Below are 137,553 nucleotides of genomic sequence, written 5' to 3'. Positions count from 1 at the left end.
GTAGGACTACATTTTCTAACGAACAGTCAGCAGAGATGTGAAGAGTTAACTCTCTTCAACAATACACAGCTTATTGTAGATGAGCTTAACTGCCGTAAAAAAAATGCAAGTACAGTGGTAAATTTCTTTAAAGGCCACTCCTTATGCAGAAGGAAAGGGCCTTTCTAGCGGGTATCACACAGATGGTTCATGACTGCATATAAAGTAAAAAACTGCAACTAACTTTTAAATAAGATTTTCGTTTAAAATTCACATGCCTGCTAATCAGTAAACTGAACTTGTATTAATGTTATTCAAAATAATTATGATTAATTGTCAGATGCAGTGCAAAGCCATTAAAAAACCTTGTCAATAAATCAGTGCAACAAACATCTGAGTGTAACTATCGTTCTCAAATTTCTGCAGAATGTATATGTGTCTAGGTGCGTGTTTATCGGGAATGAATGAGAGAAATTGGTCACAGTGCACGAAGCACATGCTAACATCAATTCCATGCCACCTAATAAAAACCCTTAGCACTTTTCCTCTGGGGTCCTGACAAAGAACACCTTAAACATTCTGCTTTTGCATAGGCCTATAGTGATGGTCATAATTCAAGAGAACTGATGATAATTATTTAAATCTTTTAGTCTCCCTCTTTTTGTTTTAGTCAAATTGCCTTGCTTTGCTTCTAAACTGAAAATGATCGCATTTTGCACTTTCTCCATCAGCATATTCTTTCATGGGCAAAAATAGAAAATGCTGTGTTTACAGAGGCAGTGAGCCTGTCATATGATCAGTGGTTTTATAATAAAATGGGTCAAAACCAGGAACATACTGTGTTTTTATAATATCCTGTTTTATTAAGATACATTAAGAGAAAAAAATTTGTAACTCAAGAAATTGCAGTTGTTCATCTAGCCCTAGATGTATTGGTGGTACCCATGTTACAGTGATATGTTGTAAGTGTCATTTTAATTTCTAGAATTAAAATTCTTCCTGTAAAGCATTGTACCAAATATGACTTCAGTCCATGAAGTCCTTCAAAGGTTAATGAACAGAAATTAAATTTATCTCGTGCGAGACTGACATGGGTAAAACTATACGACCCTCGACATATATGGTAGTGGCATGAAATTTGTCTTATCCTGTCTGTTTTTAGATTGACAAAGGGCAGTAACTCTTGAACATTACCTCCCTTTGATACCACCAGGTGTCACCAATTGTTAGCTTCACTATGTTTTGAGACACAAACAGAGCAATAACCTCCGACAATCCAGCCCTTTTTTGTGTTCCTATGGACTCATCCAACATTCATTTTGCATTTATAGTACGGATTTATCGATCCACTGCAGGTTGTACGCTTTATTTTACAATTTCTGCCAATATTTTCAGAGATTTGTCACTTGTCAGGACTTTTCCTTGCAGGACCACTGTCCCATCACACTGTCATTGCCCTTACACAAGGTCATTACGGGTTAGTGTACATTTAACTTTGTTCGCTTACTCAGTCCGCTACAAAGCTCTTAATAGCGAAATTCTGAAGTGCTGCTTGATAATTATGCTTAATTTATTCGTAGTTCATGCTGTTTTGATAGAAATATTATTAACGAAGCATACAGCAGAATTTTTAAACAGGGCCATAGGTTTCTGATATGACACTACACTGGTCTGTTAGGTACGATAGTGTTTTTAGTGACCTAATAATTTCAACACATTACTAGTTTTTCTGCTTTAATTTTTGTCTTGTCTCATTTCAGGATATATAACTTAAACATTCTACAGGCTACTTCAGAGCATGGAAGTTTACCATGTCTCCTGTTTTGTTTGTTTATGTACATGGTTTCTGTTACGCAGCGTCTCTAACATGTGGTTATGACAGCGTTTTGTTTCGGCGACATATTATTAGTTTCTACTTAGCTGTGTTTCTTGTCTCAGAGCATGGTAGCTTATAATGACTCTGGTTTGGTTTATAGTATGTACACATTGTCCCTTATTTATTAACTATGCATTGTGCGTAAGCTCAATATGGGACCTACGTTTATGATATGACATGTTTACAGGTCAGTTACTGCAGTGTTTTAGCGACCTACTAATTTCAACCAATTACAAGATTCTGCTTTAGTTGTGTCTTTTGTGTTGTTTCTGCAGAATATTTATTTAATTAATCTATATGCAATTTCAAAGTATGGAAGTCCACCATGACTCCAGCTTTGGTATGTTATGTATACATTGTTTCTGATATACAGCATCTATAATAAGTCATCTGGGCTGCCGAGTTAGATTATTTATACTGTTAGCTAGTTAGTTGCATACTAATTTGCTAATCTGTGCTTTGTTTTCTCTCATCTTGTGTCGTTTCAGGGAAAGTGTTTAGTACACGCATGACATGTACGTGCACAAGAATACCCCTATTCGGCATTGAAGGGAAGGAGCTTGGTCGAAAACATGCTCTGTTGTACTTTAGAAAGGGGGAAAGAGACAGTCGAGGTCATGGCAGGATACTTCTGACATTCTTAGCCTCCACCCCAAATCAGCCTCAGTGGCAAGCCTTATGGGGGTAGCTGGAAACACCCACCCACCCACCCAGCTAAAGTTCATTGCACGGAAACAACATACACATTTATGTTAGGGGATGGAGAGGATAAAGGAGGGTACCAGCCTTCGCTGGACAAGATGCGTCAATCGGCACAGCCGTTGAAGCCGCACTCATCAGTCTGAGCAAAACATTTGGGGAATATTCCCCATTTTTAGGCAACCCAGATGGGGTAAGCCTCCACATATGTCTGAGCATGGCCTTCGGACCGGTAAGTCAGGGTGCATGGGATTAACGATCAACCAGCTGAACCCAAATAATAATAATAATACTGCCACACAGACAACAGCCATAGCAGTCACCCAGACATTACCAGATGTCCAGCCATCCTAGCATGGAGACCTCTTGGCTGGAATGTGCCAACTACACAATATTTATGGGGATCTTAGTGATAGATCCATCCACCTTGCTGAACAGCCGCAGAATATCATTATTTTACAGGCGATTTCGATAAGACATCTGCCCATTCAGCCATGGCTTTGGAGTGGATGGCACAGGTGTGTGCAGGACCAACATATATGCAGTAATGGTGCTGAAAAGGCTGGCGATACCAGCAATGCTGTCTTTTTTGGCAGTGCCGGATATTAGAGTACTCACTGTTTATACTCAAGGGAGAGCTCGTATCTTGCACAGACATGACCGAGCGGAGTCTTCAAGGTCACCATGCATGACTTATGCTGAGTTTGAAGCCATGTCAAATGAGAACCCGGCGTACAGGAAGAGTGATGAGTCATCGATAGTTACATGTGCACCGACATCGACTCTATCATGCAATAGTACATTGGCTGTATGAAACCCATTTGAGCTCACTGGACCTCCCTGTTCCCTCAGAATGGGAAGGGGGCTGATTCAGGTCAGTCGGAGTGGCTTCGTTCATCAACAACCTCCTTTCCACACAATACAGAACCCCAGGTGGAAATAACTGAAAGTACTGCCACCAGTGCACATGGTGGGAGTTGCCATCTGTTGCTGACCTTCACTACTCTTAGGAACACCTGGAGAACAGCCTCTAGTGTCCTAGAAAGGAAGGTTGTCATCAATACCTTTAATTCCTGTAAAGATCGATCCGACAACACTGTGGTGGTGACCTATATCCTCAAACAGGGAAGACCACTTGTCTGGTGTTCTAATTTGGCATTTTCTACGTGGGTTCAACAATCCCCATATCAACATATAATTCCGATACCTTATGGCTGCATCAGTGGCTTCACTGAGAATCAACTCAGAAGGGGTCATGTTCCGGAATGGCATTCCATCAGTTGGTCATCACTTGGATTCACATACTTCAAGAGCATCCGATGATTGACCGCTTGACGATGAGGTGGAATCAAAAGCTACCCACGATCGGCTACCCAGTTCCAGACACAGCAGCTTAGGCTGTGAGATGCACTGTCAGCCATCTGGGAGAGGTTTGGGGCCTCTGCTTACCCTCCTACAATGCTGTAGTTAAGGGCTCAGAATGGCAAGACGACTCAGATAGCCCCTCTTTGAGGGCACAAAAGCCCTGTATCACTGATCTATTTTTCACAACGATATAATACACCCAGGAAGATTCCAGCCAACCTGAATCGACTGTCCTCGGCTTTTGCCAGGACAGCCTTTCAAGTCAAACAATTCAAATCTTCATTTGTGGAGAGAATCTCGAGAGTAACCATCTATATCGCCCATCTGCGTGCGTCTATCCCTCAACTGGCTGAATTTCTCTGGCTCTGTTCGTGGAGGAGAAACAGTTGAACCCCATTCCAGCATCATGACAGCATGTTTGGGCGGGATAGAGACCTATTGGATCTTTTAGATAATATTGGTCTCCTTGACCAATATCCTTTATTTGTCTCCAGAGGGATACAATAGTTTTTTTTTAACATGGCTAGATTTGAACCCCTTCGAACTTACAGTCTGCACATTGCTGAGATGCTATCATACAGTCCATATTTACTGATAGCTTTAACATGCAGATTAAGAAGGCGGCATCTCCCTTTATGTCCACAGAATTCTCTTGAAATCGGAGGGTTTGGTGGTTCTCATGATACCATCAGGATTCGTAGCCCAAAAGATTACCGTCTGTTGGTTGTCAACCAGTGTCCCTGCTTGCTTTCTTCCATAGCCAGGCTGAGAACAGCAGCCATGCAAGATTCTGGTCACGCTCTAAGGGATCTTTGACCTCGGACACATCATAGCAGATGTGACATTTGGTATGATAAAGCTATCTTAGATCTGTTAGACAATTTTGATCCATAACATGGTTGCCAAAATGGAATTTTTCTTGGATTCCAACTTGGCTCAACTCCGACATATTTGAACCTCTCGTTCATGCTTCGCTAAACTTCCTATCATACAAGACATGCTTACTGAAAGCTTTAGCTTTTGCATGCAGGGTCGTTGATCTACATGCCCTTTCAATTGACCCGAACAATCTTCTGTTCAGTTCGGATCGTTCGATAGTCCTCCTTACACAACCAGGCCTAGTTGCCATCCGTGGGTAACTTATGAGTCGTCATTCGTCCTCTCCTTTCCGTTGAATAGTCGAGAGTAGCAGCCATGCAAGATCCTGTCTGCACCTTCAGTCATTACTTGAGATGCACAGAGACAAGTTGTGGCATGAGCAACATCTCTTCTCTCGTAGCTTAGTGCACCGATGTGGGAGGTTGCAGGTTCTAACCCGGCCGAGTCATACCAAAGACTTATAAAAATGGTACTGCCAGTTGCCTTGCTAAGGCGCTCGGCATTAAGAGATTAGTTTCAGGATAATGTGAGACATGGTGTCCCAGGGCTAGACATCGCTATAAACCACCACATTTGCAGACATTGTGATATAAATGAAAACAATTGTATCGCTTCATTAAAAATCCAAACCACATACACACACCCTTCCACACACATCATAAGTCGGACAATTCTCTGATTACAAATTACATTTTTTACTAACTTTGGGAACAGATTCACCCTTCCAATGCTTCAAAGTAGGCTGTATTGAAGAGTTTTTCATGTGTCTCTATTCCTGTTATCCCCCTTTTTCAGTGATTTAACTGTACATCTGTAATACTTTGTCATGCTCCACACACTGAATGTTTCCGACTTATATTCTAATATTTTAATGATTCTTTCAAAAATACACCCTTTTGAGCCACAACAATGGATGATTCTAAGTCTGATATTTTTAGATATTTCTGACAAACATGATACAAATACCACATTGTACTCCTGATTGTAGTCTTGCCAATCAAATTTTGCAAGCCGTATTTGTTGAACATTTCTTTTGCTGCAATTTTCTTATCTTTGCTTGTCATTTTAGCCTTTGCAACTGATGGAAATAATCACATTTGCAAACCAATCTGTATTGTTAAATACCATTGTTCATTTTCCATGGAATGCAAAATAGTGGGTAACCAGTCACTAAATTGAAATACTTTTCCTCTCAGGGCTCACTGGACAGTTTAGTTTGGGTGAATTTTCAGACTAAGAGAGATTGCAGAAAAATGATAATATTTTTTATATTAAAGATACAAATAAAGACCAAGGAATTTTTGTGGAAAGCATACTTGTCAGATTTTAATTAAGGTATTCAGGTTAATTCCTTGTACAAATGATAGCTTTTATACTGAACCAACACTACGCAAAGCCCTTGTTTTAGTGTTCATTTTTTTATATAGGAAAGAGCTTTTTGATGTACTTGCCTATGACACAGTGTTTCAAGCAATCAGTATGGACCTCAAGCATGTTTCAATTTCACTGTTATTGTAACAAATTGAAATGCTTCTAATCACCCCTTAGCAACCCGATTTTGAGAGATTTAACGCTGGAACAGACATGTAAATATGTAAACCAAGATGGCTGTCCCTTTGCAGGCCAAATTTTGCATTTGATCTCCACTGCTAGGCTAACTGTGACATGCAGTCACCAAACAAGCCAACCCATTTTAAAACCTAGCTCAAAGTAAATATAAACCAAATTGCAGATTTAGTTTCTGTGTGAATATAGAAACATAATGCCCTCTACTTTAAAATTTGTTTTTGGTGGATGTGTGTCAAAATATGAAGTGGAAAAAAGGCCAAGTTCCAACACATTGGGCAGTTTTAAATAAAACACTGTCCTAAATAATTTGTTATAATTTATTGCATTCCCCAATACTCCACAAGTTATTGTATGTAGCAACCGGTATGATACACGATCACACTTCATCTTTTAGTTTTTGCACTTAAACCTAAAATTGCATTTTTCACATGCCAGTTTCATGGTTGATAACCCGGAAATTCTAGTGCCTGGCACTATTAATTACATAAAGCAAGACTTGTTTCTTTGAGTAGTCTTAAAATGTTGGTGAATCCAATATGCAAAACGAATTTTGATATTTCAAAGTAACTGCAAATTGTACAAACACGTATTAGGATGGCACAAGAAATAGTAGACAGTGCACCCAGAGGTTTTGCTTTCCACTGGAATGTGCATGAATCATTCTGTACCCAGCTGAAGTTTTGGGTCCAAGCAAGATTGTATGTGCTCAGTTTGTTTTCTCACTTAAACTGTCATGAAATTCCTACTTTTCAGCAAGTGTTAGATTAGTGGTACACATACTGGCCATTACAACTTAAAGATTGTAAACAGAATTAAATCTATCTATTCAAATATTGCAGCCTGTGTAGATAATAATGTAAAGGCATGAAATACAATTAATCATTAAATTAGGAAAATATAGAAATTATCTACTTAATTATTGAGAAACTAGATAACCAAGCAAAATAAATCAATGAAGACACCTTGTATGAAACAAAAACTTTTAAGTAGTTCATTAGTAGAAGGGTGAGAAGTGACAACTGGCGTTTTTTATTACTATAAATTCTATAAGAAGTGTGTAGAATATCTTCACATGTCTGATTCAAACTACAGAGGAAATGTGGATATGGTGTTTGGCACAATGAGATTTTAAAGGACTAAAAAATGACACCAGTTCTTAAGGTCTCAACTGATAATTTTCATAACGACTTAGATTGCAGAAAAATGAGATTTTCTTCATTAAAGGCACAAATAAAAACTAACCAATGATTTTTTGTGGAAAGAATACTTGTCATATTTTAATTAATATCATATTGGAAAAGTATGGATGACTGGTTTCCTGAGGATAAGGAAATAAGCAGAATTATTGCTAAGCTTCCAGCTGGTGACTGATGACATTGAGAAACTAGCTTGTCAGAAGTTGCAAAGAATCCAACACAGGTTATGACAAATCACCACTGGAGCATGTTAAACTATGATGGCTCAAAGCGGCAGTCTACACACATCAGAGCAATCAATGTAGGCACAGCTAAGCATAAACTTACTTTACCTTGTTGCAGAGATTATCAAAAGAAATGGCAGACTTCATTTATATCAATCCATCACAGCTGGAAATGCTGAAAGATCCAAAGACGTTTGAAACAAAATATGACGAATTAAATGTGCCCTTTTTTGCGTGAAAGTATGAGACAATGGCAATAGTACCCTTCAGGAAAATGCCTCGCACAAAAGGCTTACAACTAGTTTTGAATCTAAGTTTGCAGGTCTCAACATGAATGCACAGCTTACAGGAGTCTCAGCTGTAGCCAGAAAGGACAGTGCGAGTGTGGTTAACGATTGCTACGACAGTGATGTGGTTAGAAAACCTTTGACAAAAGCCTCCTTCTGGGTATGTAATGCGCTCTTTCACCAAGCTCAACCCCAAACAAAATAGACTGATATTTAAAAAATTGTGTTTTGCCATTTCACAGTATTTGGCTAGGAAACGACAATCAAACCCCCTGTAAACTGCTTATTTTTCTTGGTGAATTTGCTGACAATGATATTGTTGACCATGCTATTTCTAAATCTAAAGATATTAAAGAACTTGACATTTTATTTCACTACATTGTCGCCTTGCCAGTGCACAAAAAGGATGCACATGTGTTGCATGCCCACATGACATCTATCCCCACCCGATTATTGTAAATTTCACACACCTCAAAGAGGAGCTATAATGTTGCCATATCCAAAACTCTAAGATTCACAAGATTTCCACACAAAAATAGACATACAAGCTGAAACTTCTTTAAGGGTTGAAACCAAACAACAGCAAGCCCCATACAAAAAGTATAGGCACATGATGAAGTAATCAACATAAATGTTCACATCCCAAAAATGAGGTGGCAAGGGTCAGAGGAAACTCAGATTAATGGTAAACGTGTTTGGTGTCTTTATGATGGCATTGACATCGCATGTGTGCACTGTTGTGTTATTAACGATCATTGTCGCCTTGACCACAATTGCCATTGAGTATGTGTGTGTGATTTGGATTTTTTAACGTAGCTTTAACAATTTTTCAGTCATATCGCTACGATGTCTGCAGTGTGACAGATGTCTAGCACTGTGCCATTGATATAACAGCATTGGTCTTCTGGCTGGTTTCCATGGCCATTAACTTCATTAGCCAGTGGCTCTCCCTGAAGGCTAAAATGCATTATAAAATCCACGTCTTTATCAAAACAGAATTCAACCTAATATCCAACACCATATCGAAGTTCCCCCATGAAAACACTATGTCCAAGGAAAAAAGTTTAAACTTCATATTGATGAAGTTGGCAAAAATTGAACTGACAGCTAAAGAAAAATGCAAGCGTTTTTAATTTGGGAAAAATGTAATTAGGTGAGTGAAATGTTACAGAAATGCTATAGTTAGCAGACAGAGGAGCCTAATGCACAATGTAAAGTGCAAGATGTAACTTGGATTCTTACGCAGGTCAAAATAAATTTTGGTACATGTATACTATATTCAACATGCAATATACCAACTGCTATAACAAGTAAAATTAAAATAAAGGGAAGGACACTGCAGTGATAAATTCTCTGAATCATTAAAATATATTATTATATGCTCATTTTTTGTCTCCGTGAACTTTACGTTATCAGAATCATGCAGTATTTCACGATACTGAACACCTTCATGTTGCATCCCATGCATGACACGTGTGCCTAAAGATAGTGTACTAGGAACTACTTTGTAAACAACCAATATACTCGCATGTAGTAGACGCTTTAGGTTTTGGTTGATTAAATTTGTGAATGAACTAAAGCAGCTGTTTCATCCATTTGAAAGTATATATGCTAAAGTTAACGATGTGGACGAGTTCACGGAGTCGGAAACGAAACTTTCAAAGAAGCAACGAATGGACGTGATGTTCGCAATGTCAACAACAAACATGAGAGGCGCAGTAATTGAAAATACCGTTCTGCTCATTGAAACAGTTATTTAGGAGAATATTCATCTTTTCGCAAATAGAATGGTTAAGACTATGACAAGTACTCTTTAGGGTCTAAAAAATGTAGCATAGAAAAGCATATCGAGGCCAATGGCTATCGCATATCTATCAGAGACGTATAGTCATATGATTTAGTTAAACATTACAATAGAATTTGTGAAATTACATTATGAAAACATTTTTCATCATTTCCGAATTCAAATTTCAATTGCGAAATAACCAGTTTCCGTAACAAACAGGTTATGAAACAACTGGCATTCGATTTTTAGTATCAAGTTAATGTTCAAGTCATACTGGTCAAGTATGTGTTCAGTAACGACTACTGTAGTAATGGATATAACTTTAAAGAACTAAATTACACATACATTAAAAATGTTTATTTACTTTATTTCGACTCTCATACATTCATATTTCTTGGAAGATCGTTTTACACGTGGTCATGATAAATACATATGGCAAAGTCAATAACAAAGTGTTATGACGCCATACAAGATGATAGGTAAGGGTCACAGAAAACCTACAAACTTCAGACGACCCCAACATTGGTGATATGGGCTGACCAGGGGCGGATTAAGGCTCACTGGTGCCCTAAGCACTGACAAATCTTGGTGCCCCCCTCCTTTCCACGTACATCTGGGAAGATAACCCTAGGGTACACCATGATCAAGAAACAGAACATTATGATCAATTTGCACTAGTTTTATCAATTTCTTTTTTACAAACCTTCATTCGTTTTTTTTTCTTTTCACCCTTTTCTCAATTTTGTGGTGCCCCCTTTGGCCCTGGTGCCCTAAGCACGTGCTTAGTCTGCTTAATGGTTAATACGCTCCTGGGGCTGACCATGACAGTAATGGCTTCTTTAATTAAATGTATACGGACCAAATCTGTAATGGGCGGCATTGTTATGGACAGACTCTAGAATGTGCTAAGTATGGCTGGAAATCTCTAGTCACATATTTTACTTTTTCTTATAAGTGTACTCAAAGCACCGACATTTTAAATGATACTTAATGACGAACTTTACAAAAATATTAAAAACTATGTTTTTCGGACGGCATTACTTTGGAATGTGTTGCATGTAAATTAAAAAATAATCTATTCTACTTACAGTACATTTTTATCATTCAGAGAATTATGTCGCTGTAGATTCCTCCCCTTTATTGTATATCAGGCTGCTCCGTCTGCTAAATATAACATTTTTGTAACATTTTACTCATTAGTGATTTTTTCCAAATTAAAAATGTTTGCATTGATCGAAGATTTAGTTTGAAATTTGTAATGTTTAAAGGGATTAAATAATATTCATCTAGATAGGGGATTAAATAATATTCATCTAGATAGTATATGTGCCAGGCAAGTACTTCTAATACCAGAGGTGAGTTACGATTCAAAATGGACCAGCGCGACACTGCATTACACCATATTTAACGCAACCCTATTTCGATGCAGTGTCGTAAACTTCTTGAGAGAACACATCTCAGTAGTCACAACTACATAATTATTACACTGATCAACATCGAGTTACACAGAAAAATTTGTCAAAAATTACATTATCAGTTGAGAAATCAAACATCAATACATACAGTGGAAAAACAATTTTCAATAGTCCTCCCCCCACCCAAATCAGTAAGTCCCCATAAAAACTCGTGCCAATTATTCTGGTGTGGCATTATCACCTTTTTACATAATAGGAATCCAGTGCTACTCGATAGGTGTTAGGCTCATGACTCAAATAGTTAACTGTTATAGTTTTGCTTCATTAACCAAAAATATTAGGGTTTTCTATCTGATATATAAGAAATTAGTGATGTACAAAGGGTAAAAGGTGCCTAGGGCGACAATGGTGGCCCAAAGGAGGTTTGGCGCCCCGTCCACCCCACCCCCGTTAGAACGCCCCTTGAAGCAATTTTACGCAGACAATAAACTGTAAATCCTTTATGAGTATCTTGATAAAAAACTTATTTTGACCAATTTATTTTAATATTTGTTAAAATGGTAAGATTTATATAAAAAAAATAAAATAAAATCTGTTCCTGTTGCTCTAGAGCTGATCGGGAATCTATAAACAGGGACTGCACTAACATTTCCCATACAATCCATCAACAGTATTCACAAGATAACACCACGGTTGATATTGAAGACCCATGGTCAACATTCAAAAATGGAATTCTGAAATCCCTAGAAAAAAAAAATACCTTCAAAATGAGTTGAAATATACTTTCACTATCATGGGTCAGCAGGAAACTCCAAGACAAATAATGAAAGAGGCCCAACTCTGCAACCTAACAAACAAAACAGTTGGATCAAGTATGGGTAATTCCAAAAAGAATACAAAAGCCAATTCAGAAGGGCAGAATGGGACCATGTCAACAATGTTATTCATGAAGGGCTATTGGAAAAGAACCGCAAACCATTCAAGAAGTATGTCAAAACAAAAGAAACATGACAACATTGGTACAGCACCCCCAGAGCAAAAAGGCAACCTTATTACAGATTCTAAAGTCAAGGCAGACATCGAAGCTGAACAATTTCAAATGGTTTTCACTAGGAATAGTGGCAACTCTTTACCAAAAGTTAAAGCGCAGAAAAACCAACATATCACGCTTACACATGGAAGTCGAAGCCCTCTAACAACTACTCAACATAAATACAATATAAATATTTGGTCCGATTGTAACGGGATTGTAGCCGAATGGATTTTTGGACGAGTGGAAACACAACGAGTGAATGGAAGTTTATGAAATGAAAAATAGATATTTACGAAACACATATACAGATAGACTCGAAAATCCACCCACTACATATGATACAAGACTACCATCTGGGCCGTATAGAGCGATCACGGGCCCTGGGGTAAGAAACACCCGGGTCTCTCCTAGTTCTTGTTCAAACAAAAAATTTCTTTTGTAAAATTAAAAAGTGTTGTTCGGTTCAGGTCCCCTTACGGACTCGGTCCCCCCGGGAATATATTCTGGTTGCCCCTGCCTTGTCGGCCATGACTATATATATATAGTTCTGCAACACCCTAGCCTTCATCGACGACCTGAGTTCAATAGTCTTACCTACATATTCAAGACTGAGATAGGTTTTGTACCAGCAGTATACACCGCTGAATACTGAGTCAAACTCAGACCAAAAAGACGCTTAAAATGTAAATCCCACAGAGACTTTGAAACTTAAACCTTTGTGGATTATCAGGTTGCTAACAATTCTACATGTTTTGTTATTAAAAGTTCGAATATAGAAGAATACTGTTTTGCTTTGGAACTGCCTAGACGAGAGAGTTATGAGCACCAAGTCGATTAGTCCGATAAATCACCCTCCCCCCACAAATCTGTGTTGATATTGATGGACAATATGTGGATATGATATCACCTGTTCATTAAAATCTGCAATTTCGCTGCATGCAAATCATTCCGGAACAAACCTGCGTACACTTTAGACACCTACCGGTAATTGGTAACAGTCATATCTAGCGCGAAATTCAAAAGGGCCACATGACAGATGGTTGTGATATTCCACGTGGATTTACAAGTCACCAAACACATGATCTGCTCTGGAAATATAATGAACATGTCACAAAAAGAACACTTCAGGCGACGGAAGCTCCACAGTCATGAGAAATACCGGTAAATGTATGAAATGTACATCGATGTGTGCAGCCAAACTTGGCTGCAAATAATTGCATCTTTTAATGATTAGGTGATATCAGCCCCTAACCCGAAAATTAATAGCATCATGGGTGAGGGGCTGATTTCTCACCCATGCGACATGAAATCTAGCTGTTTTGCTAACCTTACTTTTCTCATCTCAGCCTAGTAATTTTATCTTAGAAAAATAAATTATGAAGGATGCAAAACAGTTTTGAATTTTCAACAACAGTCCATTCAAGAATTGAGAATCTGCATACTCACAATGCTATTTAAATATTGGAAAAAGTCATACTCTAAATCTAGTATGTGTGTGTGTGTGTGCTGTGTGGCAGTTTATAGTGATGTCTAGCGCTGGGGCGTCATGTCTCAGACATGTAGCATTATGTCCCACCCAGTCACATTATCCTGACACCAGGCCGACCAGTCCTAACACTAACCTCTTAATGCTGAGCACAAAGCGAGACAGCTGTTAGTACCATTTTTGTAAGTCGTTGATATGACTCGGCTGGGGATTGAACCCACGACCTCCCGCATCCGCATTGGCAGTTTGATAGCAGTTCCTTTCCTAAACGTAGCTGAGTGGTTTGTGTTGGCAAGTAGAATGCTATTAATTTCTCCCTGGGGATAAGTACTGTCTGTAATTTGATAGATTGTGTGGCGACTTTTCGGTCTGAAGTGTAATTAATTATTGTCAGTTAGTGTTTCTAAGGTTTTCTGGCATTATTGGTTAAAACTGGGGTTTTAGTGGGATATTTTGTATATATGTACGTTATTTAATATGTCGTTTTAGGGTTATTCATATTGGATTGAAGTTTCTGGTTACATATTTTGTTGATTTGTTTAGTGTGTGCATGTCTGCAGTTATTTTGTGTGTATATACGGTATGATGTATGGTCGTTGTTTATATACTTATCTGGAATTTGTTGGTTTTCCATACTGTAGTTAGAAAATTGGGTGTGTTCGATTTTTGTCCTGTTTGTGGGTTTCGGTGGGGCTTAGTGCACAGACAGGACCTGCGAGGGCTCTATTAAAATAGTCCTTTCCCCAGACTGTATCCCGCATGCCATATTTGGTATAACGGTACCAATTGCGCAAGTCCAGGTGGGCAGAGCTTAAGGTGTATGGAACATTGTATTCAGAATTAAAGAACAAAACTAGCTGTGATTGGTGCATTATGTAAGACTTGTACTTTCTGTTTGGCTTAAAAAAATGTTGAGCCTCTTGGCAACATGTGAGTTTGTGTTAATTTCTATCTAGATCATATTTTGTATTTTTTATGATTTTTTAAAAATATGGTACACATGCCTGAAAATGTGCTTGTTGTGACTAGATAACTCTTACCCCTGTCTAGTTCCAGTAGAGTTATCTCTCTTAAATGCAATGGAGTACCTGGTTATGTCATTGTCAAATTGACAATCTAGCATTGTTCTATATGACAGCGTGTGACATGCATGCCCAAGTAGGACAGAAAGTATATTTATTTCACAAAACATTAGCATTGAGGTATATGGAAAAACAATTGGTACCGTGATACCTAAAGGAAAGAATAGCCTCACAGTGTTTCCATAGAAACGCATACATGTGGGCGGCATTTATGAACTATACTAGTTTGATGTAGGAAAACAAATGTATGCTGAACACTTTTGGTCAAATATTGAAAGTTCTTTAAGAATAAAATGTATGAAATCTTTAGAAAATAGCACAAGATGGCTTTGGATGGGGACTTTTGATAACTATAGCTATGATAGATATAGACTTGTGTTACCTGATGCCTTTATGTATGTGCTGTTACCTCCTAGATTGGAATGCATGCAACAAAATAAGTTATGTAAACATAATATAGTTGATTTTGGCCAAATATTGGCTATTGTACCTGCAAAAGATGAAAAATCATGTGTACAAAAACAACTATCTTGTTCTTGTAAGGCATGCCATAAACCAGGATAGAGAACATTCTAAGTACACTTGTAGATAGATCACTTGTACCATGTGGGATGTTCTGGCATGAGTAATTTTTAGGTAATTTATTAAGGATTTGGTATTCCTTCCCATTTTGATTTGAATTGTCCTGCTCTAATTGTCCCTTTTTTTTTACACTCTCCTGCTTTGAAATTGTTCATGTAGTTAGTTCAGTTCTCTTGCATTCCCTTTTGTTGAAGTAGCAGTGAATACCAACAAACAAGAACAGTTTCCTTAAGTCAGCATTTCCCATTGGCACTTGTAAAAGCCCAATTATAATCTACTATTGACTTTCAATTAATCCTATTTCTTTCTGTCAAGCTGCTCCTGTGGAATTTCCATGTTTGGTCCAACATTACAGAATGATAACCATTTTAGTCACACAGTGCGTATTCATTCCATTCAAATCCACACTGTTCTTGAAACTTTGCATCCCATCGCAAGAATCCAAATTGGCATGAGATGATATCTGCATGGTTATGGAAGGCTGCACTCTACATGCCGGCATTGTAGAAAATATGAACTATGTGATATGAAAGAGCTGCGTCATCTTAGAAATTAAAATTACATGACTCTTGAGGTCTCCACTAAACATAGGAGTCTAAATGTTAGGTTCTCACTTTGTCAGTAATGTATTTTGAGATAATTTAATTGCAATGAAGTTAATACAGGTTGTTGATGAACTCATCTATATTACATGGATAATGTATTCAAGGTTACCACACCTTATGTATATCATTCAGTTATCTCCCTTACACCAGTCATAACATTTCAAGGAAATAAAATCTCACATTTTCAGTGACTGATTATGAAAATAAAGAGAAGATTTGTGAAGTATTATATTAGCCCTCAATCTTGATGCAAATGTAAGTAGAAGCAATTTGATAATTTCTCATAGTAAAGTTTACAAGTTTAAAAACTGATAAGGTATGTTCTGCTTGGCTCTGAGATAAGTTTCTCTCTATCTTATGCCAATTATTATTAAATTCTTATGTAGAAGAAATATACTTTATATGTATCTATATTATCTAAATTATTCACCCTTTTATATTAGATGGAAATGAACACAACTTCACTTGAAATTTGGGTCCTGTAAGGGATGTTATAGCACAGTTGCCTTTGGGCTGTCCTTGGACCTGTTGGGCCCTGCCCCATATATTTGTCCAAGGTAAGGTCATCAAACTTTCACTTCTCATTTTTCGCATTGCTGATTTTGCCACCTTTAATTCCTTTATCATAAGCTACCTCTCCCTTTTAGATAAACACTTTCCTCCTGTTTTTAACTCCATTTGATGTGCTATACTTAGTGTTTATATTTGGCATTTTTCTGTATTTTATTCCCCTAATTTCACCTCCCAATCCAAACATAACCACTTAGAAGCTGCGATTTACTATATTTGGTGACTGACTGGCTTATTGAAACAATTTTATTCACATTACAAAGGAGGAAAGCTTACTATTTGTGTTACAAAGAGGATGGGTAGGTGGACCTTTGTGTGAGGACTGGTGGTTAGTAACCTCTTGTATCTGTAGATAGTGTAAAGTGGTCAAAGCTTATACTTTATAATAAGATTGGGTCATGTCCACCTGTCTCTGATGTTAAGTTCTGCACCTACCAAACAAATATAAATTCCTTTCTTTTAGGTGAATTGTACATTTTGAAGTAGGACAGGTGCATACTATTTGGTACATTGACCTTTGACCTAGTTATTACATAATATGATATAATGTGATTTATCCCATATCACCTATGTGAAGTTCAATAATTGCTGATATGAATAAGATACAACTCATAGTTGAAAGAATTCATTTTATTTCAAAAGATGATTTTGATGGTGAAGCAAAAGTATGAAAACAATAGTTCAAACAGCTCAATGACATTTCTATACACATTCATATAAGACATAGGTTAGTACCTCATCAAATTGTTTTTCACAAATGAGACTAAGTATATTTGTTACTTATACAGTCCCGAACTATTTCACAGATTATTGGAAAAATTAAGGTTTGCTATAGGTATAACGGTACCAATTGCGCAAGTCCAGGTGGGCGGAGCTTAAGGTGTATGGAACATTGTATTCAGAATTAAAGAACAAAACTAGCTGTGATTGGTGCATTATGTAAGACTTGTACTTTCTGTTTGGCTTAAAAAAAGTTGAGCCTCTTGGCAACATGTGAGTTTGTGTTAATTTCTATCTAGATCATATTTTGTATTTTTTATGATTTTTTAAAAATATGGTACACATGCCTGAAAATGTGCTTGTTGTGACTAGATAACTCTTACCCCTGTCTAGTTCCAGTAGAGTTATCTCTCTTAAATGCAATGGAGTACCTGGTTATGTCATTGTCAAATTGACAATCTAGCATTGTTCTATATGACAGCGTGTGACATGCATGCCCAAGTAGGACAGAAAGTATATTTATTTCACAAAACATTAGCATTGAGGTATATGGAAAAACAATTGGTACCGTGATACCATTTGTTTAGCTGGCATATTTGGTATTCCGTTTTCTCATTGTATCAGCTATAGAGGTGCTGATTGAGATTCCTTTAGGATAAACTCCATAAAAGAGTTAATGTCTCTAGCCAGTACATCTGTTTCTGTTATTTTCCTATATTTCTTCGATATTGTCTGTGTATAGTAAGTTTTTGGTCTGAAATTTTCCTGCTTTGTTTTTTATTTTTGTTTTATGGCTTGTTATATATATATATATATATATATATATATATATGTCGAGGTATCTAATCTGCTCAAATTAGTACAATCACAAATGGGGGGGGGGAGGTCCATAGGGATATACTCCTTGATAGGGTATTTGCCCATCGACCCGTCTGTTTATTCTTTCTATATTACATAAGTTCGTAATTGGGTTATAATTAATTGCGTGTAAAATTTTCTATATGATGGTAGACAGTACTGATTTCGTTTTTGATTTTAGTCACAGACCGGGGGTGGGGGTGGGGTGGTCCTTTGTGATACACTCTATGATAGAGTTAATGTCCGCCGCCTCCTCTTCTGTCTGTTTCCATAAATTGGTAATGGGGTGTAGGTAAATGTAATAGTGATATTTTGTGTGATCATAATCAGTCTTACGTGCATGTTTGATGGTTAATCTGATTGTTTTGTGGTCCATATTTTGTCGTTTCTAATTTGTATAATGTTATTTAGGTATTGAATTATGTCATCATATAGGATTTTATCTTCGATATTGTCTGTGTATAGTAAGTTTTTGGTCTGAAATTTTCCTGCTTTGTTTTTGATTTTTTGTTTTATGACTTCCCTTAGTGATTTAGTATTTTGACAGTATAAGATTAAGTGGCGTTTGCTAGGATAGGCCTACATGGTGGTAGGTCTGAGAAGATCTTCCTAAAGAAAGCTTTTCCCCTGTCCACCATGCATCGTGTAGGTAGAGATATATTATTGCTTGGGTACTGCTGTTCTTTATTTTCCCCCCATTTCTCCCATATTCGTTTCCAGTTTAGGTCTGGGTGGAAATGTTCAATTTGTGTTTTGTGTTGGTTTGTGAATTGGTTATGTAAGTATCCGTAGGTTTTCTCTTCAATTAATCCCTACATTTCTTTGTTAGTTCTGTATTCTATGATTGTGTGTTTTACTTTGTATGCGGTACTTGTTTTTTTTTAGTTTCTTTGTTAGTTTGTTGTTTTTGTATTATGTCAGAGAAATTATTTAAGATATATCCAAAGAAGTAAATTTATATGTTTTTCCATGGTCTTCCGTCGAGGTGTCGTAGTTTCCTAATCCATTTAATGATGTTTGCTTTTTGTTTTATTGCAAGGATAGGGATGTTAAGCCCTCCTTTTTTATTTTCCCTTTGTAGTGTCTACTTATTTAATTTATGTATTTTCCCATTCCATATCAATTAGTATGTGATTTTCTCTAATTGCCTAAATGTATTGCATTTCAAAGTCTATGTAGCATTGACAATGAGCATCCCTGTCTCACCGATCTCTCTATCGTGAATTATTTGTTATCTCGCCATTGGTTTGGACTACTGCTGATATATTGTTGCATAGGATTTCTATCCACTGATTATATTTCGGTCCAAAGTTAAAGCGTTTTAGGATTTCAGTGATGTAATTTTTTTTCAATCCTATCGAATGCCTTTTCTTGATCTATTAAGATCATTACTCCGGTTTCTTTCTGTGTTTCTATAAAGTCTATAATGGTTTTTATGGATAAAGTCTTTGTCTAAAATATCGTCACGTCTGCATGATTGGTTTATTATGTTGATTATATTGTTAAGTATGGTGGTGACTAATAGTTTACTTAGTACTTTATAATCTGTGTTCAATAAAGTGATTGGTCGACTATTTGGTTAATTTATTTGCGTTTCCTTTGTTTTTATAAATTAGCTTAATTAGCCCCTTGTTTCATGCTCTGTGACATTCCTTTTTTGTTTAAAGATTTCCTTGGAAATTTTGCATAATAGTGGTGTTAAGAGTTTGTGGAAGGTCTTATAAAATCGAGCTGTTAGGCAATCTAGTCCTGGAGATTTTCTTCATTTAGTTGATTAATTGCAGTTACTGCTTTATGTTCTGTGATGGGTTTGTCGCAGAGGTCAATGTTCTCCTGGCTTAGTTTAGGAAAATTTACGTTTTCCATAGAATGTGTTATATTTTCTGTTACTAAAGGCAGTTTATCTGTATCGCTAGAGGTTATATTGGCACCCCATGACTCCGTTCCAGCAGATGCTAGTAAAGAGTTGGAGGTGTCACCCTGTTTTTTGGTTATAAAGGTCATGGTTTGCGATTTATGTATCCCCCGTCCTCCCAATTGTGGATTTCATGTGTGATTTTGTTTTATTTGTATTCATTTTTTTGTTAATTTTTTAATTTTGCTATTATATGTTTTTTCTTCTGTCAGGGTGATCTTTTTTTCGTTTCGCCATATTTCTCGAGCTGTCCCTGCATGTGGGTTCTGAGTTGTACTCCGTTCCCACTCGGTGCGCAGGTCGGTTTCCATTCTCAGGTCAATACATGCAAACACTAGTGCTTGTGATTGTTTTCTTGCCTTGAACCCGACATGCATGAAACTTAGGATCGTACTCGTTTTCCCTTTGCGAATGTTCAGGGTGAAAGTGTCCGCTCCCATCCGCATTTCGTTATCGTTATTATTTGGAGTGACTTGCCATAGTCATAAAGTCCAGTGTGGTGCTGTTTGTGTGTGTTGTGTTGTAACTGCATTTTTTGTTGTTGTATAGACTGGCACTATCTAGATCATATCTTAAGAGTTTTGGTTTAACTATCTAATTTTCAGTAGTGGCATGGTAGATTTGGTAAATACTCCTTTGGGAGTAGTACTATCTGTAATTGGATAGTTTTGTAATTGCTTTTCAGGCTGGGGTGTAATTAATCATTGGTAGTTCGTGGACCCAAGGTTTCTTGTATCATAGGCTAGTACTGAGATTTTAATGGGATAGTTTGGATACAGGTACGTCATATAATATGTCGTTTAGGGGGTTATTCAAATTTGGTTGTAATTTCTGTGTTTTTTCTTCTTTCTTTTGTGTGTGTGTGTGTGTGTGTGCATGTATGTAGTTTACTTTCTTGTTGTGCATATTTATCTGCATTTTGTTTGGTTCCTATGGATAGAAATGGTGTGTGTGTGTTTGTGTGTGTAGATTAGGTTATTTTGTTGTCGTTTTCGGTAGGATTTATGTACATACAGGACCAGCATGGACTCTATTAAGACAGTCTCTTCCCTCGACTTATCCAGCAGGCCATATGCTCAGCTTGCTTTGCATATTCTGGGTGGGTCGTTGTTTATTTTGTATTCTGGGGTGGGTGGGTATCAGTTACAGAAGTGTTGACTGAGATTCCCTTGGGATAAACTCCGCACATATGTTTCTGTTATGTTCCTATAGCTATACTCGCTACCCGGGATGAAATAGTTGTTTTTTGTAGTATGGCCAGGTTTACCGTACATGTAAGGTGGAGGGATTGGATCTGCTCAAATTATTACAGTCACAGATGGGGGGTGGGGTCCATTGGGATAAACTCCTTGATAGGGTTTTTGCCCACCGCCTCGTCTGTTTACTGTTTCTGTGTTAGTTAAGTTTGTAGTTGGTTGATAATTAATTGTGGTGGTGATATTTCTATATAATGGTAGACAGTCCTGATTTAGTTGGGTTGTGATCACAGGCTAGGGTGGGGATTTCCGTTTGGGATAAACTTTTTAATAGAGTTAATGCCCGCCGCCCCTTCTGCCGTTTTAATAGGTTGTTGGTGGGGTTTAGTTAAATGTGATGATGTTTTTTTGTTGTGTAATGATAATTAGTCCTGTGTACGTGTTGGATGTTATTCTGAATGGTTTGGTAGTCCATATTTTATCGTGTCTAATTTGCACGATATTATTTATGTATTGAATTATCTCATCATATAGGTTTTTATCCTCTATGTCGTTTGGGTATGATAAGTGTTTTGTCTGAAAATTCCCTATTGAATTTTTAATTTTCTGTTTTATGGCATCCCTTTGTGTTTTTGTATTTGGACAGTATAACATTATATGTCGTTTGCTGTCGTGTTGTGTGTTGCATAAGATACATGGTGGTATGGATGGGGTGATTTTCCTAAAGAAGGCTTTTTCTCCCGTCCACCATGCATCGTGTAGGTGTTCTTTACTTTCCCCCAAATCTCCCAGATTCATTTCCAGTTTAGGTCTGGGTGTAGATGTTCTATTTGTGTTTTGTGTTGGTTTTTGTAAAGGTTATGTAAGTATCGTATGTTTTTTCATGTAAGCTCCATATTCCTTTGTTAGTTCTGTATTCTATGATTGTGTTTTTTTCTTCTTCATATGTGATGTTTGGGGGTTTGAGTTTCTTTGTTAGTTTGTTATTTTTATGTATTTCTGGGAAATTATTTAAGATATATCCAAATAAATAAATATATGTTTTTCCATGGTCTTCCATCAAGGTTTTGTAATTTTTTAATTCTGTTAATGATGTTTGCTGTTTGTTTGATTGCAAGAATAGGGATATTTAGCCCCCCTTTCTTGTTTTCCCATTGTAATGTCTGTTTACTTAGTTTGTGTATTTTCCCATTTCATATGAATTGGTATATTATTGTAACGTCATCCTCTTATAAAGAGGGGTGGTTAATTGGGTTTGGCTGCGTTATCCAGAGAATGACCTCCCTCGATATTATAGCCCGGTGGGAGTGAAAGAAGAATGGAATTTCAACAGAGAACTGAGCGAGGATGCTGGTAAGAAATAAACAATACAATCCCCCTTTGAGAAGAAAATAACAAATTTAATCGGGACAAATTAAAACAGTAATTCAAATTCAAGTTAGATTATATAAGTAGAATTTAACAGGTGTGTCCAATTTGGATTTACTACATCATCATAATGAGAGGTGAAGAGAGTGCAATGTCCACGATTGATTGCATCACTTTCATTCACTTTGACCATATATCAACATCTCCTATCGGAAATAAGAATCCAAACGTTTTCACATGGAGCAATAACAACTGCAGAAAAACAGTTTGTGCAAGAGACATATATGCCTGTCTTTATCAACTTAAAATCTTGTATTCAGCACATTTCATTGTCATTTTTTTTTCTGAAATGAAAAACTAATAACTTGGAAAATAACAACCTGAAAGTGTTCAGATATAACATCAGCCACTCTTGTAACTCAACTGAAAATACATGCATTGTGTAGAAATAAAATAGCATCAATGAGCAGCAATGATACTGTGGTCAGAAAAACAATGAAGTCGATGATTGTGAAAATTTCACACAAATGTCAATAAATTTAACAAAATAATGATTGTAAAATGTAGTTAATACATTTACATTCAATACTACACTTTATTGATGGATGGTCAGTAATTAACTTTGATTCAATACCAATCCAATTTTGTCAATGGATGGTCAGTAATTAACATGATTAACTTAGATTTAATGAGATATTAGATACACTTATGTCATTTCAGCATAAGCTAAGACCAGATAACCAACCGTAGCTGCCTAGCAGTGGTAAGGAGAGGTAAAAACAAGGGTTGATAAGAGTTTCTTCACTTTATCTAAATGGAATATATAGACAGGAAAATATAATTTTTTTGTCTTTTCACAACAGCTGGATTGGTGATTATTGTAATACGGGAATGTATTCAAATACAAATCCATTAAAGAAGAAATTTTTTAAATTTCAAATCATTACATCTTCAGTACTATCTGCAGTGATATCCATGTCAAAATATTTGTTTTTCCTGTGTTAAAGATGCATGTTATATGCTTGTGTCTGTGTTTAACAAGGTATATGCTGTATCTCAGCTCATCTTTGAGTTAACATTCTGTATTCAATCTGCTTGTATTAAAGACAAAATGAAACCAATCATCTTTGTGACACAGATGAAAATTTTAACCAGTGTTCTAAAAATGTAATCTGTTAACAGACAACATACAACAAGAATTTGCTGGAGTAACTTTATTTATTACATGTTAATTCACTTGGTACAAATTAATAACTCACTCACTGTACAGAACTTGGTACAAACTAATAACTCACTCACTGTACAGAACTTGGTACAAACTCACTTCTATTTACAGAACTTGGCAACGTGGGAAATAATCGTTGGAAGAATAAATTACTTCTCAGGCAAGCAGAAAAAAAAAGATCAGCACAGATATAAGTAATAATTTAACAACAAACAGCATTGTACTTATCAAGCTGCACAAATTGTATTGCAAAACCTGTACAAATTGTACTTCACAAGCTGTACAAATTATGTACAATGAAATCTCACAGCAGTCATAAGATTTATCAGTTGCATGACTTGTTATAATGAATAAGGCAAATCATTGTTAACATGTTTCCAAGGCTCATTGTTTTCACCAAGACTGATCTTTTTTACCTTTATCTTATTACAACCAGACACTATTATTGTCCTATTTATTTCTTTCAAAACTATTTTGCTTTAAAGTATAGCTTGCTCTGGGTGGTTTCTGAAATCAGCTGAATTACATATTCTAAATTAATGCCCCCCCCCCCCCCCCCCCCGGCCCAAGTACCTGTTCCAAACTTTTAAAGAAATCTATTAAATGTTTTGTGTCCATAAACTACTCTAAACTTCTGTTCAATTTTACAGTGTATTATTTGCTTTGAAATAAAATATAAATTCCTAAAATAGACCACTTTTTAATATTTCAGACATATTATCCAGATATTCATTCCATGGAAAGCAATTCTCATGCAAACATTGTATAACTGATAAAACTTTGCATTAAGATGTATGAGTAAACCTCTATGTCAAACATGGGCCCTAACCCAATCAAATCTGGAAGGAAAATGATGATAACCAGACTAGACCTAGATTTTCTTAATACTGGATCATTCATCACACCAGGGTCCCAACAGTTTAGCAATGTAATTGGTTGGATATTCCCACTTATTAAAATAAATGAAGGAAAATTAAATCAACTACAAAGGAAATCTTGTCATGCATACATGCTCTTTATACATCTAAATGCAGTTCCTGGTCAGCTCTTTCTGATATGTACAGTAATCTATGAATTAAAAAAAATCTTTATAAAAGCTAGTGGGCATAGGAAAGTATTAAATAAATACAAATTTCTTTTTAAAAATCCTGATTATTAAATTCCCTTTAGACAATCGTATTTTGTCTTAAATTAATAACAAAAACAAAGCAATTATGAGTGACATAAAATGGTCACATTTTGAGATGGAATACCTTCATGGTGCCAAAAGAAACATTGTTAGCTGTCTCAAATCATATTAAACTTGGTATTTATATAATGAGTACACATTTTGAAAGATTTACAAATATTCAGCTGGATATCTTTTGCCAGCATGCATGCACAAAAAATGACACATGCATCTGATAAAAACATGTCTGCGTGACTTGTCATTTTCAATACTGAACCATATAAAAAGAGTCTACCATAAACCATATATAACATAACTACTTTTTGCTCACAGAAGGGCTGGAAAATGTGCAACAGCACTGAACAAGTTAAAAATCTAGCTGGGCAAATAAAATATTCCTTAACTTCTTTAGAACTGAATGCAGAATAAGATTATATAATTATAATCTCTATTTCAGGCAAATAAAAAAGTGGAAGAATTTTCCAGCCCCTGTAAGATATAAAGTTCCAATCAAATCAATCGAATCTGAGCACCTGATTTTCCAGTGTAATATTATAACCAACTGATATCACAGATACTGCAAAAAATTTTCTTTACAAGTAAAATCATTTATTTTGGCATCTATAAAATAAGGCACCATTTCATACATGGCACATAAATGAATATTCAGACACTAATGTCAAATTTAAAAAAAACAACCACAACAGCAGCTAACTTCTGGCTCGGAAAGTACAAGGTTGAATAATATCTAAAAAGAGCTAATGTCATCTGGATTCTCCCCAAGTGAAAGGAGGTGTTTCAGGCTTGACTTCCACTGGCTTGTCTTCTATTATTCGTGGCAAACTGAAACAAAAGAAAAACATTATTTGTTATACATATGCAACCGTAATATGCCATCTGATAGGTCTAATGTACAAACTCTTGGCTGAGAAATGATGATTAGGGTTGCATATATATACACGTCATTGTAATGCACTTCAGTCAAGTCCCACTGCAAACTGTATGGACACAAGTCTGCTACCACATAAACTGCTGGCAGATCCTGGTCTGTGCAGCTTGTTAGGAGTAATGAGTACAAAACAGATCCTGATCTGCTGGCACATGTGGCAGTAGATTAGGGTTGATGTTATTTGCACTTGGACTCAACTTTTCTATGCAAGTATATACAGTACATTATCAGCAATGTCCAGACAAAATATTGTACAATGTGTTAAAATGGAGCTGAAAATTTTGCACATGAAGATTTGAGAAACTGTGTGATTTTACTTGTCAGTTGAGTACAACTCCAAAATAACATAGATCTTCATCTACTGCGCATAATACACTGGCATATGAATGTCTATGTTGTTGGATCCACCGATTATTTCCAACAAACTGCATAGACCCAGATCTTCTGGTACATGATGCATTGGCAGATCTGTGCAGTTCACAGTTAGACTTGACTTTTAAGCAAGTAAATACGGTATCTGTTATACAAGCTCCTCTAATGCTTCAGGCATACAAATCCAAAGAAAACCACCATTTGTGTTTTAAAATCCCAAAATACAAGACTGTTGTCCATGATGACCAAGATGAACAGTCACTGATTACAGACTAATTACTATGACAGTCACTGATTACAGACTAATTACTATGACAGTCTTCTGATTCAACTTGCAAAATGTTTTTGGAAAAATTTATATTTTTACATAGGTAAGGATCCAAGCAATCCAGAATCACTTAAAAATTAAGTGTTACACTTAGTCAAATATCTATCCTCATTTTAGTAAACTGTCACCAACTGTCCATAAAATAATAACTGAATGAATACATGTATTTAAAAATTCATCAAATTTGCAAAAGATAAATGTCAAACATTCTTCTAATCAGATACATAAAATAAAATGTGTGTGGTAATGAGTGAATGATTTCACAATGACAATTATTAAGCTCACATTGAAATTGCTACACCGAGTCAGAGGCCAACTTATGGCAGGTCATAAATTGCTAGTGATTTCCCAAGATATATACTTTTTCACTGACTTTAATTTTCATTCAAAGCACAGACAGTGGGGATTAAAAACAATGTAAAAAAACGTCAATTTTCTATTAAGCAATAAGAAAACAAATTTGCTATGGAGTCATTTTATGTGCAATCTTACACAGCATTATCAGTCCTATGACGGTAAAATGTAACATCGTATCAATGATGTAATAATGTAACTTTGAACTGTACAGGAAACACTGATTTTACAAAAACAGACATCCATAACCAGCTAAGTCAGGAAATCCTATCATTCTAAGATGCAATCATGTTCCAGCTGAATCTGCAAAATGATACTGAAGATATACAAATTAAATTTTAACACCAAATCTTAATTTTGAGGCCACAGATTATGCCATTACAAATATGGCTGGAAACCCTAGTAGTTCTGGATCCAACTTTAAGTGTACAATAGCAATATTTTGAGGCCACAGATTATGCCATTACAAATATGGCTGGAAACTCTAGTAGTTCTGGATTCAACTTTAAGTGTACAATAGCAATATTTTGAGTTTAAGTTAAATAAGTGACTGATGTAGATTTATGACTTTTCAAGCAACTTAAAAGATAGCATCGTTGTGTTGATGATGTCATGGCTATTCTTGCCGCCAGAAAACTGAAATATATGTCACCACTCACAAACAAGGGAACAAAGTGTGATTTTATTGTGCATTTTTTTGTTTTTAAAAATTAAGTTTAGTTAAATGTTTATTTTATGTAAACAATATTTTGGGTGAAAACTGAGTTCAAATGCAGTCCAAAATAAAACTTAAATTTTGAAATACTTCTTTATATTTCTTTCAAAAAAATCACAAGATAAAACAATAAAAAGTTTTTCAATATTTTCAAAGGAATACTTTTTGTATAATGTTTGGTCAAAAAATGCCATTTCCTTTTGCCAGTAAATATTCTAAAGTGAAATCCCTGATATACAGTAAACTGCTTTTTCTTTGAAATAAGAATAATCAACTTCATTATTCTGGAATTTGGCATTTATTTTCAAGACTAACTATTTGGTACATATCACATTCTATTTCTTTCTGGACGAGAGAGGCAAAAATTCTGAATGCTGATGGCTCGCTTCTTGCATAACTGGCTTTGTTTTGGCATCAATAAAGACTTCAACTCCAAAGTATTCCTTGAGGACCAGTCATTACCAATGTTATTTGACCACTTGCACTCATTAATTGCTTAATTAGAAATATCATGTGGATGACAACACTCACACCATTCTGGACAAATATCCTAATTAAAGATGTGAAAATAAAGGTTTTCCTGATGCATGCCAATGAACCAACCAATCAGTCTAAATGGAGCACTAAATTCTTACGTGGCATATTTATTGAGTAGTTCATTCCTCTCCTTTGTGAGATCTTTGGGATTGATTCGGCCCTCAAGCAAATCCTGTGCCTGTTGACGCATCTGGAAGACTGACTCCTTGCGTAGTGGGAACCCAATAGGGTTCACATCTCGCTGCCTGCTGGCCCCTGATGGCTTGCGTAGGAGATGGTCATATTTATCATCGGACATGTCAAGTGGGTTATGTACAATATTTTCATGCATCGACAAGAACAGTGGCACATAGCATAGGTAATCCAGGAATGAGATCTGAAATAGTGAAATACAATTTTTAAGTGAATAACCATTCATCTTCTTTACAGTGAACCAATCATTGTAATACATAATAAACCATCCCTAAAAGGGGATATTTCAGGCTGCCCATTCCTTAACCAGAATTTAATCAAGCATTACACAGCTCAAACTCTTCAAAGCTTTCATTGGTCTCCAGCATCCATTGTAAACAACTACCATGCAAAAATTAAATTCAGGATAAAGTGAACTTATGAAAATGAAATGTTGTCCTCTTTTCAATTTTTTTTATCTTTACATCTTTAGAACTTTGATTTTAAATCAGAACTATAGTCATTATTGTGCTGATGTGCCAATGAACCACACACATACATACATAATAGGCACAGAAAAGTGATATTTCAGGTTGTCCATTTAAAAAAAAATGAACTACAATATATTAAATTTAGAGTAAGCAGAATATAACTCTTGACCTCTTGTAAAATTGTGCCAATTGTAAAATATATTTGTCTGTATTTGAAAATATTATTTACATTAACATCTTTGCTCATTGTGTGTGTGTGTGTGTGTGTGTGTTTATGATTTGGATTTTTCATGTAGCTTCAACAATTGTTCAGTCATATCACTATGATGTCTGACATGTGACAGCTTATAGTGGTGCCTAGCACTGGGGTATCATGTCACAGACATGTAGCATGATGTCCTACCCAGTCACATTATCCTGATATCAGGCTGACCAGTCCTAACACTAACCTCTAAACGCTGAGTGCCTAGCAAGGCAGCTGTTAGTGCCATTTTTATAAGTCTTTGGTATGAAGTAGCCGAGGTTCAAACCCATGACCTCCTGCATTTGAGGTGGATGCTCTAACCACTAGGCCATCAAAGCGGTCCACTCAGTATATAAATTACAGAACAAAATCCTCTCAAAAACATTCACTTTATTTTTTAACACTATTAAATACCCTTTTAATTATAAAAAATGACCATAAAATGATTAATTTTTTTCAGCTCTGTATTTTGCTTGTATTTCATCTGCATTTCATTTTGTATTCCATTCACATTCATTATCTTCTTGTTACTTTCCATTTACAGAATCAGAAATGCATTGTTTTTGTATTTATTGCTTCTATTCATCTTTTCCTTTCATTTTTTTCTTATCTGGAATGCATTTACCAATGTTGGAATTTACATTTTTTGTTTCTGTATCTTGTCTTATTCAAAGTGTCCTTCAATCTTCAATAAAATACAGTGAGCATAAAATTGAAAAGATGGGAGTGAATTTATGATAATTAACCATATAACTGCAAATGCATTAGATGTAAGAATAGAACATTTAACAGCACATTTTGTTGCTTGTTTTGTTTCATTTAAATAAAAATTGTATAATGTCATGCAGTGATGATGTCATGCAATGATGATGTCATGCAATGATGTCATGCAGTGATGGTGTCATTCAGTGATGATATGCATTGATGATGTCATGCAATGATGATGTCATGCGATGATGTCATTCAGTGATGATGTCATGCAATGATGATGCCATGCAGTGATGGTGTCATTCAGTGATGATGTCATGCAGTGATGTCATTACATTCATGGCAGTCGTAAGATAGCTGATCACATTCATAGGTAGTTCCTCAGTGATGTCATGCAGTGATGGTGTCATGCAGTGATGATGTCATTACATTCATGGCAGTCGTAAGATAGCTGATCACATTCATAGGTAGCTCCTCAATGATGTCATCATCAGCCATATTTGTGGTATGATAGCAGATTTACCACTGAGTTTATATGGTATTTGGAAGTTTAAATAAATGCATTGAATCTCAAGATACTATTACAAAGATACATACATAAACAGAATGCAAATCATGCTTTCTGTTAGTATCTATATGTGTAATTTATAAGTTGATTTTGCCTCAGCGTGCCTTGTTCAAAATGGTCAATGGTCATATAGGAGAAACTGCTGAGGTTGCCCATTGTCTAGGTAAAATGGGCAGAATATCATCTGCTAGAGACCTTATTGGGAAGCATCTATATTGGGAAATAAGCTTGTTACTTCCTAAATCCAGCCTTCCTACAAAGACAAAAATCATCTTTTCTGTCTATATATATATCATACCGACAAAGGGGAGAAATGCTTATGATTATCTCTCATTGACCCCACTAGAATGCACCACTTTTAAGCCTAGCAATGCATTGAATAAGATGCACACATTGGTGGGGAGGCTGGGAGGGTTTTATCATAATGTGATCAGGTAAGTACTCTTGAAGAAACAATTTACTCAAACACTTGCTTCCTCCTTGCATACATTCCCAATTATGTTAACATTAGGTGAATAATTAACAGAAGGAGAGAATGCTGAGCATCCGAACTCCCTGTCTAGGATTGCCCACTCTCCAAACTTGTCAGCAGCACAACCAATAGTCACATGTCCCATGAAAACCAGTTAAGATGAGAATTATTAAACACTTTACAAATTTTGTGGGTAAATCCAGTGAAAGATTTAAACTACTGCACTTGAGGAGGTTGTGCTGATGTCAACTGGGTGTAGCACAACAGCCATTGGACCCAAGAGATTCAGACCTTGTCTCAGCAAATCTAGGAGATAAAAATTCTAGAAGGCTGACTGGGCATGCCAGCCAACAGCTTCTAATATGTCCCAGATCAAAACATTACATTTGAAAGTGAGGCTTGCAGATATCTCTCTAATTTCATGAGCTGAAATCTTCACAAGGTCACTTTGATCCTTTCAGATTTCAGAGTAAACCAAGATTATAATCCAGTTCAGCCACAATGATCGGGCTTGAGGGGTGATATCCTTTTTCCCAGTCTTTGATGGGTTAAAGATCACTTTCTTGGTCCACAAATTTTCTCAGTGCACTTCAAGTAATGTTTGAGGACATAACCAGGTTCATGTATGGTCACTTATATGCATCTATTGAAAAGAGGAAATACTTTAGGAAATAGAATGGTCAGGCATGGCCACTTCCCTCGATGTATCTATTGAAGAAAGAGAATGCATAAGGGCAAAAACAGGGTCAAGCATGGTCACTTCTGTATATCTATTGAAGAGAGGGGGCATACAACACTGACCGCCTGCAGACAGCAACATATTCTTGGTTACATCATTAGGACCATGGAACCATTCAATATGAAATGCAGTTAATTTGGGTACATTGAAAGGACATTTAACTCGCTCACTTTACATGCTAAAGCTATCAGAAAGCATATTTTGTGAAAGCCCAAGAACTTATGTTGAGACCAAAACTTATACATTTTTCCTTGGTAGGCAATCCAATGGAACTTGTGCACAGCCAGATAATACGGATATGGAAATATGCATCAGTCAAGTCTAGACTGAATGTAAATTTGTCCCTTTAGAAGAAAATCCCGACTGATCACACTGTTTTCATCTTGAACTGCAATCTTGTACTCCAATATATTGGGTGAGCTGGCTCATGTTGATGACTTCACCAAGCTTTGCAATGACCTTTGACTCTACAAGGAGCTTGAAATAAAACCCTGGAGAGTTCAGTTCCTGAACAATATTTACTGGCTACTTGTTGAGTAACAACCTGAACTCCTTTTTGTGCATAACCTGCTTTCTCCAAATGTGACATAATATCCATCATGAAAGGAAAAGACAAAAAGGGATGGGGTTAAATAAATAAACTCAGAAGCCCCTTAGAAATGAATTGGATCATCCATTTATTTTGAAAAAAAGTAGATCCAATCCTAATGAAAATGAAGAAGTCTGGCACCAACCAGTAGGCTGTCTATGAACAGTCAGGGTGGTGAGTCAACAGTGGCTATTAGGAGGCTTGGGGTAAAGAGAAACTTGTTTCTTATCCTCTTTGTTATACTGCTTCCAATATTAAGGAGTCTGCTGCTATACAGTAGGCATGGCCATTTGGAGGGGCAGTTACAGTGCTGCCTGCCAACTCACTTGCTCTATCCTACTGCCAAATAATAATGGCAACCACCCAAAAGTGTCACATGGAGATTAATAGAAAATATGTGACTTAAGTGATAACAAGCAAAGATCAGTATATTGTCTCACCAAACTGACACTGGCAGAGGCCGTCAGAGCATAAACCAGAGAATGGTGTACAGCTCTATTAATGACCTGGTGAACCTAGCCATTGATTCCAAAGTATGATCAATGTCCGGTTTTTTGGCAACCCCAAAAATGGCAAGTGGTGCTAGATCTAACATTGAAAATGTTGCTGTGATATTCCCAATGAGCTTCTAAATAACATGAAAGACAGTCTTATCCACCTTGTAGAATAGCAGGTGCCATATTCACTGCTGTGATGATCTTATCTAATGTTGGAAACTCATTGGTAAAAAATACACCAATGTCCACCTTTGTAGAACAGGAGGGTGCCATATTCGCTGTTGTGATGTTCTTAACTAGTGCTGGAAACTCATTGGTAAAAAATACACTCTTGTCCACCTTGTAGAACAGCAGGGTGCCATATTCACTGCTGTGATGATCTTATCTAATGTTGGAAACTCATTGGTAAAAAATACACCAATGTCCACCTTTGTAGAACAGCAGGGTGCCATATTTGCTGTTGTGATGTTCTTAACTAGTGCTGGAAACTCATTGGTAAAAAATACACTATTGTCCACCTTGTAGAACAGCAGGGTGCCATATTCACTGCTGTGATGTTCTAGTGTTAGAAGCTTGGGGATAAAAGGTCAAAATGCATCTCACACAAGAAATTTCCTTTATTTTTACAGATTGCAGCAGTAGGCAGAAGAAGAGTTGTTCCTCTACATCTTACAGGTCTACTGATGCCTTTTCTTTATTGGCATGGCTCGCAGTTGGCAGTGGAAACCAGCAACACCCAGTATATCTCTTCCATAGCTGCCTTGGGACTAAGCTCAGTCTGTTACGTTGTTGGGTCTGAGTTTGTTTAAAACATCAAGGATATCCCCACATTCACTGTTTAGTCATCCTCATTAGGTATGATGGATGTCCGCCTGGATGGTCAGCTCAGTTGCCATATGGCTGGTATATCTGGCTCTTAGCTGGGCGGTCAGCTGGATGGCAGTTCTCGGAACCATCCACACAGAAGGTGCAGCTGAATGTATAAAACTGTAAGCAGATTCTCATACGGTTGCACATGCCATGGTATTCTACAACTTTATGCATTTGCTGCATTTTGCCATCATATTGAACTGACATGAAAAGAATGACAAAAAAAAGAAAAATTAGGAAATCACATTTCAAATTATACCTACATTCACAACAGCATTTGTTATTAAAGCAAGTAAAAACATATACGCCTTGCATGTGGAGAACAAGGTCCAACTAAGTGATGTCCATGCCACATAGATATTGATCAACATTAAAAAAAAAATGTATATCGTATTTTAGTAATAATCATACTGCACTAAAAGAAATACAAACTTTATGCATGGATGAGGTGAAATTTTTAAAGATTTTCAAACAATTTTCAAGCGGTCTTGTAGAATTATCTTGAGTCTGCAAAGTGAAAGCTTAAAGTTGGAGCCACCCAGTGGTGGTAAAGGGGAGGTAATGGGAAAGAGTTTCATCATTTTGTCTATTTAATACATAGACAAGAAAGATGAATTTTCATCTTTCCAGGAAGGCTGGATTCAGGAGGAAGGAAACTTATTTTCCAAACGTTAATGTGATCAGGGAATGTATTCATAGAAGACAAATTGTGCAAGTGTAAAGAATGAAGAATCTGATCCCAGATTATCATACAAAACCAAGGTAATTTAGCGGTTTCGCATTTCATTTCATTTTCATTTATCATTCATCATTGTCTTATGTATATGCATTCTCATTTCCTTTATATCAGCATTTATCATTTCATTTACTTTTATTGTGCATTCCATTTCATTTCACTGATTAAATTACTCATTTCATGGACTATATTTCAAATGACATGTTTCGCTTTCCATTGTGTGAGATAGGTTAGGAAAAGAAACATCTTCCATATATCTACTGACTTAAAAGTCAAGTCCAACTCCAAACTTCACAGACCCAGATCTGTTGTCACAAAATGCAATGGCAAACCTGTTGGTACATTATGCAATGGCAGACCTGTTGGTACATTATGCAGTGACAGACCTGTTGGTACATTATGCAGTGACAGACCTGTTGGTACATTATGCAGTGGCAGACATGTTGGTACATTATGCAATGGCAGGACAGATCAGGGTCTATGTTGCTTACAGTTAACTAGATTTGTAAGTGGCTGTATACAGTATTCTGCTGCTAAGACACAATTTCTGGTGTACTAGCAATTATGTAATGCTATTTTTAGCATAAAATTCACCTTTAGATACATGAAATAATTAAAGAAGCAGAAAGTGAAAAAAGGCAGAAGACTTTTGCGGGTCTATTTAACTTTTGCAAGACAGCAAATTTTAGCTACAAAGAAATGAAATGGTCACAGGATATTTTAAATAATACCTCCATAAAAGCATTTGGTTGTAGCCTTTCCATGATAAAGTTTTGCTGTTTCCAGTTTAAGCCTCCAGCAATTAGCTCAATCCTCAATGACTCAGCCTTGATAAAGTTGGCATCCCTGTCTGACTCCGCATTGCAATAGAACATCATTTTATACAAGTCCATTTTACGCTGGATGTCAATCAGGTCACAGATATCCAGTAAGTGTCTGCTAATGGGGCTGAAAAAAAGATAAATCTCACCTACAATTTGCAAGGAAGTCACTTGAACTCCACACATTTTCAATTATTCATTTTTTCGTCCAAACATCCCAACCCTCTGACCCTGCCCCAACTGATTCAAAAACTCTGCATCAATTCTGCACTTCTATAAACAATATACACAAAAGTTTAAAGTCTCTATCTTATTTTGTGTAGAAAAAACTGCCTGAAAAAAAAAAATATATATATATATATATATATATATATATATATATATATATATATATATATATATATATATATATATATATATATATATGCATGCACATGCACACCTGGATAGGCTGTACCCAATTATCTCTAGTGTTCATAAAAAGGCAGGAAAACACAAATAAGATCTGATTGTCTTTTTATTGGTACAATAATTAGATATTGTATTATTTACTCTATCTTTCATTAACTCTTGAGAAAATAAATGGTGTTTGCATATACCTATCAAACTATTCTGATATGATCATATTTATACAAAAATAACTACATAAAACACCTTAGCAGGAGATGACAATTTCAGCATACTAGTCCCACAAGGCTATTGCAGAGACAATAAGTCAGAATTTATTGTATACTATGTAAAGCTTGGGATTACTTGCAAAAACTTTCACTAGCCCATCATTTAGTCTTACTTGTCCAGGTTAGTTGGGAAAAGGAAATGTCATCCCATGGAGAGACTTGATAAAAAGTTTTTGACTGTTTATTCTGTGATTCATGTAAATCAAAAGGATGAATAAATAAACACTGCAAGATTGCTGTGAAACATGGTGTCTTGCATGTCAAGGGCACTTTTTATGATGCAGATTTCTGCTTACACAGGTAAGATGGGAACATCTGGCTGTTTATACATGCAATACAAGAACTTCTATCTACTTATAAAGATAAGACAAGAACTTCTGTTTATACAGGTAAAACAAGAACTTCTATTTGCTTATACAGGTAAGACAAGAACTTCTATTTGCTTATACATGCAAGACAAGAACTTCTATCTACTTATACAGATAAGACAGGAACTTCTATCTGTTTATACAGGCAAGACAAGAACTTCTGTATGTTTATACATGTAAGGCAAGAACTTCTATTTGCTTATACAGGTAAGACAAGAACTTTTATCTGTTTATACAGGTAGGACAAGAACTTCTATCTGTTTATACAGGTAAGACAAGAACTTCTATTTGCTTATACAGGTAAGACAAGAACTTCTACTTGCTTATACAGGTAAGACAGGAACTTCTATCTGTTTATACAGGTAAGACAAGAACTTCTATCTGTTTATACATGTAAGACAAGAACCTCTACTTGCTTATACAGGTAAGACAAGAACTTCTATTTGCTTATACAGGTAAGACAAGAACTTCTATCTGTTTATACAGTTAAGACAAGAACTTCTACCTGTTTATACAGGTAAGACAAGAACATATTTGCTTATGCAGGTAAGACAAGAACTTCTGTATTATCAAAATACAAACTAAAGGGTCTTCAAAAATTACCAGATGGAACCAGTTACAGCACGGTCATTATTTATTCTTGATCCTGTGCAGTATTTTTATTAATTGCAGAGCTTCTGCCAGTTTAAAATGTGCTGCACAGAGTCATTAAAAAGTACTATATATACCGGTACTCACTTATAGGTAGCATCCAAATGCAAACAATATAAACCCTGCTCTGCCATCACATAATGTACCAGCAACTCAGGGTCTATACTTTTTGCTTAACTGATTACTCCTGACTAACTGCACAGATCCAGATATGCCAGCACATTATTCAATGGCAGATCTGGGTCTGTGCAGTTTGCAGTGGGTCTCAACTTATAAATGAATATATATGGTAACAACTGTGCAGTAACTGATTTTATGCTGCAACTGATGCAAACCCCCTACATGTATAGTAATATAATATCAAAGTTTCAGTAAACAAAGCAACCAATTAAAAGATAAATGTCCTTTATAATATATAACACCAATTATGCTGCTGCTGCTGATTTTATTGCCGCTGCCATAACTGACACAAAAGTAATACTTGTGTCTTACTATCAACAGGCTAGACAAAAAGACAAATTCAAAGTAAAAATGATCTACATCTGCCATCAGAATGACACTGATCTTAAGAAAGCTTACCGTATACTCTCACAAGTTAAGTAAAATGCAAACAACACAGATCCAGATCTGCCATAGAAGAATGCACCTGCAGATCAATGTCTGTGTTGTCTGTTGTACTAATTACTCCAAACAAACTGCACAAGCCCATATCTGCTGGCACATTATGTGATGGCAGATCTGGGTCTGTGCAGTTTGCAGCTAGACTCATAGGTGAGTATACATGGTAATTCAGTTATGAAAATGATAAAGACAGATAAATGTGAGCAGTGATGCTTGTTGGAAGAGTGTATATCTTATGAGAAGTAGATATGATTTTCAGATACTGCATGCTGTTAGCTCAATGTCATAAATAATATATTCCTTACAACTTACTCAAGAAATGTAAATATTTAAAGAGACATATCTAGTTTACTTGAAAATTAAAATAATATTCAGCCTATGTTCCAAGATCCTAATCAAATTACTTACTCCATAGTTGCTACTCTCTCACATAAGGCTGAGACAACAGCAAACATACGGAAGGTGATTTGACTGGCATCATCAATTTTGAGCACCTGTGGAGAAAAAAAATGTATGATAAAAAAATTAAATATATTTACAAGACATCAGCATGAAAACCTCTTAGGCATGCATAAAACATAAAAATTATGTTTTCACTTACATCAAACTGTTACTGACATGATGCAAGACAAATGCTACAGGTCATATACAGTGATCCACCTTTTATAATATTCTTGAATGTGTGAATGTAGGATTTGTGATAATCTATAATTTAAAAAACACATGCCAGAAAATCAACCAAATGCATGAAAATCCTGCGTTCAATATTAAAACCCTACTGTTACATCTTCATTAAATTCCTCCTATGTTCACAAAATTCTTCCCTTTTCTTCAAATGATCAGTTCTAGGATATAACCTGTAATACTCTTCATGGAAGCCATAAAGAAACCCATGTTTTAAGTGAGGAAACCTTATTCTCTGTGTGTGCGTGCGTGCATGGATATATCGGTTTAACTCTGTGTGTGTATACATGGATATATGGGTTTAATTGTACATCAGTATAATTTTGGTTATATAGCACCAGTAAAAAGTTAAGCTACAAATGGGTAAAGGAAAATGTGGAAAACTATAATATTATAAAACCTTCCAAATATTTCAATAACAAAACAGAATTTGACCTACTTAATTGAATCCATTATTATACCCTCATTATACAAGTGTCACTATCTTACTGATGAGGATTATAGTGAGGGATTACTGTACATGGTTTGGTATGTGCAAACATTTGCCCAAAAAAGTTGGTACAAGTTCAAACCTAAGTGCTCCAGTCCTTTCTTGAGTTTTGTAGCAAATGTTTAAAAAAATAGAAAACTGCATGGTCATTATTTTCATATTAATATAACAAAAACTGGATGAATTATTTATAAATTACCTACCTCCAATAAGTTTTATATGATGGAAAATACAAACTGTACTTAAGACTCACATGATATTCGGATGTCTGAAGAAATGTCAAACCAGCTGTATTACCCTGTCATATAAGAATGATAGAGAATGTTTTTGGTTTAGGACCAGGTGCTCTAAAATGGATTTAGAAATCTGTTTCCATTCTTTTTGTTATTGCTGAGAGCATCTACCAGTCTGTCTGTATACCATGCTATCCTGGATGGAACTCAAGTATACAAAACATAATCTCACTACTGATGGAGTAAAATCATACATTTTCAGGTATTAAATACTGTCACTACAAATGAATACAATTATTATATGATCAGAAAAATTTCAGGATTTTTAAGTTTTCAACTGTATGGAACAGTAACCTAACTCTTACATCAAACTGAAAAAATCAGTGTTGAAAAGTGATAAATAGTGAAAATACATATTTTCTAGACAAACTCTACCTTAAAGACATAATCTAGCTGTTTCTTTGTGATGCCCTGTACGGAAGGTACACCATCCAATGCCTGCCTTGCCTCCTGAAAATGGCAAGACAAAAGTTTTCATTTACAAGAACAATAAAGCAATAAAATATGAATATACCCAAAAAAAGAAAATTGAAAAGAAAAAACTGCACAATCTAATTTTCATTTATTCATTACAGCTACTATTTAAGTGATAATGCTATAAAGGAGATTATTCTTAATTACTTTTTGACTGATTAAGCTGTAATGTAAACTAATGAAAAAAGACACCAATAACAGCTAGTAACTGTCGATGAGCCAAATCTACCAAGAATGATTCTTCAGATACTATGGGGCAGCAATTTTCCTGAATTTCTTTGTTGCCCTGAACCACAAATTTAATGACCCAATGAAAAATTAGCCACATATGATGAAGCCTACTCCTACAATTTTCTTACTGTGTTTCTTTCCTTGTGATAAAGAAAGCTATTTGAAATTATTGTCATTTGGTACGAAAAGATTAGTTTTTACATGCTGGTGTTTATTTTAATCCTTTAACCCTTTACCTCATGCAACCATCTTTGGATGCCTCTACAAAAGTCCCATGGAAGCGCCTTTTGATGCCTCTACAAAAGCTGCATGGAAGCGCCTTTTGACATTGGCTGTAAACATCTGTCATTTTAAGCTGGTTTTCAAAGTGTCACCTTCGGGGAAAACCCCTTATTAGATACTACATTCATTTCTGCGAATGACAATTACGTCAGATGATGTGGTCACTGTTTATGCACTGGTCGATATCTGCTATTTAAAGTAACTGGTTCGTAATCTCCACTCTCCAAAATGGCGGTCGCAGATTTCATTCAGTACTTACGAAGTTTTCACGATTAGAATCACAACTATGAAAGATTCAATAACCTAGGTAAAGGCTCTGATATTGATGTAGGCAGCAATTAGTTTTTATAAATTATCAAATTCAGATGACTTGGTGATGTAGACACAGACGAAAAACTTGTAAATTTTGAGTATGAGAAATGGCAGCTACGGTTGGTCACACGGTCTCACTGACATGACGGTGAACGAGTTCTCTCCAGAAAATTTAAGCATATAAAAAATTCTTCTGTGATAAATAATTACACAGCTATAACAATCTGACTTTACTCTTAAATTTTTCCACATATAATAGATGTGTACCAAAAATGAAAAATGGTTAAAATTGCTGTTAAATGTAACATACACTACATTGCTTAACAGTTCACAGGCAACCGTATGCATATAGAGTCGACTAGGTAACAGGTGTTCTATTTATAGCGTGCTGCACTTTGTAACTATGCTCTATGAGGTAAAGGGTTAAGACAAAAGAATGATAAATCATTTATATTGTTTCAATGCATACCTATCTATTAAATGTGCACAGTATTAGTGGTATACCATTTTAAAACATTAATTTTTTCTGATGGTAGGTACCACAGTATTTTTCACTGTACTCAAACTTCAGTACTTTCCATCAGTAAGGAATGAAAGAAATTCCCAAGTATCCTTGTAACGAAATGAATGATATTAAAAGCATGTATTCATTTTTCATCATGAACTAATTCCATAAATTACTATTTTCTTTTTGTAAAAGAAAATAGTTGAAATTGTCATTAATTAATTTCAGATATTACAAATATAGTTATCTTTATGACTCTTTAATCACATGTTTGGCACATGTCAGATATAACAACATGGCTGACAAATGGGATGTTATGAAAAATATTCAAGTCAAATCCACCTCCCCCGGTTAGTATGCTACTGTTTTGTGTTCATACATGTGGTAGGATTGTTTGAATCATTCAAGTGACTGCTGTTTTCTGTCTGCATATTTTTATTCTTTTATACTCTTTATTTTAGGTACTTATAGGATAATATATGAAATTATATAACAACATATATGCATTCTTTGATAGGTAAACCCAGAAGTTTAAGTACCCATGAAAATTTAAAAAAAAAAAAAATTTATAATTTTTTTATACGAAAGCTTGAAAATTGAAACCCATGAAAAAAATGATAATACAATAATATTAGCTATCTTCTATTGATTAAAAAGTTTCATTTTTTGTTGGAGATGGATATATAAAGATTTTGCAGTTATTTATATAAAGATTTTGCAGTTATTTATATAACTGCTTATAATAAAGTCCAACTGCTAATCACACAAATCCAGATGCCATTGCATAATACTCTGGCAGATCTGGGTCCATACAGTTTATTAGAAGCAGTCAGTAGAACAAACACTATAGATCCTGATTTCCCAGCATATTATGTGACGGCAGATCAGGATTAATGTTTTCTGCAGTTGGACTCGGCTTGCAAGCGCATATATAAAGTATATCATTGGTGTGTGTAGTTTCATCAATGAAGCCTTTTAATGAGAACATTTCAAGTTTTTCATGCCTCTGATTTTAAAAACTAATACAAACTGTTCACTTGGACATTGAAGGCAAGATTTTTGTACCATTCATGAACCAAATAAATTGTTAAACAGCTACAGTGGAACCAACCTTGAAGCCGATAACTGTATCAAAGTCCTCATCCTCTACTACAAATGCCTTGGCATAAGCTTCCAGTTTGCCAGGATCTACCAGTCTGTAGTGGGTAACAAAGTCTATGTTTCCATCTGAAAGGCAAAGCAGTAACAAATACAATTTTAGTTCCTGCTGCATCTATTCTACCTATACTTCTATAAGTAACTTTTATTTTTATACAGTAAAACATGTTACCCAAAAGCATTTTTGAAGAAAATCTTTTTGGATTATTGTTATGTATTATTAAAAACAAAGCAAGGAAACAACCAAAAATAGAATGTATGCTCAAGTGGTTTTGCTAAAATTCCTGACAATTCAAAAAATCAAGATGATCTGAAAAACTATCCCAATATTATTTCTGTATATTACAAATGGATTAGTACATGTAATTACGATTTACATGCTTGGAAACTATTAACTTCTAATTAATCACTAGAAATACATTATCTAAACCTGATAATCCACAAAATAAAGATCCCAGTTAAGTATTTTTATTAACTCAGTTAAATGGGCTTTTATGCAAAAAAAATTTGTACATCACTTTTTTAGTATACGATTCCAATGTTATTATTTAATTTTATGCTGATGAATTTAATGATATGTTAAAGGAAATGCAAGCAAATAGATAAAACTCCAATCTCACCTCTTTCATCTAGATCTTTAGCATAGTCATCTTTTAGTTTACACAGGTCCATTATTTTCTTCATGTGATCTAACAGAGTCTGACCTCCCCTCTTCATGATGACATTCACTCGCTTCAACCCAGTTACTGAAATAATCACAATAATCCCACATACAGGCATTTTAAAAGCTAAAGAGTGCAAATTTTGTAAGGAGAAACAAACTTTCTCTGGTAAAAGTGAAAAATTAACTTTTTTGTGATAGATGCATTTAAATAAAAGTTTAAAACTGATTTGAAGAAAAAAAGAGATGTAACATATAAACACTACTGAAATAGAAACATGTTTTCCTAATACTATACAATGTATATGTACGTATGTACTGATTTAAAGGCTCAGTACAATCCTGGCAATATAGTGCCCAACCTTTACTAAAAGGCATTTTCTGAGATACTAATTTAAGCTTTTTATTAACACAACAAAAAGTTAGCTATGAAATTTGATTTTCATGCCTTTTTTAGACTCCATATATTCTAACTATTTCTCATTACAAATTCAATACCTCTTTGTTTTAGAGTTAATATACTGCTAATTTATTGAAAATAGGAAGAAACAAATCAAAATAGGACTGAAGTCAAACAAAAGTGCTTCAGTCTTAAGATTTTTCGAAGCTAAATTGGATAAGATCTCTTCAAAGTAAATTTTATGGTACATAATGTTTCTCCGAGAATATTCTCCAATCACATTAATGTTAGGACTTCATTGTCTCACAAATCCAGCTATCCAAGATGAAAAATATTCACTTGCGTTTCTATTGATCATATAGACAAAAGTAAGTAATTCTTCCAAATTACTGTCCTTTCCATGGCTTGGTGGTTACTTATATACTAGTACTAATATTAGTACCCCTACTTGGTGGTATTAAATTATATATATCAGCCTATATGGAGCAGATCAGTAATTATTATTATTGTGAAAATTTTTGAACATGTTTATTACATAAACTGAAAGAAAATAAAAAGTCATCTATTTTACCTTTTTCATCCAATATTTTCTTTCAGACCATCCACCATATTAGTTCAACTGATAACTACTTCCATTTTCAGCCTAATTATTTCATGTGCCATATAAGGACACTGCTTCCTTGTTTGGAAATATAACCAGATCATAGGAAATATGGTATGCATTGAATAACATATCGTAGAATATCCAAATATGAACTGAACAGGGTGAACCTGATCCTGATGATGCAGCTGATTGCCACTGCAAATGTCCATGGGCTGTGGTTGAGACCAAATGGGAGTAAATGAAACTGAAAATCATATGAATCTGCATCAGACAGGATGGATATGTATATGGAAGCATGCATCAGTTTGATCAAAACTTATCATGAACTTATCATTTCTGATGGAAAGCCTTAACAATGATACCATCTCCATTCTAAACTTGGAGTGGCTATGCATTTTGTTGAGCAAGCTTAGATCTATCACCAGAGTTTTCTGTTGGCTTTTAGCAGCATAAATAGGCCTAGAATAAAATCCCCCAGAGTTTGGACTGTGAACTCCTTCCACTACCCACTTGGAAAGTAAAGAGCAGATCATATTCTGTAGACTTTCTGACTGCCTGGGATCGGTTAGAACCTCCATCATGGAAAGGAAAGACTCATGGGGAGGCTGGATAAATGAAATCTGAAGCCACTCCAAAACAACTTGGATCACCCAACTGTTTTGCTGAAATAGGTTAATGCATGACTGATGAAGTATGTGGTTATGATGAGAAGTCATTGGCAACTGTTAGGATGCTTATGGATGGAGAATCATGGTTTCCTGTCCCACTAACTATACTGGTTGAAAACTGAGGGGCCTATTGCATCTGCAGCTTGTCTGTGGACAAAATTGCTTCTTTTGAGTGTGATTCTACCCTCTTGTGCTGACAATCATGTATCCAATATTGCCAAGACAAATGTCAGAAAAAAAACTAGAGCTGCGGGTAAGGAGGGTTGAAGAAGCATCTTATGTGCTGCCTGATGCAGTACATATTTGATATAACCATGGAACGTTAGTGGAGAACAAATTGGCAATGAGCACTTGACCACTGAGTGATGTGGCCTAAATGAGAAGAAGCAAAAACAGAAAAAGATGTAATGATAAATCTAGATTACATGAAGCCATGTTAGAGTATTGGCAATGGAATGATGCACAAGCTTGTTAATCACCACAGACATAAGACTAATTAACTCCCATGCATACACACTGATTTTTTTTTGTCCAATAAAAGAAACAGGAAAGCCAAGTCAAGCATTGATGAAATGGCCACTATGTTCAACACAAGTATGGAATCCATTTGAAAAAGAGGAAGGTCAACCTTTGAGAACTTTCAGGTTGTTCTTGTCTAACACTAGAAAATCTGCATTGCATGTGTCCATGTGTCTGAGGCACCAGTGAGTAAAGAATTCTGGCAACAGGTTTTCACAGATTTCCCTTGGTTTCAATGGCAAATAAAATGATAAATCTCAACCACCGCTTTAAAACTGAAATCTGCCTGCTAAATCATTGATCAAGGTTTGCACTGTGTTCACTGTGTACGGTTGTCCTCATCAAGCATTGCTTCCACGTCAGTGTATATCATTCACCTGGGTATGGAAGAAGTTCCATGATTGCTCCTCGGCATAATCTGGTGCTTATTCACAGGATATGCCATAAAAATCCCACTAGCTGGATGGCCAAATGCAGACTAGTTGTAGGATTCCATATACAACAGGGTAATCAGCCTGTATGTGGCATGTGCACATCAATAGAACTTACCTTTGGTTACTAGTGGTTATAAATGGATGATGGGACTGGCAGGTCAGCCATCAGAACTATGGTGGATGGTATAGATGACTGGTAATATATGACAGCAAGGTTAGTATTATATCCCAGGCACCCAGACTTACAGGAAATAAGGCCATGCACCCACTGGGCTACCAAAAGTGGGAGAATAATTTCCCATCACCTAAAAGTCTGTATTGGGGAGATTCAATGAGCCGAAGGGTAGGCTTCATATGTCACTGTCTGTTGACTAGACTTGGACCTCGCCTCTCTCTCTCTCTTTAAAATTTTACTGCAGTATCAATTACCTCAAACATTTCACATTTGCTCACCTTTGTACATCTGAAATATCAACAAAAATGACAAACTACTGGGAAATAACAAGCCAAAAGTTTCAAACTATATCAGTAAACACTCATTAAAACAAGTGAACAATCCACCTAGTGTTCACAAGTAAACCGAATAAACAGCTAGTTTCAACAATACCGTCTGCAACTACAAAATGTGCAAGTTTCAATGAAAATAACAAAAAAGTTTCCAGTATCTTGCAGAAACCTTAATTAACAATATGGTATTGAAGGGCATCAATAATGATTCTTGGGAGATTTTGAGAGGTGATAGGATGGGATGTTACCCATTCTTTAGCTGTAGCGAAATCTTAAGCTGGAAATACATCCACTTTACAAGTAGCCATCTAGCAGTGGAAGGGGAGGTAATTTTGGAGTTTCTTCCCTTGCTCTATAAGATATATATATATATATATATATATATATATATATATATATATATATATATATATACACACACAGGAATGTTTAGGTCTTTCCAGGATGCCTGGATACAAGAGGTAGCAGAGTATATTTCTTACCGTTAATATGATCAGGAAACATATTTGTTAGAGAAATTATGCAATATAAATTAATGCCAGAAAATGCATCATATGCCATGAAAATGTGTCAGTGAATACTCACATGTTGATACATCAAGGTCACTGTCATCAGCCAGATCATCTGTTCCAACATCACTACCATATTCACTTAAACGTCTTGTTCCTATTTTTTTGTCACCATCTGCAATCTCTAAATGTTCTCCAAACTTTTCCTATAAAACATTATTTAGCAAACTTGAACATGCCTTCAGCAGAGACTAAAAAAAAAGGAATTACTTAAAATGTTGTATAGTAACTTCATCTAAAATAGCTAAAACCTGAAATAAAATGCAAGTTTAATGAAAGACAAAAGTCTTTAATTACAAATTACCTTCTTCATTTAAGGTTGAGAGTGACAGCAACATTATGGTTTACCTATTTCTTGAAAATATCAATAGCATGTGCAAAGCATTTATAGATGTTTTAAATAACAAATGCTAACCTCTGATGCTAAAAGGAGGTAGCTGCAGCCTGTTGACAAGCTATTCATCACACTTGTTTTCACTACAAGTCCCAATTCAGGAAATTAAACAACTCTGGAACGTAGGTCACATTAAACCACACTATATGTGTGTGCCCATATTGCAAGTGTGCTCTCCATAAATCTTTTATAAGAATGTACATCCTTGGCAGGGAGAATGGAAAGAAAGACATGAATAAATGTATGTACAGGAAGATGAAGTAAATATTATAAAATATACACGCCTGCTTTTCAAATCAAATGTTACAAAACACTATTTCCATGAAAAATCCTAATACCTTTAAAAGCCGAGCGATTTCTTTTTTAGAAAGTGTGGGATCAATTCCCAGTTTTCGAAGGTCATCATCTGTCAGCTTGCTGAGATCAATTTTCTTTTTGCCATCCCTTAGTCGAATTTTGCCATCAGCACCAACTTCAAATGGAGTATCGTCATCAGTCCCACCAGCTAAAGTTATACAAATTTTGACATAATTACAGAGCTGTTTATTATTATTATTATTAAATATTTTCAACTCTAATGAGTTTTATTCACAAAAATGTTATGCTTCATTGTTATGATGACAGTAAACAATTTAATTTTACACAATTTTCATGCAACTTGTACCAGAGTATAATAAATTTAACAAATCTGGTTTGTTGTCATGCTACAGCACATGTGTACCTTTAGTATTTATGCCATGAGATCAGGGGGCCAGCAGGGTATAGCACTTGTTTTTCGTAATATTTCTCTCATGATAAAGTTGGGGGGGGGGTCTGCCTATACAGAACTTGAGTTTCATAGTACTTCTCCCATTATAAAGCCAGGGGACCAGCAAGATAAAATTTGTCAAAAAGTAAATGGTGAACATATTACCAGAGAAAGATATCCTAAGTAAATATTTACCAAAGTTTTTTAAAATGGTGTGTGGGCTTATCATCAACAATATGCTTATACTGTATAAATACAGTATATAAAATATTCAAATTTAACAGACAGTTTATATTAATAAATGTCTTACCTCCACCTATTGTCTTCTGTTTCTCTTTCTTCACAACCCTTACATTGCCATCTTTATCTGAAATATCATACATACATTTATGTGATTCATCCCACAATTTTTCTTTTGGTATCTGGGTATACAAGAATGCAAAAGCAATAAAATTACATTTTGTTTCTTCAATCTTTCTATGAACTTATCTGGGCCCTGCATTCTGATGTGGGAACCCTACAGTAATCACCTTTTTTGTCCATCCATCTGTGATATATGTCATGTTCATATTACTATGTGATAATTGACACATCAATAATATCATGGGACAAATATGTTAATAATACCATGTGATAAATGTCATACCAATAATACCATGTGATAACTGTCATACCAATAATACCAAGTGATAAATGTCATACCAATAATACCATGTGATACATGCCATGTTAATAATACCATGTGATACATGCCATGTTAATAATACCATGTGATAAATGTCATACCAATAACACCATGTGAGATATGTCATACCAATAATACCAAGTGATATATGTCCAGTCAATAATACCATGTGATACATTCCATGTTAATAATACCACATGATAACTGTCATACCAATAATACCATGTGATATATGTCATACCAATAATACCAAGTGATATATGTCCAGTCAATAATACCATGTGATACATGCCATGTTAATAATACCATGTGATAAATGTCATACCAATAACACCATGTGAGATATGTCATACCAATAATACCAAGTGATATATGTCCAGTCTATAATACCATGTGATACATTCCATGTTAATAATACCACATGATAACTGTCATACCAATAATACCATGTGATATATGTCATACCAATAATACCAAGTGATATATGTCCAGTCAATAATACCATGTGATACATGCCATGTTAATAAAACCACGTGATAAATGTCATACAATAACACCATGTGAGATATGTCATACCAATAATACCAAGTGATATATGTCCAGTCAATAATACCATGTGATATTTCATGTTAATACCATGTGACAAATATCCTCTTGATTTTACTAAATAATACATAAAAAAACTGTGATAAATGTCTTATCAATAATGCCATGTGATAAATGTCATATCAATAATACCAGTCACAAATGATATATGCTTTTGCTTGAAATCATATGCAACATGAACTATGTATGCATATCCTGCTGACCTTGCCTGAAGTCACAAGTATAACAAACTATGCAGATAAACCAACTATGCAGACCTTATCTATGACCTTGCTTTAAGTCACAAGTATAACAAACTATGCAGACCTTATCTACGACCTTGCTTGAAGTCACAAGTATAACAAACTATGCAGACCTTATCTATGACCTTGCTTGAAGTCACAAGTACAACAAACTATGCAGACCTTATCTATGACCTTGCTTGAAGTCACAAGTACAACAAACTATGCAGACCTTATCTATGACCTTGCTTGAAGTCACAAGTATAACAAACTATGCAGACCTTATCTATGACCTTGCTTGAAGTCACAAGTATAACAAACTATGCAGACCTTATGTATGACCTTGCTTGAAGTCACAAGTATAACAAACTATGCAGACCTTATGTATGACCTTGCTTGAAGTCACAAGTACAACAAACTATGCAGACCTTATCTATGACCTTGCTTGAAGTCACAAGTACAACAAACTATGCAGACCTTATCTATGACCTTGCTTGAAGTCACAAGTATAACAAACTATGCAGACCTTATCTATGACCTTGCTTGAAGTCACAAGTATAACAACCTATGCAGACCTTATCTATGACCTTGCTTGGAGTCATAAGCTGCACAAACTATCCAGATCCTGTTCTATAACCTTGCCTGAAGTGATGAAGTAATAAACTACAGTGCAAATATATCAGACACTGAGCTAATTACAATGCAGACCTGAATCAATGATCTTGCCTGAAGATGTAACAATAAAGCTCCTAATTAATGATTTTGTATGAAGTCATAAGTACAACAAACTATGCAGATCTGGTTGTATGCTCTTGCTTCAAGTCATTAGTACAAATCACACATACCTGGATCTCTGATTTTACTTGAAGTCATAAGTATAACAAACTACGCAGACATGGATCTATGATCTTGTTTTAAGTCAAAAGTATATAAACTTATGCAGATCCTGTTATTTGATCTTGCTTTGTCATAAGTAGTACAAACTACAAATACCTGGATTAGAAATACCTGGATATCTAATCTTGCTTGAAATTTTAAGTATAAAAACCTATGCAGATCCTGTTCTATGATCTTGTCTTAATAACAATAAGTATAAGAAATCACAAAGATCCTCTATGATCTTGCGTGAATGGACAACCAAATCTATGACCCTGACTGAAGACATAAGCAGAATGAGCTATGCAGACCCTGATCTATGAGCTTGGTTCAAGTCATAAACAGTATGAACTATGCAGACCCTAATTTATGAGTTTCATTTAAGTTATAAGTAGTATGAACTATGCAGACCCTGATCTATGAGATTGATTCAAGTCATAGATAGTATGAACTATGCAGACCCTGAGCTATGAGCTCAATTCAAGTTATAAATAGTATGAACTATGCAGACCCTGATTTATGAGCTTGATTCAAGTCATAAATAGTATGAACTATGCAAAACCTGATCTATGAGCTTGATTCAAGTCATAAATAGTATGAACTATGCAGACCCTGATTTTTGAGCTTGATTCAAGTCATAAACAGTATGAACTATGCAGACCCTGATCTATGAGTTTCATTTAAGTTGTAAGTAGTATTAACTATGCAGACCCTGTCCTGCCAGTGCATCATATGACACAAGACTCTTCTGCCATAAAATATTTTACTAAACATTTTGAACAAATTAGTGTTATTCAATGCTAAGAAATCATACTTTCAGTCAGAAAATTTTCAAGGAAAATGTTTGAGTGGAGACCTGTTAATGATGCGAGAGTGAAAGCTGGGTCATTGTAGTTCGCATCTAGATACATATTATGTACAGGCAATCAGAGCAAATAACGCTCAAAGTCATCTGGGTAAATTCACATTAAATGCACAAATTAAAATTAGATCAAAGTCATCAATGTTGATATAGTGCAGGATCACTTCCTGTAAGGGCACTTTGGACAGGCAACTCCCCCGCCAAAGGATACCACTTATATAAAAATGTTGTATATTGTACCCTGTTCATGGAGACAACCTCTCTTATATAGGACCACCTTCTCTTGCTGAATGTTATGGACCTCACAGTTGGGGGACTACTACTTTTGTACATTGCCTTTGCACAGGTATTACACAAGAAATCGTGTCTAATTAGTGTGAAAACATGACAAATATTCTAAAATGGCTGCATATAAGCTATATGAAATTCATCAAAGTGGCACATTTTTCACCGTGTATCATCAAACTTAATTTAACTGATTTATGTCAAAAACATTTTTTATGAACTAGCAATTACAGGGAGATGGTTGACACGGATTATACTGATATATTTTTTTTGTTGGTTGACCATCGGAGCTTGATGAAGTCAAACCTAAACTGCTCTTCGCTGATGGGTCTTCATGTGGCTGATGAGTTCGATGCGATGTGCACATGTCCCAGAGCAATGTATGCACTGCAGGCATGGCTTGGTTCTTGATGCTGAGGCCTTCCTGCATTCTCTGGCATCAGCGACTTTCATTCTGTGGACATCCTCGAAGGTTTTGCACCCATTACGAACAGCTGCATGCCAGCCAGATCTATCCATGGCACAGGACTTGAGGTCTGTCACAGATACTGAGCAGCAACTCAGGCTGTCCTTGATGGAGTCTTTCAATCTTACGTTTAGGCGACCAACTTTTCTGTGTCCACTAGATAGAGCTTCATACAAAATCTGACATGGCATTTGAGTCACCTCCATACAGATGACATGACCCATCCACTGGAGTTGGGCTCTCATGACTATTGCTTTGATACTGGCTAAGTCTGCTCTATCCAGCACTTTTAGGTTAGTCACTCTGTCTTGTCATCTGACGCCCATAATCCATCACAGGGCTCTCGTGTGGAAGCACTCAAGTTGCTTGATGTGCTTCTTGTATGTTGTCCATGTCTCACATCCATATAAGAAGCTTGTTTGAACAACTGTTTTATACACCTTTATCTTTGTGGACAGTCTGATATTACTGTGGCTAAACATGCAAGAGCAGAGATGTCCTAGTGATTGACTGGCACTGCTGATGCTTGCCATTATCTCTTTGTCTAGTGATCCATCAGAAGATATGCTTTCGAGGTATTTAAAGTGATCAATAGCTTTCAGCTGGGTGTCTTCGATAAACACAATCAGGGGGCATGCTATGGTGCCTGGGACAGGTTGGTGAAGTACCTCTGTTTTGCTGAGACTGATAGTGAGTCTGAAGATTCTCGAGGATTCCACGAAGTTGAGTAACAATGATCTGGAGATCTGCTTCTGTGTGTGCCATGAGAGCACAACCATCCATGAAAAGTGCTTCAAGAATAAGTTACTCCCTTGTTGTGGATCAGGTATTCAGTCAGCAAAAGTCGAAGAGAAAGTCATCTGTACTTTATGTACACTCCTTTCTGGAGATCATGTATAGCATGGTTCAGGACACATGTGAAGAAGAGGTTGAATAATAATGGGACAAGAATGCAACCCTGCTTCACACCGTTATAAATGCTGAATGGCTCAGAGACATCCCCATTGTAGAGAATGAGTCCCGTCATGCCATCGTGGAAAAGTCAGATCAATTTAATGAACTTCTTGGGGCAACCAAGTCATGCTAAGATGACCCATAGTGCATCTCTATTGACCATATCAAAGGCATTTGTGAGATCATGAAGACAACACAGAAGTTCATATTTTGTTCAGTGCACTTTTCCTATATTTGTCTCATTGTGGAGATCATGTCAATCGTGCTCCGATCTGGTCTGAATCCACATTGGGCCTCTGGCAGTATGGCTTCTGAGACATTACTGACCAGACAGTTGAGAACACACACCATAATCTTGCCTACAATCGACAGGAGTGATATGCCTAGATAATTGCCACAGTCAGCTTTGTTCTATTTATTTTTGTGTAAGGTGACAATCATTGTGTCTTTGAACTCTGTCGCATGGACTCCTCCTCCTAAATGCTGATCAGGATACTGTGCAGTACCTGAAGTGCTTAAGGGCCTACTGCTTTAAAGTGTTCAACAGGAATTCCATCCGCGCCTGGTGCCTTACCAGAGCTGATCATGTTAATGGCTTGCTCGACTTCTTCCATGGTAGGGGGCAAGTCCAGGTCTGAGATAGTTTGCTTCGGGATAATTGTGTCTAATGCTGCAGAGTCTACGGTGAAGGGCATGTTCAGTAGGTTGGAGAAGTGTTCCTTCCACCTTTTGGTGATACACTCTTTGTCCTTCAGCAGAGTGGCCCCATCAGAATAGATTAGCAGGGTACTGCAGGCTTTCAACGGTCCATAGACATCTTTCAGGGACCTGAAAAACTCATCTGAGTTGCTAGTGTCTGTGTAATGCTGGACTTCATCTGCTTTGCAGTCCCATCAGCTATTTTGCATAATGTGGAGTTCTCTCCAGGCCTTGCTCTGCAGGTGTGTGAAGCAATCATGTTTTGAGACTGAGTCAACGATGTTCTGCCATTCTATATAGGTCTCTCACTTTTGTTGAACAAAGATGCTTATCACTTTGTTATTTTCATCAAACCAGTCTTGGTGGACTTTTCTTCTGGATCCTATGATGACTTTCGCAGGGCGCACAGTCAGTAGGTTTCCCTGTGAGCTTAATATTGCTCACTCATCTGCAGATGGTTCAGCCTTGCAGTGTTGAACCTGATTCAGGTCAGCTTCGTCTTTTTGCACTGTGGTGTGACAATGTTGAGATCAAGGATAGCCCTGACTAATCAGTGGTCCATCCCACACTCGGCTCCCCTCAAGGCTCTTGTTTTCCTTAGATTGTGAACATCTCTGTTATGGATGATGATATAGTCAATCAGATGCCATTGTTTGGATCTAGGATGCATCCAAGTCAATTTATACTTGTTTTTCTGATGGAAGAGTTTGTTCAAGATAGTCAGATTATTCTCTGCACACATCAACAGCATCAACAGTAGAAGCAGTCCATTCATGTTCATTTTCCCGATTCCATACTGTCCCAATACTCCACTCCAGCTTTTGTAGTTGTGGCCCACTCGGGCATTAAAATTGCCAAGTATCACGAGTTTGTCACAAGCTGGAGTAGCTTTTACAAGGGCATCGAGACTTTTGTAGAAGGCCTCCTTGTCTTCTTCACTGGTGGTCAACATGGGGTCATACAAACGGATGATGGTGATATACTGTGATTTAGAGAGGGAGACACGGAGCTGCATCAATCGTTTCTTCACATGCAGAGGAACTGCTGAGAATTGATGCAAAAGTGCAATACGGATGGCAAAACCAACTCCATGGATTCTGTGTTCATCTTCTGTTTTCCAGAAGAAGATGTAGCCACCCTCGGGTTCACAGACAGATCCTACATCAGCTAGATGTGTCTCACTAAGAGTGGCAATGTCAGTCTTGTATCAGCCCAGTTCTTTGGCTATGAGGGCTGTTCTTCTCTGAGGCCTGGGTGTATCTTCTTCATCCATGAGTGTGCGTATGTTCCATGTACCGAGAATGAGTTTGGTTTGTTTATGGGTATGGTGTCGACCGCATTAAGGGTTAAATGCCAACCATGGCTAGCTGGCCAGTTAGTTTATAGGAGAGGCAATTTTTAGGACACCTTTTCTAGTCCCTTCCCTTACTAGGGTGAGTAGTGCTGACCTAAACAGGGCTGCTCAGTTGTCTGGGATGCTGCCAGACTTCTTTTCTCTCCTGGTTCAAAGAAAAATGACCACTTGTCTACAAACCGGCTCCATGTAGGTTTGGAACTATGATTGCCTGTAGTAACCTCTACCTGTTGCTTTGTCCCTCCCCCATTGCCACTGGACTTGGAAGATGCATAGAGCAGACTGATATTTGTATTACAATAGGACAAGAGAGGACTTTAGAAATTTGATTTTAGTTTAATTCAGGGTCTACCAATAAAATTCACTTACCATATTCATACTCGTACTCTGAACCACTCTCATCTCCATCCTGTGAAATAAAGAAAATATGTAAGAAAATAGGTACATTTGTTGTCAAAAATTAACGAAAAGATGTGAATAATTATTATATTTGTGAGCAAAAGATAACACCAGCACACTGAAATTATTCAAGAAGTTTCAATATTTTACATGAATAAATTAGAAATGTAAGACACTACTGACAGATATATGCTCATTTAACTTTTTTGACACCTTGCACTTTGACACTTTGCCATGACATGTATAGTATTAACTCATTAACCCCCCAGGAGGTTTTTGTCATTTTTGCCTGAAATGCGAGTAGGAAACGCATATGGGGACCATTTCTGAATACATCCTAATACATCAACTTCCAAGCGATTTCTGGTTAGCCTAATGCCTAGTTGTGTTAGAAATGTCATTTTGCACTGAATACATCCTAATACATCAACTTCCAAGCGACTTCTGGTTAGCCTAATGCCTAGTTGTGTTAGAAATGTCATTTTGCACTGGCTATTTGGCTTGCGCATGAACCTTAGGGTAAAAGTTAGAGTTCTTTTTTTTTTGCTTAACGGACCCATCATTTTTGTATCCAGACCACTTTTAATTCCAAACGACTATCTTATCCTACTTTTTGCAAAGGTTCACCTATCTGTGTGCAGTTCAGATCAGTCGGCTTAGATCTAAGGCCAAAAAGTCTAAAATCCGGATACATAATTAGATTCTGACCACAGGTGCATTTCGGGTGGACAAAAATCAAGTCCATAAAATTATGTGTTTTTCCCTCTGTATTTTGTAGTGTGAATAGAAAGTCCAGATTATTTGGTATCATTGAACAGCTACATTTGCCTACCTTTCTATAATGCCACCCACTTTAGTGTATCTTAAATGACCTTATTGCCACAGATGTCGGAAGCAGGCTACTATCTCCTGATGTGTATCGAGGCACCAGGGGTTAATGAGTTAAAATATGTGAGTTTTATGAAATGTCATTTCAATAATACCATGAGAAAAATGTTACGTCAATAATACCAAAGTCATAAAAGTCAAGTCATTAAAACTATGCAATCAGTGTCAAGTCAATAATATCATGTAATAAATGTCATGTCAATAATACCATGTAATAAATATAATGTCAATAATGCCATGTGATAAATGTCATATCAATAATACCATGTGATAAATGTCATGTAAGTAATAACAAGTGGTGTAATTTCTATGTACATGTGTGCAAGGTGAATTATCTGGCAGTTACTGAATAGGATGAGCTATGTCACTCTATTGTCTGAGGAAAATAGATTCACCCATAGTGTACACAATATGGTGCCATGTTAGTATGGAAACTCTCTTAAGTATGACACACAGAGATGATAACAGTGTTAGGACCACTGGTCACAGTCAGGTTAGAAATTATAAATCAATGAATAAAATGACCAAGTTGTGTGCATTTTTTAGCACATTAATTATTTTCATTATTGAAATTGGTAGGGGGTACAAACAAACAGGGATTTATGTAGCCAGATCAAGATAGTGCCATTGGCTGTCACAATGGGGGTTCTAACCCTGCCTTGGTCTTCTGAACCATCCTTAAGAAAGACATATGACCACAGTAGGAGGCTCTGGTTTCACTGAATTTAGTTACAAAACTGGATGATTTGTTGAGGTCTTTTTGAATAGGCAAAGATCAAATATTATTTGTGGGGGAGTGGGTGTTGATAACCAAAGTGTTGATTTTTTAATACATGAATCTGCAGCATGATTGATTTTTGCTCCTTGTAGGTGAAGATAAAACATTACTTCAAAAGTTGACATGAAATGTCGTTTCTGAGCATACAATGTTGAGCATTTACTCCTAAATGACTACATCATATGTGAGATTAGATGGCTTAAAGAGAAGTATTTCTCTTTTCAAATACATTTCATTTATCTGAGATAAAACAATAATCCATCTTCCTCAACAGAGAGGCTTTCTGAAAGGTAAGTTCTAAATGCTTCTGGACAAAGTTTCTGATTGATTCAGATCAAGAATCCACAGGTAAGATTTACTGGCTGATCCATTCATGACTGAGCAATAGTAAAGTTTACATCATATTAGAAGTCATGAATAATGAAAATAAAACTTTCCAGACAGCTCCACAAATTGTGTATGCCATAACCCATTAAATACAAAGCTTTCTGGCATTTGTCCAGAAGGTATTTACGTGCTGGAAAACTGGTTAATTAGTGCAGCTATTATACCTGCTAATCAAGCAGGCTGTATCACATATCACCTACACATTCATCAAAGTACTGATAAACATCTAATATGCATACCAGAATTTCAGGTTAAAAAATAAAGTTAACAAAAATGTGCAAAACATTTCCAGCTTCATTTTAAAAAATAATTGAAAATAGTGAAATATTTAAGTAACATACCTTTCCTTTTCCTTTCCTCTTCTTGCCTATTACTCTCCCTTGTTCATCGTATTTCTGTAAGGATAAGATGGTATTTAATGAATAATGATCAAATGTATCCACAAAATTAGTAAATATATATCTTTATTTTCATCAGTATCTAAAATGTAAACAGATGAAATAAACTTCAAGGTACTTTGTTGATTAGGAAATAAAGTATGATGGGAAGAAAAGAAAAAAAATTTAGTAAAAATAACAAATTACCTTCCAAGCAAATTTCAAAATTTAGAAGGCAATTAAGCTTGCTGAATATTGTAAGAAATTAAGGACAATAAAATAGTTTAAAAAAAAATAAAATAATACAATCAAAGCAAGATACCATATGTACTCAGCTGTAAGTACAAATCCAAAATGCACAGACCAAGATCTGCCATCGTAGTTCTATGCAGCTTGTTAAGAGAAAATAGACAAACACCATAAACCCTGACCCACCATAAACCCTGACCTGCACCATAAACCCTGAACTACCATAAACCCTGACCTACCATAAACCCTGACCTGCACCATAAACCCTGACCTACCATAAACCCTGACCTGCACCATAAACCCTGACCTACCATAAACCCTGACCTGCACCATAAACCCTGAACTACCATAAACCCTCACCTGCACCATAAACCCTGAACTACCATAAACCCTGACCTGCATCATAAACCCTGACCTACCATAAACCCTGACCTGCAGCCGATTAAGCTGCATGTTGTTTTTAGTGGGTTTAAACTGTACTACTGAAACTAAATTGTATGCAAAATTCAATTTCAGTCCATTCATTCAAATCTTCCTGAATGGAAATGGAAAACAGTTCTCTTAAAACTTACTCAAGAAAAGTAACTGTCATGCATTGTCAAGAGAAATTGGAAGGCTGAACCCAGTTTATTATACTAAACTGATCTATTTACCAAATTTTTGAGCTCAATCCATTAATATTTCTCAAATTATTGTGCAGAAATGTAAAACTGGATGTACAGACATAAGAAAGGAAGGTATGAACAAGAGAAACACACTATGCATTTCCTAAATAGTATATAATGAAGGTATGTAACTAACTGACATATTTTCAAATGAGCTATTAGTGGCCTCAGAGAAACAGATAATTATGTTCCTTACCCTTTTCAAAATTAAAATTTAACTAGTTCAATAAGAGCAACTAGTTAAAGCTCAGGTAATTTTAAAATATTCTGCAAAACTTAACCTTAAATGTGGTTATGCATATGTAATTGTACAAAAAATATTACCACAACATAATAACTCAATTTTACTATTACAGGATTCTATACAGAATATAAGTGCAAATTTTAATGTTTTTCAACAGCTGAAAAGAGCATTGATATTGTCCTATTGTCCATTTGCAACAGAACAATACAAACTCTGGCACAGCTAGGAATCCAAAGAGGAATAGGATTGGACTTCATGGAAATAAAGATACAGTTTTGTTCTAAGGGGTACAGCAGAAAAAAAAAAGATACATGTATAACCAAACATTTAACCAGGGAAGACAATACATACCAATTTTACAGAAGAATCATTTGGTAGAGAAAGATTTGTCAATAAATGACTTAACTTATTAGGGCTGTTCCATTAAAACATACATGGGACCTAGGGAAGACACTTCTAAAGTGGGGTACTCAACCACAGATGCAATTCAGTATTATCATTTTAATATGAATTCTGTGAAATCAAAGTACCCTGGCATATATTTTTCAAAACTGCCTTCCCTGGGTACCATGTATGTTTAAATGGAACAACCCTTATTAATTATCAGTAAATAAAGATTTCATTGATTTCACATCTATTTCCATTTTCTGGATGGTAACATTTCACACCTTCCCTGTATCTAATGGAATCTTGTCGGATGACACATCTGCATCTATTTCATGGAGCATTTCTTTGTGATGACAAGTACTATATATAGTTACTTTTAAGTCGAGTCAAACTGCAAACAACATTGATCCTGATCTGCATTTGGGTAATGCACAGACAGATGAGAGTCTATGTTGTTTGTTCGTTGATTACTCCTAACGAACTGTACAGAACCAGATCTACTGGCACATTGTTAATGTTAGATCTGGGTCTGTGTGGTTTGCAGTTGACTCAACTTATAAATGGCATGTAGTGGTTGACGATAGCTATACACTCACATATTCGTATTCATCTGGTCCTTCATCGCCAGGTCTCGCTGCTTTTTTCTTCTTCTTTATTTTCTCCCCAGTAATGGGGTCATACTCACCTACAACATGATAAAAAGTATTTGTAAGTTGATGGGTAAAATATATTTTATTTTAGCATCTAGATTAAGATATATTCCATGATTGCTGTAAGTAATTTCAGAAAAGGCAAAGATGAAATAATAACGTTCCAGAATATACAATTTCTATTCTTAACAAGTGCCTAAATCTGACCTGATTACAAACTTTAACTTAACTGGACAGATCTATGAATAGATGAACATAGGTAACACCATACATTTTGATCAGTCGCGGTGAGGTGATTAAAGGTACTTGCAATTAAAAGATTAAAATTACTTTTCGTCTGTTAAATATTTACAATAATTAGTAATCAAGAGAGCAAGGAAACATTTTAAATGAAATTTATTCAACTGAAACTAAAAAGGTTAACAAAGAGTATCATTTTTGCCTGTATATAAATTGTACATACCACACACCATGTCACAGTATAATGTACAACAAAATCTGGGTCTATAGTGTTCACATTTTATAAGGTGATCTGCCTGCCCATGCTCTAATAGCAGGTATGGGTCTGTTATCTTTTATTTTATTGTTCAATTTGGTGAATGCAATGTATTGGTTAAATGGGGGGAGGCAGGCACATAGCTGTATTAATAACAAAGGTAGACAACTTTTGATACCTTGTTGCCCAGACATCCTATTTCACTGTCATGGAAGAGTTACAACAAAAAGCTTTCTATTAGTAAATGTGCAATAAATGTATAAAAATAAATTAATTATTTTTTGGACACTAGAAATATAATATTTATGTAGTAGTATGCTGTCAAACATTAGGATGTTAAGAAGTTACTAAAATCAATTAATATCAAAAGACTAAGTATTGCTTACCATTTTATTCCATGACTTAAATATTTTGCATAGTATGATTTTAAAAATGCACGATATAATGGGTAAAACAAGAGCATTCACAAACACCTTGAAGCATTTATAAGTGGGTATGTGAGAAAGCTTGCCAGTAGCTTCTCGTGGGTCAGTGGTTCTTTCCAGGGTTTTCCTGGGTTCTTCCTCCACCATTAACACTGGTCGCCATGTATAGCCTATCAGGTGCTGAAAAAGGGCGCTAAACCACACAACAACAACAAGCATTTTAAGCCTCTGCAAGTGTTACTGAAAGCATCTACCTGTGCCTAAAATTGTTACCTTAGCTACAACAGTATAGCATCTAATAATAAAAATTATCACACAAGTGTGACAAAAGAAAAATCAATCACTCATGAAAGGAAGAGAGCTTGGACAAACTAGATATAATGATGGACCAAAAAAATACTAAGTAAAATTCTTGTTGTTAAAAGCATGGTGTAATACTCTTTCAGGACAGTCAAGCAAAATAACAAAAACAGTTCAAACTTAAGGAACAGATAGTAAAGATTAGTGCAGAATCAAGGATATTTCATGTTCTGAACAACTTAGGTTTTAAACTTTGGAGATATTTTTATATACTTCAGCTGTCTATGAAATTTCACTTTACTGATGGATGTTGGTAAATGTGAATACAAAACAACCAATAAACATACTGAAATCTTGTTCAAATTATTTCATATACACAAAAAGTTAAATCTATTTTCTGAGTAAGTTTATACTAAAACAGTGTAAAACCCAATTAAATCTTAATGACAAATTCTGTTCTAATTATGACATCAGATCAAAATTGCCTCAAACATTTCTGTCCAAATGCAAAGCAAGCTTTCTCTGTTTAAAGAAGTCCTGCAAAGTGATATCATATATTTGTAATAAATGTGACTATTTGCTCTACAATAACATGAATTAACAGCCAGCAGTGACGGTTTCATATGAGATAAATTAAGACTTTTGAGACTGATATTTAGAAAATAAAAACTGTGCTGCAAATATTAGTTAAAAAATTGATTATAAAGCACAATCCAAAAATGACACTAATCAGATTAAACAGTTTAGAAAAATAGATGGCACAAAAATACACACACACATACACTCACCAATCAAGTCCAAATGTAAACTACACAGGACTCCAGATCTGGCCATTGCATAATGTGCTGGCAGATCTGGGTCTATGCAATTTGTGTGGAGTAATTGGCAGAAGAAACAACATAAATCCTGATCTTCCAGTGCATTATGTGATGACAGATCAGGGTCTATATTGTTTGCAGATGGACTCGACTTACAGGCAAGTATATGGTACTTTGAACAAAGTTTGCATGATGGAGAGACTTGTATTCAATGCAATATAAATATGCTTAGATGTCAGCATTTTCACAGCCAACCTATAGAAGCTTTACCTCAAAGCATGTTCAAAGTTAGGTAATCTTCATGGCATTAATATTCCTTACTTTCATCACTTTCATCATCAGCCTCATTTCCATCTTTCCGTTTCCCCTTCTTTCCCTTGCCTGCTGCTCGCTTTCCCTCTTTCCTGAAAAATATTATGTATCTAATCAATATAATGTGTCTGCAAAAAATATGAATGCAATAACCAAACCAAAATGTTTTTCACTACGCAAACTAAATAAGAGATTTATGAGGTAAGTCATGTATACTTGTAACATGGAGCAATGTTTTGCCTTTAATTCAACAAAGGTGAAAATGATTTTTGGACAAGTGAATATAATGGAAGCAAATTCAGAGTCAGCAATCTTAGCTGTAATATTCTGTTACAAAAGTAGGAAGTATTTTGTAAAATAAAGATTAAAATATCTTGGCATGCATTTTAATTAAAAATCTCAACCACAAGAAATCAATAAAATATCAAAAAGTGTATAAGACATAGTGATCAAATTATTACACCAATTCACCTTCAAAATGATTTAAATTAAATTCATTTGACTGACTGGTATTCACTAAGTTTTAAGAAACTTGACACAAAGTGAATAAGTTATTAACTCCGAGACTGCACATTGTAAGTCAAAATTTTTTGGCAGTCATCACTGTGATGAAATCTTCAGTGAATACAGATGCTACAGATCACCCTGGTTCACATATTCTGGTTTAATGACAAGACAGACTCAAGTTATTAAATTGTTATAATGCTTTTCCTCACTATCAATGGTTTAGTCACTTACTGGTCTTAGATCAGGTTCTACACTAGCTGAGTAATACTGACAGAATTTCTGGTAAAATCAATGGTCCAGTCATTTAACAGGCTGGTACTTACTCAAGTTCACTTATCCTGACAGGATTTCCTTCTGAGTCAATGGTCCAGTCACTGGATGGACTAATCAGTCCTTTCTCCCGCAACTCCTGTAACTTCTTCTGTTTTAGGATCCTGCAAAGCACATCAATTTAAAATGTTAAAGAGAAGAAATAGGCATAAATATGATACTTGATGAGATTTCTGAACTTGATAAAAATCAAGAGTACTGATGAAAAAAATGCATATGGTACTCCAGAAACTTAAGACTGGATCTGAAGTTATATGGATATACATGTACACACATTTACCAATCTGTGCAGTCTTAAAATATTTGATCATATTAAAATTAAGCACCAGCCTACCAAGGTTTATACAATGAAATTAAAAACTGTGTATATAAAATAGAGAATCCATGTTACAATCATTCTACCATGATTCAATGAAGTTTATTTAACTGTTGAAAATTACTACACATTTGTATTTATTCTTATCATGGAATAGTGATGCAGTTCATGATCAGTCCATTTATGAAGTGTATAATTATTTGTCCATATATGCTTTTCATGAAACTGACAATTACTTGTCCATTCATGAAGCTGACGATTACTAGTCCATTCATGAAGTTGACAATTACTAGTCCATTCATGGAGCTGACAATTACTAGTCCATTCATGAAGCTGACAATTACTAGTCCATTCATGAAGCTGGTGTTTACTAGTCTTTTCATGAATTTCATCATTACTTGTCCATAGATACAGTTCATGAAGTTAATGCCAAGTAGTCCAGTAATGAAGTTGATGATTAACAGTTCATTCATGAAGCTGGTGTTTACTGGTACATTCTTGAAAATGATGATTACTTGTTCAGTCATGGAGATCATGATTACTTGTTGATATATGCAGTTCATGAAGTTGAAGTTGATGATTACTTTTCCATTCCGAAAGCTGATGATTATATTTCCATTCATGAAACTGATGATTACCAGTCACAAGAATTTGACGATTCCTAGCCCATTCAGGAAGTAAATGATTACTATAGTACATTCATGAGACTGATGATTACCAGTCACAAGAATTTGATGATTCCTAGTCCATTCAGGATGTAAATGATTACTAGTACATTCATGAGACTGATGATTACCAGTCACAAGAATTTGATGATTCCTAGTCCATGCATTCAGGAAGTAAATGATTACTAGTACATTCATGAAGTTAATAATTACTAATCAAAAAATGAAGTTGATGATTACTAGCTAACTCAGGAAACTGGTTATAACTAGTCCATTCACGAAGCTAGAAATTTTCAAAATCAGTCAAATATCCTATAGATGTGTACTCCACTGAAAATATCTCCAATACACTATGTCTCTGTACAAATCCTGATGCAAAACTTACTCTTTTTTCTCTGACTTTCTAATTGGCTCCCCTGTAGCTGTGTCAATGGACCAGTCACTGGATGGACTTATCATGCCTTTCTCTCGAAGTTCCTGTAACAACTTCTGCTTCTTCATTCTATGATGGAAGTGAATAAATTAATAATGTCTAGAAACAATTTATATTTGCAAACAGAAACATATATCCTACTCAACTCTATAACCCCAATAATTAACACCATTCTGTGACACCAATACTTGACAGAAAGCAAAATCTTGCAAAATGAATAAAAAATGGAATTTGGTGTCATATACAATGGCCCTGATATTATGGTCTGAATTTACTCTTCCTCTCCAAATTTTAAAAAGACTGCTATAATCAAGTCATCAACATATGCACACAAACATGCATGACAAATTTCATATCTCTCTCTCTCTCTTATGGTTTTTGTAACATCATACTCAAAAAAGTTCAAAAATGTATACCTAAAAATGGAAATATTTCTATAATGGCCTGGAGATCAAATCATTTCATCTGTATATTCATGAAAATGAGCCTACCAAATTTCAATTATCTACTCTAAGTAATGCTTGCTTAAATGTGCTTTCAATTTTTTTCTTCAAATTTTCAAATTCAAGTAAGCATGTCAAATAAATATTTTAATGAATTGAAGACTGATACAATGGCTTGAAAATCCATCAGGTCATCTGCATATCAATACTAATTACAATTGTCAAGTGCAAGCAGTTTTTGTTTCATCATGTGCACAAGGTTTTTGTTAAAATCAAGTAAATATGTCAAATAAATATTTTAAGAAATTGAAAACTGTGAAATAATGGCATGGAAATCATTCAGTTGATCCACAGTATTATACAAATAAGCTTACCAAATTACATCTGCAGTAGTGCAAGAAACTTTTGTTTCATCAGCGTACAAAGTTTTTTTAAAAATACTTAAGTTTAGTTTTTTTTTAAATCCTTAAAATGTCACAACTGTAATAATACAGTAATAATAAGAGCATCTACATAATAATAAAGAAAAACAAGATAAGTTTAATCCATTTACCTCAAGTAACGTTTTCTTAAAAGTATTTACAGTTTTCTTTCCCAAAAAAGTCAAAGTCTAAAAAGTTCAAAAATGCATTAGAAAAAATAAAAAAGGCCACAGTTATAAGAACCTAATTAGCCATGAATTTCATCACAGATCTTAAGTCTAGACTGAAATTGAAGTTTTTAATCCAGCAATCTGATTGGTTGGTAGGGCTGAAATGACTTCACTGATGTACTGATAATTCTGCCATTTTAATACATACATCAACACTAAATGTGGACAATCGACTCAAAATGATATTAACCTAATAAAAGTTACTTTTAATCCTTAACGATCATGAATAGTTAGTCATCTGCCTCTTTATTCTGTATGTTCAATTTGTAACATGATGTAGGTTGCATATCATGATATATATATATATATATATATATATATATATATATATATATATATATATATATATATATATATATATATATATATATATATATATATATATATATATATATATATATATACACATACATACACGCACGGGGTACAGGCATATCATTTCAACCCTAGTGGTAAATCTAAGGCCGACTTAAAATTTACCAATCAAATGTTTTAAGACTAGATTTAATGTAAGAGTTATATTTGTGAAATTGAGGCTAGATCTTGGAATCATTGGATCCACTACAGGTATCTAAAAATAAAAATGTGGTCAGGTTTGGCTCAATAGCTTCTGAGTCATCTTGCTTACAAGTTAGATAAATGTAACTATGTCTCCCACCCCTGTACACTGGAAATTGTACTTTAAACTTAGAAAAGAAACCGTGTTGGTTCCCAGGTGTCATCTTTTTATGTCCCATGTCATCAGAAGATGGCAAGCCTTGCCTTTTATTTAGTTCCAACATGTATTGTTGTGTTTATATGGAGTTGTAATCAAGACAGAAACTTTCTGTCTGTATGGCTAAGTTAAAGTATATTTGAAAAATACAATGAATAAAAAACATAATTTGTCATTTTGTCTCTATATTGAAAGAAGTTATCAATCAAAAAGAGTTAGATACAGAAAAGTATCTAAAATTATTAGTAAAAAAATCATCGTGAAAGAATATTTTCATGTTGTCATGAACTCTAAAACCTGTGGACCCCACCAAAGATGATTATGTAAAAAGCTCACAGATAAAAAAGAATCAAAAGCAATTATTTGCTTTGTGATGAAAAATAAAACCATATATACTCACCTTTCAGTTAAATACAACCATAAACAACACAAACCCTGATCAGCAGGGTTTGTGTTGTGTGTTCTATGTACAGATCCTAACAACATGCATACATGAAGACCCAGGTCTGCTGGCACATTATGCTACAGCAGATCTGGGTCTAATCAGTTTGCAGCTGGACTAGACTTATAAGCAAGTATATATGGTACAGGCCATCACTCTTGAAGGAAAAAAAATAATCTGTCAAATTATAAATCCGTTGGTGTAATTTTCTTCTGCAGAATAAGCAAATTAGGAAAAGATTATCATAATGACTGATACACATAATGTGCTTAGCTCAGCAAATATTTCAAGCTACCATATACACTCATTTATAAGTCAGGTAATCCAACTGCAGACAACACAGGCCTTGATCAGCCATTGGATATTGTGCAGGAAGATCAGGGTCTATGTTGTTTACATTACTGATTACTCTTAACAAACTGTACAGTCCCAGATCTGTCAGCACATAATGTGCTGGCAGATCTAGATCTGTGCAGTTTGCAGTCGGCCTTTGTCTTATAAGTGATTATATCATCAAGCAGAGATGTTCTATTTCAATGTCATGATGGCAGATCAGAATCTATAGAGTCTGCACTTGGATCCAACCATTATAATCAAGTACATACAATGACCATCTTAAAATAGTATATATAAAAAACACTAAACTTTGAATAGTTTAACAATACACATAAATCAGCATTTCCTAAACCAGATTAGATGATAAATTCTCTGATTATTATCAGGAGTGATAAGATTCTCAAGTTATCTCAAAGCTCAACCTTGGACAAAAAGAGAATTTGAGATTCAATTTATGCAATGTTCCTATATATTATTCAAACTTAAAGTGGCCTAAAGAATGCTCTGCAGGAGAAAAGAGTTAGGAATATTACCCATGATAGCATATTTAAATATGATAGTACATTTATTTGCCTCCAGAATGTAAATTTCTCAATTATTTAAAAGTTTTAAAAAGGAACCTTTGTTACAAGCATAGTTAGATAGAATAGCCATAGAAGACAAAATGAATCCTTCATATGCATGAGTGTAAGAAAGGAAAATTCCACCCAAGGGTCAGATTTTTTCATTGCACATGAGATTTTGCTGAGTGTCTGGTGCAAAATTCTGATCCTGAGGTGGAATTTTCCTATCCAGCATAATGCAAAATGAGGATTTGTCTCACAATGATGCATAATGAGGATAGTTTGTCTCAAACTGATGCAAAATGAGGATGACTTGTCTCACACTGACGCATAATGAGAACAAGTTATCTCAGACTGATGCATAATGAGGATGATTTGTCTCATGAATGCATCAGATTGAGGATATGTCTCACACACCTGAAGTATAATGAGGATGAATGTTCTCACATTCCTGGCTACAATGCATAGGTTATAAACAAAATGGTGCCCAGTCAGTACTGATAAAGCATAAAAAGAACAAAATATGTTAAAAATGTTTCCATACTTAAAGAGAGAGAGAGTATAATGATAAATTCTGTCTAAACATAGAAATGGGGTTAAAATGTAAATAAAATTTTTTTTAAAGTGATAGAATAACAACAATCATGATGTCAAGAGCATAACATCACAAGAACAAGTTGTGATGTGCCAAACAATATGCTATTTTTTGTCAAGTTTGACAACAATTACATAATAAAAACTATCCTCCATTAGTGTTCTAATGGAACCCCAACTGCCCTCATGCATGGACTCTGGAGCAATTGCTTTTGATTCATTAAGTTTTTAAGTTAACACACATGACAAGGAGTATAGTGTAAAATTTATTAAAGTCACCAATGCAGGTCACTCTCACGTTAAAAAAAAACGTTTTTTCCATCTAAAGTCTTGGACAGTTAAAACCATGTCCCATTTCAATACAAAAACATTCCTCCATTTCTTGTGACACATCAAAAGATATGACATCACTTGATGATTTTGTTATTCTGAGCAATGTAAAGATATGACATCACTTGATGATTTTGTTATTCTGAGCAATGTAAAGATATGACATCACTTGATGATTTTGTTATTCTGAGCAATGTAAAGATATGACATCACTTGATGATTTTGTTATTCTGAGCAATGTAAAGATATGACATCACTTGATGATTTTGTTATTCTGAGCAATGTAAAGATATGACATCACTTGATGATTTTGTTATTCTGAGCAATGTAAAGATATGACATCACTTGATGATTTTGTTATTCTGAGCAATGTAAAGATATGACATCACTTGATGATTTTGTTATTCTGAGCAATGTAAAATTCTCTCAAAAAGCAGCACCTTTCAACCAGAGATCCTGAAATTTCAACATGGCAGCCCAATATTTGTGAAATTTATTAAAAAAGCAGGTCTTCAAATAAAGTCTTGAGTGACTGATTCGGAAAGTTAGTGACTGTTGCTAGGTCTTCAAATAAAGTCTTGGGTGAATGATTAGGAAAGTTAGTGACTGTTGCTAGTATCATTTTCTTTTCAATCAAAGCCTAAGCTATGCAACTTTTGTTCAAAAAGTCTGAAATGTGCTGAAGACCCACACATAATATATTTAGAAAGCACATGGTTAAGCAACAGATGTAATTTCTACTGTATAGCCACTAGGGCACTTATTAAACTATATGGTTTTGAGAAGTCCAGGAGATAAGATTTATACCTTTACTGTCTTGTGTTTTCTGGCCACAGTGTTGAAACAAATGGAATAATACAATGGCCAAATAACAAATGGAATAATACAATGGCCAAATAACAAATGGAATAATACAATGGCCAAATGACAGCATCTAATAACTATGGTCATCTTGTATCTAAATGTCTAAAATGTAAAGTTAGCAAACGGTCATCTGAGCTCCTTTGTTGGTCCTGTCCGATAGACAGGGCCAAATCAGGATTCAACAAGACAGACTATTGTAATATGAAGATACTGCTGTGGAAAATACTCTGTATATTCCTTTAAACAGAACTTCCATGTTAATTAATCCCTGCCTTTGTTAGAGATCTGATGTTCCATGTTAATTAATCTCTGCCTTTGTTAGAGATTTGATGTAGAAGAATTAATACATGTATAGTAGTATTAGTACATCAGTCACTGATACATGTACCATTAGTTGTGTTAGTACATTAGGCATCATACACAAATAATCATAAAAAAGCCAAATGTTCCATCAGTTGCATTAGTATGCAGTTCTGGTTGAACACAGAGAAAAGCTGATAATACAAATGTACAAACTCTTTTTTCTTCTCCATCATAACATCATAAAGGTCCCCATATTTCTCCCTTCTTTTCTTCTCTCTTTCTTCTTTGCGTTTTGCCTTCTCCTCAAAATATTTCTGCCTCTCTTCCTCCGTCATGTTTTCTAGATCTACATCATCTGATTCGGTTGAAGAGTCACTAAAGTCTGGGACATTGGTAAATTTGGCTAATTTTCCCTTTAGAGGGACATCTGATCCACCACCTTTTCTGCCTTTTCCTTTTTTCCCTGGTTTTTCTTTCTTGACCTTAATTTTACCTCCTTGTCCATCAGAAACTTCTGTGTATACACTTTTGGAAAAAACATACTTACAGTTGTAGTAATATTGAAAAATCTGCCCATATATGTACTTCTTTCGATGGTGGAGGAACAAGTAAACACCTTATTTAAAAAAAACAATTATTTACTTAATGAAATATATTCTAACTACATGTATACTGAAAACTTCCCAAAACCAGACCACCCAGAACCACAAAGTTTGGCCACATACAGAAAGGTGGCCAATTTAAAGTAGTAATATTATTAAATAATCATATATCATCAGATTAGATACATGTACATTGTTTGTCCCAAAAATATAGATCAAGAAAATCAAAAAGATTTGTTACCTCCACTTTCACTGCAATACAGAGCACTAATACAGAGCAACACATTTTTTATAATCAGCTACATGTATATCCTCAGCTAGTCCATTTCAACTGATACATTTCAGGTATAAATAGCAGCTACATGTATATCCTCAGCTAGTCCATTTCAACTGATACATTTCAGGTATAAATAGCAGCTACATGTATATCCTCAGCTAGTCCATTTCAACTGATACATTTCAACTGATACATTTCAACTGATACATTTCAACTGATACATTTCAGGTATAAATAGCAGCATTCTACTAGCAATGGTCAGTGAAAAAAACAATGGAATTTTCTATAAGAGTTAATCCTGGCGATGGCACTTGACCAGGATTGTGTTTTCAATGTAATTTGTACAGAATGAAACACTGCTCACATGACACAGAGTAACAGCTTGGAAGAATATAAACATTGTGATATCACTGCGATGACATCTTCAAACATCAATGGGATGAAATCATAAAATAATGATAACACTGGTCAACAGTGAAATCATTACTGACTTGAAAAGGCCCTAATCTGTAGTATTTTGGTGTGCCGAACACGAATATAACCGTGAAAAATTTGTATTGGCTCTCGTTTTGAAGATATTCATATACCTCATTTTCTATGTTTCACTGTGTAAATTTCTCCAGTAGGACTGCAGCAACATCCGGAATAATGATGTAACATTGCATAATACCATCATGCTCACATCATCCACAGTTGATTGCATCATTTTCTGATGCAATGCAATACTAATGCCATGCGGCTGCTGAAGTAAGTTGACGTCAGCAGTGTACTATACATGTGTAGGCCTATTATACTAATGCCAGGCGGCTGCTGAAGCTGACGTAAGCAGTGTACTATATAAAGCCCAATCGGATAGGTTCAGCATTTAAAATATTTTAGACGTTGTGCGAGACAGTTCAAGCTACTGTTACATAAAACTTATTATTTTATCCATTTACGTACAATAAAGAACAGTAATGCCTTGAAAGTGTGTTAATACCGCGGACAATTTTTGCTATATTTGTGGGGAAGTGACATTTGCCAACCAGAAGAAAAGTATCAATTCTCAAGTGAAGAAGGCATATCATCTTTACTTCGGATGCAAGGTTGGTGACCAAGACAAGCCTTGGGCTCCGCATATATGCTGTGCTACATGTACAACACAGCTTTCACAGTGGTTGAATTGCAAAAGGTCATCAATGCCGTTTGCAGTCCCAATGGTGTGGAGAGAGCCAAGCAACCACCTAAATGACTGTTACTTCTGCTTGGTTCCTCCTCTTTCCGGCGGAATAACGAAGCGAAAGAAGGCGAGAATAGTCTACCCAAACATTCCGTCTGCATTGAGACCAGTTCCACATGGTGAGGGACTTCCTATTCCAGAACCTCCAGCAGAATATTCTCTTGATTCATCTGACGAAGACAAAGGTGAGTCGACCTGTTCTTCTCCTGGTCCATCAGCATGCAGTGATCCAGATTTTCACTGTGGTGCATCATCAACCCCACACAGAATAACACAGGAAGAACTAAATGACCTGATTCGTGATTTGGACTTATCAAAGAACAAGGCAGAATTGCAAGGATCAAGACTCCAACAATGGAATCTTCTAGAAGAAGATGTCACAATTACTGCATATCGAAAGCGCCACCAGCAATTGGAGCCTTTCTTCAGAAAGGAAAGTAATCTGATATTCTGTTCCGATATTGAGGGCCTCATGAATGCTTTAAAAATCACTCATGACCCACAAGAATGGAGACTATTTGTGGACTCTTCGAAACTGAGTCTCAAGGCTGTGCTTTTGCACAATGGAAACATTCTTCCATCTATTCCAGTAGCGTATGCTGTCCACATGAAAGAGACATACGATAACTTAAGGCAGCTACTGAATTCCATTGAGTATAACAAGTACAGCTGGCACCTCTGTGGTGATTTGAAGGTAGTTGCCCTTTTAATGGGACTGCAGCAAGGATATACAAAATACATGTGTTTCTTATGCGAGTGGGATAGCCGAGCAAGGGAAATGCACTACATGAGGAAGGAATGGACTCACAGACAGAATGTAGCCATTGGAGAGAAGAATATCCAACACCCAGCTCTGGTTGAGGCTCAGAAAATCTTGCTACCACCCCTTCACATCAAACTAGGTTTGATGAAGAACTTCGTGAAAGCCATTGACCGGACTTTGCCAGCATTCCGATACCTGCATGAAAAATTCCCTCGACTCAGCGAAGCAAAGATTAAAGAGGGAGTTTTTGTGGGTCCTCAGATTCGAGAGCTTTTCAAAGATGACCGGTTCAACAACTTGCTGGAAGGTGACGCGAAACAAGCATGGAATGCTTTTCGCCTAGTTTCTACAAACTTCCTCGGAAATGTTAGGGCAGAAAACTATAAGGAACTAGTAGAAGACATGTTGATGAAGTATAAGAAACTTGGCTGCAATATGTCTCTAAAGATTCACTTCCTTCATTCCCATTTGGATTTCTTTCCTAGCAACTGTGGTATTGTTAGTGATGAACACGGCGAACGTTTTCATCAAGATATCGCAACAATGGAACAAAGATACCAGGGAAAATGGTCCACTACAATGCTGGCTGACTACTGCTGGACACTCCTCAGAGATGCTCCCGAACAGCTGTACAAGAGACAGGCGAAGAAATCTAAGATGTAGTCAATGACTTGATTTTTTATAGGTAGGCTATTACAGTTGACCTTTTACTATTGGAATGCATTTCGTTATGTAAACATTAATTTCTTGCAGATTACAAAAAAACTAGAGCCAATTTTGCAATTTGACTGTCATATTCGTGTTCAGCACATAAAAATTGATAAGCATTGACTAATTTTATTTCAGTAACATGACTTTTGTAAAAATTTGTTGTCCAGTTATAATATGGCAATAAAACTTTAGGATGCTAATAACATCATTAGTTTAAACTGTTAAGGAGGTTTTACAAAGGCTCTAATAATTTAATTAGGACCAAAAACACAAGACCAATCTTAGGTCTGGAGTTTACAGATTTACTGTGAGAATGGTTTATTGAGGTTTCACTGATTGCATGATCTGTTTTTCCCTTTAACTCTCTCTTTTTCTCATTTAGGCCTATGTGACACATGCATGTAGTCTGATTAATCCGTCGGTATATGTGCTGATTCTTTCTCTGAAGCAGTTTTCTCAAGTACAGATCTATTGTCTATGCGGCCTCCCTATCTCTGTCTGCAAATTGGGCCTTCTATTTGTTCCACATAAAAGTTGACTATGAAAATATGAATTGTCCATGTTTAACTATCACCTGAATCAAAACCATGTCAATACATGGTATCACATGATCCATAAAAATCAAATTGCTAAAATATATCTCAAAACCCATTCTCAACTTTTCAGGTCAATCCTAGAGTGTGCTTTTGTGCCACTGGTACAGTAAAAAGGGCACTGACCCTCGAGACAAATTTTGTTGTGCCTGGGAAGTGCATAAACTTGTAAGTAATGCACTCCTGAATGTGCCACAAGAACATATAAAAAAGAGTATCTACATCAGTGAGATGCTTATTGAAATACTATGCATCTGAAGTGTGGCAATATGAGACCAACAACTGTTGTCTAGATATGACAGTCTGGTTCTGAGTCAATGCATCCCTTTCGTTCATTTCTATATGTTAAGTGGAGCTGTTAAATCCACACAATTTAATAATCTGAACTGATGTGAAAAAATGTGCATCATCATTTAATTTGGGCACAAAGCTGGCTAATCATAATAGTATTTTACCTGACGATCATGATACAAGTACATTCGATTCTGAACTGACCCCGACATAGATAATGACTAATTTAGCATGGAATCCACTGAATGTCCAACTATTCTTGTCACAAAAAGTTTCAAATATGAACAACTAACAAAAAACCTGTATAGCTGCACAGTTATAACTCGCAATTAGTATTCATCAGAAATCATGGAAATGACTTTGTAATGTTTATACTAGTGTCAAGGGTGGTAACTCTCTGTAATTGTATTTCATTATATCAAAACTGTCAGTGATAAATTATTTATCTTCAACCAATGAACAAAAATCACAATTCACTGCTCTGCCATCATTGAAAGTTCTTCAGTTAGGATAATAAAATAATGTTGACTCAATGTAATAAATAATAATTTATTCTGCTACATGAAGAATAATTAATATTTTAAGTATAAATTTTAGGATAAATTTGTAACCAATCCCTAGTTGATTTTTAAGAAAAAGTAGAAGCCCATGTCTTGGTGTCCCCTTTTGAAAATCTCCATTACACCAAATTATTTCCAGGATTAAACACAGATTACTGTGTTATGAAGTTTTTCTACAGATAAATCGCTAGATCATGTCTGACAGGATCACCGTGTGCAAAATATCTGAAAACTTACCTTTCATCATCTGAAAAAAGAAAAGAAAAACACATGACATACTTTGCAGTGAAACAAATAACAATTGTAAGAATAACAAGCTTAAAAACTGACTTACAATAAATGAAAAATATCTAAACAGAGTGCTAGTAAGTATAGAAAAAATTTACTTAAGTTTATTAATCTATGAACTTTTCAATTCAACCAACCGAAACATTTCACATTCTATTTGTTTTACCTTACTATCTTGATTATCATATGACCTTTTTCATTTCCACAGTTTGGAATAATAATTCAAATACTGATTAATACCAAATGAACAATAACAAAATATGCGAAAATTCTAATTAATTCACAAGGAAATTATCTAAGTGTAGAATGCACAATATATAACAATTTGACTAATATACACCACTGAAAAAGAAAAGAAGGATGGTTAACATTAGGAATATAATTAGATGGATTCCAGGTGGTCATTGATAACAGTATTAAAGCAGGCTACATCTGGGATACAGGTGGACACCTGCCAGGTATAAATGAGTTAACCTGTAAGAGTTACTTCCCTTTGTCATCAAGAAATTTTATAGACATTGTTTTTTTTTTGTCTTTTAGGGAGGGATGGATTCAGAGGTAACAGAGAGCAATTCTAATGTTAATGTGATCAGGCAATGTATTTGATGGATAAAGAGAGTTTTCATCTTTCAGGCAGGACTGGATTCAAGAGATAGCAGAGTTTATGTTCTTAAATGTGATTGTGATGAATTCAATGGAGAAAATGCTGCACTTTGTGTTGAAATAGACATAGAAACGAGCAGTTTTTCATACATACCTGAAACATACGACTCTGCTGATTCATATCCGATGACATTACCATGCTCGTCTACAATTTTCTTCTTCCGCTTACGATGATGAGTTCCACCTGCACTAACATCACTGAAGTAGCTATGTTCACTGTCTGAATCATGTTCTTTTCGACCTTTCTTTTTCTTCTTTTCCCCTTCTGCCTTTTTCTTTTCAGCTTTTCTGCCACCTGGCTTGTCACTGTCGGAGCTGTGGTAAGATTCACTAGCACTGTATGTCCCATCAGCACGCTTTCGCCTACGCTTTACATGTCTTGTGCCACCTGCACTGACAACACTATAGTAACTGTGGGCACTATCAGGTCCATGCTTTCTCTCACGTCGCCGCTGTCTTCGCCGAGCAGCACCTGCTTCATCTTGACTACTATGGTAGGATTCTGGGTCACTATAAGTACCATCAGCACGCTTTCGCCTCCTCTCCACATGTCGAGTGCCTCCTGCACTAATGACACTCTTGTAGCTGTATTCACTATCACTATCTGGATTACGCTTACCCTCCTTTCTTGCATGGCGTTCTTCAGCTGTTTCTTCATCCTCACCAAGGCCACCTGCTCCACCCTTTCCCTTTTTGCCTTTCTTACCTTTCTGCATAGAGACAAAGCCACTATCGACATCTGATTCTGGACCACCAATTTTTCTGAAATAAGTAGAGACAGAATTTAAGTACAAATTATTAAAGCATTAATGGCGTAAAAAGTTTTTGAATGACTTGAAATTCATATGACATTCATTTATTCATATGATGTTCAAACCAGAACCAATGAAGGAAACATTTTTGTCTAAATGTTCATTGAGATTGTTGTCTGGTTTGTTGGTTTTAATGGTACTTTAACAAATTACTGACTATGCAATGTGGAGGAAATAAGAAGCAAGTGCATTTCCCAAGGTCACATGAAGACTGCAAGTGCATTTCCCAAGGTCACATAAAGGCAGCTGACCCTGCTGGCCTTGGTGAGTATTTAAGCTATGACCAATGGATTATGAGTTTTGTCAACAGCACAACCACAGCTTCCCAAATCTGATTTTACAATAAAAGTGAGTAGCAAAACTTTTAAAATTCCACTATTCTTCGATAACAAAACCACACTTCATCACTTCATGCTAAAACCACCCTCTACTCTGACACAATTTTTAACAATTTCCAGTTGGTTGATTTCCAGTACATATTTAGCAGTCTGATAGTAAAATTCATGGGAGTTGGAGTGGTTACAAACATTTTCCCATTGTGAACTGCCAAATAATAAACACAAATTTTTCACAATGCATGTTCTTTAACTTTACGTAATAAAAGGGAAACTAGCTTTATTATTTTTCTCCTAAACTTATGGAGATTACACACTGTGGACAACATGTTGGCAATATGTAACACTAAACTGGTCTTCATACCTTCTAAATTAAAGAAAAGATACAGATATGAAGCTGACTATAGCGTAAGCAGTCTACTTGACCAATCCAATCACTTGAGTGCTTGGATTGATTTTACAGATATGTTTTAGGAGAAGCATCCATATGATCCATAAAGTCACTGTACCTCAACTTACTCAAGACTTCCACAAACTACGAACATTCTGTCATGAACTCAACAAATTTAACTCACAACTGGCCCAATTCTGATTATCTTCACTGACAAAGTGGCAGCTGAAAATTCTGTTTTTCCCAAATTTGATTAGTTTTTGCAAAACGAAAGGTTTAACCCAGTTGGGAACAAACTTATTCTCGCTCCTGACTTTTTCTGCAATTTCACATTATCTTGGGAAACACACCCTCCTATATTTAGAATATCCAAACCCCAACCTCTCATCAAATGGAAAGATGAATTTCCATCCTAAACGTCTGGTTCTAGAACAGATCCTGCATGAATACCTAAATACAGTATTAACTTCCAAACATGTCTTATGATACCGAACAAAACGACAAAACTAAAACAGCTCTTCTATCCGCTTTTCTAAGCAAAGAGCATACATTGGTCATTTTGTTGTTGTTGTTTTTGTGGGGCTTAACGCCATTTTTCAGCACATGATAGGCTATACATGGCGGCCAGAATTAATGGTGGAGGAAGAACCTGGGAAAACCCCAGAAAGACTCACCGACCCACGAGAAGCTACTGGCAAGCTTTCTCACATACCCACATTGGCTGAATCCGAGACTTGAACTGCCGCAGACAGAGGTGAGATGGCAGTGATCCGTAACGGAGGGTGCTTTAGACCACTCGGCCACTCGGGGCCCCCTTACATTGGTCAGACAGACCATCTAAGCTTAGTTCTGGAAAAATGTCAAGATTTCCAGGCTTCTACTGATTGCCATTAAATACATCTGAACACTCACAAACATAAAATTACAAGGTCCAGGTGGTTCTAAGAGTGCTCAACTAAATGATAGATGTTCAATTGTTTTTTCTTGTTTTAGTAACAGCAGCCATATTTGATCACACATTGGTATCATCAGTGCAAATTTGCATTGTCCTCAAACCAAGATGCTTTCTTTTAAGTTTCATCAAATTCTATTCACCATTTCTTGAAAAGTTGCTTAAGAGTTTTTCTATTTTAGGAACAATGGTTATATCTTATGACTGATCAACATTACAGTAAAAAAAAAGAATTATAAAAAAGGAGCACATCATTTCTGCAAAGTTGGTTCAAATTCTGTTCAGCAGTTTTTATGAAGTCATTTTACCAACTTGAGCAGCAGTATCCATTTATGAGGATGTATCAGCATCAGATGCATGAACTTAAAATGACTCAATGCTCTGTGCCACATTTGGTTGAAACTGGTCTGGCAGTTAAAGAGAAGAAGTTGAAAATAGTCATTCTTGAAGAACAACAGACACTGGGTCATACTATAAGTTTCACTGGTCTTATGGCTAGGGGAGCTACAATATGGTATCAATACTTGTGTTTGCTTACTTTTTGTACTTTTTGCCTGTAAGTGGATCCACCACAACTTCGTACACTGTTCCATCTTTTCCAACTATTCTTGTCCCTGGCTTGGCTGAAGAAAACCAAAACAAATATTACTGAAATGTATTTTTGTAAATATATAAATACTAAAAGGGAAATTAAACCTCCCCAAATATTAATGCAAGAAATTGACATGTACATGTATAGATCTATGTATATATGTAGTCATGTCTTATGGCAGTTCAGTACAATAGTAGCCAACTAATCATAAAGTTCAAAAAGTGTCTAAAAAAAATGTACAAAAATTTAGGAAGATAAACCCTTCTAAATAAATTTAAAAAGCAAGTAAGAAACCATAAATCATGAAGGTGCCCAAATGTAACCTAAATATAGATCATAAAGGTGTCCAAATGTAACCTAAATATAGATCATAAAGGTGTCCAAATGTAACCTAAATATATATCATAAAGGTGTCCAAATGTAACCTAAATATAGGTCATAAAGGTGTCCAAATGTAACCTAAATATGGATCATAAAGGTGTCCAAATGGAACCTAAATATAGATCATAAAGGTGTCCAAATGTAACCTTAATATAGATCATAAAGGTGTCCAAATGGAACCTAAATATAGATCATAAAGCTGTCCAAATGTTACCTCAATATAGATCATAAATGTGTCAAAATGTTACCTCAATATGGACAACAAAGGTGTCAAAATATTGCCTCAATATAGATCTAATATCCTTATTATGATTTATGGTCTGAAAAGCACATTTTTCACCATAGATTATTTCCGAAAATTCTACACAACTGGCTTCATGAACAATTAAGAGGCCTGAGGAGGGTAGCAAACTACTTTTTAATGTGCTCTTCACAATGAGTGCAATTTTAATTTTCATTCTCCTGAATCATTTATAAGATACCTAATATGTCACGATGTCCATTAACAAAAAGCCGGTGAGGTGTGTCAAATTTTCTTGAACCAGTGATGTGTAAGTTTGAATAAGGTAAGCATCTAACAAACCAAGTACCAATCAAAGTACATGTTTTCTATTGGATGTCCTACATTTATATATATTGAAGAGATAACATTTTGAAACGATCAATTCAGTATAGCTTCATTATTTCAATATCTTATGACAGCAGTAGCAAATGTCACTATTCAACATTGACTTCTCTAAGGCCCCCAAAAAAGTGTTTCCAGTCAGGCAACCATCCCTGTTTTACGTTGTCGACCCAAGCACTTTCTCCCCAAAGGGTAAAAAAATAAATTCATTCAAAATTATTCCCTAAATCTATTTGTTCATCAAAATGAGATTTGTATGTCCAGTACTTGAATTGCTTAGTACATCAACATATAATACTGAATATAAACAACCTACCCTAACTTTTAAACCAGTGAAATAAAAATCGGGGGGGGGGGGGGGAGGGGGCGGGGGCGGGGGGGGGCTAAAATGAAATAGAAAGTGGGGAAAAATAATATTTTTGCATGAGGAATAAAGCAACAGGTCACCTGTTCTTTATGATTAGTGCCATAAAAATTCAATGTCTTCACCATTGATGGACACCGTCTAACCACAATTTGTTCTGACCATAGATGGGCACTGTCTAACCTACAATTTTACTATGCCATGATTTGAAAGTAAACATACATTAAAAAGCAAATAATTGAACATTAGTGTTGTTTCTTCCTAAATTTTAATGCAAAATGACCACACCATGTGCTATCACTTAGTATAGTGATGGATAATGACCACACTGTGTGCTATCACTTAGTATTGTGATGGATAATGACCACACTGTGTGCTATCACTTAGTATAGTGATGGATAATATAATGGGCCAATGTTATGAGCTGGTCTGACGCAGTGCAGTTGTCTCTTCTCTTTATTGCCCGTTGCAGGTGAAAAATGCCATGATGTCTTTTAATGAAAGCATCATAAGTTGTTCTGTTATGTATCGTGTGCCTCGAGTTGTCCAAAATTCCTCCGACCGTTCCCACCTTGTGCGAGATATCTGGATAATTATGTTGGAGGTGGCAAGTCAAAAAACACTGATAACTTAAAAACTGAATTTTGGGAAACCACCCAGCAGCAGCACTGGATAGTCACATTTACACTGGGGCTTGCCGTAATTTAAGCAACCTTGTATTGAATCCTACATGCCTGTAATCAATACACAGTATATCCATCTTCGAAGAAATAACAATATGACCGTAAACTGCAACTGTAGTAGCCAGTATGAATTGATTATACAGTAGTTGACAGAATTTACTTCGTAAAGCTGCTTTGCTTGTCTATAGTCCTACAGAGCAAGACGCCGCAGCTGATACTTGTGTTTTTTAGAGCAACATAAAACAAACAAGTATAGGGAAGGCGTCTTACATTGCAGGCCTACTTAGTTACATGATCACTAAAGTTCTGTCCTTTTTATTCAAACGGAATCAACATATCAACTGTCCCCCCCCCCCCCGCCAATTATTGGTTACATAACAATGATATCTGACCTCTAAAATTAAGGAAAATGCAGCTACGAGATTTTGGGTCACATGATTGCACAACGAGAGAAATGCATAAGTACATGTACAAGGTCAAGTAGGTAAACAAGGTCAAGGTAAAGTAAGTACACACTATATTATGAGCTATATATAAAAATAAAATTGATTTTAAAATGATCCAACATTTTGCTTGTAGGTTTGCAGTGTAGAAGGTAGGGTGGGAATTAGTGAGGGATCGGGAATACTTTTTTTTTCAAGAGCAACTTTGACCCTGCTCTTTTTCCTCATTCTTCCCAAACTCTATCACTTCTTTTCCCCTCCCACAAGATAACAATAAACTATAAAAAAAATAGTACATCAACTTCAATTTGTGAGTACTGCATACGTTGCAACGGTACGATCCGGTTAGTTTTGTTTCATGAAATCATGGAATTTCATATGAACTGACGCAAATATTTCTCTCGCTTACTGAGCGACAAAGAAGAAAAATTCCTATCTGCTTTCCCTGCGTATGTATATAAGTGTCCTGAATAGTGCTGTAATTTCAAGCGTTTCATCTGACACAGTTATCTGACGTCACCTAAAGCTAATTTTTATAAGTGCCCTTGACTTCGCGATTAACATTGACTAATGACAGAACTAACATCTAAGATTAACGTAATCAATGGATGATGAAGCACTATGACCCGATTGAATATATTTCTTCCCTGCAAGTGGAACAACATTTCTTTCACACACATTTATATACAGGTATACACTATGTACACTGATAACATCAAAAAATATATAATTTTGGCAATAAGTACACAACTTTGCTATCCAATACTAAAGTTGCTACTTCTTATTCTTCTTCATGGTGCCGCGATATTACAGAACTAAAACAAACTTCGTACAGACAACCTTGATAATTAATTACAGAAGCGTGTTTCAATTAAACAGGTTTAAACATGTATATGGAATCATTTCGATTGATTTATTTCAGAAGCATACTAAAGGTTAGGGGTGGGGCCGTCGTCGCGGTTGCCCCGGGTGCCAGAGGTCTTGGGGTGCAAAAACCACGGACGCCAGAGGTCCTGGGACGCTAAAACCCCTTTGGGCCTTCATCATCGACACGGACGCCATTTACCCTTCGTATGCCGATGTATGATTTGATTAAGTTTATAACTAAGCTATTTAAACAGTGAAAAGTCTATAATGATGATTTTAATTCCTGTTCTTTTTTATGTAGTCTGATGTTTTCTTTTTAAATTCAGTACATGGATTACGTTGTTGTTGAATGTTGTGTCAAATCAGGAGTTACATTCAAAGTGAAGAATGTGTAGGGGTTCATATTTTTGACGTTATAATTTATGCGTTTTGCAACGATCTCTGATTCATTTGTTGTACATTTTTTATACTGAAAACAATAATTCGCAAGATCATGGTTATAAAATTACGAACTCCTAGCAATAATATAATTTTTTGCATGAGAGAGAGAGAGAGAGAGACAGACAGACAGACAGAGAGAGAACTGTACCACCTTTAACGATAAAAATAGTACACCTGTCAGGGTACAAACGAAACAATCTCAGATCATTTCGGTCAAATAAAAGACCTCTTTGAAAGTCGAACCCCGTTGAAAAATAAATCATGGATCCACGAGAGAGAGAGAGAGAGAGAGAGAGAGAGAGAGAGACTTGTACCGCCTTTGACGATAAAAATAGTACACCTGTCAAAGCACAAAGAAACAGTCAGATCATTTCGATACAATAAGAGACCTCTTTGAAAATCGAACTCCGTTGAAAAAAAAACAACATGGATCTGAGAGAGAGAGAGAGAGAGAGAGAGAGAGAGAGAATTCGATATTATACGGTAGATATTTCTACCAGCAATAACAAAATATTACATTATTCCACCGTCTAACCAGTCTACACCGAACAGTTCAGGTCAGATCATCAAGTAATGCACGAATTGATGGCAATAATAAATAAAAGGCAAGCAATGAAACCCACTTAATAAATATAGCTTGACAAGTCAAGGTTCGCTTTATTCCACAGGGCATGCAATGGTCACAGTCGTGTGCATAATTGTATATATTATATTTATTTGATAGGAACTATAACTTCACATCAATTTACTACAAAATGATGGATCAAATTTCTCTTTAGATTATAGTAATTGGGCTGAATGATACATGAGTCACTGCGGAATCTATTGAATATTTAATGCATACAGCAATTTATTACCACATGCATTCATTAGGCAGTTGGCAACAAGGTAATGTATGTTAATCAGGAATAAAAAAAATATGCGGGGTCAAGAAGGAAAGGAACCCAAGGAAATATACCAGAGAACATTTTTGGCACAACCTTTGTCATCTTCGGCAAGCCACCACATCCAATCAAAATTAAGCTGTTCAAATCTGAACACTGTTCCTACGTGATCGAGACAAGGGGAGCACACAACTTTAATGGACGGATAAAATAATCACTTCTCAAGTGCGGTCCGTTTTTGCACAAATACCTTTCATTCAAATACACCTGTAATGGCTTCCCCTGGTACATAGTCATCCTGTCGATGTTAAAATTCCAAAGTATCCTTTTTAGGTCAATTGCCCCCACCATTTTCGACCGATGTTCTATGCACCACGCTTTTGATTAGATGGCATTACATACTAAGGGACGCGACTCATGAAATCCAACAGATGTCGCTAGGATAAAGCACCAATATATCTGTTCGATCCGCCAAGGTGTAGATAGGGTTATCACATCGGAACCTTGGCTAGCGAAGATGCTTTCTGTCAAGCAATCGGAAGGTAACTGCTACATTGGCTATATTAAACAGACTACCATCAATGTAAACTATCGTTTGCTACCATCATCAGCTAATGGCTACTAAGCCTTTCTGTTGTAAGGTTAATGTAGTCAATATTACACGTGCCTGTCTAAGGTATTTACTTACTATGAAAAAAAACATAGCAATAACTCACCTTTTTGCATTTCAGGGTCGTCTCCAGCGGAGTAAACTGTCGACGCTTTTTCCCAATCTTCGATCACCTCCCCCTTCTCCAGCTTGATGAACTTCTTGAGGAATTCTGGGTCTCCTCCCGCCTCCTGAAACTGCCTGTATTCTTCCTCTGTCAAAAGGATCTCTTTCTCTACCAGGCGACCGCTTTTCGTCCGTACGTACGTCTTTATGACCTTCATAGGTTTTCCCTCTGCCTTTTCCCAAGACTCGATCTGAAATCCATCCTCTTCCTTAATGTACTTCTTAAGGATCTCGTTGGGATCCCCGCCACCTTTCATCATGCGGTCGTAATCCTCGGCAGAAATCATGACTGTTGTCTCGATGATACGCCCACTCTTGGTTCTGACCTTCATCTTAATAGCTTTCATCGGTTCCTGGCTTTCCCAGCCCTCGATTTTCTGTCCTTCTTCTAAAGGAAGATATTTCTTGATGATATCCTCTGGGTTTATGCCTTCTTTTATCATCCTGTCATAGTCGTCTTGTGAGATCATAATTGTCTTCTCAATTATCCGGCCGCTCTTTGTTCTAACGTATGTCTTAATTGTTTTCATCTTAGCTTCGTCCCAACCTTCAATGGTCTCCCCTTCCCCGGTTTTCACATATTTCTGTAGAAGAGATTTGGCGTCAATCTTTCCTTCTGTGATGGCATCGTAGTCCTCTTTGGAAACATATACTATTTTCTCCACGAGTCTACCACTCTTCGTTCTGATGTAGGTCTTGATGGCTTTGACCTCGTCCTTATCCCAGGATTCCAGACCGTCTGCTTCTTCTTTGGTCAGATACTTTTTCAGAATGTCTTGTACATTTTTACCAGCCTTGAATGCTTCGTAATCCTCTTCAGAAAGAAATATTATCCTCTCTACGAGGCGACCACTCTTTGTTCGTACGTACGTCTTAATGGCTTTCACCTCTGATAAAATAATTTAGTAGCAGTGTGAGTTAGGACTCCATGATGCATAAAGTATAGGATTTGTCCAAATTATTAAGTACTTTTCCAGTTTAAATAAATCTACAATATTAGTTAAGAAACAATGGCCACAATCAGAAGCGAAAATCACGTGTCTACAAATAACTGAAAGAAAACTCACGCACGTAGCAAGGGTTATAAATTATATATCATCGTCTTGTCCTTCAATTGTCTTTTAATTTGTAATACAATTAACTATTATAGTTTTGAATATTGTAATAGTTTTGCTTTTAAATATTTTATGTTTCCCTCAGGATAACCACTGTGCGGCTTTAAAAAAAAAATGGCACTTACGTTTTTCTTTGATTGCTTCGAGTCTTTGTTTCATAACGAGTTCTCTTTGGCGCTGAAAAATCAAAGGCAAAACCATTTGTATATACTCGGTCGATACTGACCGCTTAATATTGCAAATGTTGGCAGTCTTCATCTTCTTCTGCCCAAAATTTCTCCTAATTACTTGTGATTTTCATATTCCTGAATGGGCTTGATGATGTTTGGGGGAAATATGAGATTTATCCCTAAAACATGAGATGGAAGCATTTATCGCCCATACCCTACCCCCATAAAACCCCACAGTCATAGCAACTTGAATAAATATACAGAAATTTACCTGCATCTCTAACTCCTCCAGAAGACACTTGACATACCAGTAGCCATGTCTGTAACCTCCACCCACACGGACGTATTTGTGCTGCAAGAACAAAATGCGCAATGACATATACAATAAAACCTGGCAAAATCGCACCCCCCCCCCTTGGCTTTGAATTCTTATCAACTCAGAATATATGATTTTAGGCCCCGAGAGCATTAGACTGTCAAAAATACCCTCTTTTATTAAAATTACTGTATATTCCGAACAAATTATCAAGCTATAGAGATGAACATTCAAGTAGCAAGATATACCACCCATCCCCCTCCCCGCCCCTCACGTCGCGGGCGTGTATTTGTAATCAAATAGACACACATTATACACAAGAACACATAATCACTATGCAATAAAGAAAGTATTGTTTAGCAAATGGTGGAACAAGAATGGAGACTGAAGATTCCAGACTAAACTGATTCTAAATATCCGATGACTGATGATTGCAGACTAAGCTGATTTTAAATATCCGATGATAGTGGACCTTTCGTAGATTGCACAGTCGCCATATCCTATTTTTAATTATATGCTCATTTTCGTCTCCGTTATCTTTACATTGTCAGAATCGTGCAGTATTTTACGACACTGAACTCGCGTTCAATTCATATTGAACTCGCGCAAATGAAAGAACTACTTTCGATTGTAAACAAACAACGGACTCAGACGCCAAAGCTTTTGATTTATTTTATTTTGGCTGTGAATGAAGTAAACCAACTGAATGAACTAAAGCAGATGTTTTATGGATTGCCACATACGAGCTGCTTTGCCAGATTCCGCATTAACATTTTTGATACAATGTTTCGGATTTAGGCTAGCTATAGACGCCAGACAGGGTCCTTACAAATAGGGTAACATGGTCATATTCCACCCAGTAGGTAACTCCGACCATGGATGTACGTCCTGTTGTTTACAGCAAGGATATGCAAATTACTTGCTGTGTTCTTTCTTTTTATTTGTGCACATGCGTATACAAATTAGTAAAGATGTTTCCAGGGGACGAGGACATCGCGTGACAAAACGACGTATTCTCTCTTCCGCGCGAGATCAGAAACTGCATTTATAATTTTAAAAAATTATTCAGGACCCTTGTCAGGCATCAATCATCCAAGATTTGTATAGCTTTCAATAACATAATTATGTTATCGTAGCTATAAAATAATTCTTTGTCTCGCTAAAAGAGTAAAAATTGCACCAGTTTTATGACAAATAACAATAGTATGCAATGTTCTGTATAGTGGTCGGATTTAACCCAGGTTCTTTATCATAAGAGGTCAATTCCGACCAAGAACACAAGCTTAAAGAAAATGCAGTATTATAATTAGTTTGTACTGAACTTTGAAAAAGAAACAGGAATGAATATGTAATTAAAAACAATAAATACAAAATTAAAGGTACTCATTTAAAAAAACAACATTACTTCTCTACACAATTATCTCTATAACAACATTTACAATTAACTATATAACAATATCGCTTTCTATCTTCTATCTCTATCTGAAGAAAAAAAACAAAAATAATTTAAAGCTTTTAAATCTGTTAAAAAACTTGTATTTGTACTGACCGTACGTATATTGACCTTATATGGTGGTCTGAATTACACATATAAGAGGTTGGAATAAGTCAAAACAAGGTCAGATTTACCCCCTGCGTATATAATCATAATAAAATCATTTTCCAGTATGAAGAACTAAAATTATATGCTTTTTGAATAATAAAACTTGTTGCAAGAAGCTCGATTGACTGCTTGCCGTATCGTTTTTAGGTACACAGAAGTCGGCTTCAATAATGAAGTTGTCGATCTCCTGTCAAGGACCTCAGTGGTCGGAATACGACCAGATTACCCTAACACGCAAGTGACAAGGCATAAACTGTCGTCTTTAGCTGGTAATAAGAATGGCAAAAATATACTTACAGTTTTACATCCTGAATTTCCTCAAAATGTACTTTTTTAGTTCTGCAGATTCTAACAGCATGAGCTATCATGGGTTCTCAAGCTTGCACATTTCGAAATTGTACTGTAATTTCGACTATATTCCAAGTGCAATTATATCCTCCTTACTGCACTCAAAATGAAGTAAACGTTATACTCCATAGCGTCTTTTTGATAACTGCAATTGAAAGACTTCATATTTTCCCCATTTTATGATTTCAAACATTCAATGACTGAACAGAAACACACTTGCAGACATCAACACAGTTGAAATCCGATGTACTTCATGTAGAATTGGCACATATAAATCCATTCCATAATCACGAAATTTCGTGAAATCGACAAATATACCAAAATCTATTCATTCCAGATCAAATGGCAAAGTTGTTGCAATGCGCATTCATTCACATTATGACTCCAAATTTCAATTTTAAGTAGACCAACACGCCATTTTCTTTGGAAAGTCATGTCTAGCGCGCGTTTAAGTTCAAATTTATCTGGGCGGAGTTATGTGTGCATTAATAATGTTGTTGATTTGTAATGATGAATCTGCGGTTGTGCATTTAGTTTGGAATACGGCATGCATTCAGTTACTTTGTTTCTTGTAGTGTATTTTTGTTTATATAATTAAGCCTTTGGTAGAATAAGAAAATGAGCATATAACAAAAAGGTTACTGCCTTTGTATGGGAAAATAGGAACTCGTTTTGTCGGATGGATATACTGCACTCCCAAGTTCGTGCAGTATATCATTCGTACAATTTGTTCATATTTTCCAATACAAATGCAGTAACCTATAAATATTTTTATTTCTTTTTTAATTGGTGGGGTGATCTTCGTACAAATTTTGTCATCTTGCACAATGTGGGCATCGTTTTGAACTATTTAAACGACTCAGATCAAATAGTCCTTTTCTACCAGAACCGTGTTTTTATCTGACAAAAATCTACAAATAGTTATAGAACAGAAAAGAAATAAACAACTTGTATAATCGAGACACTGCGGTTAAAAACGTTTGGGCGGGAAGGTTTTAGTTTTTCGCCCTGGTTTGTCAGGGATCAGTTCACTGGGATAAAGCTATGTGGCTTTCGAAATAATTTAAATTAAAAATCGCACTGCCAAAAGTAGTTACAGTATGCAAAAAGGGCGTTTTCTCACTAAATCATAGACAGGCATTATCTGCATAACACGCACGTTTGTTTCCTAAAGGTTGGGGGGTTGGGTCTCTTACACCTTTTGAACTTAATTCTATTTGAAGAGTTTATTTTCAGAGATATAAGATGTATTCCTGTCTCCATCACTAACAAATGGCGTTCTAAGTATTTGAATATTAATATATTTTAAGGACCAAAGATGGAGGTTTCTATTTGAACATATTTTTCAATTCTCGCATACCTAAAACCCCGATATGCAATCGTAATATGATTTTATCATTTGAAAATCGAGTAATAAATCACTTGAAACAATGATTTATCTTGAAATAATGATTTAATCGCTTGAAATGTGTTCAGAACGATCGGTACTAGCTGAAATCTGTATGGTACATCCCATCTGTACATAGTAAATCCGTAAATCCATGCTTCAGCACATTTTTTTTTTCTAACAAAAATTCCAAGAAAAACCCCTGGCTCTTTTTCTGTTTTGTTTTTTAAATAAATGTATTTATTTATTTATTTTTCACAAGTTTCGACCGTTCGCAGACAATACACTTTTACATTAATGGGTAGTCGCTTTGTTCTGGAATGACGTCACACGTAATGGCAGATTGAGCATAAGTCAAAATAGATAATGCAAACTATACGGGTTCAGCACACTACAAGGTGAGAATCCAGAAATATCGTTGGGGATGGGGTGGACTTTAATAACTACAGGGCTGGATCAGGTCAAGTGTTGAAGGTGGGGTTCCAAAATTTCAAAAGGGCCCTGACTTTCTTCGAAAGGTCACCAAAGCAATAGTCTATGTATTTACTCAAAGTGTGCATAATGCCCAGTAAACCTGCCCAAGTATAGCGCGATGGTCAACTTTCAAGCGACAAGTGACTGTACGTATGTTTATGTGTGTCGGGGTGGTGGTGCTTGGCGGGGTGGGGGTGGGTCGAAAAACTCCCCTCCGGCCCTGAAGTGGGCAAGTAAGTTACGAGATGGAAACCCTAGAGTGGGCCCATGGGCGAAGCGCCAGGAAGCTCCAGCATTTTAAGCTTTTCGAGGGCATAAATGTGACCATGCAACTGTAAAGACAATTTACTGTAGGAACTTTTCCGGTTGATTCGCGCTAGTATTTATTTTATATATTTTTCGGATCATACTCCAACTCTTCGTTAGTTTTAACAGTCAATTTTGGGAATTCAGCGGGCGTAAATTTTTATCGGAAAAGCCGTATTGTTAATTGGCATCTTATTCTATAAAAAAAATCATTAAAAATACTTATTTTTTCTCCATATTTAACCATTAAGGACAACAACCTGATTAAAATTAGATCTCCACTGTCCTTCACGTATAATAGCGGAGATCTGATTTTAATCTGATTGCCTTTAAGAATCGTTAGTTGGGTTAGGAAATATAGATAATCGACAATACGTTTCTGTTATGAAAAAATATTGTTCGGTACTAATCCATTAAATATTTCTTGTGCAAATTGTATACCACTGGCCCACTTTTACCGGCGACGTACATTTTAGTGGTGAACATTGGCACTAAAAATACATTTGTAAAACCTGGTAAATTCAAGTGACACAGACAAGCTGACCTAGAAGATATCTAATTCCCCTGTTCCTTAAGGACGATGTTCGTCTCTCTTGAAATCTGAGCCAAAAAAACATGGGCGAGCACAACCTATATTTAACAGCGGCCTTGCTCAAAGTTGTTATCGTCTGCCATTTATGTAATTGTGATATACAGCTTCAACGTCGAAATATAATCCGTGAACCCTTCTGATAAAAAGGCCAGTAGTGTTAGAATATCTTTTTCATCTAGTAAAATTAATTGGGTAACTTTACTATCGGCAGATTTATAATACAATCGTTGATCAAAGATAAATTAATACACTGACTGTGGAACTGTATGCCCTAGTCTCAGTTAATAGTCAGATAGTTTGTAAACGATATATTTAGAATCATTTTTATTTGAACTGTTAATAAAACGATACAGCGGAGAGAAAAAAAGTTGACCTTTAAAGCACTGATGACGCGATTCCATATCTACTGTTGACACACAGATTGTTTGTATAAACATTGCTAAGAATGTGACACTGTGCCGAATGAAGGTGGCCATATAAATTGTTAACGGCTTGGAATGGAGAATTCATCATGCATACGACATGCTGTTTTTATTTTGCATTTTCAACAGAACCGCCAATATGATTAATTTAATATCAGTAATTTTGTGACTTCTTTTCTCTAAAGTGTTTACTTGTTGAAATCAATACCAAACTGGAATGCCTACAATCTATTTCATTTGTATAATTGTTAAACAATTATTTCTTGTTTAATTTTTTTTAATTAAAAAAACAACAGGGAGATATATTTCTTATTGACTCGGCATCTTTTAACTCCATCGGTTTATTTCATTTGTGCAAATTACAGAAATAATCTTATGTTAGAAATTCAATGAGAGATGATTTAGTTAAAACTTTCTTTTGAAATCGAGATCAATCTCGTTACAATCATGCCACCATCACCGCCACCAATACCACCATGAAGAAATAAATTACTAATCATGGTACCACCATCACCACCACCATCTTAACTAATATTACTAATAATTTCTTCTTCAAAATAATTGTATACATCACACCACAAACCCCGACGATACACAGTAAACAATTTTATTTACAGTCTGTCAATATAAGAAAAGAAAAAAAAAACTAGTTTGAAATATTACACCAATAATAGTTGGCAGCATAAGACAGTAATTCCAGTTTGAAGACATCGTAATTCAACTTAAATTCCCAGAATATCACAAGAATAAAAGGATATAAATGGATTACATGATGTCAAAGGATAACATGATATCAATGGATTACAGGATATCAATGAATTACAGGATACCAATAGATTACAGGTTATCATTGGATTACATGATATCAATGGATTACAGGATATCAGTGGATCACAGGATCTCAAATGAAGACCAAAAAAACAATATCCAAGAATTCTCACCCAAATGCTAGTTTAAAAAATCAGAAAGAGGAGCAAGCTATAAAGGTAAGAATTTGCAGTTGGAGAAATACAATGATTAGCATTCGAGACATAAATAACTGTTAGAACATAGATTAAGCAAAACTACCTCCGTCACTGTTCATCCATTAAACTGTACGGGTGCCATTTTGGCCGTTTTAGCACCACCCCCACCCCCACTTCCTCACAACTGCAATTACTATGGTTGTTGATACTAGTACTGCTGCTACTTGTATTACTATTCCCACAGCTGTCACTATTACCATCCACGGTTCCTTAAAAACGATGTTCGTCTGTCTTGGAATTTTGAGCGCCAAAACAAGGGCGAGCACAACCTATATTTCGCCTTGCCCTTGCTCAAAGTCATTATTGTTTGCCTTGTATGTTATGGTAATACATATCTACATCTTCAGTGTCTAAAGATCGCCGGCTAAAAAACTAAATTGGTAATATAATCCGTGAACAATTCCAATAAAATAGTTAGCAGTTTTGAGTATCGTGTTTATCTGATAATATTACTTGACCAACTTTGCTATCGGCAGATTATAAATCCAATCGTTGATAAAAGATAAATTTACCCTTTACTGTCGGCAGATATATATTCTACTCGTTGACAACAGAAAAATGTAGACAATTTCAATTTCGCTGTGAATATTGGATAAGAAATTTTTGTAAACAATTTTTGACAGTATGGACACTTACCGATTCGCACTTTTTGTGCGGAATCTTCAGGAGACATTTCAAGCAATCTTCTGTCGTTGCCTACAAAACAAGAAGATAACTTTTTTTTGGCAATATGATATACATTTGATATTTAATTAATGATGGTAATGCTAGTCTATACATACTGAACATTCAAGTTTTGGAACTAATATCCAAGTTATGTTTATTTTTTCTGTTTTTAAATATAAAAGATAAATGAATACCTCCTATATCCAGACAGCATAATATGTTTCTTTCTAGTCGGCATATATCTAAATCGAACTTCTAACCGACCTAGACGCAGTTTTACTTATTGACAATCTCCAATGCCAATTATATGTTTGTTATACGAGCGTGGGCGCCCGCACAAAGGCTCAAAGTGCGGGAGACGATTTAACCTCCATGTATATGGCGTATACACAGCCAAACACAACAACGGATAATGTAAGTCCGTGGCCTATTTTTTATTTAGGTTGTGACATTGTTAATCCTGTTGATATTTTGACGGCACTTCGCTCAGGTCTACAATTTATCAAACAATTGACAAGTCCCTAATTCAAAGGTAAAGTGCATAGGGAAAAGGGCACGAAGTGGATGTATAATGTGTCGTATGCGGTACTTTTCTTGACAGTTTTGATGGGGAAAGATGGCAGTCTACATTTGCAGAATTTACCTGATTTTTGTCATCTTGTTTTCAGCTGGGTTTGCTGGGCATGGCTTGCTACGCAATAGAGATATGAATAACCGTAAAGCATTTCGCGAGAGAAGTGAGACTTTTCCAACTAATCCAAATGGTCGGTTAGGGTTTCGATCCTGGAAAAAGAGGCTTCTTCTGGCTGCTTGACATGACAGCTCTTCTCAGAAGCTCCAATAGATCTTACATGTACCCAGTGAATGAGCCATGTAAACTAAAAAAAAAAAAAAAAAAAAAAATGTGGCGTCTGCATACGGACTAGCGCAGATTCCAGACCCTGAATACTAACGCACATATCGCATTATGTCTGTGGACATACCTGCTAAATAAGTTGGTATGGAGAAAAAAAAGCAATTACAAAAACGCGATTGTATTGATCTAATACAGGATTGTGGGTCATCATGAGTTTTGTATGCAATTTGCAACTCTCAACAACTCTGTAGCAGTAGATACTGCCATTTTGTAATACAGCTTCAAAGTAGGTCAAGTGTTAGATTTGTTGTATGCTAATTCCATGTCTGAAAAGACGCAGAATTCATTTCTTCTGGGTCGTCTCTTCTATCTAGAAGAGATCAAATAGAACCGACTAATTTTCTCTCTGGATTCTATGATTAATATATCCTTTGCATTCGTGTTCCTCTGGACATTTTAAGGAGGCAGACGAGCTTCTGGGAAGAGAAGATATCCCATCGAACAACTTTAGCTTCTGAGAAGAGAAGATATCCCATCGAACAACTTTAGCTTCTGAGAAGAGAAGATATTCCATCGAACAACTTTAGCTTTTGAGAAGAGATCTCATGATCGAGCAAGAGGCAGCTTCTTCCATAACATCAAATCGAACTGGTCAAATATTATTTTCTTTTCTCCATTGGCAGAGTGTTGATAACTGATTACTTTTGTTTGTGATATATCATTGTGATTCATTGTGAAATGTTCCTTCGTTATGACGGACCAATATTTTGTTCAAATTCTGCCGATGGATTACTTTCAACATAATAGAAAGAAAAAAAACCTATTATGAATCAATAATTTATCATTACAAAGTCTCCTGAATAAAGAAATTAATTTGTTCCATCTAAAAATTGAGAACAAAGGCAAAGAGTGATCCTGAAATTTCCTTGTTGTTTATTTTCGTCAAATCTTATACATTACCCTATCCCACCCAACCCGCCCAAACCATTTCCCGTCCGAGATATTTGTACATTTTTTTGTCCGAATTGTATATTAGGTCTTCTGCTTGGACGGGAGTTGAGCTGATGCCAACAATTTATTCCAAACAATAGTGAACAAAGCCAGTCAATGTTTAAGGTTGCTGTTGAATTTGTGGTTTTATTATTTAATATAAAACCAGTATTTGTTTCTTTGTGCAACCAACAACTTCAGATTAGCAAATATCATCTAGATGAAGCAAATGTTAGTCATCCGTGAAATAAGGTTCGGCAGTTTAAGAGGATTTTAATTTAAATTGACTGTAATTTGATTACGAAATCCGGTTAATGGGATACAAAAACACAGTAAAAACACGGGGCTTGTAACGTCATATTGAATCCAATACTGTTCTGATTTCTGTTTATAGTGGTGTCTGTTATCGACCTGCTGACGATATTGTAAGATATGTTTATACAGGATTCATATTTATGTCTGATATGTCCTAACGAATCGCTACGAGGGACTGTTAAATGTTGAAATATAGAAAAGGATGAGTTCACAACCGGCTGTGATCGGGGTAGGGTATTATAATATGAAAAAATAACTCTATGAAGAAGGAAGGCGCCACAAACGCATTTGGCAAAACCCCAACACACACCTTAGATTGTCCATTCGTTCAGGTGGAATTTTGAAGATCCAGTGCGTTATGTATTTAAAACATAATGAGATTGGTGTGTGCTTATAGGGTTGGAAATCGGATAATTATTTGTAAACATACGTATAAATTACTTTGGACTATAATAACTGCATAACCAAATAATGTAAACGCTTGTCAGAGACCGACCCACTAAAAACGTTTGTTAAAACACAATCATCAAGTTAGACTTACTTTATATATTAGAAGGACACGTGCGAACACATTTAGTGACTTTATTGTTTTTATTCCATTCACAAAGGTATGCTCAATACATCTTGACACTTTAGAAACAAATGCATTTTGGTGGTTTATTATTCTTTACGAGCGGTATCTAATTTTGTAGATTCCGGTCAGCATACAGAGAGAGAGAGAGAGAGAGAGAGAGAGAGAGAGAGAGAGAGAGATGTTTTTTTTTATTTGGTTGGTATTAACGACACTTTTGCCATACTACTCACTGTATCATGCCTACGAAATGGGAGCTAAGTGCCTTTCCTAATGACAAACAGAGGGAGAACAATACAAAACCTTACTATGCACGCAGTTTTCCCTGAAGTGGAACACCTGCTTTCCTGACCGACAGTCCCATGCAGGGACTACCCTTGTGACTGAACGTTTAACAAATATGTTATTATGACGGATGTCTCATTAGGCAGACAATGCGAGTTTTTTTAATGACAATCTGATTTTGAAAAATACTCAAAATTAACTTATTTAAAAGGCGTAAAGGTCTTTAGAGTCTCTTGCTTTAAGGCTTTATGTTATGCGTGCGGGGTGCTTGCCGTTCGGGGCGACAACTCTGACGCTCCATTGGGGCGGCATGATCATAAAAAATGTCACTGATGTCTTGAGGTGTTTTCTATCAATGGGATCCAATAATATTAGCCCTGGGACCCTCAGAGGCCATAGGACCAATAACCTGTTTACCTGGTGAAAACCGTGCGCGTCCTTTTAAAAACGAATGTGACCTTTCCTTTGCACAGTGCTCGAGATCGAAGCCGCTATGATTCTGAACACAATTTAAGGAGAACATACGTCATTTCCGTTGCTAGAAACATAATATAACAGCTAAATCATGAAGCGATGTTAATGCATGATCTAATCCATTTATTCTTACGACGATATGCAGACTAACGAATACAATTTGAGTGAATTACTGAGTGGTTTACCAATGGACTTTAGGTGCATAACTGTTTGGTTTGTTGATGATTGGTTTGCTAATGAAATTTTAGTGATTAACTGATTAACTGCTTGTTTTGCTGATGCACCCTGTGTGAATAACTGCTTGGTCGACTAATTGGTATGTTTATTTACTTTCAGTTGATAACTGCTTGATTTGCTATTGTACTTTCAGTGGACAACTGCTTGATTTGCTAATGTACTTTCAGTGGATAACTGGTTGATCTGCTAATGTACTTTCAGTGGACAACTGCTTGAAGTGCTACTGTACTTTCAGCAGACAACTGCTTGATTTGCTAATGCACTTACAGCAGACAAATGCTTGATTTGATAATGTACTTTCAGCAGACAGCTGCTTGATTTGCTATTGTACTTTCAGTTTAAAACTGCTTGACTTGCAATTGTACTTTTAGCAGACAACTGCTTGATTTGCTATTGTACTTTCAGTGTACAACTGTTTGATCTGCTAATGTACTTTCAGTGGACAACTGCTTGAGTTGCCATTGTACTTTCAGTGGATAACTGGTTGATCTACTAATGTACTTTCAGTGGACAACTGCTTTATTTGCTATTGTACTTTCAGTTGACAACTGCTTGATTAGCTATTGTACTTTCAGTGGATAACTGGTTGATCTGCTAATGTACTTTCAGTGGACAACCACTTGATTTGATATAGTACTATCAGTGGACAACTTGTTGATCTGCTAATGTACCTTCTGCTTGAATTGCTAATGTACTTTCAGCAGACAACTGCTTGATTCGCTAATGCACTTTTAGCGCACAACTGCTTGATTTGCTATTGTATTTTCAGTGTACAACTGCTTAATTTGCTATTGCACTTTCAGTGGACAACTGCTTTATTTGGTATTGTACTTTCAGTAGACAACCGCTTAATTTGCTAATGTACTTTCAGCAGACAACTGCTTGATTTACTATTGTACTTTCAGTGGATAACTGGTTGACCTGCTATGTCCTTTCATGTTATTACAATTTAAAACTTAAACGTTTCTGTCCGTTCATGTAATTTCTCAGTACAATTGATATTAAACAAGCATTTTCTTAAATAAACGAGTACATTTCAATAAAGGAATAAAACAGATGTATACTTAATTTTAGTTAAGCAGGGAATTCTATAACAGAAATAAGAGATAGATTACGCTTATGTTTACTCACTGAAATCGCTAGTATATTAAATTTAACACATTCAAACATTTACTTAGTACGAATCTGTAATTTGAATGATGAACAAATATTTTCTGAAAAATTCGTAGCTTTATTTCATTTACAATTATTCGAGACATTCTTGTTAGCGTGCAGTCAAATATTCAGGATCTGATATTTATTCCAAGGCTTAGCAATCTAAATTAGACTTATTAACGAGGTCATAAATTGACGCCACTTAAGTACAGTAACCGTTTAGAGTATGAGAAAATTATCCTAAACGAAACCGTGTCAAGCAATTACTAGTATCTTGTCTTCTCGAGGCAACCACCGGGGTTTGCGTACACTGCAACAGTTAAAAAACGAACATGACTTGAGACTTTCCTTAGTCCTGGTTAGTAAATGTATTCACTTAGGCAATACAAGTTATCATCTTGTTTTTTGTTGTTGTGAATGTTCAATGATGGTTTAAGACTTAACTCCTTTATGTGTGTGTGTGTGTGTGTGTGTGTAGTATAATAACATAAGTGCTAATTTCATAACAAGTCCATTAATATCATTCTTGCAGGCAACGTGAGGACGGGCACGCACGTATTTATGGTCTATGGCTAGGTTCACCAAAAATGGAGAGACTGATAAATTATAGAATTTAGTTTGTTTATAATTTGCGAACAAGTTTGTGTGTGTGTGTCTTTGTGTGTGTGTGTGTGTGTGTGTGTGTGTGTTGACCATTTTATTGACATTCTTTGATCTTCTGTCTTCCTTTTTTATATGATTATCAACACCGCATTTAATTTGAACGCGTACGTTGAAAGAGCCACATATTCTAGGTTTTCTGTGATACAGTTATATGCCGTTGGCATCTAGCAGTATGACACAGGAAGATTAACTTCAATTCATACCAACAAACTTCGTAAATATTTCAGCTTTTTGTTTTTCTTAATCAGCAATAATCGAAGCAAGTTAGGACAAAAATATATGCTTTTTAGCGATGTAATTTAATGAAATACGTATCTCGAGAAAAAAAATATTCATTTAAGGAACAGACTGATAAGCACTGAGTCGGTTTCAGCGTGTCTACGTGACCGCATACATTTTATTAAAACGGAACATTTTGAGCACAAAGACCATTCAAGAAACTGTTTAAAAATTGTGAAATTCCACACCTTGTTGTAGAATTTACGTTATTGCTTTTTTTAAAAGTCATATGCATTAAACCGGTTAATTAAATATTCTTCAAAGCAAAATAAGGATTTTATATACCCCACACACTTTTTCAATTTTAACGTCAGAGAAAAATGGCATGAAAATCCAATCTCATAAAAAAGCATTAAATACACGAATTGTTGATTAAGATGTAACCTAGTATAGTTAACATAAGAGGCCCTTTACGAAGAAAAGACGAATGTAATATCTAGTAAGTACACATATCTTGTCATTTTTAACTACTGACTATTATCTTCAATGTAGTCATTGAAACGGTCGGCTGTCTGTTTTCAATTTGTTTTATTTTTTATTTGCCTTTCAATGTCACTTGAAACTATGCAAGATGTATAATACAGATAAACATAACAACTTCATTATTGTGTAATTTAAACAGTATCATAATTACTAACGCTGTACCTTGTTATAAAAAAATGTTATTTTCTTCAGCGCGATATAACAAATCCTTTAAAATGCATTTATATAGCACGTTGTTAACAATTACGTGTAAGAACACTCGGACCATGGTCTTAATTACAACCCAAAAAATAATTTATTGGAATTGAAAAAAAAATAGTTAAAAAGCTGTCACGTTGTACGTAGGAGGACGATTCGTTGGTAATTCCGCCAATAACACTTGCATGGTGGAAGATCGTCGTATTGAAACCAGTCTTACGGACACTGATCTTTAAACAAGTCGATTTTTATATAAAAAAGTGCACCGCGTAAAACTTATATACCTACTGCCTACAAATATGTTCATGAAGGCAATGCTACGTATTTATTCTTAAAGCTACACGATGACAAGTTGCACAGAGTGTGAATTTGTCATTTTGTTTTATAAATCAGTCCCATGAACTGGTGTCTCTGCATAGATAACGCAAGGAGGAATGCCCTGTTTCTTTATATATGAGAAAGTCTGATGCCATGAATCATGCCAGTCTTTAAAGAAAAGAGAATGTTCAATGATAGCGATGTGGAAAATTATTATATTTTACAAAGATCATTCTTTCGATTCTTAACGTGCAATGAGTGAATAGGGTACTGATTTGGGTTGTTATATATAAATCAAGGGGCATTAATTACAAGAATGCCACGAGTTAAAATATATAGTTTTTGGTACCACAATATGAAATATATCATGTATTAACGTATGAAAAGAAAATTTTCTTTTTATTATATACCAAAATTGCTCCAGGTAGCTATGCGCAAGGTATTTTGAAAAACGCCTTTTCAAGCTGTAAATTTAATTTCTTTGGATTTTTTATGGTCTCATTATTACATACTTCATTTATTTACCCACATAAACCTTAAGGTATTGCGCCAGGAGCTGTTCAAAAACTTAAATCTAAAAATAACCGGTCGTCTAAATTTTCGACTTTGGGAGATCAACATTTTTTTCTCTCAACAAATGGGGATTTGCAAAAATGTAAATTATGGCGTCCAGTATCAAAGTTTGAAAGAATAAACTCATTCTTCCGCACAACACGCTAACCAGGTAACCCTACCCCCTTTTCGTAAATTTACAGCAATTTCATAGGTTATCATATAAACATACTGACATTAAGAAAGCGGTGGGATTGAGGTGAGCTAATCTATCGCAGTAAGTTACATTTTGTGGCCATTTTGTATACTGTTCGACCCTATCTGAAAGCAATGCAAGCCCTAGTACTAATATTAGTACCTCATCTCCTACCTCGTGGACAGGGTACTAACATGAGCATATATGTGTCAATGAGTGTGATTCACACCCGGTGCTCGTTAAGCCTTATATCAACAATTTGAACATATTTCTTGCACATAATCCAATAAATCGAGTAGTCCTCTTATTTAATACCGGAAGTATCAAAATTCATTGTAGAAATAGTTGTAAAATCTTGTTTACCTCCCCCCCACCAATATTGTCGTTTAGATCATCCGCCATATTAGTTCAAATAATGATTACTTCTGTTCTCAGCCTCGTTTGTTTGTGTGCCATTAAGGACATTGAGGCCTTAACTGGAAACGTAAACAAATCGCAGTAAAAATTTGGCGCGGTTTGAGTCAGAAATTCTGCGCATTCAAAGTAAATAAGGTTTATCGGCAACTTTGAAATTCCACTAAGAATCCATTATTCGCCACTTGATTGATAATAACATGGCGTAGAATATCCAAATATAGTCTGGCAAGCCTTACGAAGAAAAGGGGTCACGGCGACAGTCTCGCGTTATCTGTCATGGCGGACACAGTGAGGTTAGTGTAACCATGCCAATATATTTTATCAAGTAAGGGCATAATAAATTCAAAATAAGCCAAACTTCTTTCACAACATGATTATACTTTTGTAATAGATTTCTACACTGTTTGTTTTTCTGCCTTTAGTGATGAATTATTTGTTGCTCCATTACATGATATGGAATCAGTTCGTAGCCTCAGCCACCACAAATTAAGTTGAGGCTACGACATCGTAGCTATGCAAGCCCGATTCAGCAATGCATCACAGCGGGTTTGTCCTTGTTGTTAAGGATTTTTGTTGTTGTTGTAGGGTTTAACGCCATTTTTCAGCACACGATAGGCTATACATGGCGGCCAGTATTAATGGTGGAGGAAGAACCCGAGAAAACCACAGAAAGAACCACCGACCCACGAGAAGCTACTGGCAAGCTTTCTCACATACCCACATTAGCCGAATCCGAGACTCGAACCCACGCAGACAGAGGTGAGATGGCAGTGATCAGTAATGGAGAGCGCTTTAGACCACTGTTGTCAAGGAAGTAAGGGGAATAACTTCAATGAGACGCGAACGGCGTCTGGTCAAATTTCCTTATCATAGATTATTTTACATATCTGTAATTTAAGGCAGTTTCTCTTTATTTGTTCTAGTTTACAAAGTATGCGTTTTTGTTGCTACATGTAAAATTATGTCAATGAAAAACAATATACACTATGCAAATGAAGACGATTAAAAGTTATTTAATTTGAATTTTCACAACTTCCCTAAAATTTATTTAATAATTTGTACTTTGTCAATCGCGTATACAAGTTAACCCATAAAAAAGCATCGATGAATATATCAATAGATTAACTGACTATTGACTGATCACACTCTCTTACCTTGGGAAGGAAGGGTGAGTTGGCGCTTAGACGAGTTCGGAGATCGGGTGTAAATCTGTACTTCACGGAGTATTTAGAATGAATATCAGAGTGACGGCCCTTTAAAGTAAAGAAAGAAAGAAAAATGATCAGGCAGGCACCAAAATGCATTAACATCCAAAATCTTGAACCCTGGACGCTGTAGATTTATGTGCCCTCCTTTCGCCCCTACAAACTCAAATGCTCGATAGAAGATGTAAACAAGAAACCAAGATCTTGTTGAAACACCATCTATGCACGCTACTGAAAATGCCAAAACGCCATTTTCATTAATGCAGGACTGCTTCATGTTCAGTATGAAGACTGGCTGTGAAATATTTATACTCACTTTTTGGCTCTCTAGAATTTCCATGGCTGACTTGGAGAGCTTTCTTCTGTTCCTTTTCATGTGCCTCCAACTTTGACGATCCAACAGGACGGATGAATGTCCTCCAGGAGGAGCCGATGTGGCTCCCGACGGATGTGTGGAGGAGAAGTGGTGTTCTTCTGACAGCACAGCCTTCGACTTGACATCCGTGACTTTACTCATGCTTTTTGTTTGTTTGTTTTTAAATTAAAATTCCCCCAAAAAGAGAAAACACACTATAAATGTAGCATATTATTGTTAAATCACACGTTTCCAATGTTTGTTATTGTCGTTGTTCAAGGCACTTATATTCCGTAGTTACACGATTACCACATTTTAAGAGTAAGTATGGCGCTTTTATTGCTAGTTTACGTTTAATCTGACGTCGGTAGCTACACTTGTTTATGTTTTTGTCTTCTGATTAAGGACCCGATCTCCCAATTAGGCGTTTCCAACGCTTTGTTTTTTTCTGTGTTCGGCGCACATATTGAGAAACTATGACATCCATACATAGAGGTACGAGCAATTGAATGTCATCTATGTTCCTTTACATTTAGTCCACTTTCATCAATGCGAAACACTCAGTATGAAAATAGCACTTATGTCTTGCATGACCTTCAAAAGAATACCACATTAAGTCTGTATTGTAAGTGCTGATCAGTTCAAAAACGAATCAAGGTAATTTGTCATTGAAAGCCCAATTTTTTTTCCTTTATGTAATCCGTTAATAAAATACTCTGATTCATTGCATGAATAACTGCAGGAAACTTTTGAAAGTTTGAAAAAAAGATGTTTTCAGTCGTTCAAACCCATGAAAATTACCAAAATGCATCTTTGTTGGTCAAATTGCTTTATAGACTAAATCCAAAATCTATTTAAGGCCCGAGTGCGCAAATGAAACTGTATCCCCTTCAAATATCAATTCTTCATAGCCCTTCCTAAAAGACCGTAAATTCTGCAAGCGGTGTTGTTGATTCTGAAAATGGCTTTGTTTATCAATCAATAGAAGACTACTTTAGTTACATTTTTCGAACACGCAATAATTTAATTCGAATATTAGCATGAATCAATTAAATTATGACCTTAAACAGATGGTAAACTGTACGAATTGTGAATCTGCAATTTAATAATGGCTGCATGAAACTGATATTAATTATTTCATCAAATACAGGTATGCATAATATATAGACATACAGGTACCTTTGTCTGAACAATCAGAATACATTAATTGATTACATTTTTCTCAACTTCTTGTGTGGGTTTGAGTTGTGCAGACAGTTTAAATTTTAATACAATGCTGAATAAAACGACCTGTGTTCTGCAGATGTGTCATGAAAATGTGTGTATGTGTTTTGTAAAGCACAAAACTATAGCTAAAAGCCAATAAATTGGGGTTTTGTGTCAGTTTTACTGACGAAAGAAGGTAAACTTAGGTAGACTTTAGGCTCGTGAGCATCTGTGACACCGTGGGATTCAAACTTAATACCGGAATTTATAGTACCTGTGTTTATCATATATCATATTGAATATATGATCAGTGAAACATGTTACATGTCAAAACAAGACAAGTTTCTGAACAAAGATTCGCACAAGCAATATCAAGAATGACACATACCAAATACTTCTCTTTTCCACATAAAAAAATCGATATTTTCGACAACACGTTTCGTAAATGGCTTCTTCAAATCAAACAGATTTAGAGGATTCGAATTTGGTGTTCTTGAATCAATTTATTATCAAAGTTTGGGACTCTCGGAGACAAGGAACTGCTTTTAAGATCAGAGTTTGTCCATATTTTGAAACGATCTGCCTCTCTAGCCATTTTATTAGGACTTATCGTGTGCTTCAGAAATCTTTTCCTGTGATAAACTAGCACTGGGATCAATCTTTATGGGTTACTGGGATTTGTTTTTGAGAATAGGGAATTAGCAAAGAGATTTAACACCGGTATACATACTTCCGATGCTTGGTTTTATGCTATCATAAAGTGATAGGTTTGAGACACAAATACCACCGATTTTAACGAGGTCAAAGTGTGCACCAAATTTCAAAGAGTAAGGTATGTTGTATCCCTGATTAACACTTTGAAGGCCATAGTGGTTGTTTCTTGTGCTTTTTTTTACTAAATGAAGTTCTTTTCGGTGTTTTAAAAGGTTAAAGCTTGATAGATTGTAAAAAACTATAAATGGCAGTAATATATTTTATATGCATTATTTTATTTTTTTAAAAATACTAACAATTCCATGAATTTTAATTGGTTTTTTTTTGGACCCTAGTATACGAATATATATATATATATATATATATATATATATATATATATATATATATATATATATATATATATATATATATATATATATATATATATATATATATATATATATATATATATATATATATATATATATATATATATATATGTGTGTGTGTGTGTGTGTGTGTGTGTGTGTGTGTGTGTGTGTGTGTGTCCTATGTTTAGTCATCAACACGTTTATTTTTCTGTTCTGATAACTTATAACTGAATCCAGCATTTACGTCACTTGTCCCTCTACTGCTAGGCAATCTATTTTGTTTAAAATTGTTAGTACTCAGGTCATTTCATAGTTTTGTTTCTTTCCTCTAAAATCTCATATCCGGTGGTGTATACAGATGATAGCCAGGTTTTCGGTATTGTCATTCAATTTTCACACAGCAATAGGTTCTTAATATGAAAAGCATATGATCTCAACCACTTCACTTACCTTAAATCCTTGCATTCATAAAAGTCTTACTTGTTTCATTTAGTTGTCTTCTGCACCTTTTTTTCTTATTCCGATTTTTTCCAGGCCTTTCTCAGTACTGTATCCTCATTTTAAATAACAGCATTATATCCACTGTTTCATATTTTATATCTACTTGAATATGTCACAGAGCATTGAAAATGCTCTAAAGTAGTTTTGACAGAAGAACGAACAGGAGAATCGAAATAAAAAAGTGGTAACATATATCATGCATCAACTCTTGCACGTGCTCGCAGTTGAAATAGATATTAAACTACATTATATAATTCATTACTTAACTTTCCACCTGCTTTGCATCTCCAATACCCCGTGCGAAGCAGCTGTTATATCTTTGTAGTTAGATATCGGGGTTCTCTTTGGAAAGTTATCTCAAGTTTGTAATAAAACAACAATACTGGATAAATCTTGAATTATACAATCCTTATTTTGCATGACGTTTCTCAATTTGTGTAAGAAAATGTAACTTTATAATAATAGTCACAACTATTCAAAAATATTTTTTATTCACCGAATTTTATTTCATATATTTTTATGATGGAAAAGCAACATCAAACTATAATGGGACGTATACGTTTTGGTTTTAAACATTGATTTTTATCTAAACATAAATCACTTTGAATCAATCTTCAAACAGCTTATTATGGGTAGCAATGACCTATATTAAGATATTGTTCTAAACCAAGAACATCTTACTTACTCTGTTTTTACCATCATTTCTCAGGGAGGGCAATCTCCTGTAGGACCGGGAGGCGCTGCTAACATTCGTGTTCGTCCGGAAAACACAGTAATCTGAAAATGGGGAGAAACGTTTTGTCACGTATTTGTTTATGATGATCGAGAAAAATAGGAATCTACTCTAACAGACTGCAGCAATGAAAATACAAGTATGCTCTTTTGCAAAGTCACGATTGCAATTGGGAGTTTTTTTTAAGACTACACATATCGTTGGCGTACATTTTGTTAAAGACAACACGCATTTTTGCGTAAGAAAACATGTTGGGGAAAAAACAGGAAAACCATTGATGCATATGCCAAAAACATAGTGGGAATTACAGCATAGGCGCATGTACTAGCTTTCCATTTATATCCATACAATTTTAAGACCATATTCTGATCTACATGGCCCTCAAAAACGGTTGCAGGCTGTACATTGATTTTTGCTCATAAGGTATACTTTAATTTCATCCTTCAATTATCGTTCACCTCTGTCTGTGTGGGTTCGAGTCTAGGATGCGGCCAATGTGGGTATATGAGATAGCTTGCCACTAGCTTCTCGTGGGTCGGTGGTTCTTCCTGAGGTTTTCCTGGGTTCTTCTTCCACCATTAATACTGGCCGCCATGCATAGCCTATCGTGTGCTGAAAATGGGGTTAAACCCCACAACAAACAAATAAACAATCAATTAATCGTATTGAAACATATATTCCCCAAACTTATGAAAGCCTATACATGCAATTCAGTCATCGAAGACTGTCTGCAGAGTCAGTAGGAACGGAACTGTATGAACAAGGAACTTAAGTCGGTATTATTTATATAACATCGATTTGAAGATACTATCCAAAAACGTAAAGATAAATATTGCAAATATTTCAGCAAAATTTAGAAGATAAATCCTTCCCCAAAAAAGTAAAAATGAAGCTATACAAATAAGAGACTAAATGTAAAACTGTTAAACTCTGAAAAATATATATATACGTCACAACATGTTACATAAACAACATTCCTTTAAAAAGAAGTCCAAGATTTATTCGGCCAAGCATCATAAGAATGCTTCTTAATTGGGTTCATTAGAAAATAACATTATAAAATAATAATGTCTCACAAAGCAAGAAGCGGTACACTGGACTATATTGTACTGCACTGTGAGTGGACACTGGCAGGGTTTGTACTCTGATCAAGGTTGACCTTTCAAGGCGGGATGTGTACGTTCGGTGCACGTTCCCCATACGCGAGCAGCACATTGCCACTTCATCTCTCATCTATCTGATTTGTTCTACATGTGTGATGCCACTCTTCAATGAGGCTCTGTGTGTGTGTGTGTGTGTGTGTGTGTGTGTAAGCTTGTTTGTAGCGTTTTTATTGCACATTATTTTGCCATGAATATATAAAATGCCTTTTGATATAACATTTGAAGTCACTATGTGGATTCCTTAATTCAGGAATGTTTGCTTCCTTTGTCTGCCCTTTCACCAAATTAAAATCAATGCGACTTGGCAACAGCTAATAATTTTGTCCCAAATTTACGAGCAAATAATGTTTCTGTAAGTCTTAGGAAAGAAGTGGCTGTGATCTTTTTAAGGCTACTAGTGTGGAAAGAGAGACAGAAAAGAGGACGAAATTTATTTTGGATAGGTTTCTATGTTATTCAAAGATTTTGAGCATGACTAACTTTTGCAATGAAACTTTGAGGCTTTATTCTGTAAGTGGGTCCGTTTTTTGTCGTAAGGTTACGATTATTTTCGTACTATCTACATGGAAAGCGATATGATCAGTTGAGGACTTTTTGTAATGTCAAAGATCAAATATTGTTTTAACGGTTTTAATAAACAAGGTGTTACTTTGTAAACAGCAGCTTTCTGTAGTGGCAAGATTGATTTTTGATATCTAATATGAGGATCAATCTATAATCTGTGGAATGCAATTTGATTTCGGATCGAACAAGATTTGTTATTTGGTCCTAAAGACGATATCATATATACGAGATTAGATGGTTTAGACAATTTGCTAGTACACTGAAGAGACAATTTGTTCGCCTAAGATAAAATGAAGAACCATTTGCCTGAACAATGCTTTCTTCTGAGGATGTTCACTGGAGACAGCAATTATCTGTTCTTTTTGTGGTCCGGAAGTAATTGGTTTAGTGTAAGTAATATCGGCGTTCCCTTTGACACACTTTTGCTTTAGTTTCTGCTTGTTTCTTGCTGTATGCTGGTAATTTGTCAAAGGTTTTTCTCAATTGTTTGCTGCTTTCGCGTATGATTTGGCGGCAGTGTTAAGTGGAGATATGTCTCCCAGAATATTTCTGGCGTTATGGATGTTCAGGTCTCACTCATGTTTTACTGACTGTATTTCATCTTCGTGCTTCCACGAAGGTCAGCCGCACCAGAGCTTTTTTCTTCAACGCGACTCAACTGCCAACATAGGGGGTGCACAGAACAGATCAAATATTGAAACTCGAATATCCCAGTCATATGCCAAAACGTTTTGCATAGCTGGAATAGCGTGAAAATATAAAATTTCTTTAAAGTTTTTCTTAAATATTGATTTTATATTATGTAGCTTTCATACTTGTGTCAATATTTAACACTTTTCCTAGAGAAAGTATCCAGTAAACTTCTATAGTTTTTAAATCGCTCATTTGGGAATGTTGTTATTCTTTAACGTACTGCTGGATTTCCTAAGTCTATGCAACTTCGTAAAGAGGTTAAAAAAGACATTTTTAAGAAAAATTCAAAATTAGGATGATAGTTTAATTATCAGGATGCATGTGAATGTGAATAATTGTTGTAAACAAGGCAATAAATCTCAGTTTGAGTAAGAAAACTTCAGTTATATTATAAAAGAGGACACTGAATACGAGTAAGAAAAGTTATGCTGAAAAACTAGGGCCTTTAGTACGAGTTAGAAAAAATTCAGTTATGCTGAAAACTAGAGCCTTGAGTACGAGTTAGAAAAATCAGTTATGCTGTAAAACTAGGGCACTGACTACGACTAAGGTGTGTGCAATTTTGCTGCATTCAAATAATTCTGGAACAGTCCTGCGAACACTTTAGACACATACGGGTTATTCGTAACAGCCATATCTAGCGCGAAATTCAAAATGGCCACAGGACAGATAGTTTTGCTATTCCACGTTGATTTACAAGTCGCCAACATATGATTTGCTACAGAAATATAATGTACATGTCACCAAAAGAACCCTTCAGCCAACGTTACCTTCACAGCCACGAGAAATACCGGTAAGTGTATACAATTTAGACCGATGTCTTTCGTCAAATATTGCTACAGATAATTACTGCTTTTAATGAATAGGTGATATCAGCCCCTAACCCGAAAATCAACATCATCACGGGTGAAGGGCTGATTTATCAGTCTAGAACACAGCCACAGAAATTACGCATGTGTTAAAATTATGTATGTAAAGTCTATATATATATCTGTTTACGTTTCTTATATGTGTCTTTCATTTTGCAGGTGTATCTACCTTTTGGGCTGCAATGAAAGATTTGCTTGTAAGGAAAACAACCTGCACAAGGTGTGCAGGAGACATATTACCGTTTGAAATGGAAACAGCGCCCACTCATTATTCGACATGAAACTGATTTTAAAGTCTGTACAAACACTTGACGATAATGCTCATAATAATGAAATAACTCCGATTATTGTGCACAGATTAACCCATAACTTGCCATATTATCTTTTGGGTCTATTTCAAAAGACTAGATGAGACCAGAAAATAGTCTTAGCATAACTTTGAGAATGGTTCTGTTAAATAATTCAGTTATTTCATTTTCCTTTGTTTAAATTTTTTATATATATCTTTCTGCAAACAAATCCGAACATAAACTGTCCGCATCACTGTTTCTTTTTGTCTGGCGAACACACGCTTATATGATTGGAGAATGGTACTCAAACGGTTTGCAGTTTGGTCGCATTATAAGAATTTGCATTCTGTGTCGTACTGAACCGATACATCTATATTAAAATATAGATTTGTCATTCAGGTGCATTCGATTGTAACGACCACATAATTCATGGTCTTTGTGTAAACAGCAGGCATATTAGAGCAATAACTATTATGCAGTAGACTTTGGTCACCTGAAAATACCCTAGTCATCGGAACCAGCAAGATAACATTGTCAAAAGAATCGACAACCTGGGGAGCAGTCTATACATAATAGGAAAAGGACTGTGTAGTTGTCAAGGTTATTGAATAGAAAATCCACACTCAGTTAATCCTCTGGCACATTTCGAGAATATGAAGTCTCAAAGGACGATTTCGCTATAAACTAGAAAATAGGACAATCGGGGGAGGGGATATTTCGAGGTAAATTAAACAAATACGAAGCGTATTAAGTTATGTTATAATCTAAAAAATAACGAATTTTATTTTAAAATATAATTGAACTTTATTTTAGTTCGCTTACTTGCACATAAAAGTGCTGGTTACCGCTAAATTGTTATATGATTTCCCTATTTCTTGTTTCTTGAATGATCTCTTTGCGAGGTCGTACTCGTGATAATCTAGACGATCTAAACAAAATGTAGCATAAAGCGTACAATAATTATTCCTACATTTTCTTTACCCCATAAAAACTATAACCTATATTTTCTCAGTGGGCAAAATATAATACTCTACAGTTCCTCCTTACAGCTAAATACTAACCACTCCCGTGCGTTATGCTTTCTTTCTCGTCTCATTTCCTTTCGTGTAAGTTCTGCGTACATATAAAAAATCGGCATAGATTTGAACCAAATAACATCTGCAGTTTGAAAAGAAACATGAATACAATTCCTGCCTAATGTATTGGTATGCAATACTTGCAACCACACTATCTTGTTGTTTTGCTGGGCTGTTTCGATGACCTTGGATGACCTTTTATCATTATTTATCCGATATAGTCGTTTGGTGTTTGTCTTTATGATCATAATTGAAAGTTTGAAACGCATCAAGATCATCATTTTGTTATTATTATTTTTATTTATTTATTTATTTATTTAATAAAGTTTAATTTTGTCAGTTGTTCAAACGTATATGCTATCAAAATAGGACACCCAGTGCATTAAAAATCACACCACTATTGTCGAATATGATACATGTACCGACTAACTTTTGTAAACAACTCGGGCAGTATTCGGCAAATATGATACGCATTTATTTTGGGGACGTGATGTTTATATCTTTCGTGGTAAAATCAATATAACTACACTCTTTTCAAAAAGCAGTAAATTATCGCAACCAACATGTTCTTTGTTTCCTAATAAATAAACATTAACTAATCAGAGAGTTGAATCTTTATAACGCCCGCCCTTTAACAATGTATTTTTCTCATATCACGCAAGAAGGTCACAAATAGTCAACTTAATATGTATATTCGAGAAAATTGGCGATCTATTTTAAATATAGTCTAAGTTCTGTTAGACTTTCCTCTCTGATAAAAATGTAGCGTCCATCGACCTTTCCTTATCATTATTAATCAATCGTTAGGAAATGTCATCTATTATGTATCGCAATGAGAGAGATATGCCGAATATATTATCGGTTATTTACTAATGAAAATGAAGCAATTGTTTTCCTCAGAATTCTTTGGGTGCATAAAATCAGAAATTTTATTTCATGGAATCATGTTCTCCGATTGGTTATAAAATTAATTCTTAAAATGGCAGGCAGGAATTTTCAACGTAAGTAATTATGTAACAGCAGACGTCATATGAAAATTATATTAACGAAGGTCTCCGGGTAGCTGATATCTGCGATTGAATATATTGATAATTCTCGAAATTATTCACTGTTTGGTTGTTGTTGTGTTCTTTCGCTTAAACAATGTGTGTGTGTGTGTGTGAGAGAGAGAGAGAGAGAGAGTTGTTGTTGTTGTTTTAGGGTTTAACGCCATTTTTCAGCACACGATAGGCTATACATGGCGGCCAGTATTAATGGTGGAGGAAGAACCCGGGAAAACCCCGAAAAGAACCACCGACCCACGAGAAGCTACTGGCAAGCTTTCTCACATACCTACATTGGCTGAATCCGAGACTCGAACCCACGCAGACAGAGGTGAGACGGCAGTGATTCATAACGGAGAGCTCTTTAGACCACTCGGCCACTCGGGGCCCCGAGAGAGAGAGAGAGAGAGAGAGAGAGAGAGAGAGAGAGAGAGAGAGAGAGATTAATTAGGTTAGGAACACATATGCTGAAACAATATGTTTACAAGTGATTAAATGGTCAAACTTAGTACTATGAATATTAAACAGATTCAATAATCTGCAAAATAAAGTGACGATTTCCTAATTACCAAAGGTCTATGTAACCAATGTCTCCTGGCCAGTATACTTACTATAAATTGTAAGTGACAATAAGTAAAATTCTGCATCAAAAACATGCAACGTGTCTACCACGAAATAACCCACAGAATGCTAAGTGTGCACAGTTTTTGACAACTGTATTGATGGTTTCATAGCAACCACAAAAAACAAAATAGCCATATTGAAACTATTAAGGTTTAAGTTATATCACTAAAATAACATCGTTGTGTCATTGAGTGAGGCACCATATTGTTCACATCAATAGGTGGGAAAAGCCTGAGATGTTAGGATTGCGATTTTTTGAGTGAACGGTCGGACTTGTGTCAAATTAGAAAATATGAGCATATTTGTCCACTATATAATGTTGACTTCTTTTCTTTCCGCCGAGGGGATATGCTTGAGATGTTGAAATTACCTTTTATATAGAAAGAAATCAAAATTCGATGGCCGAGACCATGTGGCTTCTTTGCATGAGCGGATACTGTTTGGAAGGGTGGGTATGAATGCACCGGTGTTTTATTACCTCATTTTAGTAAGGCTGCAATGTTTATTGCCTGTAAACCGTTCAAAATATTGGTAAGCTTATAAACGAACATGCACATTGTTGTCAATGACGCAGGAACTTCCTACTCAAATTAAATAAATATTTATACATCATTGCTTAAGAGAACTGTTTAATAGAATTGTTATGTTAATTCTTTTCTTAAAACATATATGACTTTCACATAGAATTTGGCATTTTCAAGGAAAAAGCCAAAGTTAAGGAGACTTGGCTGTAGTACACATTAAACAGCATTACACACCAGTTGGATCTACTGATAATGCCCAAAAATTATTTAAGCTATATTATTTGCCTTAATTGAACATGTATATTAAGAGAAACTTCGATTAGTAACAGTTTGTTATAAAGAACCACCATTTCAAGTTTTTAAGCCAATGTACTCTTTCTTTGTTAGTGTCGATTTTAGAAAAGCATCATATGCGCATGTCCACCAAGTACGTCCGGTTGCGTGATCTAATTGTTTCAACAATATACATATATGAAGCAGTTGGAAACAATATCAAGACGATACTATGTATATTTTACATAAAGTGTCAGATATATTCAACAAAAGTATACGTAAAATTCCGATTCCTGATACAATAAGCAATTTATGACAAACAGCAAATGAAACAATCACAAGTTGAGTAAAGCTCTGTTTGCACGTTATAACAGCAGTCAACTGTTTAGCAAAACTAATGGGTTGATGGGGTTGTTGTTGTAGGGATTAACGCCATTTTTCAGCACACGATAGGCTATACATGGCGGCCAGTATTAATGGTGGAGGAAGAACCCGAGAATACCCCGGAAAGAACCATCGACCCTCGAGAAGCTACTGGCAAGCTTTCTCACATACCCACATTGGCCGAATCCGAGACTCGAACCTACGCAGACAGGTGAGATGGCAGTGATCCGTAACGGAGAGCGCTTTAGACCACTCGGCCACTCGGGGCCCCCGGTTGATGGGGTAAAGGTCGAGTTTGTAATCGTCTCGGTTATTGTAAAGGTTATTGTAAACTGTGCATACGTTAAGACATTTTGTTAAAAGTTGCAACCTGAAATTTCAGCTTACAGTTCTTGCCAATGTTTTATTTGATACACCGGGATAAGGCATTTTACAAAGTCCATTGATTGACTTAGTTCAGTCAAAAACATTGACAATAGCACCACTAACAAAGAAACTGGTTACAATAGACCGGTAATATATGTATCCTTAAACAAATGCTTATGGTTCATTATAATCTATGATACTTCTGTAATATGAGCAACCATGGGATAATGATTAATGCGGTATTCAACTTTTATTTCACAGGAGGTGTCACTAATTAAATTCTGAGATCGTTGACCATCTTACAAATTCAACATGTAAATAGTACCATATATGTAGTGACCTCTTCTTGCATACGTATGTATGTTTCGATCTTGGACTGAACCAAAAACATTTTCTGCATTTAATGTCTTCCTTCTTCTTGAATTAATTAAGTTTGAAGGACAGTAAAGCAGTCCCTGGAGGCATAAGACTAGAACAACGTTTTGTCGATTTAATAATTACTTTCCTGTTGTTGTTGTGTGTTTTTTTTTTTTTTTTTTTTTTTTTTTTAAAGAGGCGTGCCTATTGAACGGCAGATCACTATCAAAGAAAATATGAAATGTGTTTGTCTGAAAAATTATTTGAACTGTAATCAGATGTAAAGAAAAATATTAATATGAAACGTCCCTGATCTTTTTTGAATGTGCTTTGTTTCTGAAATGACAACAACATTGGGAAAGGTTATCTAGGTAGAAGTATTGGAGACTCCAACACATTCTTCTAGCTGGGATTTGAATCGGCGATAATAAAACTGAGTTAGATTATTAAAGTTACATCTTTGATAAGTTGACTGTTTCTTACAAGGCCGGATTATTGTATATTTGCCTATAGTGGAGACGACCACCTCTCTGCATGGGGTGCAACCGAGTCAAACGATGACAGTTGATAGGCTGGCAAACTGACATCTTCTAATTATTAACATCTGATGTCAGCACGATTGAGTTGTGTAGGCACAGCTTTGACACGAGAAAAGGGACCAGTAAATTACGAAAGGCCAGAAACTGACATATATGAGAGAGAGGATGGGGTTACTGTGCAGTTTATGAGACCTTTCTTTGTAATAGAGATATCTTAGGTTTATCAGTGAACCATATACAAGATCATATGCTGATGTTAAAAACCATACATTGTGAACAACTTCTTGGCGCATGTCTCTGCCTCATTGCGATATTTTAATTTCTTTGCCACTTTTTTTTTTCATGCACTTGATTCATGCATCGACCAGTAAGCACTAACTTCATTTTATCTAGTGAGAGCGATTGGTTTTGCACAGACTAATATTTGTACGTCAAATTTTCATGCATGTTGTATCAAAAAATTAACGAGATCATTTCGATCGGCCGTTGACCATATACTTTCTTGTCTCTTGCTTACTTGTTTATTAGCCTTATAGCTCTTCACCCACACCCACTCCACTCCACTGCACTCCACCTCACCCACACACTCCCTTTGTTTATCAATAGCCAGAGTACTTTTGGATCACTAGTAAAGCTTGGACCTGGCAAAATCGGAAATTTCCAAAAAAAAATTGGCATCTATGGAAAATGCTGTTTCGGTTCTCATGTTGACTAAACGATTTCGATTTTGTTTTTTGTTTTTTTAAATTTTGGGAATTGTATTTGATTGGGATGCCTTCAGTCCAATCTTCATTTAGATAAATGGATAATACATCTGATGGATTACCGGATTTTCCGCACGAACTCTTTCCAAGGATCTTGTTAGGTTACAAACAATGTTAATCTAATGGAAAATATCCGAATATACGATTTTAATCGTTGATATAGTGATAACAAATAAAGTTTTTGTTCCTTCAAGTGCAAATCTCTTGTAGCAAATTCGTGTACTTGTCCAATTAATCAATAAAATCAAAGGTTTGTAAAACTCTGGTGCCCATTTTACGTTGAAAAACTCTTCGTGTAATAAACAGGCCACTTGAAGCAAAGCCCGCGACATGTCTAATAAATTTATTATTCTTTTTTCTTGTCTCTGCTCTACTTGACACACATCGAAAATCCATTGATAAGACCAATTATATCCAGTACGTGCAATAAAATTTAACATCATCAAAGGAACGGGTGAACAATTGTGAGGGCAAGATTTATTAAAAAGTATTTAATTGCCATTTATGTCTTGTAGATGAGGTTCTAACTTTATGGATTCACAAATTCGTTGCTACAAGATAACAAAGTGATTTCTGTTTCATATCTAGTTTATTTGGTTACTTTTTATGCAATGGTTCTCTTTTTGTTTTTCTTATGTGCTCTCCATCAGTATGACCGAACCGTGGTATTTCTGAACATACTGCAATACGAAATAAGGCATACCGCGATATTTCTGAACATACCGCGGTATGTTCGACGGCATACCGCGATATTTCTGAACATACCACGATATGTTCGACGGTATACAGTGATATTTCTGAACATAAGCTAGTAAATAACTAAAAAATTATATTTTTTGTTGGAGTGGGGTTTTTTCCAACCCAAAAGCTTTCCAAACGGTGGATTTGGTTGAAATATCGTTCATAAAAGCCCATTCACCCACCACGTTGGTACACGTGACACGTAACAAACGTGATTAAATAAATATTCATCAATATAACTGTATTTAAAATATTTAAAAGTAATTTGAAACAAATTCTGCTGTTCGATAAAAATGAAAACAAATGAATTATTTTGTCCTGAAAAATAAAACATACTGTTCATATTAAACAATAACAATATTACTCGGGAACGTGCGTGCATTTCTTAGTGACGGAAAATTTGTGTGCGCGCGTGCGTGTGCGTGTGTGTGCGCGTAAGTCCACACATCGGTGCAGTTACAACATATTATCAAAACATATTGAGTCTATAAAGGTATTCGTCAGGGGATGAAACAACGTGCAAAAAAGCAAACAAACAAGCAAGCGATCAAAAAGGATGCAGCACAGGTGCAGGCATAAAACCTGAGTTGTTCACATGTTTCAGTGAGATGGGAAATCTATATTCGATACCAAAACTACACAAACTACATGTATATTTTGTCTAGGAGTCAGAATAGAAAAAATGTGTTCAACATAACAAAAGGTGGAGTGATTAGCATAAAATCACGTTATCTTTATGGAAAACCATAAGCTTGGACTTAATTTAAGGTTAAAGAAAGCAAAACGATAACCAAGCAAATTATTATTATTATTATTATTATTATTATTGGTTGTATTGCTGTTGTTGTTGTACCGGTACTGTTCAGAATTATTTAATGTACATTAATGGGATACACCAAACCTTCAGATTAAACGAAGCAACTAATGTTCACCATTACGGTAAAATAACTGAAGAAGAAGTGCAACTATGTATAAAAAGGTTAATTGTCGAGAAAATCGGATGGTATTGATGACCTTTTGAGCGATTTTTAAAGGCAACTGGAAATATCACGGTACCTATTTTAATGTCTATTTTCAATAAATAATTTGATCTCAGATACTTTCCAAAGTTCACAAATAGTGTAACATGCATATGCCTGAAAATTATACACGGAATTTGCTTATACCAGTCGTTAGCAAAACATGTGCTTCAATTTTAAATAAAAGACTAGCTAACCGGAACAAAGGAAATCATATTTTTAGTGAAGAACAAAATGGTTTTTGGTAGCTGATGTTCCACTGTAGATATTATATTTACCCTAAGCACATTGACAAGTCACTGATAAGTCAAATAGGTAGGTTTTGTTTTCCTTCGGTTAATTATGAAAATGTACTGGACTACAGTGACAATAGCTTGCTTTCTCATACATTAGTCTGACTCCTTTTTATGCAGATACGGATGATAAGTTTTACTTTACTGTCCTAATTATAATAATTTGAGAAATTCTATTTCCCTTCACTGTAATGAATTTATAATTTTATAACTTTAGGCAGATAATTAATAATAATATTAATATCCTACATAATTTTACTCTTTATCTCGCAAAATCTATATTTAAAAAAAGTAGAGAGTCAGTGTGATAGTTCTATAATTGTTTTGTTTTGTGGTTGTAACATGTTTTATTCATACATGTATGTAATTTGTGCCGGTGGCCTATGTTACATGAGAAAATACGTATTATTATTATTATTACGTTATCAAGATTGTTTAATGTGCACCGTACAACAAAATCATTATTACGTGTACAAGTTGTTCTCTCCCAAATTTATGTTCCACACAAGATTCCTGTATCTTGCTGCTCACGTTTATCCAACCTATAAATTTGCTTGGATCTTTGAGAGATCTTTTTTTTTTAAAGAATGGATACAGAGGAACCAAAACACGACAATGTACGGTACACAAAGTCTGAAGAAAAAAAACATGACAAAAACTTTCGAGATCGGCGGATCCCTTTTACAATGCGGACAACATACAGACAAAAATTACAAACAAAAATAAAATGTAAACAAAATATATCTTTACATACTGTTGCGTTATTAAACTTTAAAACAATAAATCAAAGATTATAGTACTTATATATCCTAAACAAGCAGAAAACTATACTTTGAACCATCAACATTGTGGTAAATCAAGTATATCAATTTGACAAGAACACTCTTTTGCATTTAGCTCGCCCACGTGTGACCTATATAGCAACACAAATAAAAGACCATGTTTCCGACATTTAAATAGGTTACGTGCAGGTAAGTTACACGCAAGTTAGATACCTACATGAGCATGTTTTATTTAGACTCGGAATTGCATTTATATATTTATATTGGAACTATTTTAATTGCAATAAACAATAATAAAAAAAATTCTTTAACCGTCGGACATAATATTAACATAAAATAAAATTTGGGTTTAAACCACAAAAAAGAAAAAGTCATTTTTGGATGTGAAAGTTTACACACCCACACTTCCACCCACCTCCCGTTATAATTTCTATTTAAACATTTAACGCAGAGAAATGAGTTTACATTAATATATTCTATGGTACAATTTCATGACGTATTAAAATGTGTTTGGTTTGTTTTGGTGCTGTACACCAGTAGCTTACTTAGTACTGAGGCAAATGGAGTAAAGCACCTTGTCCAAGGACACACAACGGTAGTTGAAATAATGGCTAGTCAATCCACGCTTAAGATACACATATCCCAATTTATAATCTCCATTTAAAACGCATTGCATACAAATCAGTTTCTATGAGTAGATTCTCTTATTTAAATACATGCGTAGTGACTGGGAATACGCATTGAAGTTACCAGTTTACATACATACATACATACATACATACATACATACATACATACATACATACAAACATACATACATACATACATACATACATACATACATACATGGTATCTCCACGTTTTGAGCAAAACAGTAAACAACCTTTTAGTCGGGAAAAGAAGAACTTCCATATACGAAACAAATATTTAACACAAAATCTACGAAAAAGTCTAGATTCCTATATATCAGAATCATTATGGGCAATTTCCAACAAGAGATATAACAAAACAAACTTGTGCAAGATTAACAGACGAGCGGGTTCTTGTATTTATCACATTGCGAACCAGTATGCATATGTGTGCGTGTGTGTGTTTGTGCTTGCTTAGGTGTTATGTATAATTCCTACAGAAAAACGAGTGTTTTAACTCGAAAACATGCATGTACCAAGCAGCACGTGCAATCCAGGTGTCTGAGTTCGGCCGACGTGACAGAGTGGAAGGCTTCAACTAGCACCCCCCACCCCCCGATTATGTAGGTATGTGAAAACAACAATTCCGTCATTTATTCATCTTCCCGATATTTTATTATATTAAAAATCCCCTCTCTCGCGTCTTTCTCTTACGTACCATTTCGTGCTTATTAGTATATGACACTTAAACACCGTAGCAGAAAAATGTAAACCACAGTGTATTCAGAGATTTCTTGCTAAACAGATATCTAAACAAGTTGTGATAACTTGGGCCCAAAGTAAATAAAAATGGCCACAAACCAGGAAACGATCGCTGTTCTTGCAATTTATCCCTCATATAAACTAAAGCGTCGTGGATTATATATGATTTCTTCCCAACAATATGTCAACACTCAACAGAAATCTATTTATTCTTCGTCTAGATGCGTTGTGGCGATCAACAGTATCACCTACTTGTGACATCAATAACATTAATCCGGGATGTAATTTATTGAGAAAAACACATTGAACGAATAGTGCGATGGTACAAGTAAACTTCAATAGTCGGTCGTGCATATCAGTATGATGCAAATTAAATTTTGAAAGAGAAGGATTTCTTCATAACTTGCTGTGTATTTCTTATTTTGTGTGAAATGAGAGATATCGAACTTAGAGTCTTGGGTCAGTATTCAATCTTGGAGAAAAAACGTACATAAAGATTACAAACAGCCAATAAGGCTCATATTTTCCTACACTTAAAATCAGATGGCCAATAAATTGTGTTGCTTGGAATAATGTAAGTCGCAGTTAAAACAAACAGAAAGTTGGAGTCAATATCATGTAGTCCACTATTATTATTATTATTATTCCTTCTTTTCGAACCCTACCATAGCAACCTCCTACAAATGTTTAAACGTTAGCTGCATACATCAGCAGTCTTGCTTCTTGCTTCTGTCATGCATAGTTATTACATTTTTCGAAAACCGATCTCGATCAAAAAGCAATTATTTTAATTATAAAATCTGCAGCAAAATATTATTTCAACGTTTAAAATTTCGCGAATAAAGAGTTTGTAAAGATGTGAGAAAACTTTAATAATTACTGTTTGTGAAACTTAACTTGATGGTTTGTGGGATGAACATCGTTTGAATAATATCTGATTATTAATGTAAACGTTAAGGCTGTCCACCCTAGTTATACGTCTTACCTAGTTATACGTTTATTATTAATGTAAACGTTAAGGCTGTCCACCCTAGTTATACGTCTTAACTCGCGACATTGAAAATTTTGGCACGTTAATGATTATTTTACAAGTTTGTAACAAACCACCATTAGTACGGTAACACGATTCCATTACCCATTATTTGCCAAAAGGAGTCTTCTTGGCATATGGTAAACATTATGTGTTGAAGAAACTATCAAGATTTATTAGTCGCAATTTTGGCATGAATTCACGATGCTTAACATATGACACATTGCCAGACGAGAATAATAATATTGTTAATTAGATTTGCAAATGTGAGCTTGTCTTCACTAACAGGTCTTTGTAAAGACTGACTTGTTCAAATAGTAATAAACAAATAAACAATGAACAAAATTACTTATTTGTTTTTCTTTAAATAAATATTTTTGTTGATTTGTTATCACCATTTCATGACCATAAATTTACCTCTCTCTCTCTCTCTCTCTCTCTCTCTCTCTCTCTCTGCGATCGACATCCACAATTACTCGTATTTCTTCATTCCAAACATAGTCCATGTACCACACATACATGTGCCTCACGCATACCACATATACATGTTCCTCACACATGCCACACACACACATGTGCCTCACGCATATCACACAGACATGTGCCTCACGCATATCACATATATATGTGTCTCACGCATACCACATATATATGTGTCTCACGCATACCACATATAGATGTGCCTCACGCATACCACATATAGATGTGACTCACGCATACCACATATAGATGTGTCTCACGCATACCACATATAGATGTGTCTCACGTATACCACATATAGATGTTGTGTCTCACGCATACCACATATAGATGTGTCTCATGCATACCACACATTCATGTGCCTCAAGCATATCACACATACATGTGCCTCACGCATATCACACAGACATGTGCCTCACGCATATCACACAGACATGTGCCTCACGCATACCACACATACATGTGCCTCACGCATATCACACATACATGTGCCTCACGCATACCACATATAGATGTGCCTCACGCTTACCACATATAGATGTGTCTCACGTATACCACATATAGATGTTGTGTCTCACGCATACCACATATAGATGTGTCTCATGCATACCACACATTCATGTGCCTCACGCATATCACACATACATGTGCCTCACGCATATCACACAGACATGTGCCTCACGCATATCACACAGACATGTGCCTCATGCATACCACACATACATGTGCCTCACGCATATCACACATACATGTGCCTCACGCATATCACACAGACATGTGCCTCACGCATATCACACAGACATGTGCCTCACGCATACCACATATATATGTGTCTCACGCATACCACATATAGATGTGTCTCACGCATACCACATATAGATGTGTCTCACGCATACCACATATAGATGTGTCTCACGCATACCACATATAGATGTTGTGTCTCACGCATACCACATATAGATGTTCTCCACACATAAAAACATATAGGTTTTAAATACACACTCATAACAAAGAAAAATAATAAGATGGTTCTTCTTGGGGGGGAGGGGTGTTGCTGGGAGCGGGGATAGCTAATGATTTCGTCACTCGATGGGACTTTCAAATTAATACAGTTAAACTCAAAAAATTTCAAGGCATCTACCTTATGAAACGAGTCCGTATTCATGTTCAATACTCTCTTCCATTATCGCGAGCAAGTAAACTTATGGGTTAGATCCCAAATTGATTTTATTTTAATTAATAAGCACATGGCAAACTAGATGGTATGATTTCGTTAAACATACATACATACATACACGCACGCACGCACTCTCTCTCTCTCTCTCTCTCTCTCTCTCTCTCACACACACACACACACACATTATTTGGTTTTCCGTGGTGACGTCAAGACCTGTTGAATGTTATCCCCTCTTAGTTCTATCAATGCGTACTCCCTTTACATACATACATACATACATACACGCACGCACGCACGCACGCACGCACACACACACACACACACACACACACACACACACACACACACACATATATATATATATATATATATATATATATATATATATATATATATATATATATATATATATATATATATATATATATATATATATATATATATATATATATATATATATATATATATATATATATATATATATAGAGAGAGAGAGAGAGAGAGAGAGAGAGAGAGAGAGACTTTTCATTGTGACGTCAAGAGCTGTTGATTGTTGTCCACCTTATAATAGCTTGGTTCGATGCAGTGAATGAATGTCTAGCGAAACGCACGACTAATCACTATACTTTGTTAATCTCCTTAAACGTGTAGAAATTATTGAAGAAACGACTTTTGACATTATCTTTATAACAATATTAAAGTATATAATGCAGTCAATACTATACTGCTAAAATAAGGTCCTAAAAGTCATTTGTGCATAAAATCACCGTTTTTTTTCTCCAAGAAAAGTAATAAAAAAAAGTCAAATACAAATATACGTAAAAGGTTTGTATTGCTGAATGGGTAAAACTAGTACTAGTTTAGGATTCAGCAAAATCATATATATAGAAAGCGTTATACATGCATTTTGCCGTGACTAATATGATTTTTATTTATTTTTCATCTCTATTAAATCGTATTGAATTCATATATTTTTTGCCGGCTGTGAAAACCTTCCCACATTTACTGAACAAAACGACTGCTTCAGAACTGAAACATGTAATGTATACACGCTAACTTTTCAGGTTTTACCGGATAATATTTCAATCCGTTATGAGGTTTTCATCAGAATATATATTATCTACAGAATTTGATTTAATATAGCACTTCACAGTGTCAATAGTGAAAATTTGTATTACTGTTAAAGGAGACGATTGACTATTGATCATCGCGAGCTGTTTATCAAAAGCAATAAAACCCTCTCGATCATATCGTGATAATTAAGACGCCATTTCGGTTCATGATATACAATAGTGATACCTTTTAAATGGACGAGTGTTTATCCAGTCATTCTTTAAAAGGCGAGGGGTTAAGAGTGAAAAGTTAAATAGATATTTTACCACGTAAGTACTTACCGTAGTAAGAATTATGGCCTATTGTGAATCCCGTACTGGAGCTGCTACGGCTGTCAGGTCGGGAATCCAAACCCGTGGATAGGGAATGATGCACCAGGGGCAGGGCGCCTTTAATTGGTGGCAAAGCTACTCCGCTCATCTTCATTGACGTAGACGGTATTTCGAAACTATTTTATGATCTATTTTTCTCCAGAGAGGTTAACACTTCCATGAGATGTTTTATCACCTAATATTTACAAGTATCAGAAATCCGACGACAGTTTGGTTAAAGTTTAGAATAAGAAAAATAGCTTTTCTTTTCGATAAAATCTGCAAAATGAAATCCAATCACTTTGCTGATGAAGATGGTCTCCACCCCTAGGATACTGTATTGACTCTTCGAGGCAGCGGTAGGGTACCCGAGTAATTCGGATACAGCTCCCTCTCGTTATATCCGATCTCCGAAACTGGTAGAGCACTGGGCAATTGATACTGAGAATGTAAAGGCGTATTATCGGCGAATCTTCCAAACAAAGTCCTGTGTGGCTATTGAAACAACATACTATTGATTGGAATCAGTATTGGAATCAGTATTGGCACTGATAGCCTTTGTCCCAGTGTCTAATGTTTCTCAAACCGCATGGAACCTATACAGGTTTCCAATAGCTTCGTTACTAAGCCGTCTTGAGTCTTAACTATAATGCACGTATAAAGAATTATCTCTTGTCAAATGGGCCCATAATATCACCGCCAACGTTGGCAATCGTTCATGAACTACGTAAAAGACTTGAATTTAAAAACTATTGAATACAAGTAATCTGTAGCGTTTTAATTGATTGGGATTTGCAAGTAGAGCGGTGTAGATTTTACCTGCATGGTTTGCCTTGATACATTGGTTACCTGCTCAATTCACAGGTATATCATAGGTAGATTTAATTAAGGAGTTTATGCAGGTAAGACTGTCCTTAATTTGAATGGAGGTATTGAAGAGAATCTGGAATCGATACAAGATTGTGACTGAATAAGAGCTGATTGCAATTATTCTATCTCATAGGAAGACAAGACACTTAAGAAATATCATGGGTGTAAAATGCAAATATTCTAGTGTAAATCCTAAATCTTATCTTTTCATGTGATAGAAGCTTAGCAAATACAGGATATGAAAATAACATAATCACTGCAATTTTGCATGGCTGGCTGAGAATGGTTTATCACAACTATTGTTTATTTTATTTTTTTCCAATGCATGCGCAACGAAAATTGTTGTGTATCAATCCAGAGATAGAGAGAGAGAGAGAGAGAGAGAGAGAGAGAGAATGTATAATTCTAGTAATGAATAATTAACGACGATTTATGAACATACCCGCTCTATAATAGGAACTGCGTTATAATTTGTTTTCAATCATTTTTCTTATATATATATATATATATATATATATATATATATATATATATATATATATATATATATATATATAGAGAGAGAGAGAGAGAGAGAGAGAGAGAGAGAGAGAGAGAGAGAGAGAGAGAGAGAGATGTGACTGTTTTATATGAAAACTGTGTTGAGAAGAACGTAAAATCTGCGACTAACGAAGGTGAATAATCACGTTATTAATTTATTTTTGTGGGGGTAAGGCTGTCCCATAATATATTGTTCTCAAACAGTAGATGTTCTTAATTATTGTATTAGATATCGTTACAATCGTGATTATCCATTTCTCATTCTGCATGTCAAGGGAATTTAATTCTGACCGTTTTATGCAGTTTAACAACATTTTCATGCCCGCGTGTTTGATTAAAACAATTGCTCTTAGTTGACGGGGAAATACGAGATTTCACATGACGTAAAATCGAAGTGGTATTATTCGTCACTCGAGTCATATCTTTCGATGGTTTTTCTTCTTCAGGGAATTATGTTATTGACAGATCGTTCATTTATGAGCAAGTTATCTATGATCTCAAGATTTCAATTTGACACACTGATACGGTCATGGCGGGTAGGGCAAAGCAGCTTAAACAAGTGAGAAAAGTGCAACAGTTGTCAGATGGTTGAATCTTAATATTGAAGTCGAAGAATATGTAATTTTTCTCCAGCTGAAGGTCATGTGAAATAAATCCAAGGGATGGGGGATGAGAGAGAGAGAGAGAGAGAGAGAGATTTTGTCGACTTACAACAGAGCCGAAGTAACAAGAACTCTTACACGGGCGTGGAGGTTAATTTTCACAATCCAACAGTTTCGAACGTAATGATTACAATTTTATTAAAAGATAAATGGAACAGAAAGAGGTCATAAACATATAAATGCTGACGGAATTTTTCGTTTACCATTGGGAGCAGTAATTAGACTAGAGTGGGAGCTTTGGTTTCAGTGCTAGAAATGATGTGTTGATGCGGAATATTTTGTGTGATTCAGTTCACTTCATTGCAATTTATTATCAGAACACGTTTTGTGACAAAATGTATACCAACACAAGGCATGTCTAAGACAAAGAAGAATATATAAAACACAACTCTATGACAAGCAAAGGAGAATAACATGCATACAAAGCATATTCAACTATATATGTACCGGCAGATCTGGGTATATGCATTGTGTTAGGACTAATCAGTTGAACATACATGATAGATCATGATCTGCCGATATATGTTATTACACTTCTGGCCACACTTTCAGTGATATAACACGTATTGCAATTGCTCACAACCCCAACTGGAGTCCCCAAACTAGGAAATAAAATGAATCTTACCGAACACGCAGCCTTAGAACATTGAAAACAAGCGGTTTAAACCAAGAATACTAGAAAAAGACAACCATGCACAAATAAAGTTATCTTTTGCAGCCAACATATTTTTTTTTAAAGATAATTCCCTAAATTTGCTTAATAGCCAACGACTACTATAACAATGAAATATCCGGGATATAATTTGCGCATACATAAATTTACATAAAATAACAGATGTCGTTATGGCTCATCAATTTCTAGGTTAATACAAATATTATCCAATATCAGCAACAAGCTGAAATACACTAGTTGAAACATAATAAAGTTAAAAGGTTGAATTCCTGTAGAAACAGCCATGTAAAGTTTCGCAAACATAACAGTTTTTCTGTTTTATTTGTTTGTCTTTTCTATGTTTTCTATGTTTTGTATTTGCCTTTGAAAAAGACTCATTAAAGTGTCGAAAGCGCTCAGGCTAGGTAGATACTAGTTTCGCACTGTTCTTTGTCAGTTCATTGCATTTATCTAAATCAATCCCTGACACACGTGATCCCCTGCTGGTTCCAGTGCACTTGAAAGGATTGTTATTCGCCATATGATTTGTATTCTTAATGAATATATATATGAGAGAGAGAGAGAGAGAGAGAGAGAGAGAAATATACACGAAACAATTCTGTTAATGTTATTAAACATTCTCCAATAGGATCCAGGGATAGCAATTTCTGCTATGTTTAGTGTAAAGTTCTATTCCTGTATAATAACCTCTATATACATATATTTCCATATATAGGAATCTGCAGTGAACGTGTATTTAGATGAGAATTATTGGGTCGATTTGTGGGTTAGTCTACCACTCATGAAAGCCATATATCAGCAACTGTATAGCATACTTTTTTGTGCATGGTCGATATGGTGTAGGGATTGATGCGTGCAAGCCTGGTTGAATCTCTATAGGCTATGAATTAAAAAGTATGTATGTATGTATGTATATATATATATATATATATATATATATATATATATATATATATATATATATATATATATATATATATATATATATATAGATATATATAGATATATATAGATATATATATATATATATATATATATATATATATATATATATATATAGATATATATATATATATACACACACATATATATATATATATATATATATATATATATATATATATATATATATATATATATATATATATATATATATATATATATATATATATATATATATATATATATATATATATATATATATATATATATATGTATGTATGTATATGTATGTATATGTGTTCCAGTCGAGAACTGGAGTTTTACATAAATTTTTGACTTTAAAATTATAAACGTCTATATCATTTTATTCATTACCTTGTCATATACCGTTTTGGCCTTGATCTGGCATGTGACAAGAAAGATTAAACTTTGGATCATTTGAAATTTGATAAGTGGATTTAATAAGAAGCATTTATATGTATTGAGCCCACGATCTTGGAAATGTCTTCATTTACATTTGTGTCTAATTTGAGTATAAGGTTACATTGGGACGTTCTTGCGTTTAACAGATTTTGCGTTTACTATTTACTGTTTACTGTCGATAATACATGTTTCTATACTGAGTTTTCAATTGGACAACGACTAATCTTATCATCGCCATCATATCCAATGCCCCATTCTCCACCATATCCAATGCCCCATTCGCCACCATATCCAATGCCCCATTCTCCACCATATCCAATGCCCCATTCTCCACCATCTCCAATGCCCCATTCTCCACCATGTCCAATGTCCCATTCTCCACCATATCCAATGCCCCATTCTCCACCATATCCAATGTCCAATTCTCCACCATGTCCAATGCCCCATTCTCCACCATGTCCAATGCCCCATTCTCCACCATGTCCAATGCCCCATTCTCCACCATATCCAATGCCCCATTCTCCACCATGTCCAATGCCCCATTCTCCACCATGTCCAATGCCCCATTCTCCACCATATCCAATGCCCCATTCTCCACCATGTCCAATGCCCCATTCTCCACCATGTCCAATGCCCCATTCTCCACCATGTCCAATGCCCCATTCTCCACCATGTCCAATGCCCCATTCTCCACCATATCCAATGCCCATCTTATTTCTTCTTTTTACTACTTACACTACTACCTCATCCAATATTATGACCACTACTATTAATACCATCATGATTACTCGCCCTATTACGAGATTGGAACAGTTGCTGTCTTTGAAAGAATATGTCGTGTACGATCATGAGCAATTGGACAATTTATGTCCACTCCACTTGCAGTAGGAGATAAAATAAGTATCATTTAGAGTTATTAAAACCTCACGTGTTCCGATAAGAAATACACAGACTGTCTATTGATTGAAAACGTTTACGTCACTGTCCTCTGATATTTTTCTGAGACCAGCTATGCATCAGATATATGTCAACGCAGTTATTTTTTTCTTCGCCGGAAATTCTTCCGCTTGAAAAGAAATCCCAATCGAGTCATGTTCCGCTCTATTGTTTCGGAATTTGCATAAGTTTGTCACCCTGGTTATTTATAAAAGACTTCTTATATGCTCGGTATTGTTAAAGTACTTTTAATTCTCTTTAATTTGGAAAAAGATAATCCGGTGTAATTTGGGTTATAGAATATACAACTTGGCCTTACTTCCGACGTGCATTTCTCAAAAGACTGCTAGCTCCTCCTGGTCATTTTCACTTTTTAGATTTCAGCGGTAAATTAGAGGGCGATATAACTAACCGATGACGTATTAAGTTTTAACATTTAATTATTTATTTATTGCATTTATTTATTGCAGGTTTGGTAGTTGATGTTATCTACTCTGGCAAAATTCATTGTCCACATTTTAATAACTACTGTAGCTAGGTACTTTCGATTATTCAAAGTTTATTTGTCGAACACATGGGAACAGCCATTTTGATCAACTGTCTGCTTTAAGGCAGCGCGTTGTTTCCCTTATACCACATTTAAAGAAATTTCAGTAGCAGTACATGAACGGAGCATAAAGGTATCTCAACATTCGCTCCAATGTGCTCCTTGCATTATTTACACAACGTCACATTATACCGGTCTAGGTTTCATAAGTACGTAATAATTGTAGAGTGGAACCACCGATTACTTAATATTGGATTGCCTGCACGATTGACCAAGAAGTTGCAAATTAAAAAAGTTCAATGCATTCGCAACTTCTGTGACAATCATTATTTCGTGGATAACCAAGGTTGTCGTTCAGACACTGTCAGCATACAGTCGAAGATTGATCTCGACTTTGCTGATCACGTATCTGGTAACTCAGAACCAGTTACTCGATCGTAAAACAGTGGCAGATTATCTCCCGTTGCGAAGCTCACTGGTATTAATGCTTCCTTTCTACATTGCTTCAGAGGTCTTGTGCAATTCACACACACACACACACACACATCCAACATAAATGTGACACAGCGTATATATTGCAGGTAAACAATAGTGGTCATGAAACTGACCGTTTTTTACTTGTTGAGCAAAAGTGATCATCAAGCTGACCAGTCTCTAACATTTCAAGAATCAGTGATCATTAAGCTGACCAGTCTCTAACATTTCAAGAATCAGTGATCATGAAGCTGACCAATCTCTAACATTTCAAGAATCAGTGATCATGAAGCTGACCAATCTCTAACATTTCAAGAATCAGTAATCATGAAGCTGACCAATCTCTCACATTTCAAGAATCAGTGATCATGAAGCTGACCAATCTCTAACATTTCAAGAATCAGTGATCATGAAGCTGACCAATTTCTAACATTTCAAGAATCAGTGATCATGAAGCTGAACAATCTCTAACATTTAAAGAATCAGTAATCACGAAGCTGACTTATCTCTTACACTTCAAGATTCAGTGATCATGAAGCTGACCAGTCTCTAACATTTCAAGAATCAGTGATCATGAAGTTGACCAATCTATGACATTTCAAGAATCAGTGATCATAAGGCTGACCAGTCTCTAACATTTCAACAATCACTGATCATGAAAATGACCAATCTCTAACATTTCAAGAATCAGTGATCATAAGGCTGACCAATCTCTAATATTTCAAGAATCAGTGATCATGAAACTGACCAGTCTATAACATTCCAAGAATCAGTAATCATGAAGCTGACCTATCTCTTACACTTCAACAATCAGTGATCATGAAGCGGAACAGTCTCTAACATCTCAAGAATCAGTACTCATGAAGCTGACCAATCTCTAACATTTCAAGAATCAGTGACCATGAAGATGACCAATCTCTAACATTTCAAGAATCAGCGACCATGAAGCTGACCAATCCCTAACACTTCAAGAATCAGTGATTATGAAGCTGACCAATCTCTAACATTTCAAGAATCAGTGATCATAAAGCTGCCCAATCTCTAACATCTCAAGAATCAGTGATCATAAAGCTGCCCAATCTCTAACATCTCAAGAATCAGTGATTATGAAGCTGACCAATCTCTAACATTTCAAGAATCAGTGATCATGAAGCTGACCAATCACTAATATTTCAAGAATCAGTGATCATGAAGCTGAAGTATCTGTTACACTTCAAGAATCAGTGACCATGAAGTTGACCAATCTCTAACACTTCAAGAATCAGTGATGATGAAGCTGACGAACCTCTAACATTTCAAGAATCAGTGATCATGAAGCTGACCAATCACTAATATTTCAAGAATCAGTGATCATGAAGCTGACCAATCTCTAATATTTCAAGAATCAGTGATCATGAAGCTGACCAATCTCTAACAATTCAAGAATCAGTAATCATGAAGCTGACATATCTCTTACACTTCAAGAATCAGTGATCATGAAGCTGACCAGTCTCTAACATTTCAAGAATCAGTGATCATGAAGCTGAACAATCTCTAACATTGCAAGAATCAGTGATCATGAAGCTGACCAATCTCTAACATTTTAATAATCAGAGATTATGAAATTGACCAATCTCTAACATTTCAAGAATCAGTGATGATGAAGCTGAACAATCTTTAACATTTCAAGAATCAGTAACGATGAAGCTGACCAGTTTCTAACACTTCAAGAATCAGTGATCATGAAGCTGACCAATCTCTAACATTTCAAGAATCAGTGACAATGAAGCTGACCAATCTCTAACATTGCAAGAATCAGTAATCATGAAGCTGACCAATCTCTAACATTTCAAGAATCAGTGACTATGAAGCTGACCAATCTCTAACATTTCAAGAATCAGTGATCATGAAAATGACCTATCTCTTACACTTCAAGAATCAGTGATCATGAAGCTAACCAATCCCTAACATTTCAAGAATATGTGATTAAGACGCTGACCAATCTCTAACATTTCAAGCATCAGTGATCATGAAGCTGACCAATCTCTAACATTTGAAGAATCAGAGATTATAAAGTTGAACAATCTCTTACTCTTTAAGATTCAGTGATCATGAAGTTGACCAATCTCTAACATTTCAAGAATCAGTGATTCTGAAGCTGACCAGTCTCTAACATTTCAAGCAGCAGTGATCACGAAGATGACCAATCTCTAACACTTCAAGAATCAGTAATCATGAAGCTCACCAATTTCTAACATTTCAAGAATCAGTGATGATGAAGCTGAACAATCTCTAACATTTCAAGAATCAGTAATCATGAAGCTGCCCAGTCTCTAAGATTTGAAGAATCAGTAATCATGATGCTGGCAAAGCTCTAACATTACAAAAATCAGTGATCATGAAGTTGACAAATCTCTTACATTTTAGGAATCAGTGATTATGAAGCTGCCTTATCTCTTACAGTTAAAGATTCAGTGATCATGAAGCTGACCAGTCTCTAACATTTCAAGAATCTGTGATCATGAAGATGAACAATCTCTAACATTTCAAGAATCAGTGATGATGAAGCTGAACAATCTCTAACATTTCAAGAATCAGTAATCATGAAGTTGACCAATCTCTAACATTTCAAGAATCAGTAATCATGAAGCTGACCAATCTCTAACATTTCAAAAATCAGTGATCATGAAGATGACCAATCTCTAACATTTCAAGAATCAATGATGATGAAGCTGACCAATCTCTAACATTTCAAGAATCAGTGATCATGTAGCTGACCAATCTCTAACATTGCAAGAATCAGTTATTAAGAACCTGACCAATCTGTTAGATTGCAAGAATCATTGATTATGAAGCTGACCAATCTCTAAAATTACAAGAATCAGTGATCATGAAGCTGACCAATCTCTAACATTTCAAGAATCAGTGATCATGAAGCTGACCAATCTCTAACATTTGAAGAATCAGAGATTATGAAGTTGACCAGTCTCTTACTCTTTAAGAATCAGTGATCATGAAGTTGACCAATATCTAACATTTCAAGAATCAGTGATCATGAAGCTGAACAATCTCTGACATTTCAAGAATCAGTAATCATGATGTTGAACAATCTCTAACATTTCAAGAATCAGTGATCATGAAGCTGAACAATCTCTAACATTTCAAGAATCAGGAATCATGAAGCTGTCCTATCTGTTACACTTCAAGAATCAGTGTCGTGAAGCTCAGCAATCTCTTACACTTCAAGAATCAGTGATTATGAAGCTGAACAATCTCTAACACTTCAAGAATCAGTGACCATGAAGCAGACCAATCGCTAACATTTCAAGAATCAGTAATCATGAAGGTGACCAATTTCTAACATTTCAAGAATCAGTAATCATGAAGCTGACCAATCTCTAACATTTCAAAGATTAGTGATGATGAAGCTGACATATCTCTTACATTTTAAGAATCAGTGCTTATGAAGCTGCCTTATCTCTTACACTTAAAGATTCAGTGATCATGAAGCTGACCAGTCTCTATCACTTCAAGAATCAGTGATCATGAAGCTGACCAATCTCTAACATTTCAAGCATCAGTGATCACGAAGATGACCAATCTCTAACACTTCGAGAATCAGTAATCATGAAGCTGAACAATCTCTGACATTTCAAGAATCAGTAATCATGATGTTGAGCAATCTCTAACATTTCAAGAATCAATAATCATAAAGCTCTCCTATCTGTTACACTTCAAGAATCACTGATGATGAAACTGAACAATCTCTAAAATTTCAGGAATCAGTAATCATGAAGGTGACCAATTTCTAACATTTCAAGAATCAGTAATCATGAAGCTGACCAATCTCTAACATTTCAAAAATTAGTGATGATGAAGCTGTCATATCTCTTACACTTGAAGAATCAGTAATCATGAAGCTGAGCAGTCTCTAAGATTTGAAGAATCAGTAATCATGATGCTGGCCAAGCTCTAACATTACAAGAATCAGTGACCATGAAGCTGATGAATCTCTTACACTTAAAGATTCAGTGATCATGAAGCTGACCAGTCGCTATCATTTCAAGAATCAGTGATCATGAAGCTGACCAATCTCTAACATTTCAAGAATCAATGATGATGATGCTGAACAATCTCTAACATTTCAAGAATCAGTGATCATGAACCTGACCAATCCCTAACATTTCAAGAATCAGTGATCATGAAGCATAGCAGTCTCTAACATCTCAAGAATTAGTAATCTTGAAGCTGACATATTTCTTACACTTCAAGAATCCATGATCATGACGCTAACTAGTCTCTAACATTTCAAGAATCAGTGACCATGAAGCTGAAGAATCTCTAACACTTCAAGAATCAGTGACCATGAAGCTGACCAATCTCTAAAATTTCAAGAATCAGTAACCATGAAGCTGACCAATCTCTAACATTTCAAGAATCAGTGATGATGAAGCTGACCAATCTCTAACAATTCAAGAATCAGTAATCATGAAGTTGACCAGTCTCTAACATTTCAAGAATCAGTGATCATGAAGCTGACCAATCTCTAACATTTCAAGAATCAGTGATCATGAAGCTGAGCAATCTCAAACTTTTGAAGAATCAGTGATCATGAAGCTGACCAATCTCTTACACTTCAAGAATCAGTGATCATGAAGCTGACCAGTCTCTAACATTGCAAGAATCAGTGATTATGAAGCTGGACAATCTCTAACATTTCAAGAATCAGTGATCATGAAGCTGACTAGTCTCTAACATTTAAAGAATCCGTGATCATGAAGCTGACCGATCTCTTACACTTTAAGAATCAGTGATCATGAAGCTGACCAGTCTCTAACATTTCAAAAATCAGTGATCATGAAGCTCACCAGTCTCTAACATTTCAAAAATCAGTGATCATGAAGCTGACTAAGCTCTAACATTTCAAGAATCAGTAATCATAAAGCTGCCCAATCTCTAACAATTCAAGAATCAGTAATCATGAAGTTGACCAGTCTCTAACATTTCAAGAATCAGTGATCATGAAGCTGACCCATCTGTCACACTTCAAGAATCAGTGATCATGAAGCTGACATATCCCTCACACTTCAGTAATCAGTAATCATGAAGTTGACCAGTCTCTAACATTTCAAGAATCAGTGATGATGAAGCTGACCAATCTCTAACATTTCAAGAATCAGTAATCATGAAGTTGACCAGTCTCTAACATTTCAAGAATCAGTGATCATGAAACTGACCAATCTCTAACATTTCAAGAATCAGTAATCATAAAGCTGACCTATCTGTCACACTTCAAGAATCAGTGATCATGAAGCTGACATATCTCTTACACTTCAGTAATCAGTAATCATGAATCTGACCAGTCTCTAACATTTCAAGAATCAGAAACCATGACAAATTGAAGAATCAGTGATCATGAAGCTGACCATTCTCTAATAATTCAAGAATCAGTGATCATGAAGCTGACCAATCTCAAACTTTTGAAGAATCAGTGATCATGAAGCTGACAAATCTGTAACATTTCAAGAAGCAGTGATCATGAAGCTGACCAATCTCTAACGTTTCAAGAATCAGTGATCATGAAGCTGACCAATCTCTAACATTTCAAGAATCAGTGATGATGAAGATGACCAGTCTCTAACATTTCAAGAATCAGTAATCATGAAGCTGACATATATCTTACACTTCAAGCATCAGTGATCATGAAGCTGAACAATCTCTAAGATTTCAAGAATCAGTAATCATGAAGCTCTACTATCTGTTACACTTCAAGAATCAGTGAAAATGAAGCGGACGAATCTCTTACACTTCAAGAATCAATGATTATGAAGCTGACCAATCTCTAACACTTTAAGAATCAGCGACCATGAATCTGACCAATCCCAAACATTTCAAGAATCAGAAATCATAAAATCATAAAGCTGACATATCTATTAAACTTCAAGAATCAGTGATCATGACGCTGACCAATCTCTAACATTTTAAGAATCAGAGATTATGAAGTTGACCAATCTCTTACATTTCAAGAATCAGTGATGATGAAGCTGAACAATCTCTAAAATTTCAAGAATCAGTAATCATGAAGTTGACCAATTTCTAACATTTCAAGAATCAGTCATCATGAAGCTGACCAGTCTCTAACATTTGAATAATCAGTGATGATGAAGCTGACATATCTCTTACACTTCAAGAATCAGTAATCATGAAGCTGACCAGTTTCTAAGATTTCAAGAATCAGTGATCATGAAAATGACCTATCTCTTACAGTTTAAGAATCAGTGATGATGAAGCTGACCAGTCTCTAACATTTCAAGAATCAGTGACCATGAAGCTGACCAATCTCTAACATTTCAAGAATGAGTGATTCTGAAGCTGACCAATCTCTAACATTTGAAGAATCAGAGATTATGAAGTTGACCAATCTCTAACATTTCAAGAATCAGTGGTCATGAAGGTGAAAAATCTCTAACATTTCAAGAATCAGCAGTCATGATGTTGAGCAATCTCTAACATTTCAAGAATCAGTAATCATGAAGCTCACCAATCTCTAACATTTCAAGTATCAGTAATCATGAAGCTGTCCTATCTGTTACACTTCAAGAATGAGTGATCATGAAGCTGACGAATCTGAAGCTTTTGAAGAATCAGTGATCATGAAGCTGACCAATCTGTAACATTACAAGAAGAAGTGATCATGAAGCTGACCAATCTCTAACATTTCAAGAATCAGTAATCATGAAGCTCACCAATCTCTAACATTTCAAGTATCAGTAATCATGAAGCTCTCCTATCTGTTACACTTCAAGAATGAGCGATCATGAAGCTGACGAATCTGAAGCTTTAGAAGAATCAGTGATCATGAAGCTGACCAATCTGTAACATTTCAAGAAGCAGTGATCATGAAGCTGACCAATCTGTAACAGTTCAAGAATCATTGATTATGAAGATGAACAATCTCTAACATTTCAAGAATCAGTGATCATGAAGCTGACCAATCTGTAACATTTAAAGAATCAGTGATCATGAAAGTGAACAATGTCTAACATTTCAAGAATCAGTAATCATGAAGCTCTCCTGTCTGTTACACTTCAAGAATCAGTGATCATTAAGCTGAACAATCTCAAAAATTTCAAGAATCAGTAATCATGAAGTTCACCAATTTCTAACATTCCAAGAATCAGTAAGCATGAAGCTGACCAATCTCTAACATTTCAAAAATGAGTGATGATGAAGCTGACATATTTCTTACACTTCAAGAATCAGTAATCATGAAGCTGACCAGTCTCTAAGATTTGAAGAATCAGTAATCATGATGCTGGCCAAGCTCTAACATTACAAGAATCAGTGATCATGAAGTTTACCAATCTCTTACATTTTAAGAATCAGTGATTATGAAGCTGCCTTATCTCTTACACTTAAAGATTAAGTGATCTTGAAGCTGACCAGTCTCTATCATTTCAAGAATCAGTGATTATGAAGCTGACCAATCTCTAACATTTCAAGAATCAGTGATCACGAAGCTCACCAATCCCTAACATTTCACGAATCAGTGATCATGAAGCACGCCGGTCTCTAACATTTCAAGAATCAGTAATTGTGAAACTGACATATTTCTTACACTTCAAGAATCCATGGTCATGAAGCTGACCAGTCTCTAACATTTCAAGAATCAGTGATCATGATGCTGACCAATCTCTAACATTTCAAGAATCAGTGATCATGATGCTGACCAATCTCTAACATTTCAAGAATTAGTGATCATGATGCTGACCAATCTCTAACATTTCAAGAATCAGTGATCATGATGCTGACCAATCTCTAACATTTCAAGAATCAGTGATCATGATGCTGACCAATCTCTAACATTTCAAGAATCAGCGATCATGAAGCTAACCAATCTCTAACATTTCCAGAATCAGTGATTATGAAGCATGCCAGTCTCTAACATTTCAAGAATCAGTAATTGTGAAACTGACATATTTCTTACACTTCAAGAATCCATGGTCATGAAGCTGACTAGTCTCTAACATTTCAAGAATCAGTGATCATGATGCTGACCAATCTCTAACATTTCACGAATCAGTGATCATGAAGCATGCCAGTCTCTAACATTTCAAGAATCAGTAATTGTGAAACTGACATATTTCTTACACTTCAAGAATCCATGGTCATGAAGCTGACTAGTCTCTAACATTTCAAGAATCAGTGATCATGATGCTGACCAATCTCTAACATTTCAAGAATCAGTGATCATGATGCTGACCAATCTCTATCATTTC

The 137,553-nt window shown here is 35.6% G+C and overlaps 1 protein-coding gene across 2 annotated transcripts; it reads right to left on the bottom strand.

Annotated features, from left to right (window-relative positions):
• Positions 1-23,889: 23,889 nt before the first annotated feature.
• On the bottom strand, positions 23,890-123,923 carry LOC149796219 (uncharacterized). Of its 2 annotated transcripts, XM_089966174.1 has the most exons (27): positions 123,199-123,923; positions 105,315-105,406; positions 101,450-101,548; positions 92,277-92,336; positions 85,439-85,519; positions 85,123-85,174; positions 83,824-84,771; positions 78,366-78,450; positions 75,432-76,099; positions 74,624-74,633; positions 69,584-69,895; positions 64,081-64,197; positions 62,708-62,818; positions 61,887-61,969; positions 59,473-59,561; positions 57,296-57,349; positions 54,872-54,911; positions 47,805-47,861; positions 47,085-47,251; positions 46,369-46,498; positions 42,611-42,736; positions 41,944-42,059; positions 39,404-39,478; positions 37,970-38,055; positions 35,155-35,371; positions 28,437-28,714; positions 23,890-25,926 (listed from the first exon to the last, which is right to left on the bottom strand). In XM_089966174.1, exons 1-27 carry the CDS (start codon positions 123,341-123,343, stop codon positions 25,848-25,850), a joined length of 4,377 nt encoding a protein of 1,458 aa, XP_089822300.1. In that variant the 5' UTR covers positions 123,344-123,923; the 3' UTR covers positions 23,890-25,847. The 2 variants fall into 2 exon arrangements, with proteins under 2 accessions (XP_089822300.1, XP_089822301.1); XM_089966175.1 differs by lacking the exon at positions 69,584-69,895.
• Between the last annotated feature and the right edge of the window lie 13,630 nt (positions 123,924-137,553).

The sequence above is a fragment of the Sinohyriopsis cumingii genome, chromosome 7 (genome assembly GCF_028554795.1).
Source record: "Sinohyriopsis cumingii isolate HCF-2022 chromosome 7, ASM2855479v2, whole genome shotgun sequence".
Taxonomy (NCBI): domain Eukaryota; kingdom Metazoa; phylum Mollusca; class Bivalvia; order Unionida; family Unionidae; genus Sinohyriopsis; species Sinohyriopsis cumingii.
This window is presented reverse-complemented; position numbering and strand designations above follow the sequence as displayed.

Coding starts and splice junctions, on each gene's coding strand:
- LOC149796219 (XM_089966174.1), bottom strand. CDS start 123,343: ATGAAGATGAGCGGAGTAGCTTTGCCACCAATTAAAGGCGCCCTGCCC. Junction 64,198..69,583: donor ATGATGGAGAAGAAAAAAGA/GTTTGTACATTT, acceptor CTTCCATCATAG/AATGAAGAAGCAGAAGTTGT. Junction 59,562..61,886: donor TGATGATGAAAGTGATGAAA/GTAAGGAATATT, acceptor ATCATGTTGTAG/GTGAGTATGACCCCATTACT.